General features: G+C 36.2%; 13 protein-coding genes and 3 long non-coding RNA genes across 18 annotated transcripts; 10 read left to right on the top strand and 6 right to left on the bottom strand.

Annotated features, from left to right (window-relative positions):
- Positions 1–20268: 20268 nt before the first annotated feature.
- On the top strand, positions 20269–22871 carry LOC147550895 (putative serine/threonine-protein kinase PBL25). Of its 2 annotated transcripts, none has more exons than XM_086670420.1 (5): positions 20269–20852; positions 21002–21207; positions 21305–21500; positions 21601–21992; positions 22093–22871. In XM_086670420.1, exons 1-5 carry the CDS (start codon positions 20708–20710, stop codon positions 22360–22362), a joined length of 1209 nt encoding a protein of 402 aa, XP_086526546.1. In that variant the 5' UTR covers positions 20269–20707; the 3' UTR covers positions 22363–22871. The 2 variants fall into 2 exon arrangements, with proteins under 2 accessions (XP_086526546.1, XP_086526547.1); XM_086670421.1 differs by having other exon boundaries at positions 20309–20852; positions 21005–21207.
- A 1048-nt stretch (positions 22872–23919) lies between these two features.
- On the top strand, positions 23920–25627 carry LOC147550894 (thiamine-repressible mitochondrial transport protein THI74-like). Its single transcript, XM_086670179.1, has 3 exons — positions 23920–24490; positions 24624–25038; positions 25156–25627. The coding sequence occupies exons 1-3, from the start codon at positions 24017–24019 to the stop codon at positions 25428–25430; spliced, it is 1164 nt and encodes a 387-aa protein (XP_086526305.1). The 5' UTR covers positions 23920–24016; the 3' UTR covers positions 25431–25627.
- LOC147550893 (PPPDE putative thiol peptidase family protein) lies at positions 25453–28364 on the bottom strand. The gene is made up of 5 exons (XM_086670180.1): positions 28094–28364; positions 27607–27693; positions 27413–27510; positions 26641–26957; positions 25453–26179 (listed from the first exon to the last, which is right to left on the bottom strand). The coding sequence occupies exons 2-5, from the start codon at positions 27613–27615 to the stop codon at positions 25719–25721; spliced, it is 885 nt and encodes a 294-aa protein (XP_086526306.1). The 5' UTR covers positions 27616–27693; positions 28094–28364; the 3' UTR covers positions 25453–25718.
- A 2307-nt stretch (positions 28365–30671) lies between these two features.
- Positions 30672–34416, top strand: LOC147550892 (BTB/POZ domain-containing protein At5g48800-like). Its single transcript, XM_086668745.1, has 4 exons — positions 30672–31190; positions 31868–31934; positions 32145–33317; positions 33541–34416. Exons 1-4 carry the CDS (start codon positions 31126–31128, stop codon positions 34060–34062), a joined length of 1827 nt encoding a protein of 608 aa, XP_086524871.1. The 5' UTR covers positions 30672–31125; the 3' UTR covers positions 34063–34416.
- A 503-nt stretch (positions 34417–34919) lies between these two features.
- On the bottom strand, positions 34920–37155 carry LOC147550891 (cytochrome b5-like). Its single transcript, XM_086668746.1, has 3 exons — positions 36769–37155; positions 35493–35559; positions 34920–35409 (listed from the first exon to the last, which is right to left on the bottom strand). The coding sequence occupies exons 1-3, from the start codon at positions 36853–36855 to the stop codon at positions 35159–35161; spliced, it is 405 nt and encodes a 134-aa protein (XP_086524872.1). The 5' UTR covers positions 36856–37155; the 3' UTR covers positions 34920–35158.
- A 5927-nt stretch (positions 37156–43082) lies between these two features.
- Positions 43083–45073, top strand: LOC147550890 (large ribosomal subunit protein uL13w-like). The gene is made up of 4 exons (XM_086669482.1): positions 43083–43521; positions 43712–43828; positions 43929–44016; positions 44637–45073. The coding sequence occupies exons 1-4, from the start codon at positions 43250–43252 to the stop codon at positions 44778–44780; spliced, it is 621 nt and encodes a 206-aa protein (XP_086525608.1). The 5' UTR covers positions 43083–43249; the 3' UTR covers positions 44781–45073.
- Positions 45074–49229: 4156 nt separating this feature from the next.
- On the top strand, positions 49230–50836 carry LOC147550889 (F-box protein At1g20360-like). The gene is made up of 2 exons (XM_086667892.1): positions 49230–49388; positions 49546–50836. Exon 2 carries the CDS (start codon positions 49568–49570, stop codon positions 50684–50686), a length of 1119 nt encoding a protein of 372 aa, XP_086524018.1. The 5' UTR covers positions 49230–49388; positions 49546–49567; the 3' UTR covers positions 50687–50836.
- A 10498-nt stretch (positions 50837–61334) lies between these two features.
- On the top strand, positions 61335–62827 carry LOC147550888 (uncharacterized). The gene is made up of 3 exons (XR_015238811.1): positions 61335–62024; positions 62111–62248; positions 62414–62827. It is a non-coding gene; the product is annotated as an uncharacterized LOC147550888 (long non-coding RNA).
- A 5468-nt stretch (positions 62828–68295) lies between these two features.
- Positions 68296–70366, top strand: LOC147550887 (F-box protein At1g20360-like). The gene is made up of 2 exons (XM_086671271.1): positions 68296–68769; positions 69088–70366. The coding sequence occupies exons 1-2, from the start codon at positions 68724–68726 to the stop codon at positions 70203–70205; spliced, it is 1164 nt and encodes a 387-aa protein (XP_086527397.1). The 5' UTR covers positions 68296–68723; the 3' UTR covers positions 70206–70366.
- Positions 70367–76214: 5848 nt separating this feature from the next.
- On the top strand, positions 76215–77372 carry LOC147550886 (F-box protein At1g20360-like). Its single transcript, XM_086668508.1, has one exon. The coding sequence runs from the start codon at positions 76215–76217 to the stop codon at positions 77370–77372; it is 1158 nt and encodes a 385-aa protein (XP_086524634.1).
- Positions 77373–85318: 7946 nt separating this feature from the next.
- Positions 85319–88192, top strand: LOC147550885 (F-box protein At1g20360-like). The gene has a single exon (XM_086667890.1). It carries the CDS (start codon positions 85649–85651, stop codon positions 86774–86776), a length of 1128 nt encoding a protein of 375 aa, XP_086524016.1. The 5' UTR covers positions 85319–85648; the 3' UTR covers positions 86777–88192.
- Positions 87123–90198, bottom strand: LOC147550884 (protein PHR1-LIKE 3-like). The gene is made up of 7 exons (XM_086667891.1): positions 89225–90198; positions 88895–89098; positions 88285–88361; positions 88071–88125; positions 87879–87951; positions 87716–87785; positions 87123–87612 (listed from the first exon to the last, which is right to left on the bottom strand). Exons 2-7 carry the CDS (start codon positions 89091–89093, stop codon positions 87223–87225), a joined length of 864 nt encoding a protein of 287 aa, XP_086524017.1. The 5' UTR covers positions 89094–89098; positions 89225–90198; the 3' UTR covers positions 87123–87222.
- Positions 90199–95250: 5052 nt separating this feature from the next.
- Positions 95251–97296, bottom strand: LOC147550883 (F-box/kelch-repeat protein At1g57790-like). 2 transcript variants are annotated; one of them, XM_086667889.1, is made up of 4 exons: positions 97118–97243; positions 96778–96849; positions 95535–96616; positions 95251–95461 (listed from the first exon to the last, which is right to left on the bottom strand). In XM_086667889.1, the coding sequence occupies exons 2-4, from the start codon at positions 96792–96794 to the stop codon at positions 95409–95411; spliced, it is 1152 nt and encodes a 383-aa protein (XP_086524015.1). In that variant the 5' UTR covers positions 96795–96849; positions 97118–97243; the 3' UTR covers positions 95251–95408. The 2 variants fall into 2 exon arrangements, with proteins under 2 accessions (XP_086524015.1, XP_086524014.1); XM_086667888.1 differs by having other exon boundaries at positions 95251–96616; positions 97118–97296.
- A 9377-nt stretch (positions 97297–106673) lies between these two features.
- Positions 106674–107890, bottom strand: LOC147550882 (uncharacterized). The gene is made up of 2 exons (XR_015238233.1): positions 107782–107890; positions 106674–107236 (listed from the first exon to the last, which is right to left on the bottom strand). It is a non-coding gene; the product is annotated as an uncharacterized LOC147550882 (long non-coding RNA).
- Positions 107891–133536: 25646 nt separating this feature from the next.
- On the top strand, positions 133537–134382 carry LOC147550881 (uncharacterized). The gene is made up of 3 exons (XR_015237293.1): positions 133537–133744; positions 134119–134211; positions 134312–134382. It is a non-coding gene; the product is annotated as an uncharacterized LOC147550881 (long non-coding RNA).
- A 2688-nt stretch (positions 134383–137070) lies between these two features.
- On the bottom strand, positions 137071–141286 carry LOC147550880 (uncharacterized). The gene is made up of 2 exons (XM_086667823.1): positions 141147–141286; positions 137071–137848 (listed from the first exon to the last, which is right to left on the bottom strand). Exons 1-2 carry the CDS (start codon positions 141214–141216, stop codon positions 137274–137276), a joined length of 645 nt encoding a protein of 214 aa, XP_086523949.1. The 5' UTR covers positions 141217–141286; the 3' UTR covers positions 137071–137273.
- Positions 141287–144179: the final 2893 nt, after the last annotated feature.

Genomic DNA, 144179 nt, shown 5'->3' with positions numbered 1-144179 from the left:
AGTGCATCGGGTGAAGTCATCTACAATTGTTAAAAAATAGCGACAACCCGAGTTAGAGGGGACAGAAAAGGGGGCCTATAAGTCTACGTGTATGAGTTCAAAAGCTGTACTAACCGGAAATGGTAGTCGGGTTTGTTTAGATTAAGGACAAATGAAACACGGAGTTTTATTTATTTTATTAAAAGAGATAGATTGTATACATGGAAACTTCGAAACAAAATATTTAAAACGAGAAAGGGAAGGATGGCCTAAACGCCAGTGCCGTACATCAAAAGATAAATCATTGGCACAATTATTGACTAAAGATGAAAGAAGCGAAATCCTAGGCTCCGTGCGAAAAAAATATAGACCGTCTTGTGGATCACCAAGTTCAATTTTCGCCTTCGTTACTCGGTCCTAAAAGACACAAGTACCGAGTCAAAAAAACAAGGTACAATGAAGAGAAGTGGAAACTTCAGAAACAGAATGTGTAAAACATTAGATAAATGAAGACTATCCGAAAAAAAAAAAAAAAAAATCCAATGTGGAGTACGTTACCTCGAGATCCATCTGGTAATCGAACAAAATAGTTCGGAGTTGCTTGAGTGTAATGAGAAAATCGAGAGAGAGTGGAGCAAATGTTCTTTGCTGCCCGGAGTCAATAACCCAAGTATTAAAGGAAGAAACGATACCTATTAAGTTGATTTGTGGCTCGGGAGTGCCTGTAGAATTCGTTCCAAGTAAAGGTGTGCCAATAGTGGTGGTGCCCGCAGCAGAACGTTGTTGGGCAAGCAACGATAAGATGGATTGTTACTGTTCTGGTGTGAACGAAATAGCTAGGGGCACCGTTTGAAGATTCTGTGGGTTGTCAACAGAGGCAACTATCGGGCCAGAGTGTTCATGGGTTCTTGAACACGACCCATGACGTGGGGATACCCGTTTAACTGATAATAGGTGGCGATAGTGTGGTCATGGATTCAACAGTGGGAGATCCCTCGAAGAATCTCACAAAGTTTTTTTCCCTCGTTAATCCCACGAAGAATGAGTATAGATAAAGGAAGATAAGATATATATAATACATACCGACTTATCACATTGATTCCATTGACAATACTCTTGATCTATAACCACAAGATTCTGAACATTGTACGTGATAATATAAAATCAAGTAAGAAGCTTCATAAACTGGTGATTTTGACCAAGTTTTGATCCTAACTCCATTCTTATTAGGATCCACGGATCCTCCATGCCCGGTTCTGCTCTGGTAACCAAAACCCAGTTAACTTAGTCTAGGATTAGAAACATAGTTAGGATTTAGATAAGATCTTGTAATTCAAATTAGTATAAGATTGTTCCCTTTGTCTTATATATACTTGTAATCACCATTTACATATTAATCAAGTAAATTAAATTTCTCTCTCTCGGACTCTCGGCTATATCTCTCTATGTCTCTCCATTTCGGTTTTCACTTGATACTAAAGAGGGATTTCCCTCTTCACATGGTATTTAGGCAAACCTTTTTTTTTTTTAAAAAAATCTGACTACTCCTCGTGATTCAACTTCTGAAATGATTCTTAATCAATCGACTCAAATCAATCAAGGTTTTGAGATTCATCAGTCAGACTCTCCTACAATTGTCCTTATCACTCCACCTCTCTCTAGAGACAACTATTCGTCATGGATCGTGCCATTAAAATGGCACTTCGAGCTAAAAACAAGCTCAGTTTTGTGGATGGTTCAATCCCGAAATCCACTTCTCCCACCGAACTTCTTTCATGGGAAAGATGCAATGACCTTGTTGCTAGTTGGATTATGAACTTTGTCGCTACAGACATTCGTTCATCCATTCTTTATGACGAAAGTGCGACGAATATTTGGCGTAACCTTCATGACCGTTTTTTTCAAACAAACGCTCCTAAAATCTATCAACTCAAGAGAGTAATATCATCCCTCAAACAAGACGGTTCAAATGTGTTCTCTTACTTTACACATCTCAAGCCACTACAAGATGAACTCAACTCCCTTCTGGCTATTGAACCATGCATATGTGGCCATGACAAGTCTATCATGGATAAGTCAAGTCAAAAGCGAGCCATGGAATTTCTCCAAGGCCTTCATGACAGATTCTCGGCGATTTAGAGCCAAATACTATTAATGGATCTATTCCCATCAATCCTAGGTTTTTACTTCCTCGAAAAAAGTGTTTATGATAGAAGTAATATTCATCTCTTAGTACTCCTCTAAAACAGAGGTCGTATTCAGAACCTTCTTCTTTAGTTTTCCCCATAAATCGGCAAAGTCTACACCCTTGAATTCTGATTTAAACCTATGGGTATGGAAGTATAAAACCTTGTTTAGGATCAAATCGATTGGACCCTCTTTGCTACGATCAAGATATTTTCAAAGATGTTCAACAAAAAAAAAAGATATTTTCAAAGAGTTTCGTGACGATGGTTGGTAATTTTCGTGAGGGTTCCATAACAATTAGGGCTTCAGAACAAGAAGAAGGTGTAGGCGAGAGAAATATATGAAGAGAGAGAGGACCGAATGGGTTTGTCACTGTGAGGGAGAGAGAGAGAGTAGAAGTAAAGAGGGAAGGTCGGATATTTGAACTTGATTTTGTTTATCCGATATGATTACATTGATGCATTTCAAGTATATATATAAGGTGAATTCTTAATATTATGTTTATATTTGGATTATTTAGGACAATAAAAAGCTAGGGTAGATCTGAAGGGGGGGAGATAGGTTGTTAGGCAGGCACCACCACCTTTGCCGGGGCTTTCAGTTATTCTTACCGGTTATTGGTGGTTACAGTCGGTCTCTGACGGCTTCCAGTCTCATCTCATTTCTTCACTCAAAAATATTTAACAATCATTCAAGTAATCAACATTCTATGAATCTTTTTTCTCACTCAACCATTAGGTAATCAACGTTCTACAAATGAATGGATTGCCGAATTTGATGAGGTAGTACAGTTGCACCTTGATCGTATCCAACATGGTGAAGTGCGTTACCATAACCTTAGTCACAGAATTCAAGATAAATTGATTGATATTGGTTTTTGAGACTACAAATTTAATTGTGAAAAAAAACTATAGATGTTAAGTACTTCTCAGTCATACTTAATTGTATTTCCGATTTAAGTCACGTAGAACACATATCACTAGTCATTCTATAAGTTTTTATAAATCTCAGAAAGTTGTATTCATTCACTAAGATCACAATTTCTTATTACAAAGCTCTTCATCTCTACTCAATATATATAGAGATGATTAACTGATCCTAGAGAGAGAAAGACAGTTGGCTATTGCTAACTCACTTCTTAACAGATAACTAATCAGCTTAACAAACTAATATCAACACATGCGACTAACGTGAGTGTTAGGGAGTGCCCATAACACTTCTTCTCATTTAAGAAGTTAGGTAAGTTCGTTGGCTTCTTCTTCTTCCTTGAGTTCGATAAACTGTATCTTACATCCCCCCCCCCCCCTCAAACGAAGCATTATCCGAAGGAAAACTCATGAGTTTGAGTTTGTGTCTGATGCCTTGAAAGTGAGCAAATACTAATCCCTTGGTGAAGATGTCGGCTAAGTTCTCATCTGATGCAACAAACTTGATGTTCAAAGTACCATTCTTCACCAAATCTCGAATAAAATGAAAATCGATTTCAATGTGTTTTGTTCTGGCATGGAACACTAGATTATAGGTGATAGGCCTATAAATAGGTCTATTCCCGCAAGTATACGGGGTCAAGTTATAGTATTGAAAATAAGATCGAGTATCGTCCCAAGGGATAGGTAGGTAACTTCAGATATTAACGGCGAGTTTAGCCCAATAATCAAAATGTCAATAACTACTTAGACTAAAACACACACACACTCCACTCATAAATTTGATGATTGATATATAAGAAATAAGAAAACACATGAAACTAACTAAACTATCTAAGAGAGGGGAGAAGATATCTAAGGTTATAAAATCCACCACATGATTTCACTTTATAAAACAAGCACTTAATTACTTAAATCTCTTTTGTATTTACTCGGGATCCAATATAATGAACTATTTGGATTCCGGATGATGTTCTAGATAAAACAATTTTATAATTACTAATTCTAATTATCTAACTTATAGAGATTCGGATTGCTTAACTATTATTCATCATCTAAAAAGCATACTCCATCTAACAACTTAACGAAAGTATGAAATATCTAATTATGAGGCATGAGTAATGGAAAGAAAATCTAATCCATATAGATAAACAATCAATAGACATTAAAGCACATCAAAGGATTTAATTAATCAAGAACAAGTATTATAAAGATCCAAAATGGGTTTCATTCACAACCTTAGATTGCTAAGTTAACTATACATGAAATCTAGAGTAACATTCATTGAATTTATAAAGTAAATGAAAATACTAAGAAATTAATGGAAAGAAATCACCAAGAATGTTCAAAATCCATATTCCCACTTATCTCCATTTTATCCAAGATTTGCTCCATTTGTGCTCAAGAATTTTACTCCAAGAAATCCAAGTAATAGTTATTTTATTGCCACCCAAATAAGAAAAAGAAAGAGAAGGAAGAAATTAGATCTAGAAAGAAGTTGGAAAGAAGAGATGAAGAGGGTAAAGATGATAGAAGAATATGGAAGGAAGAAGAAGACTATTAATGGAAGAAAGAATAGTGGTAGAGAAGAAGTAGTAGTAGAGAAAGATGGAAAAATAATGGATAAAGTGGATTTAGTAGTAGAGAAGAGAGAAAGAAATAGGTAAGAGGGGATTGAAAGAATAGTTTTAGGGTTAGAGAAAGAAAAGAAAGAGAAGGTAAGGAAATAGAGAAGAGGGATATTGAGAGGGTTTGCAAGTCTAGGTTTTAATGAAGGAGAAAGGTGCTATTTATAGATGGGTTAGGGTTTTGGTTGGGTTAAATGGTAAAAAGAATTAAAAGGAAGGGTTACTTTTGGAATTATGGGGTTTAAAGGACAAAACCCAGGCGGCTAGGGTTTTATGTTGGAAATTCGGGTGATTTGATATAGCCGGATGCATGGAGTTAAGTTGCAGGTAAAATAAGAGCCGTCGGATTAAAGGACGCGCAGATCTGGAGGGCTTAGAGGGAGACACGCGTCCAGGAGCACGAGTTTTAAACTATTTCTGGCACACGGGATAAGTGATAAATGGTTGGAAGTTCAGCATCCGTTAGATCTTGAAAACGCGGTAAGTAGCGGCCAAGATTAAAACGTGGAGATGGGGCTACCGAAGCTAGTTAAATCGCGCTACATCGGATCAGTGACCGGCAGAGAAACCTCGTGCGTTGATCTGAAGGACGCGGAAGCCAACGGATGAGATTAAAACGTTGGTCCGAGAGCATGGAGGTTAAGTTGCTACGGGCTACACAGAAGTATTAGATTGAGAAGGACGCTCAGCAACCGTCGGATCTTCATAACGCGGCAGAGAACGGATGAGATTAAAACGTGGAACCGGGACCACCGAACTAACTTGCAACGTGTTGTATCGGATCATCCTTTAAGGGTTCATTTCGCTGCTCAACGCTAACACGGGAATCGTATATACCGGCTTCCAAAGCGCGCCACGTGTCTTCTTCTATTCCGCGCGCCAGAACTATGCCCGAAGGTGTCCCACCAGTCAACATCCTTTGACTCAACTTTGACCTTGATTTTTTCCTTTGTCCGGACTCCGATTTGACTTCCGTTTTCTCTTATGGACTCGTCTCGACCTCTACTTTTCAACCACGCACTGACCTTGGCCAAATTACCAGTTGTCCTTGACTCCAAATGACCAAAATACCCTTCATGCATCTTTTCCTCGTTTTTAACCGTTTTTCACATCTAACTCTGCAAAAGACACCTAATCAAGAAAACCAACCATTTTATTATAATAAAGACTCGAAACTGACTAACTTGGCTAAATTAAACGACTTAGATGGGGCATTTTCATGACCCATTAATAGGCCAGAAGCGTGGCACCCATATTGTCACAAAGTAAATCCACTGGAAATGCAATTGGTTGAAGCAATTCATCAAGTAAGTATGATATCCAAAGAAGTTCTGAAGTAGCTAGGGAGAGAGCCTTATACTCAGCTTCAGTCGAGGACCTGGACACTGTGGTTTGTTTCTTAGATGACCAAGAGACAAGTGTGGAACCAAAAAAATGCAATAACCACTTGTGGATCTCCTAGTATCTGGACAACCTCCCCAATCTGAATTTGAGAACCCAGATAAACTAGAGAGATCACCTGCTTGAATCAAAATTCTAACTCCAATTGTTCCTTTCAGATATCTTAGAACCTTCTTGAGAAAAATCAAGTGACTGGACCTTGGTTCTTGCATAAACTGAGACAAATAGTTGACACTAAATGTCAAATCTGATCGAGTCATTTTAGCATATTGTAGTCCATCCACTATACTTCTATAAAAGAGGGGATTATCTATCAGACCACTATCCAATTTGGACACCCTCTTATCACAAGAACTGGAATTAAGCTTGCTTACAATCTAGCAAGTCTGATTTGTGGAGGAGTTCAAACAGATATTTTGTCTGAGAGAGATGGAGATGAGAAGAGAATCTTTGAACTTCAATGCCAAAAAAATAGTTTAGATTGCCTAACCTCTTTACTGCAAAAGCCTGAGTGAGATCATAAACCAATTTGTTCATCAGTGAAAGAGAAGTACCAGTGATGATTATGTCATCCACATATAGAAGAAAGATCAGCATCTGTTGGGAAAAGCAGAATACAAACATAGAGGTGTCTGAATCACTCTTAACAAAGCCCCAAGATGATAAATAAGCAGCTATCTTACTGAACCAAGCTCTAAGGGGCCTGTTTCAGCACATAGAGTGCTTTGTGAAGATGACAGACAAACTCAGGCTTCTTGTCATCTACAACACCAGAAGGTTGCTTCATATACACATTCTATGAGAGATTCACATGGAGGAAAGTATTAGATACATCCAACTGATGTATGGGCCATCCTTTAGAAATTGCCATAGTCAACACTATCCTTACTGTCTGCATCTTCTTTACTGGGTTGAAAGTCTCCAAATAGTCTATACCTTCCTGCTGGTTGTAGCCTTGAGCTACAAGCCTAGCCTTGTACATCTCCAAACTTTCATCAGATTTATATTTAATTTCGAAGATCCATCTACACCCAAGAACAATCATATGAGGCAATTTGGGAGTGAGAGACCAGGTGTTATTTTTCATAAGAGCCTGGTATTCATCATTCATAGCTGATTGTCAACGTTCATGTTTACTAGCCTCCTTATAGCTTTTAGGCTCAATCTCAGATTCTAATGACACAACATAAGCAGAGTGGGCATGGCAAGAGGAATAGTAAAATGTACCACATGATCAGGTATAGCTTTGGGTTTACTTATTCCACTCTTGAGTCTAGTTTGCATTGAATGAACATTTGGAACTGGGAGTGCTTTAGAGAAGGTGGGACACTCAGTACAAGACTATGGAGATGCAGTCTGAGTTACTTCTAACTGAGGGACAGAAGAGGACGTGGTGGACTCTGATGTGGAGACAGCAGGAGCTGAGAGCACTTGGTTTGAGGGGGAGTATGTGGTATGATAATTAGGTATTGTGGGTGTAGTAGTACTGATGGGAGTGGTGGTAATGGAAATACTTCATAGGTGTTAGATGTTGAACTCACCAATTGGGGAGGATCGGTACATAGATGAGAAGATGCAAAAGGAAAGACAAACTCATCAAAGATAACATGTATTGACACATACTCCTTGTGTGAGACCAAGTCTAGACACTTATATCCCTTATGTGTAGGACTATATCCAATGAAGACACATTTTGCTGACTTTGGGTTAAGTTAGTCAGCCTTAGTGTTGCCTAGATATGGATAACACAGTGACCCAAATACCTAGATCATTTCATAATTAGGACATTTTTGGAACAAGACCTCATATGGAGTTAAAAAGGGTAGTACCTTACTTGGAATCTTATTTATAATGTACGTTGCTGGAGCATAAGCATGAAACCAAAAATGTTTAGGCATAGATGCCTGAATCAATATAGTATTATCCACAGAGGTAATCTGCCTGTTCTTCCTTTCTGTTCTTCCATTTTGTTCTGGTGTGTACGGGCAAGCATCTGAAGTGAACACCACATTTGATGAGAAGCTCTTGATAGAATGAGAGAATAACTTCATCACTTTGAAAGCTCCTTTGTTTAATTCAGGTGGTCCATCACTCTGAAAGCTCTTGATAGAATGGGAGAATACTTCATCACTTTGAAAGCTCCTTTGTTTAATTCAGGTGCTCCATCACTCTGAAAGCTCTTGATAGAATGAGAGAATAACTTCTCATTATGTCTCTTGAAATGTTGAAAACATTGGAGACTATCTGATGTTAACTTCATTGGATAAATCCAAAAGAATCTTCTGAAATCATCAAGGAAAAAGATATAATATTTGATTCCAGTAGGTGCGAGGATAGGAGCTGGACCTCATATGTCACAATGTATCAATTGAAGTGGAACAGAAGATGACGTCTCTGATATGGGGAATTGAAGTCTTTGGTTTTTTCTTAGTTGACAGGAAGCACAAATCTTATCCAAGTCTTTAGAAGACACTTTAATCTTATTTTCCTTCTCCAATGTCGGAATAACCTCTTTAGATGTATGCCCCAATCTGTGATGCCATGTTTGAGCTGTAGTTGTGGCAATATGAGCTTCCTCCACAATTTCTTGTAAATCTCAGAAATCTTTATTTATTCGCTAAGATCACAATTTCTTATTACAAAGCTCTTAATCTCTACTCAATATATATAGTGATGGTTAACTGATCCTAGAGAGAGAAAGACGGTTAGTTATTGCTAACTAACTTCTTAACAGATAACTAATCAGCTTAACAAACTAATATCAGCACATGCGACTAACACGAGTGTTAGGGAGTGCCCATAACACTTCTTCTCATTTGAGAAGTTAGGTAAGTTCGTTGGCTTCTTCTTCTTCCTTGAGTTCGATAGACTGTATCTTACTCATTGGATGTGTATTATTGCAAGAACTCCAATACAAATTGAAGAATATTTTCGGTTCTTAAAGGTGGAAGGTATATCGGAGTATGGTGTTTTGGAATTGAAGCCTTACACCAAAGAAAATTAGAAAACGTTAAATTATTTGAAAGATATTTGGTCCACTATGTACAAGAAAATTTTAATGGGTTGCCTATTTTGTCTATGGAGAAAGATATAGTCGATACTCTTGATTGTTCAACAATTTTGCATTTAAAAATGTAAGGAGAACAATGTTCAAGTGATTATAGTTATCATCATTCTTATATAAGTTTAATGAAAATATATACGCTATTAATAAGTTTTTGTAATATAATTTTACTATTTGCTATATTCGAAGAGGCCGCACTTTTGAACCTCGCTTCGGACCATCAAAAACTTAAGGTCGGCCCTGTTTGCTCTTTCATCAATATTGTCTCAAACGAGTGTTCTTGTTGGAAAAGTTGGCGTTTAAATTGAAACGGAAGGTGGAAAATAATTGATGAATAAAATCACGTTGATCACTAGACTTCAAAGCTCGATAAATCGATTCTTTTAGACAGTAATTCGCCCCCTTCTGGTTTGAAACCACAAGTACACAACGGGTCAGGAATTATGCCTTCAGGATACGATGAAGCCCTTCAACAACTACTTGGTTCAAAGTATGTACGCTTTGACCAAGACCAAGAACACTCTGTATATATAACTGATAATGCCAAAAGAACCGACTTCAATCCACCAAAAGAAAACAAAACACTTAACAAAGACTAGAAAGTAATTTTGAGAGAGAAAATTAAAGCAAATAGAGAGAGATAGAGTCCGGATTTCAGTGTATGCAATTCAACATGATGGAACCAATTTATAGAAATGGGAGAGATACCATTGCATCCCATCACATAGGATGCATCTCATAGCATTTCAAATTGAATGGGTATACCCATTCAATCCTACTGTTCACGTTCAATGCATGAGAGGATCTTCCTTTCATTTAAAGAGCCACTTCCCTCCAAGACTCTCTCCATCTATAAATCAATTTTTGAAAATCTCCAACATTCTCCCACCATTTTCAAAAAATTGAAAAATTATAAATGAACCAACAAAATGTAAAAAACCAAAACATAACAAAGCGAACGACGATTTTGGCATTATCGTAGAAACTTGTACATACATGATAGGTATCTTATGGATTTGAACCTTCACTTAGTGCAAACAACTCAAAGCTTTATCAGAATGCTATGGTGAACGTATCTTGAACCAAGAATCCTTTAAATGGTAAAACCGGAGTCATCGCACATACTCGTTTCAGAGGATAGAGTGTTCATACTCCGCACGTTAATGGCCATGTGCAATATCCCTTTCATGAGTCTTCTTCAGAAAACGGTCTTATTTTCTTAGGAAACGGCCTGATTTCCACACTCACTTAGGTAAGTTCACTTGAGGTGTTTCTGCGAGGCACCACTTAAAATTTTGGACTTATTAAGAATTTTCATTCATCCTTCGTCTTGCAGAAATACCAATACTAGCTTAGAAATGGGAGATTATAAAATGCTAGTATTCCATAATCGCGAAAGCTTTAACTTGTTAGTACCCGTTGAACTTTGTCTATCTATTTCAAGACATGAGTTGGGTTCCCGTTAAAGGAGATCAACCTTCATTCACAGACCTTAGCCCATTTCTTTTTCTTTAGAGATAAGTTCTCTAGATAACTCTGAAAACATTAGAGAATATTTGTCTAGATGACAACAACATTAGAAAATATTTCTCTAGATACAAAGTTGACTTTTTTTGTTAAAGGATAGAATATTATTAAGAAATTAGAGTGTCATTACAATACAACTGAGAAATAAAATACGGAGTTCTACACCAAGTTTCTGATTTATTCTTCTTTCGAGCCCTCTTCGCGAGCTTATCCGCCGCAACATTAAATTTCCTGCAAGTGAAATTGAATATGACCCTTTCTATCTTGCGTTTGACTTCGTTAATTTTCTGAATGTGAATACAAGATTGCCATTGAACGTCATGTTTACTGTTTTTGATATTCTGGATGATACTGATATTGTCGCTTTCAATGATGATTTGTTTATAGTTATGTTCAACTGCCCATATCAGGCCATTCAGAATTGCTATAGCCTCACCTTCTTCGCTATTTCTGCTCCTTGCAATGGATGTGTGAGCTTCTATGAATTTATAGTCAGAGTCATGAATAAAGATACAAAGTTGACTTAATACAATCAACCATAACTTTACATGAACGACAATTAACGACACTTGTTTTGGCCAAAACATTTTATGAGTAATAGTTTCTCAACCGTCTACAATTTGTCCCACGTAGCTTCTCAAAATATTCGTCACTGAGCTTCTTTCTAGTGCACATGACTAGAGAACTCAAATAAGTCAATTTAAACTAAATCACCACTTGTTTCTTGGTTGTCCAAGACAACAACATCTCACAACATGAGGATTTACGTATGGACCCAAGATGAATCCACCAACTTGTGTAATTGTATTCTCTTAATACAATGGGTTATTCTTTTAAACCAAAAATATCATGTCACTTGAAAATAAATAGTCCAAAAGAACAATAATTGTATTCTTACTCAATACAATTTCCATTTGTTATATTCTTCACTCAAGAATATGATTATTCATTTCTTAGAGTTTTAATTCTAAGATCACCATAACTTTTTCATCATCTCAAAGTTATAAGTTATCATTCATTTCTTTCCAAAAAATGAGTTATAGTATGACGAGCATTATTAACCACTTGTTAAATATTAATGTTACAAAATAAAGTTCCGTAATTTGGTAGATTGGAATTTCTCAAATGCATATCGTCTTCTAAAATCTTATTTAGAAGGTTCCACGTGTTCATAGATAACAAAATGATGTACTCATAACTTGAAGTAAAATACTTTTGTCTCTCTAAATTTAGCAAATATAACTCACACATGATGCACCTCTTGTACCAAAAGATTATATTTCAATGTCTCGTAGAAGGCTCATAAATACCGCTTCAAGTGGCTAACCATTTGGATGCCAAAATTAAATAGCTCTCACAAATTAAAAAATAGACCAACTCTAGTATTAAGAGTCTCATTTAAACGAAAACTCACTATCAACCTTAACAATGTATTATGCATAAAATATATCTTAAGCATGATCATCAAAATATCTCAAATAGTCAATTTGATGTTCTCAAAGGATATCTAATAACCCTTAAATTCATTATTTCTTGCGGATTCATGCAATACTCAGTAATGGATCCAAATACTAAAAAATGAACATCAAACTATATGTGTCCACATAAGCAGGTAAGTATCCATTAGAAAAAGCATGAACATAATATAATCAAGACATAACGAGGCACCCAAGTGTGCATAACAATGCCGGTTTTTACAGAATAGTAAGGCACTATCCCGCACGGAGTAAATAACTGACAGCATGATATAAAAGTAAGAACTTTGATAAAGGAGATACGAACTTACCGGTGTTCCGCTAGTTATGTTTTTATTCAATCAGTTCGCGTGATCATATGGCAAGATGTTAATTGAAACGACTTCCACTTCAATTATAGAAATTTACTGTCTAAAAATTGTTGGAAAAGTTGGCGTTTAAATTGAAATGGAAGGTGGAAAATAATTGATGAATAAAATCACGTTGATCACTAGACTTCAAAGCTCGATAAATCGATTCTTTTAGACAGTAATTCGCCCCCTTCTGGTTTGAAACCACGAGTACACAACGGGTCAGGAATTATGCCTTCAGGATACGATGAAGCCCTTCAACAACTACTTGGTTCAAAGTATGTACGCTTTGACCAAGACCAAGAACACTCTGTATATATAACTGATAATGCCAAAAGAACCGACTTCAATCCACCAAAAGAAAACAAAACACTTAACAAAGACTAGAAAGTAATTTTGAGAGAGAAAATTGAAGCAAATAGAGAGAGATAGAGTCCGGATTTCAGTGTATGCAATTCAACATGATGGAACCAATTTATAGAAATGGGAGAGATACCATTGCATCCCATCACATGGGATGCATCTCATAGCATTTCAAATTGAATGGGTATACCCATTCAATCCTACTGTTCACGTTCAATGCATGAGAGGATCTTCCTTTCATTTAAAGAGCCACTTCCCTCCAAGATTCTCCATCTATAAATCAACTTTTGAAAATCTCCAACAGTTCTTACTACTCTATTCTATCAGGAAAGCAATGGGCGTTCAACTTCTACAGAAATTTTCCTCTTTATCGAAGAGATACCAACAACAATGGTGGGCGGGGAAGATCTACTTCCAACTAACTACGAATTAGTCAAAAGTGGAGTTATTTGGATCCAGTGTTCTAAGTGGGTGGAGATAGGGCAGACGATGATATGTCTTTCGAAGGTTCTTCACTTACAAAAGTCAAGGATAACACTTTGTGAAAATAATAAATCCGACACATAATTGTATTGAATCAAAAGGTAGACTTTTATTGATAGATTGTTCATGTATTTATATCTTTACAATGGGAGAACTTAAACATAATTAAATCAACATGAAATAGGAAATCTAATTACAAACAATGGAAACTAATATATTTATTTACAAGGAAAGGTTAATGGATTTTGGAAGGAGATTTACTTTGTGCTGGATCCAGTTGATGATGGGAGGTGTAATTTGCTATGCGCACCTCCAGTATTACTTCATTACACTTTTCACATTCGGCGTCGGTTCGTTACTGCATCGGAAATGGATTGGCGATTGACAGTGCGCCATGGGTTATTCAAGAAGAACTGGTTTTAATCTAGAAATGTCACGGTGATTTCGCGCCTAAACACCACCTTTTTGACTGAGGCATGGTTTTGGACTCAATTCCACGGCATTCCACTCGGCCATCTCAATAGCACTACCGTGAATAGATTGGCGGGTTCGTGAGGAAACTTTATACCGACAACGATGAAAGAAGCGTCGAAATGGAGTGTTTTAGATAGAGTCAAAGTGGCATTTTCCATTACCAAACCTCTGCCTCAACCTGCTAACTTACGTTCTAACACTAAACTCATACCAGTAGAAATTCGAGTGGAGAAACTCCCTCGTTTCTGTAATTCTTGTGGCTTAATGGGACATTCAATCAAATTTTGCCTAATTCTTCTAACCTTCGGAGACCTACTCAAACACAACATAATCCATGATCAAAAGTCACTTGTTCTTAAGTCTAAGGAGCCCAAATAATGGGACTCCTTTAGAGTCCCATTTCTCCTTAAAGGTCAATCTAAGGAATTAAACTCGTTTCGAGCGGATCACTCTACCATCTACACACTGGTTCTATAAATATGGACAGTGTTTATTCAAATCCAGAATTGAACCCTCTAATGTATCAGTATCTACTAATTTTGGAGATTTTCTTTCCCATTTAACACAGACTAAGCAGTAAAGTATCATCAGTAAAGTATCATCAGAGACAGGTATATCAACCGAAGTTTCCTCCTATTCTATACCACAAGGAGGACTAACGCTACATGGTGGAAGACCGTCAAACATTGATACATCTACTCATCTAGAGGATTCTCCATGTTGGGCGATAAACAGGTTGGTCGGGTGAAGAAACAGTACAAAAGACCGACACGTCCAGTCACTCGAATCCCATCACCTGAAAGGGCAGCGGCAATCCAAATGTCGATGGAACTATGAATTTTCTTGCCTGGATTTGTCAAGGATTATGGAACGCCCCAACAAGGGAAACTCTTCACTTGTTCCTTAGTGCTATTAAACCAGATTTAGTTTTTTTTAATCTGAAACTAGAGTTTCTAGTTTAGTTAATTCAAATTTCTTTTCTAAAGTCGGTCTAGTCCCCTCTGTTATTGTCCCCTCTCAGGCACAAGTGGGGGTTTATTGTTATTTTGGTCTAATAACTAAGATGTTTCTATCAATTTTAGTTCACCTAATAACTATTGTTTCATCGTCTCACACGACTACTTCATGGGACATGTTATGTCTGTACTCTGTACGGTCCTCTTCTGGTCCAGGATAGGCTTGTGTTCTGGCAGACTGTATTAACTGGCATTCATACTTTTACTACATCTATATGCTTGTGAGAATAGTCCCACATTGGAGAATGGGTAACTAGCAACCAAGAATATAAAGTATAGGTCCTCTCCACTCATTGCCAATTGATTTTGAGTTGGATGACCACAAACTTAACTCTACCCGTGAAAGAAGACCACCTGCATATTTAAAAGATTATGGATGTTCTCTGATGAGTATATCTAATTTAGATAACTCTACAAAAAATAATATCTTTATCCAACCTAAGACTTCAATTCAGAAAACTGAAGCTCAAAAACTTTTACTTACCGTATGACCCGCCGAACCACCAGAACCAAAAACTCTCAAAACAGCTCTAAAACAACCTCAATGGGTCAATGCAATGCATGAAGAACTTGCAGCACTTCATGCAAACAAAACATGGACTTTAGTCCCTCGACCACCTCACCAAAATATTGTAGGTTCGAAATGGGTATTCAAAACCAAACTCAAAGCAGATGGTACAATTGAAAGACACAAAGCTCGCCTTGTGGCGAAGGGTTATAGCCAGATAGAAGGAGTAGATTTTGCTGAAACCTATAGTCCAGTCATCAAAACACCTACCGTCCGAGTTGTCCTTAATGTCGCTCTTGTTCGTGGTTGGCCCCTTCGTCAGTTGGATGTGAAAAATGCATTCCTCCATGGACATCTTAAAGAAACCGTATACATGGAACAACCTCCAGGATTTGTGGATCAATCTAAATCTAATTATGTGTGTCGTCTCAACAAAGCTCTTTATGGCCTTAAACAGGCACCGCGAGCATGGTTTGATCGTTTTAGCTCTTATCTTCTAAATTTAGGATTTTTTTGTAGTCGTGCAGATCCTTCATTGTTTGTTTTTCATTTTAAATCTGACACAATCATCTTACTAGTTTATGTTGATGATCTTATCTTAACAGGTTCTTCTACCAATCTGATTAATAATTTAATTCATAAATTGAATTCAGAATTTTCAATGAAAGATCTCGGTGAATTAAATTATTTTTTAGGTGTTGAAGTAACTAAATTTAATGAAGGTCTTTTTTTGTCTCAACATAAATATGCCAAAGAAATTTTGTCTAGCACTGACATGGATGAATGCAAACCAGTGAAGACCCCGCTTGCCACAAAAAAAATGATCTACACTCTCCATCTACTCAACTAGTTGATGCAACAGAATATCGAAGACTTGTTGGCTCTCTTCAATACTTAACACTCACCCGACCAAATATCACTCATGCCGTCAACTATGTGAGTCAGTTTATGCATCAACCAGCAAGACAACACCTACAAGCCGTGAAAAGAATTCTTCGTTACGTTCAAGGAAGTATTGATTTTGGTCTACGTTTATTATCCAATTCAACTCTTGATTTATATGCCTTCTCAGATGCTGACTGGGCAAGTTGTCCATCTACAAGAAGATCAACTACAGGATATTGCCAATTAGTTTTGAGTTGGATGACCACAAACTTAACAATGCTGTCTAGGGGATCGGAATGCACTAAGTTCCAGACAGGACAAATGGGGTGGTACTAAATACATTCCTTTCCTCTCTAAATTTCATAACTTTATTCGGGATTCTTCATTAATGGAACCTTGGTTTCAATTGACCGGATTATACGTGGACTACTTGCAAATCCCGACATCACTTAACTGGAGAAAGGTTGGATAGGGTCCTTTGTACCGAATCATGACTGTCTGAGTTTTCAGAGGCAGTTCTCTTTCACCTCCGCCGATATAATTGCGATCACGCGTCAATTCTTCTTAAACTAAGGGTTCAGGGTAACTAAGAGTTCAGGGTCAGGTCATTGGGTCTTCCTCAAATTTTGATGCCTTTTGGACTAAACGTAGTGAGTATGCAGATGTTTTTACTTCGTCATGGAACAGCTCATCCGAGCCTTTCTATTCCCGGGTACAGGCAGTTAAACACTCGTTGAGAGATTGGAGTAAGCAAGCATTTGAGATTTTACGTAACAGATTAATTTTTGTACGAAAAAGACTGATAGACATACAAGTGTCGGAACCAACTTCAACGATTCTTAATGTAGAGAGCAACATTCAGGAGGAGATTATTCACCTGGAAGAGGTATACGAGTCAAGGATGAACAGCGTACAAAATCACACTGATCCCGCAACGGAGACAGGAATACTAAAGCATTCCACAGGACAATGACTCAAGGACGTCACAATAGCATTCAACAATTGACTCTATCTACAGGTGAAACAACTACTGGCCAGAGTTCTATTGCTAATGAACTAATTTCTTGCTTTCAGAACTTGTTTATGACAGATGATGTTACCCATGCACCAGAAGAAATTTGAACGCATTCAAGGTACTTTCGGATGAAGCACTCCACGACATCTTAAGGATTCCTACTTACGAAGAGATCAAAGTAGTTGTATCGATTATGGGTCATCTCAAGAGTCCAGGCCCTGTTGGGCTCCCATGTTTATTCTTCCAACACAATTGGGTAACGGTAGGAGTAAGTGGAATTTATACAAAATACATTCCACTCAAGTTCTATTGATCCATCTCTTAACTCTACTATTATTGCCTTGACCCTTAAGGGTCAGAATTTGAGTTTCGCTTCTGATTTCCTATCGATCTCCTTTTGCCATACGATTTTCTTTCACTGGTATTGTTTTATTTTCTGTATTACTAGAAGAAAAAAGAACCTATATATATATATATATATATATATATATATATATATATACATTTTGAAAATTTTCTTTCTTTTAGAAGTTTGGAAGGGTATGAGAAGATATGAGAATGAGATAAAATCTATGATAAATAGTATGGTACTTTAATTCATGTAATATGCATTTAAAATAAGTCGAAAATTTGATCAAGATGACCAACATGTGGTTAGCTTATGCATTTTGCATGACAAATATGGTCAAAATCAATTTTTTTTCTAAAATTTGGCTCCTAATATTGCTTTTAGTTTTGTTTCAATTCGAATTGTAGGCAATGAGAAGAAAGGGGGATTCACTTGCTGCTTGAGAAGAAATACGAAGGCGAAGAATTTGTTTATATTATGGTGTATTGTCATAGTTGTGATGTAAGTAAGAATATGTCAGGGAAGATAAAATGTATAATCACATTTAAAAGATCAATATAAAATGATGAGACAAAGTTACTAAAAAATATAATTAGATGTAGTGTTTAATAGATTATGCAATTGTTATTATGTGTGCCTTTATCATTTTAGGAGCTTATTCCCATACCATATTAAGTTTGTGAGGTTTCCAACTTAAAAAATCAATTGGTTATAAATAGATTGGACTTCAAATCTTATATGTCACGTTGCCTTTGGAGTCCTAATCTCATATAGGACTACTTCAAAATGATAACCGCCCATCTCCTAATTTGATATACTTATTCAAATCTAACTTTGGGCATGTACTTGTTGTCGCGGATAAGGAAATCTAGAAACAAAATTGTGTTCAAAGGAGTAATACTAGATGTGTCGTGGATAATAACAACAACAACAACAACAACAAAAATGCATTTTGCTTATGAGGAGCACCAAGAAAAGGAGGTCGAGTCATTAAATCTCAAACAACAACCCTCCTTCTCATAATCATGAAAAACACCAAAAGCGAATGTAGTGACGAAGATTAATGTTGATGGCACTTTCTCGGCAAAGCAGAGAGCAGCAACATGTATAGCAAGAAACCACCAAGGAAAGTATTAGCCTGTTAAATAAACACTTTTCTAGCAAACACATTCATTGGATCAACGTGTAGATCGATACTACTTGCGCTAGAACTAGCAATTCACTTAAGCTAAACATGTGAAATTGAAGGTAATGTAAAAACGGCGTTACAAGCATGTTCCACACATTTGGACCACCCTCCTTGGAAAGTCAGAGCATTAATTGCCGAGATCCATGATATGAAGAAGAAATTTGAGTTCACCATCTTCAAATTTGTACCTAGAGAAGGCAACAGTGCAGCCCATTCTTTGACAAAATATGCTTTTGAGAACAATGTAAGCAAATTATGATGGGACCAATTTCACCTTCCTGTATTAAGGATGTTATCTAAAATGATAATCTTCTGACGTTGAATTCTATTGAATGAATAAAATGTGAAAGGCACGTATTAGAAAACATCTAACTCTGGTCCACATAGCACTACTTAAAAATCTTTGGCACATAATTATTGTTCATATTCATAGATTAATGGACTAATCGCCTAATGATATATGATATTTCCCATATCATTTGGAGCACTACTTTTTTAACGATTAATCGGTGAGCATAAACTCCATATTTTAAGGCGTTCTTTTTTATTTTTTTATTTTTTTGATGAAATTGTTAGTTGAGGACATGATATATTATGTTGTATAATAATCCCATAGAGAGAGTGTTTTACATGATTTAAGACAATATTTTTCTTTTTTTTTGAGAAATTGACTACGATATATGTTAGTCATTACAAAGCATTGATACGTCATAAAGATGTGATAAGCATGATAATAGTTTAATTACCTAAATTCAATAAATCATGGAAACCACCTACTCTAGGAATCGAACCTGAGACCTATAAATTTTTAGAGTTTATGTCAACATTATCGACCACTTGGACTCCCATATGTCGACCAAACAACTTTGTTTATATATATCATAAGATACCCAATCTTGATGGAAGTAAGAACTTAAGAGGATTATATAAAGTTTATCCAATTTCAATTTAAATGGAGTTAAAAGGTTCTATATACAAGTATAAATTTCAAAATTCATTTGGCATAATAAGTAAATAGCAACTGAGCCGTTGCTTTTGAACTTTAGGTCTTGTGTTTTTGCTAATGCACTTCTAGAACCACCCATATAATTGACTTTCTCCATTGGTCGGAAAGTGGAAACTTTTCTTTGATGATGACATTATTGCACTAAAATATGCTCCACTTTGGAAAACCCAATTTCGAATTTTACCACTAAATCGTATGAAACTACATTGAAATTCAGACGGTTCGTTAAATTTGTTCATTTTAGAACAAGAATATTAGTTTTACAAGTGAACTTTGCCTTAAAAAAATCAATAAGTAATCACTTATTTGGATTTCACAGTTAGAATCTAATCCAAAACTTTATTTGTCTTATAAAAATAGTTGGGGCCAAACGTGCCTTCAACCATTATCCATGAAAATTTCAAAATTCTGTTATAAAAAAGAATTAACGGAAATATCCAACTGTTTTTCAAACCTTTTTAATATTATTAGTTGTTTGAAAATGAAAAATGAATTGGATCCACGTCTATTAATTTAGACACCTTAAAAATCTCAACTTCTGTTTCCTTAATTTTCTCGGAGTTCTTCGAACAACAAACAAACAAACAAACAAACAAGAAAAGAAAATCTCATCCTCACCTCAAAAATTATGAACATTTTCTTTCATCACCATTTCTTCTCCTGATTACCCAAACTTCTGGGTTTTCAGGGGAAGGAGATCAACTTCTCTTTCTTCTTTGAATTCATTGAAATCGAAGATTTCTTCTTTCATGATCTATTTTTAAGGTTCTTGTGATTGGAATTCTAAATCTTGGGTAATTTTTTTGTGTGGGTGGTGGTTTAAACTTAAAGGAGGAAATTTTTTAAGAAATTTTGAGATAATTTGGTGGTGGTTTCTCTAAGATGAGTTGTTTTCCATGTTTCTCGTCCAAATCGGCGAAGAGATCAAATAGTTCAAGGTGGGAACAATCATCAGCACCACCACCACCTGAACATAAACAAACACCACCCAGGGCTTCATCTGCAGCACCACCACCAACACATCATGGTGAGTTTTAACTTTTTTTTTCTTCTTATTGTGCTTATTTTAGATTCATTAATTGGCAGGGGCGGACCTACATAGAGACCTGATTGGCTCTAGCCCAAGCGAATTATAATCATTTTCGTTTGAGTTTCATGATCCGTTCTATTTTTCAGCAGAAAATCCAAGACAAACTAAGGGCCAAGGTGAAGTAACAAACCGAAATGAAGCAGGGAATCATGATTCCAATGGAAATATTGCTTCTCAAACTTTTACATTTCGGGAGCTAGCAACGGCAACAAAGAACTTTAGACAGGAATGTCTATTGGGAGAAGGTAGATTTGGTAGAGTTTATAAGGGAAAACTCGATAACATTGGGCAGGTAAATGAAGATGGGACTAGTTTATACTTGCTTTATATTTCTTGATTGAGAGTCATTCACAATCGTATTCAATATCTATGTGGTTTTCTTTCTTTAGTCTCAGTTTGCGGCTATTAAGCAACTCGACAGGAATGGATTACAAGGAACTAAAGAGTTCCTTTCTGAAATTTCAATGTTGAGTCTCATTCGCCACCCAAATCTGGTTAATCTACTCGGTTATTGTGCTGACGGAGATCAGAGGCTTTTGGTCTACGAGTTTATGTCAAAGGGATCTTTAGAAGACCATCTTCTTGGTACTTTAACTTTTCTCTCATTTTTGGCAAGTTCACTTGTTTGTGCAGTTTTAAGAGGATTTATTGATGAACGATGTGTTATTATATGCGTTTTTTGCAGATATGAAACCGGATAAGAAACCACTAGACTGGTTTATGAGAATGAAAATAGCAACCGGGGCCGCTAAAGGTCTAGAGTATTTGCACGATGAGGCGAACCCTCCTATTATATACCGTGATCTAAAATCGTCCAATATCTTGTTGGATGAAGAATTCAATCCTAAACTATCTGATTTTGGGCTAGCCAAGCTTGGCCCAGTCGGAGATAAGCAACATTTTTCGTCTAGAGTGATGGATACTTATGGATATTGTGCACCAGAGTATGCAAGTACAGGACAGTTGACTTTAAAATCCGACGTTTATAGTTTTGGAGTTGTATTACTTGAGTTAATCACGGGTCGAAGAGCTATTGACACAACTAGACCAACGGACGAGCAAAACTTGGTTACTTGGGTAAACTTCAAACTTTCTATACATAAACTGAACTACGACCCATTTTCGATTTACTTTTCTTCTCTTATTATCATGTAATATCTTCGTTTTTCGAATATAGGCCCAACCCATCTTTAAAGCACCCACTAGATTTCCGGAAATGGCGGATCCACTTCTAGGAGGAGAGTTTCCAGTGAGAAGTTTGAATCAAGCTGTTGCAGTTGCAGCAATGTGTCTTCAAGAAGAACCTTCGGTTCGACCACTAATGAATGATGTTGTTACTGCACTAAGTTTTCTCTCAATTGCACCAGAGGAATCTTCAACTCAAGCACCATTACCGGGTCGAATGTCAAACGAAGAAGATAAAACAAGGTGGGATCAAGAAAACTAAGAAGAATATCAAGAAATCATTACTTAAGCTATAGAATTGCGATTCAAAAAATAAAGAGATATTGTGGTTGGTAGAACTGTGGTTTTTTTCTTTGTGAATTCTACCTCCATGGAACATGAGTTACTGCTTATTGATTATACAAGAACAAGAACGAAGACGTTCGAAGATGAAGATACTGTTATTTTTCCGAGTGTGGGTTTCATACGAGGTCCATTTTTCACCTTCCTTTGATAATCATTCATCTTTTATGCACAAGACATTCAAATCAACACCTTATCTATGTAAAATGATATTTTGGCAAGAAGTAGCTAGCAATTGAAAATTCAGATGTCGATATCGATAATCTCTTTCTCTCCCTCTGTCCCTATATACAGGAGGAGGAGCTAAAATGATCATGTTCACATAATCATGTACCCTCAACACTTCCTTTTCCCTTTTCTTTTTTAATATTGTTTCCATTTAAATTGGATAAGTTTATAACATTTAATGCATTATGATTTATCATTCAATCACTCAAAGAAGAAAAACAGTGAAGAATTCGATATGATAATTGGGTTGTGTTTTTTCACACTGGGTTCTTTGATAAGATGCACACGAAATATAAAAGAAAAATCTATGGCATCATAATCGACAAAATTTTACTACCTAAGCAAAGTCTAAAAATATTGAAGAGGTATAGCATTTACGAATAATATCACAGTTTGAACTCAAAGTCGTTGAATCATTTTCCAATATTCTAAGGGAAATCTAAACTTCACATATGACACACCAATTCGACTTGTACAAACAGGCCAACACAATCACTATATAGCCATTGGTTGTTGATAGGGCCACCAGCTTAGTAAAATATTTGGCCTCAACGCGAAAAGGACAGTTCTGTCACGTTCCACTTGTTAAGTAGTCCTTAGAACCTTACAGTTAGTGCACCATGACCGTTACTTTGTTACCTAACTTTTATTGTTTTCCTCTCCCTCCCTTTCATCTGAAAACATATTTTTTTTTCGTACACGTCTAGATGCTATAACCATCCTAACACAAACTAGTTGTCCTTGATTTAACCCATACTTAGGCCTATTCTACAAGGTTTTTATTTGTACAATGGGCTGGCTCTAGGTCAGCACAGACTTCTTTACCTCACCAGCCTAGGCGCCAAACTAACTCAAAAGGTCAAAATAAAGATCTACCTGATAACTCGTGTTCAAAAGGATGTTCGAAGCAATGTGAGACTGGTACTGTTTGTTTTTTCCTCAAAGTCAACTCTAAAATCTGATTTGTGATGTCTGAATGACTGATTCGAGTTAATTTTTGGTCCACTTAAACCAGACAAGTTAGAGTCAGACAAGGAGAAAAACAAACAAATACCACCACAATGAGCCTTCCAGCTCTCATCACTTGATTATTGTTTTTCTTTGTTTTATAAAACTTAGAGATATATAGACTTGGATTTGATCTGTACAATTCTTTAGGTTATCTTTCTTCTTTTTCTGATAAAATATCTCTTAAGCTGACTTCATGATATGAACTATTGAACTTACTTTCTCTTGGTGCTCTTATCCTGAACAAACCCACATATTATTGTTTTAGTTCCAAGTTTTGTAGTGTCTTTTGGAAGTTAACCAAATATTTGATCTGAAAACACTAGGGTTTCAAAAGTATGAGAACTGAAATTTGGAGATGGGTTTTAGGTTTAATGTACTTACTAGGTGCTGCATCAATAGGTGTAGCTGCTAGTTTTGTTGTACAATCAGTCATAAATGAAGGAGCTTCACCATTTCTCATAACTTACATTTGTAACTCTCTGTTTGTTATCTATATTCCTATACTTGAAACTATTCGTTTTTTTCGAAACTCCCCTTTGGGTCTAAGGTTTTGGGCTCTTGCCACTAGAAATGATTTGATCAACTCAGAGGAAGTTTTTCTTCCTACACAGAATGACTATGGAAGGGAACTTGATGGTTTTGAATCGCCTCTCGAATCTATCGAAAGGGTATTGCTTGTTGGTACTTCTGTTGAAGCGAAAGAGCATTGGACACGTTCAAGAACTGCGAAAGTTGGTCTTTTAGTGTGTCCACTTTGGTTTTTCGCGAACTTCTGTGGCACTCTTTCTCTCAAGTATACTACTGTAACGGTAACCGTCTTATTCTTAGTCTCGACATATGAATGACTTAAACCTTATCCAAAGATCGACACAAACATTTCACATAATGCGGAGATTAATCTTTAGAACTATGTTATTGATGAGTGTCTCTCTCTATTTGCAGTCAAATGCCATCTTAAGCAGCACATCTAATCTTTTCAGCTTCTTCATCTCTCTCATATTCTTGAAAGAGAAGTTCACATGGATAAAACTTCTTTGTATTCTCTTGTGTATGGGAGGAACCATAATTGTAAGTATTGGTGATATGAAGTCAGGAGTGACTGCTATAAACCCTCTTCTTGGAGATGTTCTCGCAGTTATATCAGCATCCTTGACGTCTAGCTTTGTTGCTCTTATTCGTAAAAAGATACCCGTAGATGATGAAGAAGCTGGCCGCGTAAGTCTGGCACAAGTATACGGATTTCTTGGCCTCTTTACCTTCTTGATCTTCCTACCCGTCTTTCCATTCATGCATTTCACGAAGTTGGAGTTGTTTCGTACCGACAGCTTGAAGCAATTAGGGTTGATTGTGGGTAGAGGTTCGTTCGTCTGTACTAATACATTCTTTCGATACAACTCATCTTTAGTTTAAAGTAAACAAGATATTGACTCTCTTTAACCCTAACAAATCTGATACATATTGATCTTTGTTTTAGGTTTACTTGATAATGTATTGGGAGACTATTTCTGGGCAAAAGCCGCTGTTCTAACAACAGTAACAGTAGCAACTGCAGGTCTCACAATGGAGATCCCTCTAGCTGCGATTCTAGATGCAATAAGAGGCAATGCACCAAACCTGATGGATTATCTAGGAGCTTTATCTATCTTGGTTGGATTTGTAAGTCTCACTACTTGGAAAACAGAGGATGACGTTGAATTACCATCAAGTTCAGAAACAGCAATTGCTGCTGCTCAAATTCATGTCTGTTAATGAAATATCAGATATTAATATATGCAAATAGTAGTATCATCAGACTCTTCTTCATTCATAAGATTAAAGAAATATTTAGCTCTAGTCGATAACAAAGGGAACTGAATCCATGTGAGAAAATATATATCTTGTTTGGACAGATAACTCACATTTAGTTTCTTAATAAAGTAATTCCATCTCCAAGAATTTCACCAGTAGAGTGAATATTTTCCAATTAATCGAAGTTATATGTTCGTAATTTGTTCGATGAAGTGCCGGTAAGGGTTGTTTCCTCTGTTTCTCTTTATACTAGCTCTGGGGCATGGTCGCGCCATTGTTCAATCGACCATATCGTTCCATCACTTTCCTGGTAGCCTGAGTAGCTGCTTCACTAGCACTTAATGTTCCACTAGCCATGAGTATGGTGAATTCCTTGCCGATTTCTTCCTGCACCTTTGCCCTTGCATCTCCAAGAGGATCTTCAGGAGCAACTGCATTCTTCTTTTCTACTTTCTCTGTAGTAGTTTTTGGTGGAACTGCATTATCAGAAACCGATCCTTTTTCAATTGAGCTAGCAAGATTATTTTCAGTTTGAGCTTTCGCAAGACCTTCGGCTTTGTTGCTAGCTATGGTTGTTGCCGGTGCTGCAGTGCCAGTTGTAGTTGTTGGGACAGCTCGAGTAGATTGAGACAACGCGGGTGGCCTGAACTGAGGAGTTTGAGGAACAGCACCTGATCGCAATGTCGTTTCCAGCTGCTGTATCATCGGTACTGAGTCCAACAAGACAATAAGTAAATGAGAAAAGTCATAGTGAGGAAATATCTTCTCGAAACACCAAATGGAACTCCATGAAAATAATTTTCATTTCGAGCTATCAATGACTAAGGTGTTCCATTTTACAGGTTCACTATTGAAGTCTCACTCTAGATCTTAGAAGACTTCATCAAATTTCAGATTTTTTTATCCTACTCTTGCATTCAACTCATCTGAATGGTTCGCTCTAATTCTGGGTTCATGTGAGTCAGGCATAATAAGACTAGCTGAAGAGACCACTACCAGAAATAAGCTGAAATGATTATTGTGATTGATCAAACAAGTCAGATTTAAACGACTTGGATTCGAACAACTCGGATTTAGGTGAAACAACAGGAAATAACAAAATATCAACTAAGCAAGTAATTTGGTTGATTCTTAGCAGATTAAACTAAGCAAAGATGGAAAGAAAACTCACATATCATTGCACCCATTGGGCTGCTAAGAACATCGTTAGGGAGCTGGAGGATGTAGTCAGGAATGGTAGAGCCCACTAAAAATTGGACAACCTCGTTACTGAAGTTATTGCAATTGTGCCTGAGCAAGTTGTAGGTTTCAGCTGTGTAACGAGGGCTTATTTCCTCCAAATACTCCTCAAATAGCTCCTTCGGTACATGCGTGAAACCCAAATCCACAACCTTAATCGGAGTTCCATATTGAGTAGTTCCAACAGGGGCATGTTGTATACCTCCCCCGAAGAAATACTCATTCCCATAAACAACTACACCAGTGTGCCTAAAACATGACAAAAAATAAATTCTAAGTAAAACAATTCATAGAGAATCCATTTCAACCAACAAAAACGTAAACACAAACTAACCCCATAACTGTCACAGAGTTCGGAAATCACTAAGTTCGACCAATGCGATAAGCTAGAAGCTAAGAATGCAAACTATTCGATACCTTGGCACGTGTGAACATGTAATAGATTGATCTACTTCGACATTGACGTCTACACATGCATTCATGTGATATCATGTAGTAAATCAGTTCCCAAGTGACATACTTACATTATCAAAAAATGTACATGGTAGTTTTTATCCGAGAGATAGAATTGTTCATAATATCATCATGGGGTAACAGAGGAACCCATGATTAGATTCGAAGTCAAAATGTCTGTTCGAAAGCAAATTATCTTAAAGTGATATATATATATATAGCATGTATAATTGGAGCATCAAATCACTTACCATATTCCCTCAATAGCTCTACCTAAGAAAGTCGTAGAGAGTTGACGAGCGAGACCATTGCTTAAATCATAAACATTCAGGGTAACTTTCTCTCCATCCTGCAACAAGTCAAGTGATTTTAGGGTTTAGAAAAAAATGTTTTTTCAGTTTGAAGGTTCAATCATCAAAACATTATAAGAAAATTAAACCCATACCTCTGCCATTGCCTCAATTTCCACTATATAAGTGTATGAATTAAATTGTTTACAGAATGCCTGAATCTAGCAAATAAAGAACAATTCCTGCACCAAAATCACCTTCAGAAATTCAGAAATAGCCTATTATTTATGATGCCCATGACATTATAGTAAGAAGATGACCTAATTTCCAATACATTGGGAACATCTATTCAAGATCTTATCCTAACTACTTGATGTCATAAACCTAGATATTGTTCTTTCTTATAGACATAAACTGATCAATCCAAAACCCCCCAAATTCTCCTACAAAAAAAAAACCCTAAATCCCTAAGATCTAAATCCAAACCACCCTAACCCGCATCGGTTCTCTCTCAAAACTCCATAAAAAACAGGTGGAATTGAAAATAAACTAACAAAGACTTAATCAAATTAACAATTGAAACAAGGGTTTCTTCAAATCAATCGAAAGAATAGATCAACAAAAAAAAGATCGGATTTTTACCTCAAAATCCAGAGAAATTGGAGAATGTCAATCCTTGTGGGGTGGTTGGACGAGAAAGAAATTTAAGAGGGGAATTTAGGCATGGGTGAACTTTGGAGATCCTCTATTAGAAAGAGAATCTAAATCTCGACCGTCCAAGATCATTCTAGAACTTTCTTTGACAACTCCGACTATTATTGCACGTGTTCAAATGGGCAATTTTGACCAACTTTGAGAATGCCAATCGACCTTCCAGTCTTCTTGGAGATCAAAATTCTATAGAAAGGTGTATGAATTTGAAGTGAACCGACCAATTTCACCTAAATTTGTCCCAAAAAAATGTTAGGAAATAAGAAAAATCAGACAGACTCTAGGCGAAAATCTTGTATAGGTTGATGTGATTTGTCCTTTTTGATTATTCTAATTCACTAAAGAGCGAATCACGACAAATTATACAGATTTTTTGTCTAGAATATTTTTAATTTTTCTTGTTCTCTAACATCACTAACTTGTCTTTTGGTGGTTGCTCATCTGACTATATTGTTCCAATCTCAAATTTATTCTTTGAGGTATTCAATCTTTTAAGTGATAGTACTTATAGAATGTAGATTATATCTTTTTTGTTGCAAGATGTAGGGTATAAATTTACAATTGGAATTTTTTTCTTTTTGTTGTATGATGTAGGTTGTAAATTTACAAAAAGAAAAAAAATTGTTAACGAGTATAAATTTACAATTGGAACTCTTCTTAAGTTGAATAAAAGACTTGGCAAAATCAAAAAAAAAAAGTTGAACAAAAAGAGCACATGTCACGAGACCTGAACTATCGAAGCAAAATATATTGAAAATATATTGACATGTGAATACTATAATGCAATTGAAACTAAGATCACGCTTTACTTCATTGCACACTTGTTAGAAATATTTGGTTATATTTCAATATTCAATCTAGTAATATTTCATCTTTAAAGGAATGGATAGCTTCATGGAACAATTCGTATTATCATGATAATAATCTGTACACGCTTTATGCCACTACTCTATGATTTATATGGAAAACTCGATGTGACTGTTGTTTACAACAAAATGTCATTTCCCTATGCAAGTCATCGATCAAAGTTTAACTTTCCCCAGGGTATTGTTTGTGGAATGTCAAAAGCTCCTGTAGTAAAAGTCATTAAATGGGCAGCTCCGATTAGTCCATATGTTAAAGCGAGTATTGACGTCTCATTTACTAGAACTCAGGAGATTACTGGAATTAGCTGCATAATTCACAACCACAGAGCTCAATTCATTTATGCAAAGGCCGATACCATCCGATCAATAAACGAGGAAGAATGTGAAATCCAAGCTTTTTTAATGGGAATGGAATGGGCATCTTGCAACAATGTTAAGTTTTTACATGTGAAAAGTGACAATCAAGCAATCATCAAGCATCTTCAAAATCAAAGAAAAATGATTCACTAACAGTCGAAGGCTCATGTCAAGGCAATCAAAACCTTCTTCCACAGTTTAATGGCGTCAAATTCTCTCATATACCTGAAACGATAGTTCTAGCTTATAGTTTAGCAAAATGGACTCGTACAAATAATTGTAACACTACTTAGACTATAGTTCCATCTTTCTTTTTGCACACGTATTGTAATAGCACTCCAATTTATTAATCCAATGATCGTTGCAACAAAAAAAAGTTATTGAAGCAAATATATATAAGAGGTAGGCATCTAATCACATCACCACAATTATGAAAAATTGTAGTGGCTTGGCCCTAACCTTATATAAGGGTAGGTAATCATAAAAGCCCCATAGCTCTAGGCATGTCTCATCTATCTATCAATCCCACTTATAATGTTTTGATTCTTTTCCAAATTTATGTCATCATGTAAAGCAAATTAAAAAAGTTGGTGTAATGTGAAATTTCAAGTTAAAAGTTAGGCTGGAATGCAATTTAGATCTTGCCAATACAATCAAGAGAAAATATTTAGACGAAATTCGATCGTCCGCATCAGACTTAGGTTGAATTTTAGACGTACGAACCTTCAAATATCTCTTTATAAAAATAAATAGAGAGTTCCAATAAAAATACATAATGGTCTCAAGTTAAAAGACCAGCATAACATCATTGAAAATCATAGTGATTTTTTAAAAGTTTATATTCTCTTTCTTGAATAATTAGTGGGGTGAACAATCATATTTTGATATCCCTATCAGCCATACAAAAAGGAAATATCCTTCTCTTTTAACTAACAAAAGAACACACCAAAAAAAAGGATAATGTCTTTTGCATCAGTGCCTCTTACCTAATATCTCTCCTGGATTGCCTCTTCAGTGTCTCTCAGTTCCAAAAAGCAAATAAAGCAAAATAAGGATATTATGCTATTTGGAAAATAATAAAAATATGTTCAATTGGTGTATAGATGGGCCAAAGGAAAACAATCTTACGCTCTATACAATTCAGCTATACGTCAACTCAGCTATACGTCAACGCTTACGTTTAAAAGCCATTGTAAAGCATAGATGTCATCATATTGAACAAAAATACTAAAGTATTTATATTCGCATTTTTTAAAATATGTTGGGTCATCTAACATTGTGCAACTGACATAAATCCGTGTGCTTCTGATATTGATATATCTGCGTCATGACGTATTTTACCATTTGACGTTAGAGATGTGACTTTCACACCTAAACTTAACTTTAACCACTCCAACCTAACTTTTTTGGTCATCATCCTAACTTAGACTGATTTTTATCTTCTTCTCTATGATTTGGAGTGATATTGCATTATTATTGTCATTTTGGGTTGATTCATCATTTTGGCTTGTTTGTATTCATCCAAATATTTGGGTTCTCCTCCATTCAAGAGAAGCATGGTCATGGTAGACCAAATGAGAGAGAAAGGGGTGGATGGTTGTATGACCCACCAATGTCTCATGCCATGAAATGTTGATGCCCTCATAGTCAACAATATACCCTCTCTCTCTATACTCACCTCACCACTCTCCCTCTCTACTTCTCTGTATTGTTCTTTCCTCCCCTGTATCAACCACTTCAATGGACCTCAACCACCATAACTTCTCCTTGCCCAAATGCCCTAACCAGCTCTCCAACACTGAATGGTTCTCTCTCTCTCTCTCACTCTCTCACAGCCACAAATTACACATGCCCATACTTTTTTCTTTTCTGTAGTTTAAGTTCAAAGTTCAATTATCATTCATACTTATTTACTTGAATCAAATTAAGAAGAAGATCATACTCTAGTCTAGCAAAGATTACACCTTTTACTGAATTTCTGTAGTAAATCTCATTTTTTTTGGTACAACTACTACTGTTCTTTTTAATACTACTTTACTATCTTTGTCAAATTGATGAATGTGTTCTAAATTAATGATTCATGTTCAATTATTAATACTATGAATTGTAAATTCCTTCATGAAATCTTTACAAAAACTCTATTAATCTCAAACTTCTCTAATCCAGGATGAAATGTAACATATGGTATGCTGTTTATTGTGATCAAATTACTTTCCCATCAATCTAACCCTCATTTTGAAATTTAAATTTACTCAAATCTAACCCAACTGTTCGTTTCTCAGCCCATCTAAGTTGATCTTTACTGGTTTCTTCTGCACCTTCTGATAGACGAATAGTCTCGAATATCTAATTCTTGGAAGTCTAGAAATCTGACTTTTTTGAGATATATTGTTGCATCTATCTTGTTTGTTAGTTTTCATAGCTGTTAATCAGTTATAGACATTAACTTAAGAACTTAGTTTCTTTCTTGTCACATATACAGGATTTTCTTGGATGTTCGTAGTGATATTACCGTAGAAGTGGATGGAGCGAACTTTCCGTTACACAAGGTGAATTTCTATATTAACATCTCCCCATCTCAGGGCTTGGGATTCATGTGTACCTCATTAGACTCGATTGCATCACGGAACGATTTAATTAGCTAACGATAACACATTTCGCTTATAATTTAAGCTTTTGACTACCCACCCGCAAACCATTAATTTCTTGCCATGCCCATGTCTAGTATGGGTTTTTGATAATTTATTCGGAAAATGCAGTTTCCTCTAGTATCTCGAAGTGGGCGAATTCGAAAGCTAGTAGCAGAGCATAGAGATACTGATCTTACAAGGATCGAGCTTCTTAGTTCACCTGGAGGTTCAGAATCATTTGAGTTAGCTGCGAAATTTTGCTACGGAGTTAACTTTGAGATTACACCCTCAAATGTTGCCCAACTATTTTGCATTTCCGAATACCTCGAAATGACTGAAGAATACGGGAAAGACAACCTCGGCTTTCGTGCAGAAACGTATTTAGATACTGTTGTTTGTAAGAGTTTAGAAATGTGTGTTCAAGTCTTGCATCAATGTGAAAATCTTCTTCCTCTTGCCGATGAGCTAAATATTGTAAGTAAATGCACTGATTCAATTGCTTCGAGAGCTTGCTCAGAGCAAATAGCATCAAGCTTTTCGCGTTTAGAATATAGTAGCTCGGGTAGGCTGAAAACTAATAGACAGGCTAATTGTGATGGAGATTGGTGGATTGAAGATCTGTCTGTTCTTCGGGTTGATTTGTATCAGAGAGTTATAACAGCCATGAGATCTCGAGGAGTTCGTCCTGAAAGTATTGGGGCATCACTTATAGATTATGCTCAGAAAGTTCTTATGAAGAAATCAAGCCTTTGGAGTTCTTCAGTTCAACCAAAAGACGATATTAATGGTTCATTCGATCATGAACAAAGACTAGTAGTTGAGACGATTGTCTGTTTACTACCATTAGAGAAACTCATAATCCCCATTTCATTCCTTTTTGGCCTTCTAAGAATGTCAATGACTCTTGATTGTTCAGCTAAATGCAGATTTGATCTTGAGAGAAGAATTGCATCTCAATTGGATATTGCTACTCTTGACGATCTTTTGATTCCCTCTTCTCATCATTCTTGTGATACTTTATTTGATGTTGATACTATTCATAGAATTTTGGTGAGTTTCTCTCAGCAGGATGATAGTGAAGATGAGATGGAATATACTTCTGCTTATGAATCTGATGGTTCTCATTCTCCATGTGAAAGTGTACTCCTCAAAGTTGCAAAACTAGTTGATAACTACTTGGTTGAAATCGCTCCCGATGCAAACCTCAAATTTACTAAGTTCATGGCTATCGCAGAGACTTTGCCGGAACATGCAAGGGCTACCCATGATGGTTTATATCGAGCCATCGATATATATCTCAAAGTAAGCATATATGTACCAGTCTTTCTATTTCGAAAAACATTTGAAACTTCAAGTTACTTTCACTTTTTCTTGATCATTTTTTTTGCCATAAACCGACGATTGGTTCGTGGTGAAATCACCTTCTGAAAGAATCGATCCTTGGATCATCTCCACGTGCACCCAAATCGGATTATTTCCAACGGATTATTTTCATGTGAGTACTGATTTTGTACAATGTTTGCAGGCACATCAAGGACTGTCAGATGCAGAGAAAAGGAAGATCTGCAAACTAGTAGACTTCCAAAAGCTCTCACAAGAAGCAGCTGCTCATGCTGCACAAAACGAACGCCTCCCACTTCAGTCAATTGTTCATGTACTCTATATTGAGCAGCTAAGACTTCGAAATTCCTTATGTTCATATCCAGATACCGATCATAAACCAATGCTTCACCAGTCGTGGCGGATCGGTAGTGGTGGTCTGAGTGCTACAATGTCTCCAAGAGACAACTATGCATCATTAAGAAGAGAAAGCAGAGAACTGAAACTTGAACTAACTCGATTAAGGATGAGACTTAACGATTTTGAGAAACAACATGTTTGCATGAAAAAAGACATGGAAAAATCTACTAGCTCTCGTGCTTTCCCGAGTTCTTTTTCGTGGATGGTTCATAAACTAAGTTTGTTTGGTCATAGTTCTTCCTTGGGATCATCTTCGTCTTCAAAGCAATCAGAAGGAACAGATTCTAAGATGACCACAGGAAAGTGAAGATGAATACTTTTGACCAGGTATTGCTTACTTCATATCGCAGCTTCTTTCTTCTCTGTAAATTCAGCCTTATTCCTATGTGAATGTGAGTATATATATTCAGTTTACGTGTCTGAGAACGTCAGAGTGATATATCAGATTACAGAGTCTTGGCATTGTATTGGGTGTGTGGTGGTCATGGATGACCTAGTTTTTGTGAAAGAAAGAGGCAGAAGCAAGAACTACTGCTGTAATTTGATATGGTGCCCACGAGATGTCGAAATCATGTTTTTCACAATTTCTTTTGTTTCGAAAACTGTATGAAGAAATCTCATTTTGTTTCTTTTGGATTTGGTAATCGAAAGTTTCTTTTCATCCTCGAGTACTAACTCTACCATGACACGACCTGTTGCTTCCCCCGTTTGCTTAAACATGATTCCAGCATAATAACGTTGCAGGAAGATCGGAATTCTAAACCATCATATCCTCCTTGTGCAGCAGGAGTTTTTGCTTTCGAAACGAGTCACAGTATGTAGGTGTAAATTCGTCCGAAGACTGGTTCACAATAGCAACGAAGACATTGTCGGACCTGGTATACCGATGCCAGAACAGTATCCACGTAAACATTGTGGGGCATGGTGTGTGTGCATCAGTGCATACATGTCTCCATAATCTGACCCTAGATTCTTTATTTGAACTTAGGTGGCTTGGCCTGTAGACTCGTCTTTTGTTAGTTGATCAAAAGCAATTAGGGTTATTACTAAGATCACACGCAGATGAGAGGTGTGATCAGAGTGTAAGAATAAAAGTTAGTGGAACACACACACACATATATATGATCACAAAAACAAGAAAGAGTCAAAAGGACTAAACAAAAGTAACATAGAACTTGTTTTTTTTTCCATTAGATAAAAGATAAGTTGATATTAAAATCCATAGGGGAAGAGAAATTTACGAAATGAATCGTTAATAAAATTCAGAGAACACCACAAACAAAACCAAACTCGACAGACAAAAACTAAACCTATCCTTCCCCAAATAATAATGGCAGTCTTTCGATCAACAATACTTATTTCGAATAGTTTCCCAACTATGGGTCAGAACCGAATTCCATCCATTAGGTTGCTTTCGTGTAGAAACGAATTCCAACAGCCAACCCCAAGATTGCCAAGGGAATGAGGAATTGAAGAAGCTTGATGATAAACTCTGAACTTTTGTCCTGGACGACCTGTGTCTGGTTTGGAGGAGTATATTTCTGCTTGGCAGGGACAGTCTGCAAGTCTATATCCCCAATATAGTATTCATCCAACATTGCCCTAGCACTGGTACTGTGACCAACATCTTCGAAATCATCGGTTGCATCTTTCCCTGTGACAACCAATATAGTTCGTTGATGTTACTTAATTTAATAGAATAATGGAATTCGTTTTGGTATTCGATTTGAATAATACCTGTAGCTGTCAAGAGAACATCGTCACCTCCAGGATGATCATCCAAAAACTTGGTCACATCATACACCTGTTTTGGGGATAAAGAGATGGGGTATTAAAGATCGTAGAAGGACAAGGTAGTTTTGCTTCGCACTCCCTCAGAGAAACTCGCTAACCATCTTTTTATATATGCATATACTTATTCAAACATAATATGGGTATGCAGTTATGTAGTACCTTAATATATACATAAAGAAGAAAGAGAATAAACAACAAAAGAGAGAAAACGTAGGGGGTGAAAATCACGCTAAGTTCACCAAATACGGCTCAGCCTTGGACTTCAACTGATGTTGCAAAACTTTTTATGACAAACTCGGTACTGGTTTTCGTACTCTTAATCACGGCTAGTTAGTACTGTTCAAGGATAATATTGAGGGTTACAGGTTTAAATGGTGCATGTTCAAGACGAACTTAAGGCAAACAAGATAGGTCAAAGTCAAATTCGAGTCGAGCTCAAGTTCATTTTGCCGAGTAGGAATTTAGACCAAGTAAACAGGTTCCATTAGATTATGGGATATGCTATTTGAAAAACACTTCCTTGAGAGCCTCTTCCGATTCAAAATCTATACTTTCTTATTCTTGAGAATTATAGAGCTTAGAGGTTAATAATTACTATAAGAACAAAGTGAGTACTTCCATTACGAAATGATCCGAGACACAAAAAGGTATAATTTGAACCGCCTACCTAACCGAAGTTTTCTTGAAACCAAACTTATACTCAAAAAACAAACCCACCACAGGCCTAGTTTCTTCCAGAATGGGTAAAAAACCTAATTCTAGTATGGAAATCTTGAGTTGATATATGAAAAGAAATCATATGGTTCTGATCCACAAACCACACAACAGCAACAAAGGATCATATCAACATTAGCAACAGGACGCAGAGATGAATTCATTTGATTTCAAATCTGAAAGAATGGATAAAGGTGGTTCATTTAAGACCTAATTTAGATCTTAAAAGTATATTTTACAGAATAAAACAGTTCTAGAGATCTAAAAGATTCAGAAAATTCAAATAACAAATCAAATCTGAAAAAAATCAGTTCTTCAGATTCACATATGAATATACAATTAACATAGATCTTAAGAACAAAATACCCAAAGAAAACTTGATAATAGAATGAAGCGTGATCCATTATAATTGATTCGATCTATCTAATAACAGAAATGGGATATGAAATTGACAACCCAAACAAACAAATCAAAGTTGGAAAGAGAGAGAGAGAGAGGTAATTACCTTGCCGGAGATGATGAGCCAACAGTCCTTGGTGGTATTGTGCTCGGAAACTTCTGCTAAAGTAAACACCTTTCCGTCTCCACCCATGACTATTTACTCAGGGAAACAACCCACTATCTCCTCTTAGCCTTGAAATCTCCGGCAGGGGTGGAGAGAGAAAACTATGAGAATTTTAGAGAGAGAGAGAGGTTAGAAGAGATCGATTTGTATTTAAACTCCTTCGAGATTTCCTCTAGAGAGAGAAAGAGGGAGAATGGAGGCCTTGATTGGATTTGGGGGTAGATGGGAAGGGTAGGTGGATCTCTTGAATGGCCTATTATTTTATTTTATTTTTTGTTGAACTAGAATGGCCTATTATTGAGTAAGAACTTTTTTTTTACAAAAACTTCAAAGGAAATATGAAAAATGACACTATGCCAGCACATCTCCCGACTGAATCCGACCGGCTCATGTGTCGGTATCTAGAGAGAGAAATTTTTTAGACACATCAGTCGGTTGGGATTCAACCGAGAGATGTGTCAGGCATAACATCAGGACCGAAAAAATAATTTATAGAACTTTTAAAAAGATTTAGCTTGTGTTAAATACTATGCTTTAAAAAGCGACGCGTAGTCCCCGGCTAGGCGCCGATTACACACTGCTCAGTTAGTGCCCGATCGACTAGGGCCTGGAGCCCTAGTCGATTTTGAAGACCGAGTTAGTCAGCGTCTGGAGACGACTAGGCGCCAACTAATTCGGTCACGGGCCAACAACACTTTAAAAAAAAATCTGACTTAAAGAGAAAGAACTAGGATTTTACGTTCTCTCTCTTCTCATTTTTTTCTTCACTTCTTCAAAGATTGGAAGTTCCAAAAACCTTCATTAATGTAAGTTTCTCTCTCTGCAACTAATTTTTCTTCTCTTTCTCTCTAAAAAATCAGAACTTGTTTTCCATCTCTATCTCTCTAGTTTTTTTTTTGCTCTCTACCATCTATAATTGGTTGTTTTGTATTTCTGATGTATAAACCATGTTTATAGTTGATATAATATTGGGTTATGGACTGATTTTGCTCTTTTAGTTTTATGATTTTTCGCTTTCTAACTTCTATAATTAGTTCATTTTCTTTATAGTTATGTATTTCTAATGTATAAAACATGTTTATAATTGATATAATATGAGTTTATGGGCTGATTTTGCTCTCTAACTTTTATAATTAGTTGATTTTCTTGATAGTGTTGTATTTCTAATGTATAAACCATGTTTATAATTGATATAATATAAGTTTGTGGACTGATTTTGTTCTCTTTGTTCTATAATAATATATCTAATTATATATTTTAAACTTAACTGATGAAATCCGACTTGTCCCGTTGTCATCCCGCCTGGTAGGCAGTAACTAGGCTCGGGTCGACTGACTAGTCCCGATTTCCGACTTCTCAAACATAGGTTAGATATAAAAGAAATAATTTCATACAAATAACTATGAAATATATTCGATATTAGAGCTTTTCATTTGGTACTTATTTGTTATTTCATGAAATTTCATGATTATGTTATTTGCTTGACAATTAACTTCTACGGATACGATAACTACATATTTTAAAATTTTAATGTTGAATTGGATTAAGAGGTTTTACTTACCCTTCATAAAAATTGCATTTTTACTTTTGTGTTGTCAAAATGACATTTTTAACCTTATCCTGTCAAATAACATTGTTACCGACATTTTACCCTTGTGTTGGTCAAATGATATCTTTACCCCTACTTTTTGAAATGATAATTCATTGTACCCTTTTAAATTAATCCACGCGTCCCAAATTAAGAGTCCCACTTTGAAAATACAATTTTTTTCACAAGTTTTGCTTTTCCATTTTTACCCATATTAATTTAGTATATCCTTTTTGAAATTCAAGGAATCATGGTAGGGTATTATTTCTCTCACTTCACTTACCATAAGTGACCAACTATTGAAAATAAAATGAAGTACTAAATTAGAAACACATAAAATGTGAGTGGCTCTAATAATTATAGAATGCCACACATGAATAAAAATCAATTGGAGAAGGATGAAAATCTTCTTATTCATCTAGAATGTAAACGTAATTTAATGAACAATGCCTTACGAGTATTGCAAAAATCGGAGAATCAAAGACTATACAAATGTAATCCATAACATTTCAATTTAAAAATAAAAATTGTGATTTATTCAAATTAATCATTTCTCCTTGAGTTTTACGGTAACAAATGTTGACAGTATTTTATGTTTTGGTGTTTTCCTTCTTAATTAATCTCATACCCAAATAATGTTGATTTTAAGCTATTATGGAAAGTGGGATACTTTGCTAGGGAATGAGCTAGATTTTGGTGTTATTCTACTAAGAAATATTTTAATTAGCTAATAATAACTGTAAAATCCAATACAAGGGTATACTTGGAAAATGTAGGAATTTAATATGATATAAAAAGAAATGAGACTCTTAATGACGGACCAAAAAGGAACACAAGACTCTTAATTTGGGACGGAGGGAGTAACAAATATATTTAGTTATTTTCTTTTTGGGCCCTTACTTTGTGACCAGCTTCTTTTTTGGTCCCCTATTTTTAATAAATTCAAATTTGGCCTCTTTTTAATGTAAATCTCATAACTACCCTTCATATAAGTATATTTTCAAAGTAAAATTAATGGTGTGTTTGGTTGCAGGATTCCTAAGTAGGATTCCTATCAAAAGTGGGATTTGGTAGGAATCATGAATCCTTGGTCTGTTTGGCTACCAAGAATCCTAGGACTCTTGAATTCTAAGGATTCCTAATTCTAAAAATTGTATTGGACCAAAATCCCACCTTACCCCCTAGGATTTGCTAGGATTTTGGATTAATGAACCTAAATTTCAAACTTAAAATCAACAAAAAAATATTTCCTTCTACAAAATCATTATTTATTTTCAAAATCATTATTTTTTTCAAAAATCATATTTTTTCTAAAGACTTTTAAAAATACTCAAATAATAATAAATCATAGGATTCTTAGTTGCCAAACAAGCCAAAAAATATTACTAGGATTCATGAATCCGTAGAATCATGAATCCCAAGGACTCATGAATCCGCGGATTCATGATTCCGCCATTCAAACACACCATAATTAGAAACATCTCTCTCCATCTCACGGCCAAGCTTATTGAAGGTGTCCTAGTTCTGCTATATCATTGGAACATGGATGATAAATGGGCAAAATTTCACTCATTTAAAGACTTCGCCATTTCTTGGAGGCAATGGTAAAAATATTCTAGTTTTTCTATTTCTTTGGTACCGAGAAACCCATAATGTACTTTTAAGCATTCTACTTGTGCTATGTAAATTCGCTTTTCTTTCAATAGTACTTCCCATTATTCCAAAAAAAGGTTATGGTGTGTTTGGTTGCAGGATTCCTATCAAAAGTGGGATTTGGTAGGAATCATGAATCATTGGTCTGTTTGGCTACTAAGAATCCTAGGACTCTTGAATCCTAAGGATTCCTAATTCCAAAATTTGTATTGGACCAAAATCCCACCCTACCCCTTAGGATTTGCTAGGATTTTGGATTAATAAACCTAAATTTCAAACTTAAAATCAATGAAAATTTATTTTCCTTCTACAAAATAAATTTTTTTTTTTCAAAAATCATTATTTTTTCAAAAGTCATTATTTTTTTTTAAAATCATTATTTTTTTTCAAAAATCCTTATTTTTTTCAAAAATCATTATTTTTTTTTTTCAAAAATCACTATTTTTTTTTCAAAAATCACTATTTTTGAAGAATAATGATTTTTGAAAAGTAATTATTTTGTGGAAGGAATAACTATTTTTTGAAAAAATCGTAAAAAAAATCAGGTTTTAATGAAATTTCAGTTACCGGAAAAAAATAGGTTTCATGAAATTTCAGTTACCTAGAGACAATATTTGGATGAGATTTTGTTTTTGAGATATTATTCATGAATTTGAAAGATATTATTTTAATTAGAATCTTATTTTATATGAATCCAAATATTATAGACAAACAAACCAAAAGATTTTGAATGAAGGAATCAAGAATCCTAGAATTCTTATTGGTTACAAAACAAACCAAAAGAAACCATTTGGATTCATGAATCCCAAGGACTCATGAATCCGTGGATTCATGAATCCTGCAACCAAACGCACCATTAATGAATTCGGTGTAGTTTCAAAGTTTGGTAAAAAAAAAGGGTTATTTCCCTAATGGCCCCCTACTTTGTGACCAGTTTCCTGCCTGGCCCCCTACTTTACGAGAAATACCCATATGACCCCCTTCCGTTATAACACCGTCACTCCTCCATCATGTTTTCTCTCTCTGCCAACTCACGCCACATCATCTGTTACGCCACCTCATCACCTTCTCCGGCAGAGGTCGCCGGCCGGCCAAATTTCCAGCCGGTGACCTTCAAACTAAAAAAATTTTATTTTATTTTTTTTTCTCTCTTCCTCTCTCTCTCTCTAAAATTACTCCGGCGAAGGGAGACCTTCGCCGGAGTGGTCTGTTCTTCAAGGAACAGACCGAGTCTGTTCAGTGAAGAACAGATCTCGGTCTGTTCTTCAAGAACAGACCACTCCGGCGAAGGTCTCCCTTCGCCGGAGTAATTTTAGAGAGAGAGAGGAAGAGAGAAAAAATTATTATTATTTTTTTTTTTAGTTTGAAGGTTGCCGGCCGGAAATTGGCCGGCCGGCGACCTCTGCCGGAGAAGGTGATGAGGTGGCGTAACAGATGATGTAGCGTGAGTTGGCAGAGAGAGAAAACATGATGGAGGAGAGAGAGTGACGGTGTTATAACGGAAGGGGGCCATATGGGTATTTCTCGTAAAGTGGGGGGCCAGGCAGGAAGCTGGTCACAAAGTAGGGGGCCATTAGGGAAATAAAGAAAGATGATTTACTCCCTCTTTAGTTAGACATCAAGTCGAAGAACAGAAACAAAAAAAATTAATGGTTATTTTATTTCACATGTTTGAACGAGAGATATGGAGATAACTAGAGGTACACGAGAGATAACAGAAGAGATTCTCCCTCATGGTCAACTTTTGTCCATCAAACCAAATGGAAGAAAAAAATAGGGAAATTTCCTTTATTCAAACCAACTAAGGGATTCCACTATTTTCCTTTCACTCTGTTGTTTTTAAGGAAGAAAGAAATGACTAAATAGCAGAGAGAGAGAGAGAGGGAGGCAAATAATCATATGGAGAGGAAGGACAGAAACAATTAAGGGTCCGTTTGATACGTGTGAAAACAAGGTGGGAAAGTCGTTTTCGTAAAAAAATACCATTTTCCACTGTTTGGTTGGGACGAAATGATGTGAAAACCCAATTCCCGTGGTAGAAAAAGATAGGAAAATGGTCCAAATTTTTTACCACCTTTTAGATGGTAAAATCGATTTCTCACTTACTGTTCAATAGCACGCTCTCTCTCCTCTCACCTATCTCATCACGCAACTCCCTCAACTCTCTCACATCTCCATCACTAAATCGACTCTCTCTCTAATCCCAAATTGAAAACACAAATCTTGCAAAACCTAAACCCAAATTGAAACTTGATGGAGTTGGTTGAGGCTTGATGGTATCGGTTGAGGGTTGATGAAGTTTGGAGTTAAAACATATTTCTCTGCAAATATTTCTAAAGTATGATCATACTTACCTTGAGTAGTTCCAAATTCAGGAACGAAACAAGAATATGATCATACTTAACTTGAGGAAGAAACTGAACCTATTGTTGTTAAAACTTCCCAAACCATTTACTAATAATTATAAACCATTCCTCAAGCCATGAATCCAGTGGAGCATTAATAGAAACTTGTTGGACAAAAAAACTCCCCAATAGATCCATTGATTTGTGTAAATCGATTAGTTTCAAGAAATCGAAGAAGATGAGAAGATATTATAGGCTGAAGCAACTCGATTAGGTTAGATTTGATCATGGAACCCTAATTTTAGGAAGAACTATGGAAAGAAGGTGATGATGCTGGACTCGGTGATTTGGTTAAATATAGGGCTTTCTAAAGGCACCCCGATTTATTGCAGTTGGCGCCTTCTTCAGATGTAAAAGAAGGGTGCCTGCAGTAATATGGTGTGGTGCCTTTAGATATTCCTATCATGTTTTCTAATGCCAAACCAAACACATAAAATTTCAAATTCACATGTAAAGTTAGTGAATTTCTTTCCCATCAGAAAAGGTTAATTTTCTTACCCAAGGTTTTCTCACGTATCAAACAGACCCTAAAAGAAGAATGACAATTTGGGGAAGAAAAACTATTAATCATAACGTTAACATTAAATGGGACCAAAATTGAAGAAATAGAGGACCAAAAAGACTAACAAGTATAAACTAGGAGGTCAAATAGGTATTAACCATTTTCATAATCTACGTATAAATAAGATAACGATCTGCAAATCAAAAACCCTAGAGAGAGAAAGAGTAAAGAGGAGAGAGGGAGAGGAAGAAGAAGAAGAGGAAGAGAAAGAAAATGGTATCAGGTTCTGGTATATGTGCCGCTAAAGTGGTGGTTGACGCTCGTCACCACATGCTCGGCCGCCTCGCCTCCATTATCGCCAAAGAGCTTCTCAATGGTCAGAAGGTCGTCGTCGTTCGTTGTGAAGAAATCTGTCTTTCCGGCGGTCTTGTTCGACAAAAAATGAAGTATCTTCGTTTCCTCAGAAAGAGAATGAACACCAAACCTTCTCATGGCCCTATTCATTTCCGTGCTCCTGCTAAAATCCTCTGGAGAACCATCCGTGGGTCAGTCAAACTGTTCATAAACCCTAAAAATACTAATTTAGTCAAGTTCCTCTTAAACCCTAGATTCAACTTGTCAATCTATTGATTTATAAGTAAATGATTCATTTAAATTAATAGTCTTAAACCCTAGAATTTACTAGTTGATCTATTGATTTATACTGAAATGATTCAATTTTGTGGTATTGATCAGGATGATTCCTCACAAGACTAAGCGTGGTGCTGCTGCACTTGCAAGATTGAAGGCTTATGAGGGTATTCCACCTCCATATGATAAGAAGAAGAGAATGGTTATCCCTGATGCTCTCAAGTAAGGTTTTTTTTAATATTTTTTGATCATGAAGTTTCGATTTTTAATTATTCGGGATGTCTTATTTAGTGTTTCATTTTATATTGTTATTGTCTATTAGGGTTTTGAGGCTTCAGCCTGGACACAAGTACTGCTTGTTGGGCAGACTTTCATCTGAGGTTGGATGGAGTCATTCCGACACCATTAAGGTGAGATTTTTCGCTTGCATTCGAATGTTTAATGTCTTGTTTTACTTCAATTTTGTTATTGAAGATTACAGTTCTGAAATGTGGATTCTTTAATCTCTTTCCCTTAGAGAGTACAATTTACTTTAATGATTTTGGAATTGTGATCATGGAAAGTGAATAATCAGTTAAATTTGTTAGAAAGTTAAATCAGTTCATGAATAATGAGGCAATGAGCAATCCATACTTGTTGTTAGTGAAATGAGATGATATCTAAGTAAGAGAGTACCAATATTCGTGCGAAGTCTCAAACGTGTAAACATTTTTCTTGGGTTCAACGTCATAGTGCCATTTCCTGCAACTTAGGAACTTATGTTGCTTTTAAGCGTATGTAGTTGTTATGGCAAACGAGAGTTCAACGTCGAGAAGAAGCACACTTTGTAGTTAGTTTCACCTGAAATGTGTCTAGAAGTGTGAGATGACGCTGAATCGATTGAATAACTTAAGATCCTATTATGATTGTGCAATAACCCTCTATATCATTCGAAAAGTTCTAAACAAATGCAGAAAAGTTCGATATGTGCTAAGTGAACTGGTTATATCATTTGCAGTCTTAGATGTTAACCCATACTTCTGTTTTGCAGGAACTTGAGGAGAAGAGGAAGCAGAGAGCTCAGATAGTATACGAGAGGAAGAAGCAGCTGGCGAAGTTAAGGATCAAGGCAGAGAAGACTGCCGAGGCATCACTTGGACCCCAGTTAGAAATTCTTGCTCCGGTCAAGTATTAGATGGTTATCAGTAATATCTGGTTTTCTCGAAGATTAACAGTTTTGTGAGAGTTAAGCGCCTATACCATTCTGAGTTTGGTTTCATTTTTGTGATTTTCTAGTGCTACTTTCTATTTGTATCCAAACAAACTGCAGAATTGTTCAAAAGTTGTTTAGTTTAGTGATCAGTGATTTATGGTCGGAAGAAGACTTTAATCAATTTCGAAGTTTTTTCTTTTGTACTTCCTGATAATGAATTTTGTGCTCATATTATTATTTTTTGAATAAACTCACGGAAGGTTTTAACCAACAAACTTCACATGGGATGGGTTTTTTTTTGTATCTATTGGTCATTGAAAACCTAAGTTTGCATTCTCAACTCCAACGCTAATGGACAACCTGGACGACAATCTCCTTTATGAAATCCTAACAAGACTGCCTGCTAAAACCGTAGCTAGATGGAAAGTAATCAACAAAAGGTGGTACTCCTTGATGTCTCATCCTTACTTTGTAAATAAACACACTAGTCTTCAAACTAATCGTCATGCTTCTAGTTTCTTACTCGTGTTTCCAATGCAACTTAGAAAAATCGTCCAACTATCTTTCGACCCATCTTCGCCCGACGGTCTCCTTAAAACTACAACCATTTCTCTAGACATACCTGACAATACTTATGCACATACCACAGCTAGTTGTCACGGCCTTCTTTTGGTTAGGCTTTTATACTGCATTTGCATTTTTAACCCTTTAACCAAGAAGAAACAAATTATTCCACCAATTCCTAATTGTGAACAACTCTCTTGTGAATATGGATTAGTCTTTGGACCAACTTCTTCATCTCCATATTACTATAACCACTACAATGTCGTTTACATGGTTGTGGGAAATGGGACGTTTCAATTCAATATTTTCAATCGATACACTAGGTGTTGGAGAGATTCCAACAAGACTACGATGATAAGCTATGGTAATGGGGTGACCGATGGGTCAATACTTGCATCATGCAGTCCTGTTTGCTTCCGAGGAATTATACATTGGTTAACTGACAAGGGAGATTTTATTGCTGTGACGCCCCAAGCCCAGCAGTTGCCGATATTGTCCTCCCTTTACACCACCACCCTCGCACGGATGGTAGGAGGTTTTGTTCTTGGCGAGAGCACCACAGACTCCCCCAAAAGGCCTCGGTACTTACCAAGCTCGAGCATACACCTATAGCCCAGGCTCCGGACACTCTCGTGAGCGATGTGGGACTATCACAGTCCCCCCACCCTCAACGAAGAGCCGTCCTCGGCTCTGATACCACTTGTGACGCTCCAAGCCCAGCAGTTACCGATATTGTCCTCCCTTTACACCACCACCCTCGCACGGATGGTAGGAGGTTTTGTTCTTGACGAGAGCACCACGAACTCCCCCAAAAGGCCTCGGTACTTACCAAGCTCGAGCATACACCTATAGCCCAGGCTCCGGACATTCTCATGAGCGATGTGGGACTATCACAATTGCATTCAATTTGGATAAAGAAGAGAGCCGGGTGATTGAAATACCAAAGACCGTATTTTACTAAGTCCCGTTATAATCCATGGAGGGACTGTAGTTGGGTTGGAGTTGTAGAAAATGAAGTTAATCTTGTAGTGGTTACCCGTGAACTTGAAATAGTAATTTGGGTACTCAATGATTACGAGAACAACAAGTGGAAACTCAAGAGAAAGAATGTGAAAATAAAGATGGATGATGTAGCTTATGTTCGACCCTTTTTCTTCGACGGTGAGAGATTTGTGCTTTTCATTCAAACCAGCAGCATGACTAGTGAGATAGAGTACACTTGGCAAGAACATCACATCAAAACTGGTGTTTTAAGACCTTTATGTATTACACTTCGTGTAGGGTGTTTCCCCGATATAAGCACGCTGACTGAGGTTTGAGATTTCAAGTTGATTTCTCGAAGATTAACAATTTTGTGAAGGTTAAGAGCTTAACTATTCGAGTTTTGTTTCATTTTCGTTATTTTCTTGTGTTTTGGTAGTACTCAGTGATTTATTATTGAATCAACTTATCAAGGGTTAAATCTCAATTATGTTTTGAACATTTGTGTACTTCTGAATAATGAATGTGTTCATTAGTTTTTTTTTTTTTTTTTTTTTTTTTTTTTTTTTTTTTTTTTTTTTTATGTTGTTTCAGTAACTAGTTAAACCTACATAGATTTTAGTTTCGAATAAACCTAACAGAGATTTTAACCACAAATCTTCAAATGAAAATGGGTTTTCAGTTTACCTGTCTAATGGTCATTGAAAACCTAAGTTTCAGAAGATTTAGTAAATCACGTGCTCTGTTAACATAGAATGATATGCAGAACGGGAGTTTGATTTCAAAGAGTATAACCCTGTTTACATGAAGATAGTACATCCAAATTGGTTCAGTACATAATAAACCTAAATCAGTTCTTCGTATCCAAGTTTTCATCGGATGGTAGTCATCATCCACCAGATATTTTGCTGCACATCATTCTCTCAACTTAGCGATTCCCGGGTTACAAATATGGGTCTTGACCTTTTCTCGGTTGCGGACAGAGATGATATTGGGTTGCTTGTGGATGTTTGGCAGAATGGCAGCTTTCGACCATGCAGTCCCCAACCCGACCTTGCCCACTAGAACCAGATTTCTCTTCGGCTTGACTATGGGATCCCGAAAAAACTTTGTCGGGCTCGCCTGCAACGATCTTGGTTGTCGATTCTGATAATTCTTGATTAGCAGTTTCAAACACTAATGAATCAGTTTCAAACACTAAGACTTGTTTTTTTTATTTAAATCTTGTTTAGTTATAAGCTCTCCGAGTTCATTTTTGGTTCTACTTTTTTTGTTTTTTTGTATAATATTAACGTACTTTGCCTCTTGCCCGGTCCTTCAATAACATTAATCATTAACGTGACTAAATGGAAAATTAAGTTCGGTGGGCAATATGTGGACAACCGTTTTTCTTATATGGACAACTATCTTATGTGGACAATCAAAATAATTAATTTTTTTTATATGGACACCAGTTTCTAAGGGGACAACTCTCTATTATTTCCACTCAAGTCCTCTTAGAATTAGATGTAGTATTTTAACACCTCCCTCTTTTCTCATAAACCCTAAGTAAGTTTGGTCTTCTTCTACTGTTTCATCTTCATCATCAACCCAAAATTCTAGAGTGAGAATTTTTTTGGAGAAGATTATGACATCAAATAAAGGGAAGGGAATTGTTGAAGGATAATCCTAACCAGAAAAATCAGATCTAAAAACCCTAAACCCCGTTTTAAAACCTAGAAATCAAAAATTTCAAAACCCTAGATTTTTTTACAAACAAGGAGTTGCTCGTGCTTCGTGGAAAATCGACAAAACACGAGAGATCTTAATTTCTGAGTTTTTGTAAAAAAAAAATTTAACTTGCCAATTTCATAGATTTCCTACGAAAATTTGGCAAGACAGAAGAAAACTTACCACGAAAATCTAGCATATTTTCGTAGATTTTCCACGAAATTCTGAGAATTTCTTTTTCACTTCAATCTTTTGCCTTGAAATCGTTTTGTATTCTTTCAAACTACCCAAACGAAAATACAAAATAAAAATAAAAAAGTTAGGGTTTTACCTCATCAATGTAGGGTTTGATTAAAACCCATCTAAGGTTTGATAAAAAACAAAGGGAAGTAGTAGAAACTATAGTTCACTAAAAAAACAAAGAGAAGTGGTAGAAACTATAGATTACTAAAAAAAATAAGGGAAGTGGAAATTGATGAGTTTTATCTTCGTCATTCATCTAGGGTGTGATAAAAAACAAAAGGAAGTGGTAAAAACTATAGTTTACTTTTAGTAGCAGTACAAGAATAAGAATAAGACTAAGAAGAAGGAAGAAGAAGAAGATGATGAAGAAGAAGACAACTTAGGTTTTCAATTTTGAACTATTATTTTGTTAATGGTCCACGAGTTAGTAACTGTTAGTATTTAAGACTTTATGGAGTTGTCCCCTTATTAAATCAAAGTCAACTAAGTCAAGCATAATTGACTCGCACCGGGTCCGAAAATAGTTGTCCATATAAAAAAACAGTTGTCCACGTATTGGCCACCTTAAGTTCATATTCTCATGATTATCTGTTAGTGATACCAAACATAGCTATAGTTGATGAGCAAAGCAGCGGGCATAATAAGCACATGAAATTTTCTCTCAAATAAGAGCTTTTCGACAATTATACTCTCCTTGTATGTTATTAGTTCCGTCGTATCCTTGGCCTCGCAAGCGAGAAGTACATAATTCGTATCTGCACAAAAATGAAGCTAATGCCATTTTCAAACTTTTAGTACAAGTATCTGTCACACGCTCAACCCCTAAAAACCTCTCGATAATACACCCTTCCATGTTCATATAACGAATCACGATTTTTTCTTTCTTTTTTGAATTTATAAATTTATGGAAACAGATTTTATGGAAACAAGGTCGAAAGGGAAGGTTGTTACAAACTAAAGCTAAAAAAAAAGAAGGAAATAACCTAGTAGTAATATTTAACCAAGTCCTTTACCCTTGCCCTCTTCTCTCCACTCAACCTTTCTTTCACACCATCGTCTTCTCCCGACGGCAGGATCCTAAAAGCAAATCAGGTACTCATCTCTCTGTCTCTCATTCATAAGTCATATTTAAAAACATAACAATCTTATAAACCCTAAACCCATATTTATGTTTGTTGATATATCTGTATCCATCCATTGTGGTTTAAACTTTCTCTCCCTCTCTCCCCCCTCTATTGTATTTACACAGGTTAAAGTTGTTTATAACAACTATGCTATTAATGGACAAACTAGATGACTATCTCCTCAGTGAAATCCTAACAAGACTGCCTGCGAAAACCGTAGCCGGATTGAAAATTATCAACAAAAGATGGTATTCCTTAATCTCCCACCCTTTCTTCCTAAACAAACACACTAGTCTTCAAACTAGTCCTCATGCTTCTAGTTATCTTAAGAAGTTTTCAGATTATCCTGGATTTATCGTCCAGGTATCTTTCAATCCATCTAGGCCCCGTTGTTTCCTTCCTCATCAAACCACCATTTCTCTAGACTTACCTAAGGAGTTTGAGATTACTTATCAATGGATTATAACTAGCTGTCATGGCCTTCTTTTGGTTAATCTTAAAAATTGCATTTGCATTTTCAACCCTTTAACCAAGAAGAAACGACTTATTCCACCATTTTCTGATTCTGAAAATCTCGTTTGTGCATATGGGTTAGTCTTTGGACCAACTTCTTCATCTCCATATTACTATAACCACTATAATGTCGTTTGCATCGTTGTAGCAACTGGGACACTTCAATTCAAGATTTTCGATCGGGACACTAGCTGTTGGAGAGATTCCAACAAGACTACGATGATATCCCATATTGGTAATGAGGTGATCTGGGAGTGGATAAGTAGTCCTCCTGTTTGCTTTCGAGGAATTATACATTGGTTAACTTTTGAGGGAAATATTATTGCATTTAATTTGGATAAAGAAGAGAGCAAGACGATTGAAATACCAAAGAGTGTATATGAAATGTTAAATAAATCCAGTGAGAATCCTTGGAGGTACCGTACTTGGTTCGGAGTTGTAGAAGATGAAGTTAATCTTGTAGTGGGTACCGAAGAACACGAAATAGCAATTTGGGTGCTCAATGATTATGAGAACAACAAGTGGAAACTTAAGAGTGTGATAAAAAAGAAAAGTAGTGATGTACTTTGTTATGTTAGTCCCCTGTTCTTCGATGGCAAGAGATTGGTGATTGCCATGCAGGCCATCGGAACGGTTGGCTATACCGATTGTTATTGGCATGAACTCAACATCAAAACTGGTGTTTTAGAACCTTCAAATTATGTTTATGGAGTAGGGTGTTTCCCCAATATAAGCACATTGACTGAGGTTTGAGATTTCAAATGGTGTTTTCGAAGATGAATAGTTTTGTGAGGGTTCAGCTTTTACACCAGTGGAGTTTGGTTTCATTTTTTGTGATTTTCTCGTGCTACTTTCTATTTGTAGCGAAACACAATGCAGAATTGTTCAAAAGTTATTTATAAAGTTTAGTGCTCAATGACTATTACCAAATTAACCCACAAATAGAAAACCCATTTCCATTTGAAGTTCGGAAGTGCTAGAATCACAAAAGATTTTGACAAAAGAAGTTTCTCAGTTGATGTGGCGGTTGTGATATTAATCTCTCAACGACTCAGATTTAGTCAAAATTTCAAACCACAACCGCCACATCAACTGGAAAACTTCTTTTATCAAAATCCTTTGTGATTTTAGCATTTGCCTTTGAAGTTTAGTTGTTAAAACCTTTGGTGCGCTTATTCAAAACATAAAATCTATGTTAGGTTAAGCAGCAAGTGTTGGTAAGGGACGGATTCAAGATTGCCACTTAGGAAGTGTGAAATTATATGGCTCACTATTTTTTTTCCAAACACTACTATTAACAAAGTACTTGTGTTAATTATATATTAGGACATTAACGATTACAAATGCAATTGACTTTTACGAGAGTTCATGTTTTGACATGTTCGCGTAATTGACTCACGGTTGATTTTACTAAAAACTTATTTTTCAATAAAGACTACTAAACTATCATTCAACCGCAGATCACCAATTTTGTTTCTTAAGCGTGTCCTGACTAGCTTCATTGTTGAAAAAACTCTTTCAGCGGAAACCGGCAAAGTAAGTCTATTCTTTGGATAACAAATCTATTGCTTCCCACTTTTAGTTTGCTTTAACAGAACGTGCAACAATAACTTCAATGACATCTAAAACAAAATAGAACATGAAAGGTTCTAGTAAAGATACTAAACTGTTATAGTTTGAACCCCAATGAGTAGCTCCAGACTGCTTAAGACTTATTTTTTTTTATTCAAGCCTTGTCCAGTTATAAGCTTTCTATTCATTTGCTTCTACGTTTTTGTTTTTTGTATAATGTTAAACGTATTATTCGTCTTGCCCGATCCTCCAATACCATTAATCATTTGCATGACTAAATGGAAAGTAAGTTCATATTCACATGATTATCTGTTAATGATACCAAACATAGTTGTAGTTGATGAGCAAACAGTGGACATAATAAGCACATTAGTTTTCTCTAAATAAGAGTTTTTCGACCATTATACTGTCCTTGTATATTATTAGTTCCGTCGTATCTTTGGCCTCGTAAGCGAGAACTAGATAAATCATATCTGCACGAAAATGAAGCTAATGCCATTTTCAAACTTTTAGCACAAGTATCCGTCACATGCTCAACCCCTAAAAACTTTTTGATAATATGCCCTCCTATGTTAACGTAACAAATCACAATAGCTAGACGATTGAGTTTGCTCGGAATGTCTATCTAATGCAGTTGTAATATCTTGTTGTTGATTCATTAAATTTATACAACTAATCCGAGCATAATAATAATGACTATTTCTTTTGCCAACATGTTTCACTAACTGGTCATGTTTTCTCCAACCACTCTAACCTCCGTTAACAAAGGTATCATGACAAAGTTTACCTTTTTTGACAACAGTACAAAACAAACAAAAATGATAGTATTTTTCAACACTATATTCTAACCACTCTTGATGATCATTAAACCAAGACATAATGAAGCGCTTTCCAATATTCTTTTTAGGAAAATTATGGTCTTTTGGTTGAAATGGACCACGATACAAATAATGTGTATTAATTTCGTCTCTATATTTGGATTCATGACTCGAAATTGTCAGTTTAAGTCTCAAATCACGGTGGCGAACGAGGCGTGTCGACCCGGAAAGGACCGACATGACCCATTTATAAGGCAAAACGACACGAACCGACGTGTGCCGTGTCGTGCCGACCTGCCGCGGGTCAAGCGGGCCATGTCGGGTCTGGAATTTTAAGCTCCAAGACCCGTCAACCACGACAGGTTAGGAACGGAAACACGACCTGCCACGACCAGTGGCGATCCTAACCTGCCACGCCACGCTAACCTGTTAGAACGGGTATTTAGCTTACAAGATATTATTTTCATTTTGTTAAAAGTAGTTATTAATTAATAACATTAATAGTCAATAAAAATTATTAATTAATAAAACAAATACATGTACTGAAGTTTAAACAAAGATCACAATGTTTGACTTGAAAAATATTTAATGTTTTCTTTTGTTATTTTTTTGTTTACACATAAGTAAATATAAAATTCGTGAATGGGTCGGCAACATCTGACCTATTAGCCACGACCCAACATAGCAACACCCGGAACTTCCACGGGAACGGCTGAGTCATTGTCATGGGTCGTTTTTGTGTCCAAACCTTGCTTCATTATCTTCTTACTTGTCTTTGTCTTTGTTATTTTACGAGAGTATTGTTAAAAAGAGAGGAAGGTTTTAAGAGAAAAATTGTAGAGAGACATAGAACTTTATGAGTCCATCACTAAATTTCTTTTGAAAACATTTGTTTTGAAACCATATTAGATCTTTTGAAAACATTTGTTTTGATTAATTAAATTTCTTTTGATTGTGAGTCACTGTCTGAATTGCTTTTAGTTTGTTAAGTTGGTTTTCTTTTCATTCCCTATACTTTTAAATTTGATATTTCATGCTTAGATGATATATGCTTATTGATTGATAGACAATAGCTTAGAGATTTATTTTTCAAAACAAGGTAATTTCAATTTTATGGTTTAAAAACCGATTTTATCGAAAACATCTTCAGAAATTCGGATAGTTCATTATCTAGAATTTTGAGTTATAGAAATAAGAAAATGAGTTAGTTAATTATTTGTGCTAAAGGTGATTTTATGTGGTGGATTCTAAAATCCTAGGTCGTTATCCCCATCGATCTGTTTGACTACTTGATAGGTTTGACTAGTCCCTGCGGATCGACTATTCGAAAGAAAACTGTACTACTTCCAAGTTTTAGAATAGGTTTGACTAGTCCATGCGCATCGACCCCGGTCTTACTGGGTTTTACTACTTGATCATCGTGCACTTGTGGTATAGAGACCTTTTAGGGTAACCTTTTAGGCCCATCAGTCGTTCCCCCGAAGCGATCTACAACCGCTTCGACAAACTCTTCCCATGAACGAAAATAGTTACTTCTTTTAGCCCAACGACACCATTGCAATGCTTTTCCATCCAAGTAACTGATTGCAGACTGAAACTTTTGTTCTTGTGGAGTGTCATAGAACTCAAAATATTGTTCAGCTTGAAAAATCCATCCTTCCACATCTGATCTAAACCGTGTAAAATATAACCTTTCACCTTTAAAACGATTTCCTCTTTAAGACACAATCTCTCTATTTTCGACCAATCGATCAATCTTCTCAATCAATAATGATTGATTTACCGTACTCTCAGTCATCTTCTTCCGCCAATTCACCTAATTGTTTCTCAATTTTTTTTTTCTTTCGAGTTTGTACCATAAACGAGGTTCTCTAACGAAGATAAAAGTAATGCGAAAGCGAATGATAGGAACGTCTGGTCTGGATACCAATTGATAAGAACTTTCATGTCTTACTTAAGGTCAGTCAAAGATAAACGTAATACTAATCGAAAACTTTATTAATAACTTTCAGATTCATCTCCCTAACTACTATGAACTCAACCATATATATAGGCTACAACCAGACAATTTAGACTATAACTAGGAATTGATATTTAGAAATATAAAAACTCCTAAATTACTTGGGAACTTTAAAATAAAGAAAATCTTAATATTAAATAACTATAGAATATCGTTCAAAATATAGAGACTCCTAATTTAAATATAAAGAATATCTTTCTCTATCAGGTTGCGACAACCTCCAACACAGAAGTAAAAATATTTGTTTGCTATTTTTTGCAAGTATAGTTGTTCAAAGCATTTCTAGTTTTAACATAAACATTTTGTATAATGATTTGGTAAAGAGGTTAGATGTCTTGATTTTTTATATAATAGTTGTTTTCAAATTGTTTGCACTTGTAAAATTGTTCAAAGCATTTCTAGTTTTAACTTGAGCATTTTGTGAAATGTTTATGTAAAAAAAAAGGTGTTTTGGATCTGTAACGAGCTTAGATTATGATGGATTGTTTAGACATTTTAAGGAAAAATAATTATTTGCAATAGTACAAATGTTCAGAAATTTTTTATTTCTTACATAAACATTTTATATAATGTTTTGGTAAAGAGGTTAGTTGTGTTGATTTGGTAAATAACTTTTCTTTTGTAAACTTTTCATAACAATTGTAAACACTATTTGGAACAAACTGACTAATGTTAAAGTCATCTAAAAATTACGTAAGCATTTTGTTAGTTGTAAGACTTCGTAACTATGTGTGTTGCAAAAGTAGCAGTGACATAAGCATTTTGTATAATATTGGCATGGAAAAATGTGTAAGGTTTTGGCGTGGAAAAAGGTGTAAGGTTTTAACATTTTGCATAATGTTTAAGTCATTAGAAATAATTTCATAAGCATTTCTCATAATGTTAGAACATTCTACATTACTCCCTGTTCAGTTTAGAAATATTTATATGATAAGTTGTAATGTTTGAGAAAGTTTAAAAAAATAACTATGTGTGTTACAAAAGTAGTAGTGACAAGCATTTTGTATAATGTTTTAGCATTAAAAAAGGGTAAGGTTTGAACATATAACAAGGTGACTTGAACTAGAAATAATTTCCTAAACATTTTGCATAACGTTCTAAGCATTCTACATTACTCCCTGTTCAGTTTTAGTAATGTTTACATGATAAATTGTAATGCTTGAGAAAGTTTAAAAAATGTCATAACTTATGTCTATGTTGGTTGCAAAGGTACTAGTGACATTAGCATTTTGCATAATGTTTGGACATAAATGTTATGTGTAAAGTTTAAACATATGCAAGTGTTAATGGCAATAGAAATGGTTTTCTAAACATTTTGTAAAATGTTTGTAGCATTCTTTATTATTGTCTATGCATTTGACTGAATGTTTACAACTTTACATAACCTTTAAAATGTTTCTGTGAAAAGGTTAAACCTTTGAATGATAAACACACTCGAATATAATCGAGTGGAGGTGAAGAAGATAATTAACTAGGTTGTTAACCGAGGGAGATGAAGAAGAGATGATGGTCTCGGCTATAACCGAGACTATGTGTGATGACTCTCGGTTGAAGCCGAGAGTGATGGAACTTAGATGTTCGGGTATAACCGAGAGAGAGAGGGAGAGATGGAGCTCTCGGTTATAACCGAGAATGTTGATGATGATTAGTGAGTTGTTGATCGTATGAGAAGGAGAGAGAGATAGGTAAATACCTTGTTTATTAACTTACAACTTGATAGATTACATTGTCTATGGAGATACATATTTATAGGTTTACAACTTAGGAGTCTTGTAAAATCGAAAAACTAAAACTCTATCCTTATCTAGTGTAATCCTAATAGAATTAGGACTAGTAATGGAGACAAACCCACTCGGTTGGACCGAGTGGAATTGACTCTCTAACACTCCCCCTCAAGTTAGAGCGGGAATGGAAGTAACGCCTAACTTGCCAATAATGTTCTTGAACGGTTCTGCCCCGAGTGGTTTTGTGAAGATATCTGCTAGTTGAGAATCTGAACTTGTAAAGCGCGTGGCAATGACGTTATCTTTGATCTTCTCACGAACGATGTGGCAATCTATCTCAATGTGTTTGGTACGTTCGTGAAATACGGGATTATCAGCAATGTGGAGAGCGTCTTTGTTGTCGCAATAAACTGTCATCGGATCTGAGTGATCGATTCCAAAATCAAGTAATAAATACTTGAGCCATTGTAATTTGCATGTGAGGATGGCTAAAGCTCGATATTCTGCTTCGGCCGAAGATTTGGCAACGGTGGGTTGTTTCTTTGATTTCCATGAAAGTGGGCTAGATCCCAACATTGTAAAATATCCAGTAGTTGATCTACGGGTGGAAGGACAACCAGCCCAGTCTGAATCACAGTAACCTGTAATATGAAAAGAGCTGTTTGCTGATAAAAATACTCCTTTATCAAGGGTACCTTTCAAGTATCGTAGTACGCGATGAGCGGCGTCTAAGTGTACTTGACTAGGTGTTTGCATGAATTGACTAAGGTTATTCACAGCAAAGGCGATATCTGGCCGTGTAACTGTTAAGTAGAGAAGTCGGCCAATTAGGCGACGGTAAACTGACGGATCCGCCAATGGTGTACCGTCAGTGGGAGAGAGGCGGAGTTTTTGTTCCATAGGAAACTCCGAAGGACGTGCAGCGGTCAGTCCAGAATCTTTTAAAATATCAAGTGCATATTTTCTTTGACATAGAAAAATGCCTTGTGAAGAACGAGAAACTTCAATACCAAGAAAGTACTGGAGACGTCCTAAATTCTTTAGTGAGAAAGCATTATGTAGGAATGATTTTAACTTGGAAATAGCATGATCATTATTTCCTGTGATAATGATATCATCCACATAGACTAGAACGTAAATCTGAGTGGAGTGGGAACGAAAGGTAAAAAGCGAATAATCACTCTTAGATTGAGAGAAACCACGTTCAATTAGAACGGAGGAAAATTTGGAAAACCACTGACGGGAGGCCTGTTTGAGACCATAAAGAGATTTATGAAGGCGACATACAGTAGACTCCCCCTTAGATGAAAATCCGGGGGGAAGTTTCATGTAAACCTCTTCATGTAGGTCGCCTTGGAGGAAGGCATTATTAACATCCAACTGGTGGAGAGACCAGCCTTTAATGGCGGCGAGAGAAAGGAGAACTCGAACGGTTACTAGTTTAGCAACCGGAGCAAAAGTATCATTGTAATCTAATCCCTCTATTTGAGTATAGCCTTTAGCCACTAAGCGAGCTTTATAGCGTTCTATGGAGCCATCGGGCTTGAATTTTATTTTATACACCCATTTACAACCGATAGGCTTCTTACCGGGTGGTAAGTTAGTAAGAGTCCATGTTTTGTTTTCTTCCAAGGCCGAAATTTCCTTGGCCATTGCATCCTTCCAATGAGAAGATTTCATTGCTTGGGTGAAGGAAGTGGGTTCGGTCGAGGACAAGACCGAGGAAAGAAATTTTTGATGAGAAGTGGAAAAAGAATTGATTGAAAAGTAGTTTTCAAGTGGGTACTTGACGGGAGTGGTGTTGGAGCAAACATAGTCTTTGAGGTGACTAGGTGGATGGCGAGACCGAACCGGTCTGCCGGAATCAACGACGGGAGAGTCGGAAGCGGGAACGTCGGTCACGTTCGGTGGCAGCGAAGAGACCGAGCTGGGATTGTTGACAAGAGGTTCTGTCGGCACCCCCGAACTGGGTAGTCTGCCAGAATGTTCTGTCGGCACCCCTGAACTGGGGAGTCCGTCAGGATTTTCTGTCGGCACCCCCGAAGGGGAATTAACAGTTTCTGTCGGCACCCTCGAAGGCGGGTCAACAGGGGTGTCTGGAGGCACCCCTGAAACAGAATCAGAAGCCGGGACGACAGGAACAGTGGGTTCTTCGGTGAACCTGCTGCTGTCGGACAGTGAGGTTGGAGGAGACTTGTTAATCATCGGAAAATTGAAGGTACCGTCATCATCGATAGGTAGGGACGGGGATGGATCGGTGAGAGGAGGTTGTGCCGGAGGCGGAGAGGCCATCGGAAAACGATTCTCGAACGTGTCGTGAGATAAAAATACGTTGAGTAGAGATGTCGTATATACGGTAACCCTTTTGTCCACTTGGATAGCCAAGAAAGATGCCGGCGGAGGACCGGGCGTCCATCTTGGTTTTTACCAAAGGGATACGGGCATAGCAAAGGCATCCGAATACACGTAAGTGTGAAAGATTCGGAGGAACACCCATGAGAATTTCATGAGGGGATTTCCCATCAAGGACTTGTGTGGGTAATTTATTAATGAGATAGACAGCGGTTAGAACGCATTCTCCCCAAAAAGAAAGAGGGTGGTGAGCTTGAAGTCGTAAAGATCTAGCGACTTCAAGAATGTGACGATGTTTTCGCTCTACAACACCGTTTTGTTGAGGCGTATAAGTGCAACTTCGTTGGTGGTTAATCCCTTTTTCAAGAAACCAACTTTGGAGAGAATGATTTATGAACTCGGAACCATTGTCCGATCTAATTGTTTTTATCACACAATTAAATTGTGTGTGAACATAACTAGAAAAATTCCTAATTAGTATGGTAGAATCCAATTTAGAATTTAGAAGAAATATCCAAGTACAACGAGAAAAATCGTCAACAAGGGTCAAAAAATAACGACACCCGGAGGTGGAGGGAACCGGAAAAGGACCCCATATATCGGCATGGACTAACTCAAATATATGAGTGGAAGAAGTAGTGCTAGTAGGAAAAGGCAATCGACATTGCTTAGAAAGTGGACATATATCGCACGACACTTTATTTGATAAAAATTTAAAATTCATACATGGAAGTCTAGAATTAAAAAATTGAAAACGAGAAAAAGATGGATGGCCTAAACGGCAATGCCATAAAGAAAAAGACTCATGACTAGATTTATCTTGAACTAAATTGAAAACGGAAAAAATTTGACGCTCCGTGCGAAGGAAGTAAAGGTCGTCATGAAGACTACCATGCCCAATCTCCATCTTCGTTGTTCGGTCCTGAAAAAGACATAAGTCATTGTCAAATAATACGGTACAACGAAGAGACTTAGAAATTTGAGATATAGATATGAGATTAAATTGAAAAGATGGAATATAAAGCACATCTTGTAAATAAAATCTATTTGAAAAATAGACCGAACCAATATGGTGAACTTTAACTCTTGATCCATCGGGTAATCTAACAAATAAATCCGGAGGAGCAAGAGAATAGGAAGAAAATCGTGATAAAACCGAACATATGTGTTTAGCGGCACCGGAATCAATAACCCAAGGAGGGTGAAAAGAAGAAGTATACTTACCGGTGAGATTAATGAGTGGATCTTTGTTGAGACGAAGAGAGGTTGTGGGCTGTTTTTGTTGATCTAATAATGCCAAAACCGGTTCCGGGGTGAGAGATGTTGCTGTAGGCACCCCCACACCGTTTTGATTTGTGACCGAGTTGGTGGCCGATTCTTGCCGAGAACGTGGTCTTCCACGTTGACCGTAGTTTGGTGGATAACCATGGAGTTTGAAGCATGTAGAAATATCATGTCCATGGAGTTTACAATGATCACAAAACGGTCGTTGTCGTTTGGGTCGTTGTTTATCGGAACCATAAGACCGATTTTGATTGTATTCATTGGACCCAACGGCTAGGGCAGCAGCATTGTTATCTATATTCATGGGAGAAACAATGTTTTGTTGAACCTCTTCTTGTTTAATAAGAGAATGAATTCGAAGAATAGAAGGGAATGGTTCAATCAACAAAATTTGACTCCTAATTGAGGAGAAACGATCATTAAGACCTTGGAGAAATTCCATAGCTCTATCTTGATTTGTTCGTTCAACCAAGGAGCGACCATGACCACATGTACAAGGCTCGGTAATTAACAAAGAGTTGAGTTCATCTTGAAGAGCCTTGAGTTTTGTAAAGTATGTGGAAACATCGAAATTGTCTTGCTTAAGACAAGAAATTGCTCTCTTAAGTTGGAAAATCTTGGGAGCATTCCGTTGATGAAAACGGTCATAGAGATTATGCCATATATCAAAAGCCGTCTCATCATATAATATTGATGATCGAAGAGGCGGATCGACCGAATTGATAAGCCAACTAGAAACAAGGTCGTTACATCGTCCCCATTGTTCTAGTTCGTTAGGATCGGTTGGTTTATCGATGCTTCCATCAACAAAACCAAGCTTGCCTTTAGCTCGTAAGGCCTTTGACATTCCTCGTGACCATGAGGAATAGTTATCACCGGTTAAAAGCGGTGTGATGATAATAGTGGTGGGAGAATCCGAATGATGAACTTCAAACGGCCCACTATTAGTGGTAGCATGAATTTGAGAAGTTTCGGAAGCTTCGGGAGTAGTCATGATTCAAGAGAAAAAAAAAAATTTGAAGGCTCTTATACCATGTGAAAAGGTTAAACCTTTGAATGATAAACACACTCGAATATAATCGAGTGGAGGTGAAGAAGATAATTAACTCGGTTGTTAACCGAGGGAGATGAAGAAGAGATGATGGTCTCGGCTATAACCGAGACTATGTGTGATGACTCTCGGTTGAAGCCGAGAGTGATGGAACTTAGATGTTCGGGTATAACCGAGAGAGAGAGGGAGAGATGGAGCTCTCGGTTATAACCGAGAATGTTGATGATGATTAGTGAGTTGTTGATCGTATGAGAAGGAGAGAGAGATAGGTAAATACCTTGTTTATTAACTTACAACTTGATAGATTACATTGTCTATGGAGATACATATTTATAGGTTTACAACTTAGGAGTCTTGTAAAATCGAAAAACTAAAACTCTATCCTTATCTAGTGTAATCCTAATAGAATTAGGACTAGTAATGGAGACCGACCCACTCGGTTGGACCGAGTGGAATTGACTCTCTAACAGTTTCCAACATTTTTTAAATGTACTAACATATGTATTTCTGTCTTAACGAATCATAAGTCAGTCGTCTCAAAATCAAAACGACCAGTCCAGGAGAGGGCCGAACAGGCAGCCAAGGTAGAGAAAAAAAGGTTAATGTACAATACAAATGTACAATAAGATTGCCTTATGATCTAGCCAAGGACATTATCATGACAATGACCGAGGATCAGAAAACCAAGCTCTTTGGCTCGGCTTTTGCCTGCTTATGCAAGGCCATCACAAGTGGCAAAGTTGGAAAAGAAAATGTGAAGGAGAAGCCAAACAGCGCCATCCTGGACATCCTAAAAAGGTACGATAAAGACTCCCGAACTTTCAACATCAGAGGAAAGTTGGTTTCATTCACTCCCGGAGATGTTGCTCTTATTCTTGAAGTGCCAATGGAAGGGCAAAAATACGAGGCATTTCTACAAAATGCTTCTGTTGACATTACCAAGGACGAGTTTCTGATGAAGTATTTCAGAAATGGTTAGGGAGAGAGGAAAGGCAAGAGACTTTTTTTTGTAGCCCAACAACAGAGGGTTGTGAGGTCGAAAGCTCCTGCCCTTGAAATTCTAAAGTTGTGGATCATGGGCATGGCCTCCACCTTCCTATTTGCTTCTACTTCCGACTACTCGGTGGTTGACACTTTTTATCACCTCCAAACGGAGAGAAGGGTTGAAAGAGTGTCATGGCCCAGAGCTATTCTCTCCTATATGATGGAAAGGATACACAAGCATTGGGAGGAATCGAACAAGGCTTCGGGTTGCCTGATTTTGCTTCCCGTAAGTATTTCAAAACACTGACATTTGGTAAAATGCAATATACAGTTTACTATTTGTGTTAAACATTATCTAAAATGTCTATGCAGTTCTGGTATTGCATGGACACCAGTACCCATGAGGACCTGGTGGAGGAGGTTGGGATTAGTCCTTGAATGACAAGGTGGTTAATCCAACCATTTTATTCAGGACTGAAAGCAGAATTGGTCAACCTGGAAGAGCAACAGGTAATTCCTTCAACATTTCAGAAAATGCTCTCATTGTTTTCCAAGTGATCAGAGCACTTGCACATACGTTGTGAACAGTCTGATAAATGTTTGAAACATGTCGAGGAATGTGAGTTTGTCTGGTCAAGTGTTAAGGAAATAACATGATGTGTCCACTGTTTGCAGGTTAGGGTATGGCTGATAAAATTCAGCTTCTTGAAGAGATAGAAAAGTTGACAAAAGAGAGCGAGAAATGATGAAGGAAGAGATAGAGATGTTAAGACATGAGAATGAGAAAGTGAAGAGAGAAAGAAGAAGTAAGACAAAAAAATGAGGAGAGAGAGAGAGAAGAAATAAGAGAGAAAGGGAGATGGGAGATAGAGATGGTGGAGAAGTAGGAGAAGAAGAAGAAAAGGTTGGGAACAATGAGACATAGGATCAGGAAGAGATGATGGTTGAGTGAAAGAGAAAATGATGATGGGAAGTAAAAGGTTGAGTTGTTCAAGGCAGAATCTTCTTCAGCAATGCCAAAACAAGGAGAAGCGGAACCAGAAAATGTCGGTGCAAGTGAGTAAATGCTCACAACAATTATATCCTTCCGTTAGAATAAATGTGTTTGCTTGCTTCAGAACTGGAAATGTAATGTGCAAATGTTAATTTGCTCATAACATAAAACAGAATGTTCATGTTAGATATCGAGTTTGATAAACAAATTGAATAATAGTTTTTAAGTATTAAGTTAATTTTTATTTCGATTTTTTTAAAGAACATATTAACGTTTGCGTTGTGCAATTCTCTTCGCTTCTTACTTGTCAGATGATTGATTCGAACATAAATTGTTCGGCAATCGCGACAAGTTTTCTGATTCATGGTAAGTAAAAGAGTTTTATCGTTATTCCACGGTAATTGAAGAATGTCATAACACAGTAGAGGGTTCTGCTAAGTAATAATTAACACACAAGCAAGTAAGTATTTTTCTGAACAAAGCATAAAATATTTTGAACATTAATAGAACTGTTTATATATATTGATCATTTCTGTGAGCAAAATATTTGTTTATGTTGCATTTCATAACTTGTTGATATATTACCTTTGGTGGTGGCAACAGGTCAAAAGGAGTCGGAGAATAGTTATGCATACATTATAGCTAGTTGTCATGGCCTTCTTTTGGTTAAGCTTGAAAATTGCATTTGCATTTTCAACCCTTTAACCAAGAAAAAACAACTTATTCCACCAATTCCTTGTGAACCACTCTCTTGTGAATATGTTTTAGTCTTTGGACCAACTTCTTCATCTCCATATTACTATAAGGGTTATTTCCCTAATGGCCCCCTACTTTGTGACCAGCTTCCTGCCTGGCCCCCTACTTTACAAGAAATACCCATATGGCCCCCTTCCGTTATAACACCGTTACTCTCTCTCTCTTCCATTTCTTTTCTCTCTCCTCCAGCATGTTTTCTCTCTCTGCCACCTCGTTAAACCAGCCACATCATCGTCTTCACCGGCAGGGTCGCCGGCCGACCAAAATTTTTTTTTTCTCTCTCTTTCTCTCTCAAAAAAAAAAAAGAATTTTTTGAAAAAATTCTCTCACCTCTCTCTCTCCAAACTCCGCTAGGTCTGTTCATCACGAGCAGACCAGATCGTGGTCTGTTCGTGATGAGCAGACCTCTGTTCATCACGAACAGACCACGATCTGGTCTGTTCGTGATGAACAGACCTGGGTCTGTCCATCACGGACAGACCCAGATCTGGGTCTGTTCTTCACGAACAGACCCTGATCTGGTCTGTTCCTCACGAACAGACCCTGATCTGGTCTGTTCGTGATGAACAGACCTAGCTCCGGCGAAGGTTTCCCTTCGCCGGAGTTTAGAGAGAGAGAGGTGAGAGAATTTTTTAAAATTTTTTAAAATTTTTTTTTTTAGAGAGAGAGAGAGAAAAAAAAATTTGAAGGTCGCCGGCCGGAAATTTCCGGCCGGCGACCCTGCCGGTGAAGACGATGATGTGGCTGGTTTAACGAGGTGGCAGAGACAGAAAACATGTTAGAGGAGAGAGAAAAAAATAAAAGAGAGAGAGTAACGGTGTTATAACGGAAGGGGGCCATATGGGTATTTCTTGTAAAGTAGGGGGCCAGGCAGGAAGCTGGTCACAAAGTAGGGGGTCATTAGGGAAATAACCCTTACTATAACCACTACAATGTCGTTTGCTTCGTTGTAGCAAATGGAACATTTCAATTCAAGATTTTTGATCGGGACACTGGGTGTTGGAGAGATTCCAACAAGACTACGATGATAAGCTATGGTTATGGGTCGATATTTGCATCATGTAGTCCTCTTTGCTTTCGATGAATTTTATAATATTGGTTTACTAAGGAGATATTATTACATTCAATTTGGAGTTGTAAAAGATGATTGAAATGCCCAATAGTCTATCTGAAATGGTAACTAGACGTAGTGATACTTCATGAAGGGACCGTAGTTGGGTTGGAGTTGTAAAAGATGAAGTTAATCTTGTAGTGGTTACCCATGGATACGAAATAGTAATTTGGGCACTCAACGATTATGAGAACAACAAGTGGAAACTTAAGGGAAAGAATGTGATAAAAACCAAGGTTAATGATGTAGTTTATGTTCGACCCGTATTCTTCTATGGTAAGAGATTGGTTCTTTCCATGGAAGCCATCAGAAGGCTTGAGAGGAAGTATTATTGGCAAGAAGTCAACCATTTTTAGTATTATTGGCAAGAAGTCAACATAAAAAATGGTGTTTTAAGACCTTTGTGTATTGCATACTGTGTAGGGTGTTTTCCCGATATAAGCACGTTGACTGAGGTTTGAGATTTCAAACGGATTTCTCGAAGATGAACAGTTTTGTGAGGGTTAAGTGTCTACACCATTCGTGTTTGGTTTCGTTTTTGTGATTCTCTCCTGCTACTTATTTGTATCGAACCACATTGCACAATTGTTCAAAAGTTATTTAGTGTAGTGCTTGGTGTTATCGGATCAAGCGTTAAATCAATTTTGAAGAATATTTTTGTACTTCCCAATAATGAATTTGTTAAGTATTTCTTCTGTTGTTTCACTTGCTGGTTTACAAATATATTTTTTTTTGAATAAACACCAGATGCTTATTTTAACCACCAATCTTCAAATGGAGACGGGTTTTCTGTCTATGGGTTATTGAATGATTGAAAATCTAAGTTTGCTTGGCAACAAAAAGTGGAAGTGCTTTCGCTTTCAAAAGGTAGAAATTTGTGTTAGTTGAAATGTTAGATAAAGTAGTTCCTTATAAATTAGAAAGTGAAAAAGATAGTTTGACAACATGATTTACGGAAAGCAGATACTCATTTATAATTTTGGTGATGGTGGTTGCGGTGGCAGTGATAATGGTAGTGGTGGTATAGCGATGGTGAAGGGGCATATGAGTATTATTTTTTAGAGAAAGGATAACAAGGAAAATAAGTCAACTGGTTAGGATGGATTTCACCTCCACAGTCGAACTTGGGATCTCCAGATTTTAGAAGTAGATGCACAACCAACTGAAGATACATGTGTTGGAGTTTTAAGTAGACTAAACAATGATATACAACTGATCCTTGTACTTGTTCTGAAGTTGCTCTCTCTAAAAGTTGTCTTTGAGAAGAAGAAGATACCGATGAAATCAGGTTATCACTGATTTTGTGTTCTCAGAAGGAGAGATTGGCCGATCCCAACCATAGAAGAGGTAGATTTTGAACACTTAAGCCTTGTGAGAAAGTCTACTTTACGATTTCTTCTTATTTTGATTTCAATTTCTTCTTTCCCAAATCATATCTCTAATATATTCCTTCTAGTTTCTATCTTGTTTTGTGGCTTTGGATTATCCATCAACACCTCAAATCCCAATTCACGGTATATCAATAGCGTTGGTTTAGTTTATTTCTGTTTTGAAATTTTTTAGTTCTAACCAGATCCCTCTTTTAGGTGTCGTTTGACAACGTTAAAATAAGTTATTATTTTACTTATTTAAGTAAGAAAATAAAAAAAAATTAGTTTAGTAAGACGAAGATTTCGGACTTCACTTAAGTTAAAATTTGACTTTCTTTTAAAGTTTAAAATTTTAACTTTTGATTTTCTAGTAAAGTGACTTATGTGCATCATATGCTTGAATTTTATTTTACTCAATTTTTTTTCACTGTCTATCTCTGCTCCACAACCACGATTAAACTTCCACCACACCTTAACCACCACCACCACCATACCTCTATCACCACCACCTTCGTGCCTCCACCACCACCACCATAGCTCCACAGGTCCATCACTACTACCACCTCCGTACTTCCGCCACCGCCACCACCACCACCACCATACCTCACATAGCTTTATCACTACCACCACAACCATACCTCCACCACCACCACCTTATCTCAACCACAACCACCACTGTAACTCAACCACCACCATTGTACCTCTACCAACACCACCATCGCCACACATCCACCACCACACCTCAATCGCCACCACCACCACCACCACCACCACCACCACCACATTATCTCAACCACCACCACCTCCATCATACCTCCACCTCCTCCACCACCACCACCACCTTCATACCTCCACCACCATCCCAATACTTCCACCACCATCCCAATACTTCCACCACTGTCGCCACCATCATACCTCCACCACCTACGTCCACCACCACCATACCTCAATTACATCTCAACCACCACCACACCTGCATCACCATACCTCCAAGGCTCCATCATCACAACTGCGTTCCGATCACTATACCTCCCAGGATCCACTAAATTTTGTAAACGAAGTTAACTAAAATCACGTAATTCAATGAGAAAAAGAAAAAATAAATTACTTTACCAAACTGACTTTCTGACCTTTTTTTGTTTTTTTTTTTTACGTATAAGAACCATTTTTTTCCAAACTTACTTTTTATATTTTTTTCATTTTCAAGCAAAAGTACTTCTACTACAAGCAAAAGTACTTATACTTTTGGTTGTCAAACGAAACCTTAATATGAATAAGTTGCAAGCAATTTCTTCTTTGTTTTCCACTATCACCCATGAGGTAAATCCTCCACTACTATGGCTTCGGTCTTTACGACCTATCTCTTGGCCTTTTGATTCAGGGATGTTCTAGACCTAACACAAAGCACGTCGGTCCTCTCCTCTGACAAATTTATTTGCCGAAATTATCTGCCTGAAAACCCCGAAGTCCTGTCAGCCATCTTTTGCTAGTTTGGTGCATGGTCAACTCAACACCAAGGAAAGAGACACTTGTCTTTCATGTACTCTCACTCTTCACTAGTGTTCAATCCAAGTTCATTCTCCTACATGAGTTGGCATCCCAGATGGGCCTCACCTATAATTGGTCTCTACATCACAGGGCCCAATTTCTTATGTCACATTTTATATTGTTGGACCCAGTCGTTTTATCTCATGGGTACTCCTTTTGAGTACAAGAGGGTTTTGCTTTTACTCCTTCTGGTTCGGCCTTTTGGTACCGATAAGACGATATCGACTCTTTAGGAAACGCTTTTCGCTTCGATTTTGGTTATCACTGTTTTCGGTCTTAGCTATGACCATACCTTTAAGTTGTTATGGTTCTCTAGCTCTCACCCTTTGTAGTCTAACTAGTTTTGCTGAGCTTTTCAACTGGGACTTCCCAAGTTACCATGTGTCTGATATGATCCTTTTAGATCATGGTGGGGGCATAATTTCTCTTTCAAGAGAAATATGGTTATCACTGTTTTGGAAACGCTTTTAGCTGCGATCTTGATTCAATGTTTTTCGGTCTTAGCTATGATCATACCTTTAACCAGTTTTGGTTCTCTAACTCTCATCCTTTGCAGTCTAACTGGCTTTGCCGAGCTTTTCGACTGAGACTTCCCAAGGCACCATGTGTCTGATTGTGATCTCTTTAGATCATGGTGGGCCATAATTTCTCTTTCAAGAGAATTCTGGTGAGTATGCTAGAATCTTTGGGTTTTATCTTTAAGAAATCACAGAACTTCCATGAAGTTACGTATTTTTTTTTCTATATGTTTCTTGTGGTGTGTGGTTCGAATGATTTCAGGTTTTAAAGTGGTGGTATTGGTTGATGTTGTTTATTCGTGGTTACTCACCTAAAGACAGATTGGTTCCAAACTAACGATTCTGCAAGTTGGCGGGAAGTCTGTTAGTTCTGAGAAGATTTTATGGCGACTTTGCTTACAACCGTTAAAGGTATAAGTCAGAGAGTGTGCTTAGAGTTATATTTTATAGTTCTTTACTCATATGTTGTAACTTTACTTCTCATTCTGTAAACTCTGTTCTATGAATAATACAATGTTTACATTCTAAAAAAAAGTCAATTGGTTGTTCAATCAAAGGAGGTAATTCTTGAATTTATGATAACAATGGCCCAAAAGGGAAGATGGTCACAAAGTAAGGGTTGAAAAAGGAAAGAGAATTACTGAAAACCTTTTCATAATTCTCCCTTCCCTCTTCTCTCCCCTCGACCATGAACTTCTCTGGACGGCACGGCAGGATCGTGAAAAGCAAATCAGGTATTCATCATCTCTCTCTCTCTTTAGAAAGGTTTAGGGGAAAGATGAGTCTTTGCTGATTAGGGTAGAAGAAGTTTGATGAACTCTCTAACAAACTTACTTCTCTATAGATACTCTAAACACTTCATTAATCAATACTCAGTTTCGAAAACCTAATACTTTCAGTTTGTCTATCACAATTATGTTGTAGTATTTGTTTTAGGATCAAGTCATTGATTAAATCACTATGTAAAACTAGTATGTTTCAGAATTTGTAAATTTTTTCTTTGAGTATCTGGTTTCTAAGTTCCTCTCTTTATCTTTCCTATTTGTGTGCAGATTCCTCTAGTATTCCAGTGACCGTGATGGAAAACCTTGACGATAATCTCCTCACTAAAATTCTAATACGACTGCCTGCTAGAACTGTAGCTGGATTCAAAGCTATCAACAAAAGATGGTATTCCTTAATTTCTAACCCTTTCTTCGTAAACAAACATACTAGTCTGCAAACCAATCGAGATGCTTGTGGTTATTTCTCCATGTATTCCATGCGTGTTGATACTATCGTCGAACTATCTCTCACTCGATCTTCACTCAGTGGTGTCTTTACTGAAACCACCATTTTTATAGACTTGCCTAACGAGTCTAAGAATACTATTGCATATATTGCTGCTAGTTGTCATGGCCTTCTTTTGATTGATCTTGGAGATTACATTTGCATTTTTAACCCTTTAACCAAGAAAAAACAAATCATTCCACCAGCTCCTTGTGAAAAACTCTCATGTGGCTATGGTTTAGTCTTTGGACCAACGTCTTCATCTCCATATTACTATAACCACTACAATGTGGTTTCCTTGGTTGTAGTAGATGGGAAAATTGAATTCAAGATTTTCGATCGGGACACTTGGTCTTGGAGAGATTCCAACAAGACTACGATGATAAGCTATGGTAATGAGGTGACCAATAAGTTGATATGTAGTCCTCCTGTTTGCTTTCGAGGAATTATCCATTGGTTAACTAACGAGGGAGATATTATTGCATTCAATTTGAATAAAGAAGAGAGCAGGATAATTAAATTTCCAAAAAGTGTATATGAAATGGTAATTAAACCTGGTGATAGTCCATGGAAGGACCGTAGCTGGGTCGGAGTTGTAGAAGATGAAGTTAATCTTTTAGTGGTTACCCTAGCATATGAACTAGTAATTTGGGTACTCAATGATTATGAGAACAACAAGTGGAAACTCAAGATAAAAACAAAGATAGATGCTGTATTTTATGTTCGACCCGTGTTCTTCGATGGTGAGAGATTAGTTTTTTTCATTCATACCGGCAAAATGATTGATGGGTCGAACTATTATTGGCAAGAACACAACATCAAAACTGGTGTTTCCGGACCTTTATTTGTTACACATTGTGTTCGGTGTTTCCCCAATATAAGCACGCTGGTAGATGTTTGAGATTTCAAACAGATTTCTCGAAGATTAACAGTTTTGTGAGGTGAAGCACTTTCACCATTCAGAGTTTTGTTTCATATTTGTGTTTTTCTTGTGTTTCGGACTTGCGGTAGTACTCAGTTATTTATTATTGAATAGAGTTTAAATCTCAATTATGGTTTGAACATTTGGGTACTTTTGAATAACAAATGTGTTCATTAGTATTTTTTTGTGTTGTTTCAGTAACTAGTTAAATCTACATAGATTTTAGTTTCGAATAAACTTAACAGAGATTTTAACCACAAAACTAAATGAAAATGGGTTTTCATTTTACCTGTCTGGTCATTGAAAACCTAAACTTCAAAAGATTTAGTAAATCAGGTGCTCTGTTAACATAGAACAATATACGGAACGGGGGTTTAAATTCAAAGAGTATATCCCTGTCTACGAGAAGGTAGTACATCCAAATTGGTTCATTATATAATAAACCTAAACCAGCTTTTCGTATCGAAGTTTTCATCGGATGGTAGTCATCGTCCACCAGATATCTTGCCGGACATCAGTCTCTCAACTTAGCGATTCACTGGTTACAAATATGGGTGTTGACATTTTCTCGGATGATATTGAGTTGCTTGTGGATGTTAGGCAGCTTTCAACCAAGCAGTCCCCAGCCCGACCTTGCCCACTAGAACCAGATTTCTCTTCGACTTCACTCTGGGATCCTGAAAGAATTTTGTCCGGCTCGCCTAACACGATCTTGGTTGCCCATTCTGATAGTTCTTGATTAGCAGTTTCAAACACTAGCCAATCATTGAGGGCAGGCTTGCTCAGGTTTCCAGAATGAGATGAAGATGAAGATGACGTTGCACCTGTAACATCGAATATTTTAATTGGAATTAATTATCGTAAACAAACTCTTTTTTTTTATGAAAGTAGGCATATGCCTAAAATTTATTAAATCAAAATATTGGCTTTATCCGTCGCCAATGGACTTACAATACAATTAGGGGTATTAGGAACCTCCCAAATTTGAGTTACATTCACATTAAGAGCGAACTTAGCTAATAAGTGAGCAACTTCATTAATCTTACGCGGACAATATTGAAATTGAATGTTTTCAAAAATTGCAATTTCGGATTGTATTTCCGATACTACATTCCTGATCCTCCACGGAGGGTCTTCATCTGATTTTGAACAAGCTTCAGTCACAACCATTGCATCTCCTTCGATAACACAGTTCCAACTATGTAATGATTTCGCTCGAGGGCTAGTTTAGCCGCCATTGCTTCAGCTACTAATGCGTTCGGAACTGTGATGATCTCTGTGCAGGCTGTAACAAAGTTTCCCTCATAGTCTCTACAAACTACTGCAATTGTCGCGACTCCTTCCTTAAACGCCGCATCAAAATTAAATTTCATTGATTCTAAAGGAGGGGGAACCCACTTCACCAATTTCACATGGTCAGAAACTCTCACCTCGATTTCATGATTAGGCTCTGAAAGTGTATATTCTCTTAACAGGTTCAAAGCTTGAGTGACAATTGAATTTATGCACAGAGTCCGTACCCTCAGGGACGGAACTACAGCTAGGCCAAAGGGGGCCATGGCCCCCCTCGACCTAGCCGTAGTGGTTCACATTGTAACCCCAAGTCACAGTGGTTACGGTATTAGTTCGAGTAATACGCAAGTTACAACAACAAAGTGTAATTGGCTCGCTGGTAGAACTTTTTGTTTATCACCTTCCTGACCTAGGTTCAATCCTGGGGATGGCAATTTTTTTTTTTTTTGCAATATGTGTTTGGTTTAACTTTTACCAATTTCTCTTACAAATTTAAATAAATGATATTAGTTAGTCTTGTTAAATATTTTTAGTAGGGAACTTGAATTTAATAAACATTACCATTTTTTTTTTGAAAACTTAGAGACCAACCATTAACATGGACTGAACAATAAAAGCAAATTGTTACCCATTTAGGAACAATTTTGTCTATTTTGTCTCAAAAATCTTCATTTAGAAGACGTTCTCAGTAATTAAAGCAAAATGATGTTAAACAAAATCATAGTTAAAAGGTACTAATTTATTTTAGATTATATATGTAAAGATCATTTTTTATAGGCGAAATACAAATATAAAATGTAAATAGATTGTCAAATAAAATAACCGAGTTCGTATTACATTGGCCCCCCTATATCTTTAATCCTGGTTTCGTCCCTGCCCTCGAACACTTTCTTATTACGAGCTTTCCACAAAAACCAACTCGTATAAACTCTCAAATGTATAGTAGTCTCATCCTCATCTCCCAACAACCAACTACCCAAACTAGTCTGAAAATTTTCAACACCATCTAGCCGAATCAACAAAGGTCGATACTCCAAACTTCTCTAGCAATTCTACACTTTCGGAACAAGTGATCAATATCTTCGTCTTCTTCATCACATAATGGACATAGCTTGGATACTACGTGATTGAATCTTAGTGCTCTCTTCTTAGTAGGTAATGCATTATGGAGGAGTCTCCGTAAGAAGAACTTCACTCTTGGCATTATATTTAGTTTCTTCCAAAACTGGTTCCAAGTGATACTCGATGGCAGTTCCGTATTATGCGAAAAGGAAGGATTCGCTGTCTCGATTGTTTTATAAAGAGATTTAGTGGAGAAATTACCTTTCACCGTATGAATCCAGAATAATTTGTCGATTACACCTCTTCCATTTAATGGTATTTGTAATATAGCACGAGCGGAAAGTTCATCGAATATATTCTCTATTAATTCCCTCTTCCACGACCCTGAGGCATTAATTAAATCCCTCACCAAGAATAAATTTGGGAGATCCATGTCTTCATATTTTTTCCGGGCTTGAACCCTCTCAAATTCGGTACCCAAAGATCGTCCCAAATTCTAATGTTCATTCCATCTCCCACCGAATAACACATCCCCTCTTTGATGAATTTTCTCATCAATAACATACTTTTCTAGGTAGAGGTCATAGATGATGATTTGGCTTCATAACTCCAAAAGTTTAAATTCCTTAGGTATTTAGCTTTAAGTAGCCTAATCCAAAGCGCATCCGGTTCTGTAACAAACCTCCACACCAATTTACCCACCGAAGCCTTATTCACAAATCCCATATTACGAATGCCAAGACCTCCTTCTTCTTTACTAGCTTGTAGTCTTCCCTAGTTCAGGTAATGCATCTTTGTGGTTTCAGTATCATGATCCCACCAAAAATTTCTTTGGTGTTTCTAAATATTATCTATAACACCTTTAGGAGCTAAATTTGTCGAAAGAAAATAAATGGGGATAGAAACTAATTCACTCTTCAGAAGAATCGTACTACCGGTGTGAGAAAGAGTGTTCCGTTTCCAGCCCCTTAATTTCTGTTCTATTTTTTCCATTTTAAAGTCATAAGATTATAACTTATACTTGGGTTTCAACAAGTAATTACCCAAATACTTATCATCTGAATTCATTTCCTTAACTCCCAAAACATTAAGCACCATTTCCTTCCTTTGCTGGTCACAATTCCCACTAAACTAAATCGAAGATTTATGATAGTTGATCAACTGACCTGAGCATTGAGCATATGAATCTAAAATCTTTTTCAATTGACTGATATTGAGTTCTAACGCCTTCTCAAAGAACAATAAATCGTGAGCAAACATCAAATGACTCACACTAGGTACATACCTATTTACCTTAAGTCCATTATAAAGTCTGTTAGTTTCAGCTTGTACTACTGACCTCGTAAGAGTTTCAGAACATAATATAAATAAGTACGGACTTAATGGGCATCCTTGTCTAAGTCCTATTTCACTTCGAAAATGACCCTTAGGTCTTTCATTTAATAAGATAGAAAAGGATGCAGTCGTTACGCAATTCATTATGAGAAGGTGAGTATTAGCAATAATACCATAACGAATAAGAACTGCACTTAAGAACTTCCAGTCAACCCTGTCATAAACTTTTGTCATGTCGACTTTCAAAGCGAATGAACCTTCCTTAGTTGAGGTATTAGCCATAGAATGAAACATCTCTTGAACCACTATAATATTATCTGAAATTTGTCGTCCCGGAACAAAGGCGTTCTGAACTTGAGAAATTACTTTCTCCAATATAGGCCGAAATCTGCAGGTCAGAATCTTTCTGATAACTCGATATAATACATTGCAAAGCGATATTGGTCTATAATCCACCGACATTTCTGGGTTTTGGACCTTCGGAATCAATGTTATGTATGTATGATTAAGATTACCCGGGAGACGACCTGAGAAAAATATAGATTGAATTTGTGAAGTGACATCATCACCAATAATTTTCCAACATTTTTTAATAAAAAATCGCCGAAAAACCATCTGGTCCTGGGGCTTTGCATGCTTTCATGGTTTTCAGAGTATTCCAAATTTCTTCCTTCGGGGGGGGGGGGGGGGGGGGGGGGGGGGAGTCGATAGCATAAAGTTCTCCGTAGCAAGTAGTGGACGATTTGTCAGTGTTAGAGCTTCAGGAAATACCGAAGTAGTCTCTGCTCATGACACCGTGAAAAAATGATCTACAAAAACATTAGAAATTTTAGTGGGGTCGGTAGACCAAGATTGGTCTGCCAACTTCACAACATTAATATTGTTTTTTCGTCTTCTATTAAGAACTGACAGATGAAAGAACTTTGTATTTCTGTCATTATCAAGAACCCAATGCTTTTTTGCCCTCTGACTCCAAAATAATTCTTCCATTTTCCTCAAACTAGCAAGTCGCTCGTAAGCCTGTTTTTCCATTATGATATTTTCCTCACTTGGTTGTAGATTTTGAGCTTCAAGAAGTTCATCTTCAGCTTCTTTAATCTGATTAAACAGGTGGCCTACCCTCGATTTACTCCACTCTTTCAACTTCTTTGCCATTTGAGGGAGTTTTTGTGTGAATACCCCATTCGATTGATTCCAACTATTTTCCATAACTTTATCAAACTCCTCGTGAACTGTCCAGTGATATTCAAACCTAAAGGGCACATTACCTCTAAGCTTTGTCTTTTTTGTTTTTAAGATTATCGGAGCGTGGTCGTTGTTGATTCGAGGTAGGTGTTTAAAATGAGCATTCGGGAATCAAATTAGAATATTTTACCTCATTTTCACACCCAATAAAAATTAGTAACAAACATATTACCCATTTGGAGCCGATATAGTTTCATTACTAATTGGTATATGAGACAGTTACTCGATGGGTACTCATATACCTGAGGTAATTAATTGATACATTTCCATATTTAAGGTCTAATTTACTTGTTCTATGTTAATTATGTTCTACGTACACCATTTGAATTTTAGAAAATCATTCTTAATTAATAATCGAAATATATTTAGTAACAAATTTTATAGCAACATAAAAAAATATGTAATAATACGTTATAAATTTAAATATTTCAACCATCTATCTCTTATTAAATAAGTTATAACAAAAATAATTAGATTAATGAAAGAATTTTTTTTTTTTTTTGGTTATTAGTAATATGGTTTAATAACAAGTCTGGAAGCGAACCTATTTTAGTAGTAGTAATATGATTAAATAATAACTTATATTATAAAAATGGTACTGCTACAAACCGTAATCGTGATACATTTTGGTTGTGGGGAGTGAGATATCCAAACTGGAACCGGTTGATACCTTCTTGTTTAGAACACCCCCGACATATGGGGCTAGGGCTCTCGACATTAGAACTAGAAAAATTCAGAAACTCCCAAAATTCTGGGACTCCCCAAACCCTGTCCCTCCTAAATAAATGTTTCCCTTTTCTCTCTTCTTGACCTATCTTCCGCACCCTTTGTGTTCTCCTGTGTTGGACGGCAGTATCGTATAAAGCAAAGCAGGTACTCATTACTCTCTCTCTCTCACTCTCTCTAATTCACAAGTCATAGTTAATAATAATCCCCTTTCTTGTTTTAAGTTTATTTATATTCTAGTTATCTACCCTTTGTTGTTTTAAGTTTCTCTCTTCTGACTCTTTTTTTATACACACAGCTTCAAACTTGTTTATAACAACTATGCTAATGGACGAAAACCTGCTTGATGACAATATCCTCAGTGAAATTCTAATACGACTGCCTCCTAAAACCCTAGGGAGATTGAAAGTTGTCAACAAAAGATGGTGCTCATTGGTCTCTGATCCTTTCTTTTTAAATAAGCATATTAGTCTTCAAACAAATCGAGATGCTGTTAGTTACTTCTCGAAAATATCAATTAGAGGAAGTATCAACCAGCTATCTTTCAATCCGTCTTCGCCCGCTGATATCCTTACTCAAACCACCATTTCTCTAGGCTTACCTCAAGAGTTGGCAGATGGTATTACAGTCGTTAGAGCTAGCTGTCATGGCCTTCTTTTGGTTGAGGTTAAAAATTCCATTTGCATTTTCAACCCTTTAACCAAGAAAAAACAACTTATTCCACCATTTCCTGTTTGTCGTGAACAACAACTCTCTTGTGAATATGGGTTAGTCTTTGGACCAACTTCTTCATCTCCACCATATTACTATAACCACTACAATGTCGTTTGCATGGTTGTGGGAAATGGGACATTTCAATTCAAGACTTTCGATCGAGACACTAGCTGTTGGAGAGATTCCAACAAGACTACGATGAGAAGCTATGGTAAGGGCTTGACCAGTGAGTTGATAATATGTAGTCCTCCTGTTTGCTTTCGAGGAATTATACATTGGTTAACTACCAAGGGAAGTATTATTGCATTCAATTTGGATAAAGAAGAGAGCAAGAGGATTGAAACACCCAAGAGTCTATCTGAAATCATAACTAAAGGTTGGCATACTCGATGGGGGAACCGTAGTTGGGTTGGAGTTGTAGAAGATGAAGTGAATGTTGTAGTGGTTACCGACGAGTATGAAATAATAATTTGGGTACTCCATGATTATGAAAACAATAACTGGAAACTTAAGAGGAAGGATGTATTAAAATCGAACGATAAGGATGTATTAAAAACGAACGATAAGGATATATTATATGTTCGACCCGTGTTTTTTGATGGTGACAGATTAATTTTTTTCATTCAAAGCCGCAGCAAGCCTGGTGTGTGGAGGTATTATTGGCAAGAACACGGTATCAAAACTGGTGGTTCAAACCCTTTATGTAGTTCGTTAGGTGCACTGTGTTTTTCCTATATAAGTGCACCAGGCTGCTTTCAAATGGATGTTTGAGATTTCAAACGGATTTCTCAAAGATTAATAGTTTTGTGAGGGTTAAGAGCTTACAGCTTTGGAGTTTTGTTTCATTTTTTGTGATTTTCTCACGCTGCTTTCTATTTGTATCGATATTGCTTAGTGATTTATTATCTGACCAAGGCGTAAATCTCGAATTTATTTTGAACATTTGTGTACATCCCAATAATGAATTTGTTCATTATTTTTTTCTATTATACTTCTGAACATTTAAGTACAGAGATTTTAACCACAGATGTTCAAATGGAAATGGGTTTTCAGTTTACCTTTCTACTAGTCATTGGAAACCTAAATTTCAGAAGATTTAGTAAATCAGGTGCTCTGTTAACATGGAATCATATGGAGAATGGGGGTTCAATTTCAAAGAGTATAACCCTGTCTACAAGAAGGTAGTACATCTTGGTTCAGTACAAAATAAACCTAAACCAGTTTTTGATATCGAAGTTTTCATCGGATGGTGGTCATCATCCACCCCATATCTTGCCGCACATCATTCTCCCAACTTGGCGAATCCCCAGCTGCAAATATGGGTCTTGACCTTTTCTTGGTTGCAATAGGAGATGATATTGGGTTGCTTGTCGATGTTAGGCAGCTTTCGACCGAGCAGTCCCCAACCCGACCTTGCCCACTAGAACCAGATTTCTCTTCAACTTCACTCTGGGATCTAGACAGAACTTTGTCGGGCTCACCTGAGATGATCTTGGTTGCCGATTCTGATAGTTCTTGATTAGCAGTTTCAAACACTAATGAATCATTTAGGGCTTTGCAGGCTTTCTCAAGTATGGATTGCAGATACTTGCTTTGTGCTTCCGATCGAAGATGAAGATGACGCTGCACCTGTAACGTCGAATATTTTAATTGGAATGTAAGATCGTTGACTAACTGAAGTATCTAGAATGAGATTCTAAATATATCTTTCTTGTCGACGAAGAAACTAACCTCAAGTTGATCATGCAGTCTTCTCTGAACTTCCATATTAAGTCGCAATGCCTCTGTAACCTGCTTACTTCTGTTCCACGTATAAATATGAACCAAGTTAAAAGGTTGAAACGTGAAAGGGAGGAAAGAAGCGAGCATGAACAGAGACAATAAGTGTAATATACTCGTTCATAGGAATGACCTAGTGTCCTGATTTTCCATACCACATGAAGCTGCATTTTCGACAACACATGAACTAATAAATAAGTATTTCCTCAACCCCAGAAAGCCACAGAACACGAGCAATGAGAACAGATCCAATTAAAAAAAAATTAGAAATAAGTGAAACAGGAATCCAGAGCATACCAGCGCTTGAGTTGTCAACGAATTCCTTGCTTATTTGCTTTCCCATTCTATATTTCTGCATAAACAAATGTTATAATACGTACGTAATTTTAGAAATGAATTCTACTCATGCTTTCTCAAAACTGTATGCTCCCCGGAACGGAAAAACCAAACAAAATATCAGTTTCCGAGATATTCTCAACACATACAACAAAACAGTGAGAAGAAAACCTTCTTCAAATGACATAGAGTTAAACCTTTGACAGCCATCGTTTCATTAGGGTCTTTGGTGTTGCTTCTGTGATGAAGTTCATATAAATTATGGTCTTTGGTGTTGCTTCTGCGATGAAGTTCATATAGAATTCGGAACAAACAACTAGTTAGTCAACTTGGAATTTCCAAAATTTCTTAAATCACAGTTGGTTTATCAACAATCCATCAAGTCATAATTGGATCCAAATATGGGTAAAATCTGCGTAGTAGTATATATATGAGCCTACTAGGATAAATTCCCCATCATATAATCGAAGAATGAACATGTTGTTGAAAAATAATGTCTTTGGGATGAGAACTCTATCTTTGAAATGTATACTTTTATTACTCAAAGATAATTACAAACACTTTGCTTTATATACTTATGACTCACAACTCAAACACTCTTTTTAACTACACCCACACTCACTCTTTATATACCCTCACTTATACACAACCTCTCAAGTTGCTTGATCTTGTGATGACCAAATGAGAAGGGTTACATAAGTATTTATACTAGTGCTAGGATATATCTAGAGTATGTAAGAAACTTTCTAGAAGCTTCTCTAGAAAGATGTAGAAACACTAATCTTGAAATATGTTTCTAGAATACAATAATAAGAGAATAATCTAGAACTAAATATTTTTATAGTTAAGGATAATTCTAGAGAAAGAATTCTCTAGAAAGAACCTTCTCATGAAGGAGAGTTTGATGGTGACACTTTCAACACTCCCCCTCAACATCAACTCTCCTGACTTTGCTCAGCTCTTGAAGTCATACCAAGCTTCTTTCGAAAATCACCAAGCTTTGCAACCCTAGTCCTTTTGTGAATATATTTGCTGTCTGGTTCTCTGTATTGATTGATCTCATCTCTATCTCACCTTGAAGTACATTCTCTCTAATAAAGTGATAGTGTACCTCCACATGTTTGGTTCTTGCATGGAACACGGGATTTTCAGCTAGGCGTACCGCTGACTGATTATCACAATATAATGTCACTGCAGAATCTGTAGTCTGATGTAAATATCTCATGAGCTACATCAGCCATGTGCTTTCTTGAGCTGCTATAGTTGTTGCTTTATATTCTGCCTCCGTGGTCGATAGAGATACAGTCGGTTGTCTTTTGCTGCACCAAGATATGGCTCCTAAACCAAGGCTAAATGTATATCCTGTAGTTGACCTTCGTATGTCATGATCTCCTGCATAATCTGCATCGCAGTAGCCAACTACTTTGCAAGCTTCACCTTTCTTGTATAAAATGCCAAAGTCAACAGTACCCTTTACATATCTCAAAATTCTTTTCACTGCTTCCAAGTGAGTCTTCTTTGGGTCCTGCATATACCGACTTGCGACTCCGACGGCAAAATGCTATATCAGGTCGTGTCAGTGTCAGGTAGATTAAACTTCCTACAAATTGTCGGTACATTGTTGTGTCATTGAGGTCCTTGCCTTCTTTTGCACACAACTTAGTATTGGGCTCCATTGAAGTTGAGATAGGCTTGCAATCTTGCATTTCATATTTTTGTAGTAGATCTTTGGCATTCTTGTGTTGACAGACAAATATGCCATTATTAGTTTGGTCTACCTCAAGCCCAAGAAAGTGTTTCAATTCTCCAAGCTCCTTCATCTGAAATCTTACTGACAAGTTTTCTCTTGTTTGATGGATCTCTTCTTTGTCGTCTCCTGTGATGATTAAATCGTCTACATAGACTAGTATAATTGTTAGTTTTCCTTCTCGTACTTTTATGAACAAGCTTGAATCAGCGTGTGTAACAGAATATCCACTTTGAACTAAGAACTCTGCTATTTTTCCATACCAAGCTCTAGGGGCTTGTTTCAAGCCATATAATGCCTTTTTCAGTTTGCAAACATAGGTTGGTTGGGCTTTGCTCTCAAATCCCCTCGGTTGGTCCATGTATATCTCTTTGTCTAATTCTCCGTGAAGGAATGCATTTTTGACGCCCATCTGCCACATCTTCGAGGACTTACTTGCTGCTAGTGCTATTAGGACTCTTATGGTTGTTATCTTAGACACTGGATTAAACGTCTCGTCATAGTCTACCCCGTATTGTTGTGAGAATCCCTGAGCTATCAGTCTAGCCTTATATTTATCAATATATCCATCATGACGAGTTTTTACCTTATAAACCCATTTGCAAGATATTGGGTTCACATCCTTTGGCTTAGGCACTAGCTCCCAGGTTTGATTTTGCTTCAGCGCAGAAATTTCTTCTTTCATTGCTTTCTGCCACTCGACATTTTGTAAAGCTTCCTCATAACACGTGGGTTCTATATCCTTGGCTAAATTTGCATTATGATACTTCGGGTTAGGCTTTCTTTGCCTGGTTGACCTTCTAAGGGTTGTCTCTTCTTCTTTCTCTTGTTGTTTGTTTTCCTCTCTTCTGAAGTCTTTGGGTGTACCCCAATTTTCCATGGACTATGTAATCCTTCTGGACTAAGTTCAGCGTCTCTGACTCCTTCTAAAGGGCTCAGTTCCTCCTCCTCATATTATACTTCTTTTTGTTTATCTTCTCCTAACTTTTGTTGGAGCTTTTCTTCTAAGCTCTCGGAGTCTGGAAGCACCATCTCTTGTGTCGTCCATCAACTTGCAGCTTCATCAAATACTACATTTCTTGATGTATGACAATAACTAGTTGTAGGATCACAATATTTCCATCCTTTTCTTTCGCTATCGTATCCTACGAAGATGCATCGTATGGCTTTCTTATCGAACTTGCTACGTAGATGGTCAGGTACAAACACGTAGCACACACATCCGAAAACTCTAAAATGACTTACTGCAGGCTTAGTTTTCCACAACTTCTGATAGGGTGATACAAACCCTAACTTTGCTTGTGGAAGCCTATTTATTATATCTGCAGTTGTTTTCATGCACTAGGAACATTTTTGGCATGTAACATGCTTCGACATATTTCTACAAGATGCTTATTCTTCCTTTCTGCCACACCATTTTGTTGTGGGGTATTTGAGCAAGTCAGTTGTCTTCGAATGTGGCATTATTTAAGGTAATTTGAGAACTCTTCGGAGGTATACTCTCCCCCATTATCTGTACGTAAACACTTGATTTTCTTTCCTACTTCGTCTTCAACCTTTTCTCGAAACTCCTTAAATATGCTAAAGACATCAGACCTGTTTTTTAAGAAATATACCCATACATACCTTGAGTAATCATCGATGAAGGTCACCATGTACTGTTTCCCACTGATGGATGCTTGCTTCACTTTTCCAAACACATCTGAATGAACTAGCTCCAGAGGCTCCTTCGCCCTGAACTTTGATTCTTTGTATGGCAGTTGATGTGCTTTACCATATTGGCACCCTGCACAGATGATATCTCCTCTAATATCTAATTGTGGGAGACCCTTCAACATTGATTTCTCCATCATTATCTTCCGCTTGTGATAACTCACATGTCCCAATGGTGCATGCCATAAGTTTGCAGTCTCATTCTTCCGTGTCTTATATATATCTACGTATGATGATTCAGCCGAGAATATGTAGATAGACTCTAGTCGCTGCCCCTTCATTATTGGTGTGCCTGAAATTTTAAGGTCTTGATATACCTTTACATCTCCAAGACCAAACAATACATAGTTACCTCTCTCATAAAAAAAAAACAATACATAGTTACCTGATGATGTCATTTGTGACACTGATACTAAGTTCTTCTTCATTCCTGGAACATGGAAGACGTTTTGTAACCGCACTTGTTGAGGACTAAGACGAGAACTTACTATTGACTTTCCTACATGTGCAATTGGCAATCTTGAGTTACTGGTTGTGAATACCACTCGCTTCCTGTGTACTCACACATATTTGACAACTTCTTCTTGTCACCGTTCATATGATTGGAGCACCCGGAATTAACAATCCAATCTTCATCATAATTTACTCTTTTAGGGTCAGATGCTGCAACTACTGCTAGCTCTTCTTCATTCGTACTTGGATTAATCTTCTCTCTAACACTCGATTCTTGCGCGGACCCAATTACTGCAACAGTAGCATAGATTTTCCATTCATCTTCACTACTATCTTTTTGACCACTCGAAGTTACTACATTGCCTTCAAATGGTTTCTTTTTGTACCAACAGTCTCTGGCACAATGACCATTTTTTCCGCAATTGAAACATTCATTATTGCGTCTTTGATCTCCCTTAGTAGACTGATATTTTTCCTTGGAAATTTGAGTTCCCTTTGATCTTAAACTCGTATCTTGTGACTTCTTTGTCTTCCTGTCATACTTTGTAAAGTTTTTCCTACCATATTTTCCTTTACTCTTGTTATTGAAGAATGCCTCCTCTTCATTCCTTGATGAGACTCTAAAATCTTGTTTGGACAATGTCCCCTCTTCAGCTAATAGGTTCTCTAAATCTAGTGGAGATGGTTTAGTGGCCCAGCCACGAACTGTTGTGATTGTTTGCTTGCATTCAGGTTTCAAACCCCGAACTTTCAATCTTTTCATCCGATCTTCGTCGATTTTTGCCCTTGGATCTAACTCATTAATCTCTCGACAAATATTTTTTATTTTATGAAAATATTGATTGATCGACATTTTGCCTTGCGTCGTACTCATCAACTCATTTTCTTAGAGTTGGAGACGAGCTAAGTTAGTTTTAGAGAAAAGGGATGCAAACCTGTCCCATGCTGACTTAGGTGTATCCGCGTCTTCAATATGCTCAAGTAGTTCATCCTCGATTGTAGTCTTTAGCACATATAATGCTTTTCCAGCTTTGATTCGTCATTTTTTAAGTTCATTAACATTATCTTTCGGTGGAGTAGTTTCGATACCACCAACCACCTCCCACAAGTCTTGTCCTTCCAAGTAAGACTTGATACGTGTCTGCCAATATCTGTAGTTACTGTTGTTGAGACTAGTCAGTCCGGAGTCCTATCCGCAGCCTCTCGGGCTGGACAGTCTGAGTCTTTTCGGACTGGGCCAGTCCGAGACCATGCTTTTAGCCTCGGACTGGTCAGTCGGAACAGAGAGGGCCTACAGTTGTCGAGATTTGACCGTGGTCACCTTTTAGGAAAGCCCTTTCAGTCATTTTGAGAGGCACCTATAGAGGCGCCCTAACTTTTTTTAGTTGGTGGTAATATGATTAAATAACAAATATGGAAGAAAACCTTTTTTAGGTACTAGTAACATGATTAAATAATAACTTACATTATAAAAATAGTACAGGTAGAAACTGCCGTAGCCGTAATCGCGATAAATTTTTTTTTTTTTTTATGAGAAGTAATCATGATAAATTTAGTTGTAGAGAGCGAGATATTCAAACTGGAACCTGTTTTTTTTTTTTTTTTTTTGATGAAGAAAACTGGAACCTGTTGACACCTTATTTAGAAGGGTGCTTCTAAAGGCACCTGACCAAACAGCTGTTAGCATCCATCTCTGTTAGCACCAGGCCCAACCGCTCTATTCTCTGTTGGCACCAATCAAGTATGTAGGCACCGGTCCTTTATCTGTTGACCCTAACCCCTCCATCCATCACTCACAAAATCCATCTCTCATAATTCATGAATTCTCCACTTCCGATCTCACTATCTAGATCATCTCTTGAATAGTTCACATACCTTCCTGATGAAGTTCTCCTACCAAAAGTCACAGAAGGAGGTGGCATCGGAGGCTTATTACCATTATTATTGTTCAAATTTTGCATTTCCTGGAAATCTGATGATGAAGATAACGAAGATTGGCTTGCTCTAAACGATTTTGAATTCATTTTGTATAATCAGAACCTGAAATTTTCCAATTTAAGGCAATTCAATCAGAAATCAACTTAAAAAAAAATCATCAAACAAGAAATAAGCTGAAATTTTCTCAATCTCAACTACTTAAATCACAATGTGTGTAAGAAAGGTTCAATATCAACTGAGATATATAATAATCGAATCGAATTTAACATTCAGGAAGATTTAAACAGATGAATCCAAGCCCAAGTCTCAATCGTCACCTAGAAGGCAAACTAACAAAACAATCACTTATCAAGACGGCCATATTCCACTCCAAAAAAAACCTAGAATTGTTCAAATAATGAACAATAGTAATCGCCAGTTTTCAATATCTATCTGATTCTATGAAAAGGTGTTTTTTCTCTTCCTGGATTTAGGACAAGAAGAGTGAAATTAGGGTTTTTCTCTTCTTGAAATTGGTTTCTCTCTCTTTCTCTCACTAGGGTTTTGTTTTGGAAGAAGAATTGATTAGGATTCCTTTTTTGTTGGAAGAAGATGGAAGAAGTAACCCACATTAAAAACCGGTGCTTATAGAGACCTCGGGTCAAAAATCATTGACTTGAGTCAACAATATTTTTGGATGCTAACAGCTGTTTGGTCAGGTGCCTTTAGAAGCACCCTATTTAGAACATCCCCAACGTATGGGGCTAGGGTTCCGGAATTTAGAAACAAAAAATTTAGGAACTCACAGAATTCTAGGACTCTCAAAATTGGGATCCTTCCTAAATAAATGTTTCCCTTTTCTCTCTTCTTGACCTATCTTCCCCACCCTTTGTGTTTTCCTTTGTTGGAGGGCAGGATCGTGTAAAGCAAAGCAGGCACTCATTACTCTCTCTCTCTCTCTCTCACTCTCTCTAATTCACAAGTCATAGTTAATCCCTTTGTTGTTTTGAGTTTATTGATATTCTAGTTATCTACCCTTTGTTGTTGTTTTAAGTTTCTCTCTTCTGACTCTTTTTTTATACACACAGCTTAAAACTTGTTTATGACAACTAGGCTAATGGACAACCTTGATGACAATATCCTCAGTGAAATTCTAATACGACTGCCTGCTAAAACCCTAGGGAGATTGAAAGTTATCAACAAAAGATGGTATTCCTTAATCTCTGACCCTTTTTTTGTTAACAAACATACTAGTCTTCAAACAAATCGAGATGCTGTTAGTTACTTCTTGAAAATATCAATTAGAGGAAGTATCAACCAGCTATCTTTCAATCCGTCTTCGCCGGCTGATATCCTTACTGAAACCACCATTTCTCTAGGCTTACCCAAAGAGTCTGAGAATAGTTATGGATACATTATAGCTAGTTGTCATGGCCTTCTTTTGGTTAAGCTTGAAAATGGTTGCCTTTGCATTTTCAACCCTTTAACCAAGAAGAAACAACTTATTCCACCATTTCCTGTTTGTGGTGAACAACTCTCTTGTAAATATGGGTTAGTCTTTGGACCAACTTCTTCATCTCCACCATATTACTATAACCACTACAATGTCGTTTGCATGGTTATAGCAAATGGGACATTTCAATTCCAGACTTTCGATCGAGACACTAGCTGTTGGAGAGATTCCAACAAGAATACGATGATAAGCTATGGTAATGAGGTGACCAATAAGTTGATATGTAGTCCTCCTGTTTGCTTTCGAGGAATTATACATTGGTTAACTAACAAGGGAAGTATTATTGCATTCAATTTGGATAAAGAAGAGAGCAAGACGATTGAAATACCCAAGAGTCTATCTGAAATCATAACTAAACGTGGTCGTAATCAATGGGGGAACCGTAGTTGGTTTGGAGTTGTAGAAGATGAAGTGAATGTTGTAGTGGTTAACCACAACTATGAAATAATAGTTTGGGTACTCCATGATTATGAAAACAAGAACTGGAAACTTAAGAGGAAGGATGTGTTAAAAACGAACAATAACGGTGTATTTTATGTTCGACCCATGTTCTTCGATGGTGAGAGATTGGTTTTTCTCATTCAAACCCGCAGCAAGCCTGGTGTGTGGAGGCCTTATTGGCAAGAACACAATATCAAAACTGGTGTTTCAAAGTCTTTATGTAGTTCATATGGTGCACGGTGTTTCCCCTATATAAGCACACTTACTGATGTTTGAGATTTCAAACGGATTTCTCAGAGATTAACAGTTTTTGTGAGGGTTAAGAGCTTACAGCGTTCGAGTTTGGTTTCATTTTTGTGATTTTCTCGCGCTACTTTCTATTTGTATCGATAGTGCTTAGTGATTTATTATCTGACCAAGCGTTAGATCTCAATTATATTTTGCACATTTGAGTACACCTTAATAATGAATTTGTTCATTATTTTTTGTCTATTATACTTCTGAACTTTTTGGGTACAGAGATTTTAACCACAGATGTTCAAATGGAAATGGGTTTTCAGTTTACCTGTCTATCGGTCATTGAAAACCTAAATTTCAGAGAATTCGGTAACATGGCATCACATGGAGAATGGGGGTTCAATTTCAAAGAGTATAACCCTGTCTACAAGAAGGTAGTACATCTTGGTTAAATAAACCTAAACCAGTTTTTGATATCGAAGTTTTCATCGGATGGTGGTCATCATCCACCCCATATCTTGCCGCACATCATTCTCCCAACTTGGCGATTCCCCAGTTGCAAATATGGGTCTTGACCTTTTCTTGGTTGCAATAGGAGACGATACTGGGTTGCTTGTCGATGTTAGGCAGCTTTCGACCGAGCAGTCCCCAACCCGACCTTGCCCACTAGAACCAGATTTCTCTTCAACTTCACTCTGGGATCTAGACAGAACTTTGTCGGGCTCACCTGAGATGATCTTGGTTGCCGATTCTGATAGTTCTTGATTAGCAGTTTCAAACACTAATGAATCATTTAGGGCTTTGCAGGCTTTCTCAAGTATGGATTGCAGATACTTGCTTTGTGCTTCCGATCGAAGATGAAGATGACGCTGCACCTGTAACGGTCGAATATTTTAATTGGAATGAAAGATCGTCGACTAACTGAAGTATCTAGAATGAGATTCTAAATATATCTTTCTTGTCGACGAAGAAACTAACCTCAAGTTGATCATGCAGTCTTCTCTGAACTTCCATATTAAGTCGCAATGCCTCTGTAACCTGCTTACTTCTGTTCCACATATAAATATGAACCAGTTAAAAGGTTGAAACGTGAAAGGGAGGAAAGAAGCGAGCATGAACAGAGAGAATAAGTGTAATATACTCGTTCGAGTCTTGCAACATTGTTCCCGTCGATAGCAATGACCTAGTATCCTGATTTTCCATACCACATGAAGCTGCATTTTCGACAACACATGAACTAGTAAATAAGTATGATTAAAAGCCGCCAACTTGAGAAACTTCGCTCGCTTAGCCGAGGAAAAAAAAAAAGTGAAAAAGGAATCCAGAAGCATACCAGCTCTTGAGTTGTCACCGAATTCCTTGCTTACTTGCTTTCCCATTCTATATTTCTGCATAAACAAAAGTTATAATACATAATGTTAGAACAGATTAATGAATTCCACTCATGGTTTCTCATATTGTGTTCTCTCCAGAACGGAAACCCAAACAGCATATCAGTTTCCCAGATATTGATAACACACACAACAACAAATCAGTGAGAAGAAAACCTGAAGGTGGGACTTCAAATGATATAGAGTTAGACCTTTGACAGCCATCGTTTTCATGATGGTCTTTGGGGTCGCTTCTGTGATGAAGTTCATAAAAAACAATTCGGAAGAAACAACTAGTTAGTCAACTTGGAATTTCCAAAAATTTTTAAATCACATTTGGTTTATCAACAAGTCCATCAAGTAAAAATTGGATCCAAATATGGGTAAAATCTGCATAGTAGTATATATGAGCCTCCTAGGATAAATTCCCCATCATATAATCGAAGAACGAACATATAACACTAGTTTAAAAAAGAAACGGATAAATTTCGCGGTTGTGCACATGCCAATACTCATTTTAGACCTTACAACCTATCTATATATTATATCCCCATGAAAACCCTAATTAGCAAATTGAAACCCCTTTTCTTTTTACAACAAAGAACCCATAAGACCAAATTAAGAGCTTTCTTGAAAGGAAGAAGAGGAAATGAAACCCACCCAGGAAACCCTAAAGTAAAACATAGTCAATAGTTAACCTAACAAAAGGTGATAATAACTGACAACAATTGAAGCAAATTAGGGTTTAAAAAGAAATGCAGTCTGAAATTGATGAGAAAATACTTACTATCAGGTCCACCAAGCTGAGAAACAGCATCAACAAATCTCTCATGAAGCTCAGCTGTCCATCTAAGACGAGGTTTTGGATCAGAAGTAAGAACTACACCAGCAGAATCACAAGAAAGCAAACTGTTCTCTTCATATGATCCAAGTAAACCCTCATTCAATCCCATACTAGTCTCAAATGAGTGAATCCCAGAGTACATTTTGCCTGAAAAAAACAACAACAACCCAGATTTCAAAACCTCATTTTTTTTATCAGAGAGAAATGATTTTGAGTGAATAAAGAACACCCAAACCTAAAAATAACAAAAAGAAGAAAAAAAAAAATACAGACCTTTTGATTTTGGGGATACTTTTTCCTCCAAAATCTTCAAAACCCCAAATGAAGCAACAGACCCACAGGAAGAGATCAATAGGACTGACTATAGGAGTATTTGTGGGTGGGTTTTGTAGTTTACTGTGTTGAAGAGAAAGTGACTGGACAAGACTAGACTAGATAGATGAATATAAAGGCCAGTTTTTTCAAGTCTTCTTCATCATTTTCAATAATTGAGGTTTAAGCCTTAAAATTGCAAATGAAGCCTTGTTTTCTTGATATTTAGGTATAACTCCCTTGACAAAAAACCTTTGGGGCGTTTTTTTGTTGTTGAAAACTTGAAATGTTCGATTTTATTCGTATAACAGCGACATTACAAAGTATATAAACCAAAATTAGATTAATAATATTCGATCTTTGAAAACCAATCTCATTATAGCTCATTGAACTATTTTCGAAAAAAAAAACTTATTAAATTGATAAGTCATCTTGAAAATGACACTATTATTTCTTATCTTATAACTCTTCTTAGTTGAACGAAAGACACGCCTCTTACCTAGGAGCTCCAGGTGTGGAGATTAAAAAAGCGAACACAAAATTCTGAAAAAAAGAGTATAAAGATGTCTTCAAAGAGAAACCGGAAAATGGTTTCAATACCCAACCGATATTCTCTTAAAGAAAGATAAAATGACACCCAAAGTTTGAGTATGAATACCAATCTGAGCTGGAAAAAAATCGTAAGTAAATAAATTACGAACGAAGGTGGAGGTCAATCTGTTAAGGAGATTGGAGAAGAAGTTAAATTTATAGACTAAAAAATGGTGTAGCATCAAAATATGTGTTGAAACATGGAGTTTTCATAAGCACCAATAAGAAAGTAACATACTGATAAGCTTTGAGGGACAATAACCTATATAATTGAGGTGAAAGGGTTGAATACAAATAAAATGAGCCCAAGAAATGCTTGCTGATTAAAGGATACAAAATAGGGGCTAGATTAGGGGTGGGAATCGGTCCGGACCGGTCGGTATCGGACTCTAACTTCATCGAACCGGTCGACTCGGACATAAACTGTTGGCAACCACCTATTTACTCGGGCGGACTCGGACGGTCACTCTCAAGAATTCTTTGTCCATTGACCGTCCAAGACCGTTTATTTTACCGGTCCAGTCGGACACCGGACGGTCTCGGTCCGGACTTTCCAACAAATTTACTTAATTCAGAACTTTATTTTTATTACCACAAACAAAATTACTTACAAATGAAGATGTTTAGCCCAAGAAATCAAAAGTAAATATAAAAAAGAAAAAACACACTTAATTCAGAACTTTATTTTTATTACCACAAACAAAATTACTTACAAATGAAGATGTTTAGCCCAAGAAAGAAAAAACACACTTGATCATCATTTGACAAGATATAATTAAGCCATGCACTAATGTTTGGTCTTCCAGAGGACTATATGACTATAGCCAACGATCATCATATATTCATATGTCTATAAAATTCAACGGTCAATTTCTAAAAATGAGGACAGTTTAGTCGGTCAACCTATTCGGTCACTCGTACCGGTCGGTCAGCGGTCGGTCCTTCGACATAGGATTTTGACCGTGACCGTCCGCCAATTCTTTCGGGCCAGTCGGACACTGACCGTTATGACCATCGGGTGTCCATGGACACTTTTTATCTCGGCCGAACGGGTCGGATAGCGGTCTTCCGGATCTTTTTCCCACCCCTAGGCTAGATTGCCTACTTTTTAAATATTCATTAACGACGGACTACTTTCTAAATATTCATTAAGTGAGAAATCTTAAGTAAACCAAATGCAAAAATTTGCATTCAATTAATCAAAATTTTATGTGAAAAGCAAGACTCATCTCACCATATAAACAAAAAGAATGTTCACAATGAACCTAAATGCTATCATATTTTATTATGTAAATGATTAGTTTGAAGGTCACTTATGAAAAATAATTGATAGGATAGCACATGTCCACCTAATATATACATTATGTTAATACTAATCTATCATTAGAGGAATTTGATATGAATTTATCAATATATAATATACTCTTTTTTTGTCAAAAGTATATATATAATGTACTTGAGTTCCTGTTTGTTTAGCAATTTTTCCTCCAATAGTTTTGATTTTGAAACATCGAACCGACCCAAGATTTTTGTCACAGCTTTGATGTTCTTTTGTCGTTCTGATAAAAGAAAATGATAATCTAAGGCAGCGACAATTTGGAAGGAATTAAACTATGCTACGTGTAATAAAAATGCTCCATAATTAAACACTTAAAGAAGACTTAGAATTATAAGTATGCTTGAAAGTGCATTATATAAAGTATCATTTTTACCTTGTGCACATCATAGTTTTCGGAAATAAAAACTCTCAGTTTTACCTCTTTTTCTCGTTCTGAAACAGTAACAGTATGTTAGACCGTACTCAAGCGAGCTTTGTTATTCTAGTTAGCTTTGAGTACTTATAGCATGTTGACCAGATCAATGAGCTCTGGAACCTCGACCTTTCAGCTGCTTCAAAACAATCTTCAAGTCTTCTTCAAAACTAACCTTCTCCGAGACACTGCATTTTATGTCTATCAGGGCCCCTCCATCTACTGATCTCACTTATAGTGTCCCTGACCTTCCTGTAATCAAATTCCCAGGCGATCATGAACAACAATTCCAAAAGCAGCAATTTGATTGTTTGACTTGAAAAGAAATATTGAAGTGTATTTTCATAAAAGTAGAAGGTGGTGGTAGCCAAGTGAGAAGCAGAAAATGTCTGAGGGATAATTTCAAAAAGAACAACTCATTTCTCGTTATAATCGTTCACATTCCGACCTCACGTTGTTAACGTTACACAACCAATTCGACGATTCTAGGAAAACAATACATTGGCATTCTCAAGCTCGCATTATCACATCCAGCAAGTCAAAACTCTCATCCCTAAGTTCAACAGTATTTAGTTCTCCTACATAGTCAGAAATCACATCCCTGTTGATAAGCTAGTCAAATGGGCTATAAGAAAACTCAATATGTATTGTAAAGGGTGCCACTAGAAATTATGTGGGATGCTTATAGAATTTTGGTTTTTAACTGCAGACTATTAGTGTGTCGAGTTTTTCCTCAACTCACTTGACAACCTAATGTAAATACTCGATATATCGACCAGGTATAGTAATTGGCACTTACTCTGTACTCCGGAGGTCCTAGATTCCAGTGAAAATCTATGAATTATAGATTTGGGGATAAATTTGATAGGGTCTGGCCCCTCTCGGCTAGTGTTCCAAAAAAAGAAGAAAGGGATTAGTGCATCAAGAGGGAGAGAAGTAGAATAAATGAGGCACAGACAAAGAAGGAATAGGGAAAAACAGAGCAAATTAATACTCCTAAGATTGTGTCTAATTGTCAACTTGGTGTGGCACATATTACTAGAAACACAGAGTCCCAACATTACTACACTCCCATGCTCATCACCACATTTATACCTAGAGATGAAGATTCAATACCAAGTAAGGTTTGCCTCGAATGCTTCACTATCTCAACATGCATTTTGGTTTCAATGTATTTTAATCAGAAACCTCCTAACTAGATTTATGACACCTTAGCTCATGAGCTGCTACTGTACTGGTTTAAAGCAATAGCAGGTAATAAATGTGAAGGCACTGAAAATTAACTAAGAGTGAGAAAGAGAGAGAGAGTCAATTCAGTTCATACCTCCTATGTTTCACCCAAACTAACCCCCATTCACTGCATAAATAGTACTTCATCCTCCTGTGCTCTGTTGAAAAAAAACACAAGAAGATTGTCATGATGAAGTAGAGAGTGATAACAGAGATGAATCTAACTATATTGAAATTGGGTTTTGTAGTGCTGTTGCTTTTGATCTCTGAGACTCTAATAATCATAGATGCCAGAAGCAACTCTCATGATAAACAACATCATATACAGAAAAAGCATGGAAATGATCATCAAGAAGGTCAGAAGAGAAGCAATAGCAGAAGAAGTGGTAGTGCTAGAGTACCAAGAACAAGGAGAAGTGGTATAACAGGAAGAAGAAGAGTTACTCCGAGTCCGAGAAGACAAAGCTGTGATCCTTTATATCAATACTTATTTGAAAGTTGTGGTAGATGGCCTTTCCCAACTTCCCCTTCCCCTGACAACCCGTTTCTACCAACCTCACCACCGCCTCGTCTCCGCCCTTCACCACCGCCACGCCGACGCTCACCACCCTCATTGCCTCTTCCTCCTCCCTTAATTCTCCCTTCCCCACCTCCTCCCTTTCTTCCTATATTACCTTCACCACCTCCAATAGTTCGGCCACCGCCTTTAGTTCCTTCACCGCCACCCACTCCACTTCTTCCTAGACCTTCTTTATCACCTCCACCAGCTGTTGTAGTTCCATCCCCACCACCACCAGCCCCGCCATTAGTACCATCACCTCCACCACCATCACCATCACCACCTCCACCATTAGTACCATCTCCTCCTCCACCATCACCTTCACCCCCACCACCGGTTATACCGCCGGGTTTAATACTCCCACCACCACTACCACCACCACTTATATTTCCACCACCACCCATATTCCCATTTCTATCTCCACCTGATGAACTTCCACCAGATCCATTAGTATTTTCTCCACCACCATCTTTGCCTCAACCGACATCACCTGATCTCCCTGACCCATCGCCACCGGCTGATGATCTTCCACCTTCAGAGCCATTAGTATTTTCCCCACCACCTTCTTTTCCTTTACCAACACAACCTGATCTTCCTGATCCATCACCACCAGATAATGATGATCTGCCACCTTCAGAGCCATTAGTATTTTCTCCACCACCATCTTTTCCTCTACCAACTCAACCTGATCTTCCTTCACCACCACCAGTTAATGATGAGCTTCCACCAGAACCTGAAGTTCCAACAATTTCACCTCCACCAGTTGATGATGAACTTCCACCAGAACCTGAAACTCCAACATCTTCACCACCACCTGTTGATGATGAACTTCCACCAGAGCCAGCAATTCCCACATTTTCACCACCACCAACTGATGATGATCTTCCACCAGAACCTATAGTCCCAATACTTTCACCACCACCAGTTGACGATGAACTTCCACCAGAGCCTGACATTCCAATATTTTCTCCGCCACAGTCACCAGACGAGCTACCAATTTTCACTGCACCACCCACACCTGAAATCGATGAACAACCCACATTGCCACCATCATTTCCTCTTCCTCAGCCACCTGATATAATCCCACCTCCAACATTAGATCCCAATACACCAGATATTACCAATCCTCCAGTACCAGACGATAATCCTGTTGTTACCCAGCCAACAGAGCCAACACCAGTACCAGTACAGCTTCCTATCTTGCCTCCATCTGACGATCAGCAACTTCCACCACCAGTATCTGATTCTCCTCCTAATTTTAAGAAGAAATAGTATGTTAATCCTTCACTCTTGCGTTTCTTTAGGTCTCTGCTATATTTACTTTGAACTGGGTGTGGGATTTTATTGATTGCTTAAGAATGATACACAGTATTACTAGTTGAAATTTGTTGTTTCTTTCATCATTACTTGTGTAATAACATTTCACATTCTCATATTTAGTAAGAAAGGAGATGTAATAACTATGTATTATATATGGAGTAATTGCTTTAGCCATGTATGTCAATCTAGTATATTCACAAGCAATTACTAGTCTCTCCCAACTGTTTTTATCCCTTACTTCTAAGATCAGCACAAACATTCTCGAAGAAATTTTATACTTTTCTCTTTTTCTTTGAGACTTTGAATGAATATATTGAAAAATGATATGTACAAGAGACCCTATGTAACATTACCTCAAGGAGGTCAGGCGCCCCCCTACAGCGAAAGCTAGAAATTTCACCGACTCCTTGTCCCTAGACCAAAGGGAAAGGTTACTTGGACTAAAATGTACTATTGAATATCAAGCTCGCCGAAATCAGCTTGTACTATGGAATAAAATAAGTCCAAGTACGAAAAGGAATAAAATAAGATACACAGAAAGATCAACCACCAATTTATGACATAATTATGCAAATATAAGAACATATCGACCACCTAAAAGAAATGAGAAATATATAAATATAAATTCAAAATTAGTAAGACTAATCTAATATTGCTCTTCTAAAAGATGACTATCTCTTCAAGCCTTCAGCATTCAACCAATTGAGCTCTTCGACTGCGGTCTTGGACCAGTTAGGTTGAACCAAACTGCAATACAATTCTACCTCAGTGTTGCAGAAATCTTGAGCAGAATGTTGATCCCCAACAAAGTTATATTTACCTGTGTCAAGAGAGTAAAACATAATCTTTTCGTCGCTAAATCTAGGAAAGTATATTTTGTTCTCCATGTGAGTACTCGGAGCTATTATTGACACACACGAGGTATTGCTGATCAAAATCATGTTCTTCTGTAAACTTTTAATTTCAACCCAGACTTCTTTTTTCAAATCTAATCTGAAAACTCCAACCCATTCTCCATTGTGACCAACAAACACCGATAGAAGTTGTTGTTCACATTCCACCAAGTAACACTGATTAATAGAGTTACATGGATTTTGGAGCTTGCCAAGAACTTCCAAGTGAAATCCAAAAAAAACTCCTACAGTCCCGTGACGATCTAGGCAGTAGAACTCCCCATCATAGAAAACTGGATTATTACACAAAGCGGAGAAGTTCATGACCTTCCCATTGCGAGGCACCCTGTTACCCAATCTTCGTAGGTTCCAATTATTATGACGTCGTGAAATGGAGAAGAGGTAAAATTCACTGTATTCATCTCTATTTAGGGCAAAAACTTCACAATCTGAAGCAGTAGGCAAGGATGAGAATGAGATCCCATGAATAAAATAACTGTGTATATCATCATTGAAGTCTGGAAGTTTGATAATCTCCCTTGTGAAAGGATTGAAGAAGAATGTGGAGATCTCTCCTCTCGACATTAATAACCAACTACCTTTTGAGTAAAGTACCGTAGAATCTACTAGAAACTCAGAAAGGTTCATGAGGAATCTATCATTATCATGCATTGGATCTATAAAAGAATAGATGGCGTCGTTTTTTTTAGAGAAAACCAGCCATGGAGCTAAAGTGCCATTGGGAGTCTCTGTAATAGACATTTTCCAGTTCGCTACAGGGTTTGCCGATCGATTATTTCTACAAGCTGCACGGAAATGTAAATAATCTACTGGATGGAGATAACTACCAATTATGCCTATGACGTTCTCATTAAGAGTAGCCCAAGCTCTTGTTTGTTCTAACTCTCCTCCATTGCTTTTCTTGCAAACATCATAATTTATATTTGTTCCTTCATTATCATCCTTGGTGTTACATGATATCTTTGTTTTACTACTCCCCTTGGCAACTCTACAAAATTAAAGAGATTAATGAAAATATTGATACAAATCGTTTTTTTTCTTTTTCGCAAAGAGGAACTTCAAGAGCAACCTACAACATCAAATACTTAGTTTAAATCAAACAAAATGGAAGTTACCCACTGCGTAAACTTACACAAGTAGTTAAGTTACCTGAAATTTGTAGACATTGAAACCCAATTCGTTGTATGCGAAGGTGTTGCTAGATTGGAGCACCATAAAAAACTGAAATTGTTTTGCATTCTAGGTCAGATTTGAACAACATAAATGGTTTATATTGACTGTAATGAAAACTAGATTTTATGAAATTGGTAATCAATACACGCTTCTTCTAAATCTACAGCAAAACCCATGAACAAAATTGGATTTCTTGGTAACAAGTAAGAAGATCTTCATCAAACTAATACAACCAAAACCCTAAAAACAAAGAACAACTTAAAACTATGATTTGAATCAATGAAAACTGGATTTTAAGTAATAGAAAGTTACAAACCTTAAGTTTGATTATAGAAGTGTTGTTATTACTTATTAGCTAAGATTTCCACGAATCTCTTCCTGAACAGGCAGAACGCTCGAATTCTTCAAACTAAATCTTCCCGTGGAAACCTTAAATTCCCCCGTTCAAAAGATTTGGTTATTTCCTTTTTAAGCCTATTTTGTGATCGACTTCATATTTTACCCCATTGTTTTTTATATATTCGAAATTAACCCCTTTCTCTTAACTCCGTCTAATTTTCGTTAATATCAATATTTCTCTTTTAAAATTGTTCCCGACCAGGTAAAAGCTACAAATTTTACACTAGGCAGCTACCCGTCTCGCCTCTTTCTTGTGTTTTGACTCAATTGTAGCAGTTTTAACCTAATTACAACCGTTCATACTCAATTGTACCAATTCGGAACCAAGTGTAATAGTTCTGACCCAATTGTAGCAGTTCAGATCCAATTGTACCAGTCTTGACTCAATTGTAGCAGTTTTGACTCAATTATAGCAATTAAGACTGAAAACACACAAAAGATAGTGAGACGGCAAACATTGTTAATTTGGTGGGGTTATAAACATTGAACCTTTAATATTGAAGAAGAAGAAGAAGAAGAGTAACTTATTACTTACCCAATTCTTTTGTTACATCTTTTTCACCAAAATAGAAAAAAGTCGCCCAATATTTACCAAATTGTAGCAGTCTTGACTCAATTGTAGCATTTTTTTACTCTTTTTTTTTTTTGATGAAATAATTTTTTTTTTTTTACTCAATTATAACAATTACTGAAACACACACATAAGATAGTGAGATGGCAAACATTGTTAATTTGGTGGGGTTATAAACATTGCACCTTTAATAATGAAGAAGAGGAAGAAGAGTAACTTATTGCTTACCCAATTATTTTGTTACATCTTTTATAAACACGTTATTAGTGTATAACCCGTGCCTCCGACACGAAACTATTTTGGAACGTACTAAATATATATGTAATCGGTGACCATAAAAAATGAGGTGGAATAAAAAAGTGTTTAAGAAATTCTTACGGAATTAATTGAGAGCTTAAAATCACATCAAATCAAATGTAAACAAATAATAATAATGTCGTAATTAAAATACATTACAGACAGACTATTTATGTTTTCCTTAGGGCTTATAGCCTAAAAACGGGTCCTAATAGTAGATATAATCCTCTCTAATCCTAAAAAATAATATAAATGGATATCTAGTCCATTTGGTCTCATCTAGAGAGAAAACACAAATCTCTAGAATAAATATTATTTCATAATCCCTAATTTAACCTTTCCATATTTTATAACTGATCTACCTTCGAAATCTATGCATATCTTTTTCCATATTTATCTCTCATATTTCTCTCCAATCATGTTTCTATTCAAAGTAAGGATATCTTCATTATTTTCAGTAACGGAAACTCTTTATTTGATCATTTAAAATTGATTCAGTTGACAAACCTCCATTAAACTCAGAAAATCTTCTTCTTCTACATTATATTGTTTCCAAATTCATCATTTATCAGGTTTAATACTTTCGAAATCTTTATAAACATCATTGTTTATATATAATATTTCTTCTTATAACTAAAACCCTAATTACTTCGCTCTATTATAAAACGTATCAGATTTATGATACATATCTATAAGATCTGTTTACTAATTCATTCACTTCGAATGTATGATGTTTATTTTCTTTCTCTAAAATTTTCATAACTGTTTAAGATCTTTATGTTTATTCCTTATTCAATGATTCATAACTAAAATCTTAAAATTTTCATAACTGTTTAAGATCTTTATGTTTATTCTTTATTCAATGATTCCTTCAAAGTTAGTATGTTATGTTTGCATCCAGTGATAATATCATATTTCTTTAGATCTATGTTTAATCTTATGTTGTTTCTGATATTTCGTGAGATCAGATTATCAATCATCAATCCAATGTTTGATGTTTATTTTCTTTCTCTCTCTTAAAATTTCATTTATGTTTTTGATCTTGATGTTTAATCCTTCAACTCGAGTTTGACATAATTGCAATCAATCATCATAGCAGATATCTTTAGATTTGTAGTTTAAGCTTAATGATATTCTCATTTTTTTTCTTCGATCTGGTTTTCAATCCGTACAGATTTATGAAACATTTGTTCTTTCGTACGGTTATTTATAACAAAATTTACAGTACATGTACTTTATCGTAAATTACCACAATTTATAGTAAACTAGGGTATATCTCGTGCCCTAGGGCACGGACACTTGTATAACTTACATAATTTATTGTTAAATTTCAAGTGTAATTTATTGTTAAATTACACTTGAAATTTATTTTGTTTTTTTTTTTCTTAAATTAGAATTTTTATTTCTAAGAAAAGAAAGGATTATTGTTTTTTAAATAGGTTTTAACCCTTGAAATTTATTTTGTTTCTTTTTTTTCTTAAATTAGAAAAAATATTTCTAAGAAGGAAAAGATTATTGTTTTTTTAATAGGTAACTTTATTTTTACGAAGGACTATATTTTAAACTTTGAGAAGGGCTTCTAGACAATATCCTTTATTAAAAAAGGGTGTTTGTCCCAGTCATCGTTTTCCCTTCTGTTTTATTATATAGATATTTTATTGAGAGAGAGAGATTTTTATGAGTTATTATTTTTTTGTATTATTTTTTTGTTTATTTTCTCTTAAATTAGTTATTATTTTATTGAGTGAGGGAGATTTTAAATTTTTTTTTTAACCCTTGAAATTTATTTTGTTTTTTTTTTTTTTTTGTTAAATTAGTTATTTTATTTCTAAGAAGGAAACGATTATTGTTTTTTTAAATAGGTAACTTTATTTCTACGAAGGACTATATTATAAATTTTGAGAAGGGCTTCTAGACAATATCCTTTATTAAAAAAGGATGTTTGTCCCAGTCATCGTTTTCCCTTCTGTTTTATATAATAGACTAGGGTATGGCCCGTGCCTCCGGCACGGGGTTCTCATGGAACATCTGTTGCGTTTGAAAATATATATTCGATGAACATAAACAAAAAAAAATTGACTTATTTAAGTATTGAGATATAATACGTTCTAAAATGAAGCGAGTTTTTCAATATGATAAAGAAGATGTCATTCACTGTTTCACTTTCTTTAGTAGATATAACATTGTATGAATTAAAATTATCATATAAAAAAATTACGTTAAACGAAACAAAAAAAACATTTAAGAAATTCCTAGAACATAAGAAAGAACTAAAAATTCAAAATTTAGAAAAATCTAATCAATTGCATACAAATAATAAAATATTACATACGAAATAAACATTAAAAATGAAATGTTTATATGTGTTTGCCTCGATCATATGCAGTAGCACCATAATCTAAAGACATTTTATATACACCTAAAAAATAACAAATGTAAAGGATAGTAAGCTAGAAGAATAAATATTTTATTCCTAACCAGAAGAATAAATTTAAATCCTTCTAAGAGAAATTTGGCGTCGTACAGTGTGTACAAACCCAAAAATAAAACTTTGTATTACTATTAGACACTTAAAACGAAAGAAAAGTACAAAGTCAACCATTTGAAAATATTGTCACGAAATTCTTGAATTCTTACTGTCTCCCTAATATTTGCAACTTTCAACTTTCATATTCTCTGAAGATTCTTGGAAGATAGCAATGTTAACAAAAAATCGCTCATATATTAACGTGAAAATCGAAGATGATAAATGAAAGTTAAATCAATTACAATCGTAGATCTTGTTCTTGCCTAAAGTAATTTATTAGCACAAGATTTAGCTCATTTGTTAAAAAAAGATGTTTGTCCCAGTCATCGTTTTCCCTTCTGTTTTATATAATAGATTTTTCTTAAATTAGTTATTTTATTTCTAAGAAGGAAAAGATCATTGTTTTTTAAATAGGTAACTTTATTTCTACGAAGGACTATATTTTAAATTACATGTTGCGAAAGTTATTGTTAAATTTCAAGTGTAATTTATTGTTAAATTACACTTGAAATTTATTTTGTTTTTTTTTAAATTAGAATTTTTATTTCTAGGGTATATCCCATGCCCTAGGGCACGGATGCTTGTATCAATCAAATGTTACGAAATTTATTGTTATATTTTATTGAGATAGAGAGATTTTTATCAGTTATTATTTTTGTTGTTTCTTTTCTCTTAAATTAGTTATTATTTTATTGAAAGAGAGAGATTTTAATTTCTTTTTTTAATCCACCACCATTATTTTAATTTCTGTTCTTGATAATAGAGATTTTAATTTCTGTTTTTGTTTCGGACCGTTTTTCCAGCCCTAGGGTATATCCCGAGCCCTAGGGCTCGGACAATTGTATCAATTAAATTTGACGACTTTCAATATTTATTATTGCTATATAGTGTCTACTTATTATTTATTTTATTTTCTTTTATTTTTTCTTAAATTAATTATTTTATGAGAGAGATTTCAATTTCTTGTTTTAACCTTTGCAACACTTTTGTTTCTTTTTTTTTCTCAAATTTAATATTTTATTTTTAAGAAAGATTTTTTAAATAGGTAACTTTATTTCTACGAATTTCTATATTTTAAATTTTGGGAAGGGCTTTGAGACAATATCCTTTATTAAAAAAAGGATGTTTGTCTCAGTCATCGTTTTCCCTTCTGTTTTATTATATTGAGAGAAAGAGATTTTTATTAGTTATTATTTTTTTGTATTACATTTTTTTTTCTTTAATTTCTCTTAAATTAGTTATTATTTTATTGAGAGAGAGAGAGAGAGAGAGAGAGAGAGAGATTTTTATTAGTTATTATTTTTTTGTATTATTATTTTTGTTTCTTTTTTCTTAGATTAGTTATTATTTTACTGAAAGAGAGATCTTAATTTCTTTTTTTAACCCTTGAAATTTATTTTGTTTCTTTTTTCCTTAAATTAGTTATTTTATTTTTAAGAAGGAAACGATTATTGTTTTTTAAATAGGTAATTTTATTTCTTCGAAGGACTATATTTTAAATTTTGAGAAGGGCTTCTAGACAATATCCCTTATTAAAAAAGGATGTTTGTCCTAGTCATCGTTTTCCCTTCTGTTTTATTATATAGATTATGGGTAATTTATAGAACATTATTCGTGCTTTAACACCAAAACAGTACTCATTTCATTAGTAGAAATACTTCGCTTTACTATCAAATCTCGTGTACTTTGCAATAAAGTATATATAATTTACGTATATCTTCATGTTCTTACCATTATGTATATAATTTACGTATAAGTGCACACAGGGCCGGCCCAAGTAGTTGGGAGGCCTAAAGCGGAGAAAAAATTTGGGGCCCTCTTTACACTAGTTTTTTTTTTTTGCGGTAACAGATAAATTAGGATGAAGAAGCACAAATATCATAAATCTGAACTATATCTTGTATAAGAAGATCCAATCTACACTAGAACCACCCATTGTAAAATTTTCGGGTGCTACAACTGTCACAAAGTATCTGTTTGTGGAACCTTCTTGAGACTTCGTTAATTTCCTAACCTCTTTCTCTTTTCTCATTTAGCATGTCATGATTGATGTGTACGCGTCATTTTCGTACTATTTTCAATTGAATAATTGAAGTACAATATGATAATTTGAATCTAAAAAAGAGGAATTACATTTAAATCAAACACCAATATTCGAATTGAATAATACAATTCTATAAATTACCGATGTAACAAAAATGTGTAGTTAAAAATCGAATATAACAGTTACCAAGTAACAATTAAATTATGACTGTGAATACTTATTTGTTGTATTGAAGAAAATAAGATTTAACTATTTCAAAACATACCTTATAAGTAGTTGAAGAGACATACAATTATAAAAATAAACTTTTTTAGTTAACTTCAAATACAATTAACCGAAAAAATAGAAGAAAAAAGAAGAATAAAAAGAAATAATTATAAAATAAAAAAAGAAAGAACTACGGTAGAGTTTAGAGAAAAAATTGATAGAAAGAGAAAAATATAAGCGAAAAAAATATTATATCATCAAAATGAGTATTGCAGGGTTTTTAGACTTTTAGGTGGGTTGGAGAATTAGAAAGTAGAGATCTAGGTTTTTTTGTGGAAATAGATGTCTAGGTTAAACTTGGGTTTTAGATTCTTTTGTGGGCCCCATACTTTAATTTATGTCACCCTTCTTAACAAAGAACGGGCTTGCAACAATGTAAAAACTAGGGTAGGTTACAGATTACAGTAGGTAAAACTGGGTTTGGTTGGGCTTTAATTTTTCTTAAGTTTTTATTGGAGGTGCCTCTAACTAATTGTTATTTTTGGGGCCCTTCCAAATGTGAGGCCCAAAGCAGCTGCTTTGGCTGCTTTGGGCCTGGGCCGCCCCTGAGTGCACATAAATTATGTATTATTTATTTACCATTACGTGTACTTTTCACCCAAAACAGTAGCCTTGATAAGTTTACCAAACTACTCAAAACCTTCAAATGTTGTCAAAATTTGACAAACATTATATATAATTTACGAAACTGTACATGTAGTTTATAATACAATATATGATTTTTTTTTTCTTTAATGTATGTGTATTTATATGTGTAGATTTGATATACCAGATGAAATTTCAAAGAGAATCATCAAATCAAAGTGAGTCAACGAAACTAATGGAGAATACATGGATGGGCACCATTTTTGAACCAAAGAAGATTTTGTATTTTTTTTTGTAACAGAATGTAAAGGATGTGTAATGTAAAAGAAATTATGTGTAATGTAAAAGAAATTATGTGTAATTTATTGAACAAGACCAACATAAATTTGATAAATTATGTTGTATACTTGACAAATGATGGTTTGCTCGTCATAAATAATACATAATTTACGTATTTGGTTCATAATTTGTATTTTATGTGTATTTATGTATGAGTAAAAACGAAAACATATGTTGCTTTAATGTTCCCAGAAAAATATACTATTTCCAAATCTGAAAGTTAAGTGAGAGAAAGTGATATATATGTTTTGTATATTAACCCCCAAATCACGCTAAATTGATCCTAGAAAATATACTATTTCCAAATCTGAAAGTTAAGTGAGAGAAAATTGATTTCAATCGAAAAAAATTTACATAGTAAGAGAGAGAAAATTGATTTAGTTTCCAAATCTGTAAAGAGAGAGAAAATTGATTTGGTTACGATTTTTGTTTTGAATTGATTTGGAAATAGATTTGCTTTCCAAAACGGTTTGAAGATAGAGAAAAATCAATTTCGGATTTATACGTTAGCTACTTTAAATCCCCTAAATCACGCCCACATTAGAAACATTCCAAATTCACCCTGGAAAATTAAAAATCCCGTGATTTTTGTAAGAGGGACATGGACGGTAGTTATCTCATAAAGAATGGGTTATTATGTCCATAATGTAAAAGGACTAAATATCCATGTTTTGGGAAAATTGGATTTTTTTGAATATTATTTTGGTCTATATACCCACGGACCCTTTTCCTTATTCATATGTAATAGCGAAAATAATAAATTTAAAGGACTAAACCAGTTATAAAGGAGGTGTACAAATGATGTTTGTCATCATTTCTTAATTTCGCTAAATTTCTAGCCTATCCGTTTATATTGATAAAATTTACTCTGAGTCGATTTTAAACACCATATTAAATCCCTTTTTATAGTAAGTAGTAACACTTTGTTTTCAGATTAATCATCTGAAAATAAGTGAACTTAATGAAACAAAATGTGGATGAGTCCTATTTAGGGAATAAAATATAAATAGCTAAACCCAAACAGAATTCTCAATAATAGTAAATAAATTTTAAGTCATTATCTAAAAGAATTGAGGTGTACAACAGGTTGTCTAAACTCCAAATAACACTTTATCTCTTCTTATTAGTCACTTAATCCAAAGCTACAAGTCAACATTGTCTGAAAATGTCGCAATGGAATTCTCCCAACTCTTAGTTTCTCCCTAATGCTTGTTGCTTCGACTTTTCTTCTTTGATAATTACCGTAAGAAAACAATATTAGCAAAAAGTCACTCTTACTTATCAAGAAAATTGATGAGAATAGATGAAAGTTAAAACACAACAAATAAATACGGTAGAAATTAATATAAGAAATCTTAGTTTATATGATGAAACATGAGTAGTTGTAGATTCTACATGATGATCAAATAAGTTTCTTGCCTCGGTATACTTCTCCCATCAAGTGCATGCGTAGCGCAAATGTAGTCTCTGCATCAGTTTGTTCGCTTAGTGCTTGCAGAACTTGCTATGAGATTGGTCAAGGTACGGTCTTAATAAAATCATAATGAAGAAACAAGTTCAATCTCCTATAAATAACGTAAATAAATCACAAATATACTTGTATATTATATAAAATAAGTATGTTGAGTACTATAAGAACAACGCTAAGAAAATAACGTATAAAGGAGATAAGCAAAACACACATGATATTCTTTCCACACAGTACGCTGACAACGATGAATTCTCTAGTCTAACATGGACCGAGGGCCGGCCCAAACATTTAGGAGGCCCAAAGTGAAATTAAATTTTGGGGCCCCATGTTAGAAAAAAGTAAATAAAAAACTGTTTTAATGTGCTTACAAGAGGAATCGAACCCCTGACCTTTTACACATTAACTACCTCTTAACCGTTAAGCTTTAGATTCTACATGATGATGAAATTTGTTTAGAATGTAATTCTTATTTAAAAACAGACGTTGAAACCCCCTTCATAAAGTCGGGGCCCAAAGCGACCGCTTTGGTGGCTTTGGGCCCGGGCCGCCCCTGCATGGACCTGCTAATCCATGCAGATTTATGTCAACCATAATTTATAGTGGAATGCAGAAAGCAAAGTCAACTCCGCTTCACAGATAAATTATATACAACAAAAGGTCTTGCAAAGATGAAGTTCAAAAGTGAACAAATTATATATTGCAAAAATTAACACATAAAGTACATCAAAATACCTCCAGCCACTAAGCGTTAGTTCCATTCCCGCTCTAACTTGAGGGGGAGTGTTAGGAAGTCAACTGGTCCACTCCACTCGGCCAAACCGAGTGGACCTCGACTCCCTAAGAGTAGTGCAACGGTAGGATTGTGTTGTATTATTAGATAAACATTAGTTGAATTGACGTAGTAGAGATATTATGTCCTAACCCTAATTCCTTGTATTCCTATAAATAGGAACCCATGCATATTGTAATATACACAACAGAGAGAATTAATAAAGTACTTGTATTTCAACATCTCGCTACTCTATTCGATCCCACTCTCTCTTTCTCTCTCGGCTTCACCCGAGCTCTATCTCTCTCTCTCTCTCGGCTTCACCCGAGCTTTATCTCTCTCTCTCTCCCGGATTCACCCGAGTTCTATCTCTCTCTCTCGGATTCACCCGAGCTCTCTCGGCTTCACCCGAGCTCTCTCGGCTTCACCCGAGCTCTCTCTCTCTCTTAATCATATAAGGAGGTTTAGACCTCATAACAGGTCATACAACCCTTAATCAATTCATCATTACACAACACTAGTAAATTGGTCCGATCCAGAAAAAGGAGTTGGTAAAATACTAAATTAGTGGAGTGAAGAGAAGGGATGGACTTAGACTCCTCATAATTATAATCTGCAATTTATTGATTGAAAAACAAACAAGGTATAGTACAATTATAATTCAAGCAAACAAAAAAATATTACAACCTTAAGTATCAATATCAATATATGTTACATACCACGACAGGAGAAGCTATTTTATTAAGTAATAAATAAATTATAAATACAGATCCATTTAGGAGCTTCATTAGCATTTCAGAATTCAAAGTTCAAACACTAACAAGATCTGACTTTTTTTTTGTTGAACTGAAGATCTGACTTCTTTCAACAAAAAAAAAAGAAACAAGATCTGACTTAGTGTCTACCAGCTGGATCTACTCCTAAACCAGAATTACCTAATAGACCCGGACCACGTACACCTAGCACTTGATCTAGTGAACCGCCTGTACCACCTAGAGTTGAACTTAAACCATGTGGATTTCGAACTACTCCTGAACCAGTTGGACCTACTACTTGATCTAGTACGCCACCTACATTACATAGCAAATTACCTAGTACCCAAGGATGACAATTTTGTCGTGGTAGATCACCTCCTACACCAGTAATTAGACGCCCCAAAGCCATTTCTGCAATGAAAATAATACTTACAATCAAAGACAGTTCTTGGGTTCAGATTCAGACGAGGCGAAATATATAACTATAGATAATGCTAATTTTTATCGGATGTGGGACAAGTGGAGCGCCCACCCCATCCTATAACCGGCCCAACTTACCATTCATAATCACTTCAATACATAAGCTCACTGGGCCCATTTGCATAGTAACATTTATATATTAAAATGATTGGTCTAACCGGCACAATCTTTTCCAAATCAAAATGCAAGTGCTATAGCATTTACGGGTTTACTCTGAAAATGCTAGCTTTTTTTATGTTGATCCTCTGCCTTATTTTAAAACTTCTAATCCAACAAAAGTATTTAATTATAAATCAATTATATAAAATAACGAGCACAAAAATTAAGTTTTGTTCTAGTGCAACTCTTTGATGTTAACAAATGAGACACAGATTTAGAAAAAGAACCCATCGTATTGGTAGTAGGTGCATAAAAAGTGAAAGAGATTCATACAAATGATAAAAGATATAAATTTTTTGGACAAATATAACACTTACTTGGAGAACATATCAAAATCAGAACAATGAACAGGGTCGTGAATGACAAACTTGTGGAATTCTTAGCCATTGTTCGTGAGATTATACTCCAATTATGTGACTTGTGAGAAATGTGGTATTAATGATATGTTCTATTTATAGCAACATATTGGTCTTTAGGTAGTTCATTTATCCCGCGACATGTTTCCACGTTATTAGTATATTAAATTTTGGCGATAATATAACTAACTGGAAATAAAAGTTTTTTAATGCAAGCTTGACTTGACTAATTAATGAAGCGACATGCTTTAATTTTATTAGTATATTAATATTAATATTAATAATAAAGTACATTTTTGTATGTGTCGTTAAGTAGTTCATTTATCCGTGTTATTAGTATGCTATTACATTTTGGCGATAATACATGTGGTTGGAAATAAATATCCTTTAACGCAAGCTTAACTAATACCTCACATAACCGACTAAGTTGTTTTAATATATAACATATTAATATTAATTACATTTTGGTATTTAGGTAGTTCATTTATCCCGACATGTTTGCACGTTATTAGTATATTACATGTTGGCGATAATATCTGGTTGGAAATAAATACCTTTTAATGCAAGCTTGATTTGACTAATTAATGAAGCGACGTGCTTTTACTTTGTTAGTCTCTGTTTCGTTTTATTTGTAGTTTGAGGAAACTCGCTTTATTAAGGGTATGTTATTTATTGTTGACAAAATAAAGGTTTTTCCTAAACTACCCTCATTTAATATAGAGTAATTCATCAAATTCAACATTGATAGAATTGTAGAACAAATTAAAACATTTTAGTGATATTCAAATTAAATGGTAGTTTGAAAATTTCATCATGTTAATAATTAAATCAATTTTAAAGTGAACAAATATTTTGAGACATCCATAAAAGGAATAACAATTTGAACAAAATGGGACAGATATAAATATGTTAATGTTAATTACATTTTGGTGATAATATATCTGGTTGGAAATAAAAACTTTTTAATGTTAGCTTGACTTTTTTTTTTGTTAAAGATTTATATTATAAATTAAGGAACCAAGGTAGCATTACAATACATATTCAACAGAAAATAAGGAATACAGTTCCACGATTTAGATCTCTCTTTCCTTCGAGCCCATTTAGCAAGCTTATCTGCCTGAGAATTCATGCTTCTTTTGATGTGACTAAAACGAACAAGTTGGAAATCACGCCTGATGTTTTTGATTTTGCGAATGTGAACCATAGATTGCCATTGCACCTGGTGCTGAGGATTATTAAAATGCTTAACCAAGTTGATGTTGTCGCTTTCGACTAATATCTGCATGTGATTATTTTCCTTTGCCCAAACGAGACTATTAAGAATGACTATTGTCTTACTTTCCTCGTTGTTTCTTGCACGTGCTTTTGCTACTTCAGCATAAACAAATTTAGATTGAGAGTCATGAACTATCATGCCGGTACCTATAATTTGCTCAACATTCACGAAAGATGCATCAACATTGATTTTTATAAAGGGATGGGGAGGAGGTTGCCATTTGGCTATAATTCCTGCGGGAGGTTTTGACTAAGGGGCACTTAACCTTGGATAAGTTTTGATAAGATCAAGAATAGTACTAACATTATATAACGTCTGTTGAAAGCAGTGATCACATATTGTTTTCCATATATGCCATAAGATTGAAACAAAGTGAATATTATCATAAGTGCAACTGGTTTGGTCCGGGTTTTGCCAAGAGAGAATCCACTCGGATAAAGATGTGATATTAGTCGAAATAATATTAAAGTGGAACCAAATATTTTTTGCAAGAGGACAATGTAAAAGTGCATGCTCAATGGTTTCTATTTCTTTACAGTTAGGGCACTTAAAGACATTTCCAAAATACCTACCTATACGATTACGGACCGAAAGAGCTTTAGAACAAATTTTCCAAATAAACAGTTGGATGCGAGGGATGCCGGGGATAGACCAAATAAAGTTCCAGTTAATGTCTTGGGGTGGAGCGGGTTGAAAGATGTAGCTCAAGTGGTGATACATAGATCGGACAGAGTGATTACCCGATGGGGTTAGCTTCCATTTCATTATATCTTTTCCTTCGTTTTGGATAGGGATGGCTTTAATCAGATTACTAGTGGCGTCATTAAAGTTTTGTCTGAGAATAGCTTCGTCCCACGTATAGTTACTGATTAGTTGAGAAACTTTTGTAAGGGTACACTTAGTCGTATTTTGAACCGGTTGATTAATGCCTGGGATCCACATATCCTTCCATATGTTAATGTTTTCCCCGGTATGAACTTCCCATGTAATATAATTTTCTATAAGATCATAGTGTTTCCTAATAATCTTCCAGTTCCACGAGTGATGAGATTTGACCGAATCCGGGATATCAGATTTTGGATAGTATTTGGCTTTTTTTAGCTTTATAGGCCCAAATGAACCGTTGAAGTTTGAATCCAATGAGGACCAAGACAGCATGTTGGTGACAAATTTAGGACCCAAACAAAATTAATCAATTTTCAATTTAATATTTACAATGTAACATGCATCATTTACATGACTAATTAATGAGCTAATTATTAGGAGTAAATTCAACGTAAAATAAAAGTCTGTCATGGTATGCAATCCCGCTAAATTAGGCAAATACGACTCAACATTGAACATGTACATAATGGCCCACATGCATAGAATTGGAATTTAAAATGCTTTTCTTTCGGAAGAATCGACTACGATCTACGTTAGTCGTTACAAAGCATTGATACATCATCAACAGAGTCGTGGGTCGTGTGGTGGGAGTTGCGGGTCGTGCGCCCACACAGCCCCCCGCCCCCCACAAGGGGCCTACTTTTGGATTTATAGACTTATTGGGTATATTAAACTGAAGATGAACATTTAAACCGAAAAGCATAATAGCTCACTTGGTTAGCCAGTTGGCCGGATGAATGAGCAAGGGATGTGTCTTGAGTTTGAACTCAATGACTTGTAGAATAAGTTTGTGACGTTTTCTAAATTTTAAAACTTCACCTAAGGGCTTAACCTCACTCCTGATCTCCCTTTCCTTTTTTCTCTTCTTTCTCAAATCTTTTCTCTTTATCAAATTCATCTTCCTTGCATGATGTTGCATCTAATTTTACATTTTTTCTTAAGGTAATAATCATAATTTTAGTTTAATGGTAAAGGTAAGAAGTTTAAAGTTCAACAAAAAAAATAAAAAAATAAATAAGAAGTTTAATTTTTTTCAGTGTCTTTCTAAATACTAACATTTAGTTGTCCTTTGGCAACACTAAAATAAGTTACTTTTTTGCTTATTTAAGTAGAAGAGTCAAAAAGTTAGTTTAGTACGCATAAATTATCGACTTCTTTTAAGTTAAAATTTTTAGCTTTTGACTTCAAAGTAAAGTAACTTTTTTTCGAGACATGCATGAATTTTACTTGACGAATTTTTTTTGTCTATCTCTGCTCCACTACCACAACTAAACTTCTACCGTACCATTCTATCCTCACCACCACCACAACAAGCACTGCACCTCCCCCACCACCCTACCTCAACTACCACCACCACACCTTAACCACCACCTTCGTACCACCACCACCATACACCACCACACCTCGACAGCAACCACCTCGTAGCTCCACCACCACCATCACCGTACCTTCACCACCACCATGGTACCTTCACCACCACCATGGTACCTTCACCTCCAGCGCCACCATACCTCCATCATTACCACCTACACATCTTATCCATCATCACCATACCACCACCACCATAACTCAGTCACTATCACTCACATACCTTATCCACCACCACCACCGTATTTCAACCATCACCACCACCGTACTTCCACAACCACCATACTTTCACCACCACCGCCATCATACCTCCACCACCACCACCATAACTCCGTCACTATCACTGACATACCTTATCCACCACCACCTATCCCAATCATCACCATCACCGTACTTCCACCACCATACTTCCACAACCATCGCCACCATCATACCTCCACCACCACCGCTGCCACCATCATACTCTACCACCACCACCATCAAACATCAACCACCAGCACAACCTATGACCATATCGTTACTACCAAAATCACCACTACTTCGTATACAAGACTAATCGTGGAAATCATAAATTTCAAATTAAAATCAAGTATCTCTATGAGAAAGAAAAATAAAATTATCAAAAGTAAATTGAGTTACCAAACTAACTTTTTTGACTTTTTTTACTTATAAGTAACATTTTTACCAAATATACTTTTAAATTTTTTTTACTTTTTTAAAGCAAAAGAACTTCCACTACAAGCAAAAGTATTTGTACTTTTGGTTGCCAAACGACACCTTAATAAGTTCATAAAAATATCGTGTTTTTTTAATGACAAAAAATCGATTTGTTCATCGATTTCTTTTGGCGGGAGCGTAATAAAACCTTAGGTGTTAAGACTTTATCCTAGAAATTAGTTTATTTTCTTTGAATTCTAAATAATATTACGTGGAATAAAAACTTTTTCAAATAAAAAGAAGTTGTACTTGCAGAAATGTTAGACTGATTTGTAACCGCGTCACTGCTCCATCTGATTTATAATTTTATGGCACAAATTACTCTAAAATTGTTAGTTATTATCTTATTTGTAAAACAGTGTGTGCTCGTTCAAAGCATCCCCAATCAAAATTTGGCACTTGGCTCCTAAATTGTCAAGCACGGTCTGGTCATCAAGATGTGATAAGCACAATAACCGCTTAAGTTGCAAAAATGATTAAAGAGACCTGAAGGCCGACAACAACTACTTTATTTAGTGTCTAAATTACATGAGATAAATCTCAGGGATAAACTGCTTCCACTGAGACTCGATCCCAATACCTCATGGACTTGAGAGGGATGTCCTATCGCTACACCAATAAGTGGTGGACAGAATTTAAAAGAGTTAATTCCTATATGGCCCCTACTTTGTGACCAGCTTCCTTTATGACCCCCTATTTTCTGTAAATTCAAATTTGGCCCCCTATTTTCATGTAAATGTCATAACTACCCCTCCCATTAATATAAGTTTAAAATAAATTTAGTTAGGAAATATCTCTCTCCACCTCATTTCCACCTCACATCCCTCTCCACCACACATGTCTCTCCACCTCATCTCTCTCTCCACCTCACCTCTTTCTTCTCCGACGAAAGTCGCCGGCCGGCAACCTTCAACATAAAAAAAAAAAAAAAAAAACTTTTTTTTAAACTCTCCTCTTTCTCTCTCTCTCTCTAAAAAAAAAAGAAAGAAAATAAAAATAAAAAACTCCCTTATCTCTCTCTCTAAATATTCCGGCGAAAGGGGGTTCCCCTTCGCCGGAATATTTAGAGAGAGAGAGAGAGATAAGGGAGTTTTTTATTTTATTTTTTCTTTCATTTTTTTTAGAGGAGAGTTTAAAAAAAAGTTTTTTTTTTTTTTTATGTGGAAGGTCGCCGGCCGGAAAATTTTCCGGCCGGCAACCTTCGTCGGAGAAGAAAGAGGTGAGGTGGAGAGAGAGATGAGGTGGAGAGACATGTGTGGTAGAGGTGGAAGTGAGGTGGAGAGAAATATTTCCTAACTAAATTTATTTTAAAATTATATTAATGGGAGGGGTAGTTATGACATTTAAATGAAAATAAGGGGCCAAATTTGAATTTACAGAAAATAGGGGGCCATAAAGGAAGCTGGTCACAAAGTAGGGGGCCATATATGAATTAACTCAATTTAAAATGATTACTAATGTTAGTAACACGGAATTTTCAAACAGACTTTAGGCACAATATGCTTGAAGTTATTTGTTTCCCTGGTATATTTCTACTCGAATACATCATAGTTACAAATTGTAATGTGGTTTTTATGAGCTTTCAGTTTAGATAACCAAAAACTAATAAATGCTAAAGAGATATACCATTTATAGTTTAAAAGCTGTCTCAGAATCTATTTCTCTTTATTTTTTTGAACTGGCAAAATATGTATTATAGCAACTAGGGAGCAGAGTTGAGGTTGAAAATTTAGAGGTCCGGTGCCAAATTTCAAACAAGGCCTCTTTTTATGCAAAACGCGATAGTTGAAAGAACTACTTACGTAAATTTTTTACGCAACGACCTAACTATAAAAGAAAGATTAAATTGTTGATAAATCTAAACTCAAAGTATGATCTTAGTATATGATTGACTTAACATTTTTCATGTAAAACTTTTCTAGTTTGACGAGTCTTTTATTTTCATAAAATATTGTCTTGAAATTTAAGAAATGAAAATTAAACTATGAGAATAAGGAATCAACACTTGGGGTTGTTTGATTTTTCCGTAATGACAAATGTTTATGTTTTTAGATAATCAAATGTCTGTATCTTGTAAGATTCTTGAGAGATTGAACTATCATATTCTCAATGTGTAACGGTCTAAAAATTATACTTTTGAATTGCAATGAATTTGAAAGAGATGTGATGTCCAAGAGAAAGAAAATAAGGCAAATTTTAGAGAGAACGCTAGAGAGCGAAGAGGGATTTGTGATTTGCTATGTTTATGTTTTATTTGATGCGCAAATGCTATACGAATTTGAAACAGAGTATTAAAATCAAACTATAAAACTTTTTTTGTTGAACTAAACTATAAAACTCAACATGACACATTTAGTTAAAGAAAGAGATAAGTATTGTGTTGTTTCTCTGGTTATCAATCGAGAAGTCGATTTCTCTCTGTATTGGCTTGATTTGGACAGAGTTTCCTTTCTCTAACTTATAGAGAGATAAACTATTAAAGAATAATGATTTATCAATATTCCTTCTTTCGGGCTAACCGAGATAGGTGTTAATGTAGTGGAGGCAAGAATAAATTCTCTTTCCTTAAGACATTTTACACCCCCGTAACAGTACCAAACGTTAGGGTGTATGCCTTCGGGATACAACGACTTTCCTTTCAAAGTTTTAAGATGGTACTTCTTTATTCTGAAAGCGGACGAACCTTTGTAAATATTATGAGCTCTTGGACTAATGCGGATGATCTTTTAGATGCTTCGGAAATTCAAATTTCACTCGAAACTTCTTTCTTCCTTTTTCCAGATATTCTAGTCTAACCAGAACTTCTAGAAATACTTCCTTAATTAGATATTCTAGGCTAACTAGAACTTCTAATTGTTAGAAGGGAAGAGAAGAAGAGAATGAATTGAATTGATGAAAAATGAAGTGGGTTTGGTGGGTTTATATAGGAATTGAATAGGTGCATTTGCCTTTTGGGTTCAAAAGACATAGTTGTTCGAAACTAGGGACTTTAACTGAATATTAAGAGTCGGTTCATCTTGGGCCATCAGATCGAGCTTGAAAACGCGGACGGAACGCTGGCCGTCAGATGCGGTTCGCGCGTGCCCGAGAGATGCCCAACAGAGAAGAAGCTCGGCCGTTAGATGATGATCTGGTGGGATCCCGTGCCTTGCCCGACACGGGATTAGCGCGGACCGTTGGATCCGCGAGGATCCAACGCTTCTGCGCTCGGCCCGAAGCTATCCCGCCCACTCATTTGCGCGACCGTCGGATCTTGCAAAATCCAGCGCATTGAACGCCTACCGTCCAGATTAGGATGTACGCGCTTCGCTTGAACGGTCCCTATTTTAACTTGTCCTCTTTGACGATTTAGTACCTATTTCAACCGATCTTCGTTCAAACTTTAACCTTGAATTTCTCATTCATCCGGAATCGGATTTGTGTGATTCTTGGCTCTAAATTGTAGAGCTCGACGAGACGAACGCAATGGCGCGTTCCGTTTCTGAGTTTGACGAGTCAGCTCAAGCCAAGATAGGCTCCGATTCCAGCATATTGTGCTGTTAAAAAATACTAAGGCAAAAAATTTTCGAACGCTGAGTCTCAAAATCACGTCCTCGCAACCTTGTGCGCAGGAACTAAGGCAAATAATTTGCTTGATTCGTGCCACTTTCTGTCGAGGCCAATAGTATCTATTTTTGTTTCGATATAAGTGTTAATCTGGAAGCTACTAATAAGATGCTGAGATCGGTAAAGCAAGTCAGTGAAATGTTAGTTTTTTTTTTGTTGACACAGTGAAATGTTAGTTGACAGATGGTAATTAACCCCTAACATGAAACTAAAAGTTGCAACAGTAAACGTACAACATTGATTCATATCAATAAACATTACCATCAAGTATCAACATAGAGTTTGATCCTAATAATAAAGTTGGGGGTTTGGCACTTCATTGGCAAAATCACGTAACCCTTTAAATACTACATTCTGATCATAATATGATTCATGTTAGTTGTTATACTAGCGATAGTAATCTTAAAATTTAGTTTTTACCGGTTTTTATGGTTGTCCTTAAACCAAAAACAAAATATCTCTTTGGAAGTAACTGGAGCGTCTGAGTAACCATATCTACTCTCTGAGGGTGGTTATGGTTGACTCCAACTGCATCCTCTGTCCCAATGAAAAGTCTGGCGGAAGGGAAGGCACAAACTCCCACACCCCAAAAAATTTGCATCATCTTATGGGGCTTTTCGATAGTGGAAGTCTATCATGACTTGGTGCAACAGACAATTTACGGGTAGTAATTTTCAAGAACGTCTTGATAGAGATATGGGTTACTCAGTTTCCCGAGTCCTGTCTCACTCGTTTAGAGGAAGTATGCTCAGATCATATCTCGAATTATCTCTCCGATAAACAGCCTGAATCCTCGATTCCTAAACCCTTTAAATTCATTCGCACATGGTTGTCCCACTCAGAGTGTCATAAATTCAATGAAACTAACTGGTTCAAGAATTACCATTTGCTTCCTTCCCCGACCATTTAATCAGAACTCACTGATGGGCCTAGAAAGGTTACCCCAAATAGGTCTCCACCCGCAAGTATACGGGTGTCAAGTAGTAAACCCGGTAAGACCGGGGTCGATCCGCGGAGACTAAGTCAACCTATTCTAAATCTTATAACTAATATGGTTTCCTTCGAAAAGTGGTTTTTATGATGAGGAAATTGATAAAATAATAAACTTAACTAAACAACGAAAGATAATTTGATGGAGAAACTTATAAGGAGAAAACCTAGGGTGTCGGAATCCACCTTAGCATGCTTGTAAATAACCTACTCAACCACGACTCAATCTTTTTATAACTCAAGGAATGGTAACTTTTCTACCAAACTTCGGAAAATCATATATATTTAGAACAAACCTATCTAAACTTTTAATTTCAAATCAATCGTTCAAACAATACTCAAACTATTAGCTATCAAATCTTAAGCATGAGACATTAAAGACACTTGGTCTAAATATGAAACATCAAAAATATAAGCATAACTAATGAAAGAGATATCACGAAACTAGTGAGAAGAAATTAATTTTAACAATGTCAAAGAAAATCGAAGAAGTTTATGGTGAGATGATGGTCATTTACTTGAGCAAAACTACGGCTTCATCCTAACCCTAGATTAAAAATTTAGCTACACATGCTTGAAACAAGATTGAAATTCAAATTCAAATAGAAACAAACACACATGATTTTTGGATTGCTGAAAATATCTCTGAAAATAGTTTTCCCTCAGCAGCCAAACACTTCCTTTGGGAAAACGATTTTCCAGCACTATCAGAAAATTATTTTCCTGCAAACTTCTGAAACAAACGTGGTCTTCTTCTCCAACTCCTTCTTCTAATTCCTCTCTCTCTCTAATACAACTATTAGAAAATAAGAGTACAGAGAGAAAGTGAAAATGAGTTAAAAATAATGATTTGAATTTCTGCTTCTCTCTCTCTCTACAATCTCTATATTGCTCTACTGATTTCTCTGCAAATCTCTCTTTCTCTCCATTAATCTCCGTTTCTCACTACAAATTAGTCAATCTATCCTTGTTTCTCTCTTTCTCTCACTAAAAGAAAAATTACAGAAGAAGAAGAAGAATGGTTTGAAATAGATGATGATAAACTGAATTCTCTCTGTCTTGTTCTTTTTGTTTTCGAGCCGAGATAATCAAATGAGAGGTCCTCTGTTTCTTAGCCGTGTGATCCCATCCACTTTCGCGCCATGTGTCTCTAATCGATTTGGGGAACCATCTTAGACTCCAACTTTGACCTAATCTATCTTGCTCGTCCGGACTCCGATTTGACTCCCGTTTTCACCCACGGATCCGTCTTTGACTCTACATTTCATTCGAGCATTAAAATTCCAGAATACCAGAGCACCATTAGCACCAAATTACCGAAATGCCCCTACTGTGTCAATCTCCCGATTTTAACCGTTTTTCGCGCTCAATTCCATAGAAGACACCTGGTCAAGAGAAACAAGTAATTCATGAGAGTAACTGCTCGAAATGGACTAACTAACACAAGTTTAAGAGATTCAGATGGGACATTTTCATGTCTCATCAAACATCCCCAAACTTAGATTTTGCTAGTCCTCGAGCAAAACAGAAAAATAAAACTAAACCTATTTCACCACTTTCGTAGGGAACCACGATTGCACTTAGCACGTGCAACAAGCCGTTAAACCTCTAAGTTACCCAAGAGGACGAGTTTTGTCTCGTGAGGGTTTGCAGTGAATATACCCACAAAATTCATAAATCTCAAAAATGCAGAAGGGTCTAAACATGACATGGACTAAAAATGTTTATCCGGTAGATTTTCGAAAGTTAATAAAAATTAAATCCAAGTCAATCAAACCATACAAATGCTAAAAATCTCTTCACTAGTGATCAAGACTCGAACTGCACGTGACCAGCCAATATGAGTATCATTTCGGTTCTGAAAAGACAAGACCTCGATTACCGTCTCGATACATTTCGCCTCGACTACTGCCTCACGGTCATACTCTCAAAAATTAAAGTCACTCAAGAATGGTTCACTCTATGTGTTAGTATGAATATGAAGGAAAACTCAACACATGAAAAAGACAGACTAAAATTTTGTGGACGACTGATCTCAAAGAAGGAAACAACCACTAATATGGAATGGGGAAGCTAACCTACTCTTCTCACCTGATCTACTATCTAACAGTGTTTCCTAGAGGTCAATAGAAACTAATGATAATGTGAACCAGAACTCCTGAGAACTTGACGTCTTCAAATCTTCAAGAATTTCTTCGAAGGATAAACACTTAAACTAAACAAACATTTTTCTTTGATTTTTCTATTTCTTTTCTCTTTTTTTTTTTTTTTTTTTTTTTTTTTTTTTTTTTTATATAGACTCTGGTAATAAAACTCAAGATACACAATAGAATTTCTTAACACTTTCCTAAGGTATAATTCTCTCCACTTTGCTTCATGCCTTATTCTCAGGGTTCTAAATGATGAGGTTCCTATCTTCCTCTAGTTGACACTGTTTTCAAGTTTCCAGACTACAAGAGAAAGGTTTACTTCCTGATGACATCCCTAGTGGTTGTAAAATTTGAACTCAAGAGATCAAATGAGTTCTTCTTTCAATATTGCGAGGTTGAGTAGCTCTTCATTCTACTCAGAATTAGCTCAGAAGAGATCACTCAAAACAACAAGAAAGGCTCAGAATCTCACATAGGTTAAGTCTCCACTAATGATCGATTAAGTTCTCTCAGAAAAGTCAACTCTTCACCTATCTAACACTCACATGGCTAGTGCACAGACAACCTCAAGACTCGAAATTCGTGGAAAAACCTTCAGCAAAAGTGTAGTACAACCAACTAGACTCTATAACTATTAACAAGCAAAAACAACTAGACTCACATTTTCAATCCAAAAATTTAAAATTTTGAAAAATTTTGAACCCTTTTGAATTTTTGAAATAAGGACTTAGCAAAAAATTCATTCCCCTAAACATCCCCAAACTTAAACCGAACATTGTCCTCAATGTTCTGAAGACTATGCAAAAATAACAGGATGAAGGGAGAGATATTACCCGGTTCAGCGTCCTAATAGTGGGTTGCCTCCCAGAAAGCGCTAAGTTTAACGTCTTCAGCCAGACGAAACAGATGATTCGAAAAAATAAAAAGAATTAACCTACTGGATTACAGATATGTGATTAACTGTAAACCAATATTCGATACATCTGTGGGTCCACCCAAAACACAAAGTTTTCAGTAAACGATAGTCTCACACTTAAATAAATTGGTGATAGTGTAGGTGAGACTATCAAAAAGGAAGGGCAATCCCCAAACTTAGACGACAATAAGGTCGTTAAGTTTGGCACTGCACTAGAGAGAGTATAGACCGGATAGAATGGGTCTTCATATGGATGATCGACAGAGGGAGTGAGTACTTCAAAATCTACACATGGTTTTGAGGGACAAAATGCAAAGTAATCTAGAGGACTATCAATGACACCCGGACTTAAACTAGGGTTCTCTAAAACAGGTACTTCGGGTTCCTTCAATGGAGAAACCCTACTATCAGACTCACAATCCCTAGAAGTCGAGTTAGATGGTCCTTCTATAATTTCTTTTATCATGTTATCATCGGTGTCCCTAAAGAATTCTAAATCTTCGCCTAAATTAGGCGAGTCAATCCTCTCATTTAGCAAATTGGTCAACCATGATTCATCATCCTCAGTTGAGTCAAACGACTTCAAATTATCTTCAACTCTAGTGAACTCTTCATTATGGTCTGAATGGATCTCAAGTTCGGTACAATGAGAGGATATCTCTATATTGGGTTCCATCGTTTCTGAGACTTTAGTCTCAATAACGATGTTGTCGGGAGAACTGTACTCCTCTAAAATTGTATCCTCGTCATCATAGTACACAGGACATTGTGGACCGTACTCTACATTCTCATGGTGATCTTCTTCTATAATACTAGTTGTTATTTCTTGTAGAGTTCCATAGGTATTGTCATTCTTTTCTTCTAAAGTCTGACAAAACTCGAAAGTACTCTTTTGAAGATCACTAACAGTTTGGGTCAATGAAGATGATCCTAAAGATGGAGAGTCAATAGATTCACCGCTATCCCATTGAGGTTGAGACACGTGTGGAGCAGAAGACTCTCCACAAATCCTCCTTAGCTCACTCATAGACTCTTCATGAACCTTCTTTAACATACTCATAGTTTCGGCCAACGAAGATGATGCTAAAGATGGAGAGTCAATAGTTTCACCATTATCCCATTGAGGTTGAGACACGTGTGGAGGAGAAGACTCTCCACAAATCCTCCTTAGCGCACTCATAGACTCTTCATGAACCTTTTTTAACATACTCATTTCTTCGGCCAACGAAGGTGATGCTGGAGATGAAGGATCAATAGTTTCACCGTTATCCCATTGAGGTTGAGATACGTGTGAAGCATAAAATTCTTCGTTATAATGCATGTAAGAGTCATTAGTTTCAATGTTTTCCCATTGAGGTTGGAACACATTTGGAGCATAAGACTCTCTACTATAATGCATGTAAGATGATCTGTCAGGATATCTATAATATGGTTCATAACCTTCTTGAGGTTGATAATAATCCCTACGACCATCATTATGCACATTGTCTCTAGGATGACTACTACTATTCTGCCCATTTGCTAAGTACCACCATGGTAGATTTGAAGAACTCTCGTCCCTTCTGCCATTATGTTGGGACCACGATCTATCCATTTCTCATCAATTTTTTTTTTTTTTTTTTTTTAAATCACGAAAACCGGGGAAACACTACGAAGATCCTAGAAGGAAGACAACCACAATCAAGCTGACTCAACCAAGCAACCTAAACAAAATCTAGACGACTGACAGGTTGGTCAATTTCACTTAAAAATCTAGACAGCTCCTACTTCGTTACAAAGCTTGAACTATAATTGTTATGAGGGTTACTCCGTCAAAGTAATATGGTCAAACAATTCTTGGTGACAGCCAACGATGAACGTTGTGATAGCCGTCCAACCTTCGGTAGCGTTGCCTCTTCTCGAGGTGACCTTTTAAAGAATTGAGTGACACTTTCTTTTTAGGAATGCCCAAATAAAAATTAAGTCCCTGAATCGTTTCAAAGATCCTATGAGCTCGATAACCTAAGGCCAATGTCTAAACCAGATTTTAATTTAAGTGAGGTTTGGGATTCGCAACGTTGTTTCCTAAATGGGCAAGAGATCGGTGATGAAATCCGACTCCTATCTTGTAATGGGGTTTGTGCCCTTACTAAAGACGATTAAACTAAGAAGTTCGTCAAATCAATTAGGCACACAAAACACATACAAGGACCCACTTACAGGGGATTCGTGGGTGGTCAGAGAAATTACCTCCCGTTCAAGACGGGCGATGACCTTTGATGACGACCCGGGCCACTCTTCCCTTAAGTGTCCGAACCCGAGGCTTCGTTTGATTTTCGGTTACAATTTACAAGCCCTCTAATTTAGGGTCAAAACTTTAATCCAAAAAATAAAATAAAATTAAGAAAGTCTAAAGTCTCTCTCTCACCAAAAATAAAAAAAAATAAAAATAAAAAATAAAAATAAAATAAAACTGTAAATTTCTTCTTTTCGACTCCTCCTCCTTGTTTGCGCCTTCTCTTTCGCTCCTTAATGCCCTAAACACCAAAAATAGAGAAGCAAGTCAAAGTGGCCAAAAATCAAAACTTACCAAAGATAAAAACTTTCTAAGTTTAGAAAAAATTTAAAACTAGTCCCCGGCAGCGGCGCCAAAAACTTGATGGGCCTAGAAAGGTTACCCCAAATAGGTCTCCACCCGCAAGTATACGGGTGTCAAGTAGTAAACCCGGTAAGACCGGGGTCGATCCGCGGAGACTAAGTCAACCTATTCTAAATCTTATAACTAATATGGTTTCCTTCGAAAAGTGGTTTTTATGATGAGGAAATTGATAAAATAATAAACTTAACTAAACAACGAAAGATAATTTGATGGAGAAACTTATAAGGAGAAAACCTAGGGTGTCGGAATCCACCTTAGCATGCTTGTAAATAACCTACTCAACCACGACTCAATCTTTTTATAACTCAAGGAATGGTAACTTTTCTACCAAACTTCGGAAAATCATATATATTTAGAACAAACCTATCTAAACTTTTAATTTCAAATCAATCGTTCAAACAATACTCAAACTATTAGCTATCAAATCTTAAGCATGAGACATTAAAGACACTTGGTCTAAATATGAAACATCAAAAATATAAGCATAACTAATGAAAGAGATATCACGAAACTAGTGAGAAGAAATTAATTTTAACAATGTCAAAGAAAATCGAAGAAGTTTATGGTGAGATGATGGTCATTTACTTGAGCAAAACTACGGCTTCATCCTAACCCTAGATTAAAAATTTAGCTACACATGCTTGAAACAAGATTGAAATTCAAATTCAAATAGAAACAAACACACATGATTTTTGGATTGCTGAAAATATCTCTGAAAATAGTTTTCCCTCAGCAGCCAAACACTTCCTTTGGGAAAACGATTTTCCAGCACTATCAGAAAATTATTTTCCAGCAAACTTCTGAAACAAACGTGGTCTTCTTCTCCAACTCCTTCTTCTAATTCCTCTCTCTCTCTAATACAACTATTAGAAAATAAGAGTACAGAGAGAAAGTGAAAATGAGTTAAAAATAATGATTTGAATTTCTGCTTCTCTCTCTCTACAATCTCTATATTGCTCTACTGATTTCTCTGCAAATCTCTCTTTCTCTCCATTAATCTCCGTTTCTCACTACAAATTAGTCAATCTATCCTTGTTTCTCTCTTTCTCTCACTAAAAGAAAAATTACAGAAGAAGAAGAAGAATGGTTTGAAATAGATGATGATAAACTGAATTCTCTCTGTCTTGTTCTTTTTGTTTTCGAGCCGAGATAATCAAATGAGAGGTCCTCTGTTTCTTAGCCGTGTGATCCCATCCACTTTCGCGCCATGTGTCTCTAATCGATTTGGGGAACCATCTTAGACTCCAACTTTGACCTAATCTATCTTGCTCGTCCGGACTCCGATTTGACTCCCGTTTTCACCCACGGATCCGTCTTTGACTCTACATTTCATTCGAGCATTAAAATTCCAGAATACCAGAGCACCATTAGCACCAAATTACCGAAATGCCCCTACTGTGTCAATCTCCCGATTTTAACCGTTTTTCGCGCTCAATCCCATAGAAGACACCTGGTCAAGAGAAACAAGTAATTCATGAGAGCAACTGCTCGAAATGGACTAACTAACACAAGTTTAAGAGATTCAGATGGGACATTTTCATGTCTCATCACTCACTACTCTTAGCAAACTGCTTACCAAGTGGAACAAAGAAGTATATGGTAATATTGAATTTCAAATCAAGGACATCACTCAGCATCTCCAAAATAATTCTTGTCATTATCAACACCTAGATCTTAGTAAACAGTGAGAGTAACCTAATAGGAAAAATGAAAGTATGTCGAAGGAAAAATCAGAAATTCCTCCATCACGCTCGGTGACAAGAATACCAGATACTTTCATTACCAGACAATCAATAGGAACAAAAAGAATAAAATCATCTCCATTAAAAATAGTGAGGGATACTAGTAGGTCTCTCGTGGAAAGGATATTTACCAACATTATCTCGTTTTCCCAAGCAGCTTACATGCCCGTTAAGCAGATCACAGATACACATTATCATTGGTCAAAAGATGATACAGTAGTCTTAAAAAAACTCTCAAGCGTTAAAGGTTATTTTGGTCCCAAACTAGATATGTCCAAAGTTTTCGATTGGATTGAACGGTCCTTTCTCACTAATATTATGCATAAACTTAGTTTCCTTGATCACAAGATCAAAATGATAATGTATTGTATTTCTACCTCCTCTATGTTTGATCTCATCAACGCCAAACGTGACCCTGTTTTCTATCTTAGTAGAGGCACAAGGCAAGTAGATCCCCTCTCTCTATTTCTTTTCACCTTTGTCATGGAAGGCCCTAGCAAACTGCTAAGCTATCAATAGGTAGACTTGCATTTTAGAGGTTTTCTGACTGTTGACCCCGATTTAATCTTTAAACATTTATTGTTTACTGATGACTGCATCATCTTCAATTGAAATACTTTAGATAATATTCATAACCTGAAAAATCTATTACAAACTTTTTGCTCCTCCACAGGACATATGATTAACTAAGATAAATCCAATACTTCTTCTATAAAAATTCTCAACCCAAATTTAGATGTATGATCATTATAACCCTCAAAGTTAATCAGACTTCTCTTTCTGATAAGCCAACCCCGAAGCTCAACTCTTAATTGGTAATAATAAAACCAAGGTATTTCAATCGATCTTAGCCCAAATCCAATCTAAACTTTCTCGGTGACAAAATAATTTTTTGTCACAAGTTGGTCGCACTATGGTTATCACGATCATAGTTGCGCCCGTTCCTCGGTATCATATGCAATACTTTGCTTTACCAAAAAATATTTGTCTACGTATCACGACTTCGCAAGTCCTTTTGGTGGGAAAAATCTAAAGGTATCTGCACCGAATCATAGGCATACATCTACCTACCAAAGAAGATGGGAGGCGTTGGCATCTGCGACCCCCTCATTGATAACCACGTTTTCCTCAGCAAATTGGCTTGACGACTCGAAGCTGAGCCTAATTATATCTTATATAAATTCTTGAAAGCTAATTATTTTCACAGATCTTCTGCTCCAGGTCTAGCCGAACAAGCTCACTCCAGGATCTGACATTTGTTCCTAAAAGAAAACTAAAACTCTATTATTCTATGAAACTTTTATCTCTTTTATTATATGAAGTTTTCTCAAGATCAATTACAATTAGAGAGATGTCTTATTTATAGGTTGTAATCTAAACTAGAGAGAGAGAGAGAAACAGTTATGAACAGAGAGAGAAAGAGTAACAGATTCTGTTAGTTAGTTAAGAATCAGTTGTTCTTAACTAACACAACAATTATTATAAAAGCACCTCCACTTCTTCTAACTTCTTATTCAGCTGTCTTCTTAGTATCTCTTAATCAACTTAGTCAGACCTGACTTCTATCTTCTTATATCCCCCCTCAAGCTGAGCTTCCTCAAAATGCATCAGCTTGTTCTTGAGAGAATGAAACAAAGGAAATGGCAGACCTTTAGTAAAAATATCAGCTAACTGATTTGTTGTAGATACATACTTTATGAGAACAGTACCCTTAGCAACCAAATCCCTAATGAAGTGATAATCAACTTCAATGTGCTTAGTCCTAGCATGAAAGACAGGATTTGAAGCAATATGCATAGCTCCTTGATTATCACAGAGAAGAATAAAAGGTTTAGAGAGGGATAAGTGCAGTTCATCCATGAGATAGCTTATCCAAAGAACTTCAGTAATGGCTAGGCTTAAGGCTTTATACTCAGCCTCTGTGGATGATTTTACAACTGTGGGTTGCTTCTTTGAAGACCAAGAGAGCAATGTGGAACCCAGAAAGATGCAAAATCCATTAGTTGACCTTCTTGTATCAGGACACCCTGCCCAATCCGAATCAGAATAAGCTTGAATTGAAGAAATATCACCTGGATTGATGGTGATCCCAGACCCAATAGAACCTTTTAAGTACTTTAGAATTTTCTTCACAATTGAATAGTGAGAAGTCCTGGGTTCCTGCATGAATTGAGCAGTGTAATTGACTGCAAAAGAAATGTCAGGCCTAGTGAGAGATAGATACTGTAAAGCCCCAACCACACTTCTGTATAGGACTTTATCAGGAAGAATATCTCCATCTGTCTTTGAAACTCTTGACCCACAAGCAACAGGGGTTTTGCTTGGCTTGCAATCCATCATAGATGCCTTTTCCAGAATTTGAAGAGTATATTTCTTCTGAGTTAACAAAATAGAGCCAGAGCTATTCCTATTTACCTCAATTCCCAAAAAATAATGTAAGGATCCTAAGTCTTTCATAGCAAATTCTGAACTAAGAGTTGTAATTAGAGAAGAAATCAATGATGAAGAAGACCCTGTGAGGATAATGTCATCAACATAGAGCAACAATACCAATGTGTCCTTCTCCTTGAAGTAAAAGAACATAGAGTGATCTGTGGAGCTTTTCTGGAAACCATATTTCAAAAGGAAGGAAGCAAACCTATTAAACCAGGCTCTTGGTGCCTGTTTAAGTCCATATAAGGACTTATGTAGTAAGCAAACATGAGACTTCTTAGTTTGATCTACAAAACCCTGAGGTTGAGCCATATAAACTTTCTCACTTAAAACTCCATGGAGAAAAGCATTTGAAACATCTAGCTGTTTGATTACCCAACACTTAGTCACTGCAATAGTTAGAATCAACCTAACAGTTGTGCTTTTTACCACTGGGCTAAATGTTTCATTATAGTCTATTCCATCTTGTTGATGATAACCCTTTGCTACCAACCTAGCTTTAAATCTTTCTAAGCTCCCATCAGACCTCTGTTTGACTTTGTACACCCATTTGCAACCCAAGACATTCATTGAGGGTTCAAATGGAACAAGAGACCATGTCTTATTCTTTTCCAAAGCAATAAATTCTTCTTTCATAGCATTACACCAATCTACTGATTTAGAAGCTTCCTTAAAGGATGTTGGTTCATGATATTTATTTAAAACAGCCATAAAAACAGAAGAAAGAGGATGGCATATAGTATAGTGAGCTACATGATCAGGTATATACTTAGGCTTTTGGATACCACTCTTTGATCTAGTGGTCATTGGATGAGCAGGAGGTGGAGTATAGGAAGATGAAGCTACATTGTCTGAGACAGCAGTTGCTGAAGTAAGAGGAATCTCAATTTGTGGTGACTCAATATAAGAAGTCACAGGAATAGGAAGTGTGACCTCATGACCAGTGCAAGTAGACTTTGACATAGACTTGTCCACACAATTGGTTTTGAAAGGAAACACACTTTCATCAAAAACAACATGCCTTGATATATGAAGCTTAGAGGAATCAATGGCATAACATTTGTAGCCTTTATGTACAGAACTATAGCCTAGAAAGATGCATTTTACAGACTTAGGACTTAGCTTATCTGTCCTAGAATGAGCTAGATAAGGATAGCACACTGACCCAAATAATTTCATGAATGTATAGTCTGGACTTTTATGAAATAAAGCTTCAAAAGGAGAAATCTTACCCAAAATAGGAGTTGGAAGCCTGTTGATAATGTAGGTGGCAGTAGAGAAAGCTTCAAACCAAAAAATTTTGGGTAGGGCTGCTTGAATAAGAAGGGTATTGCTCATTTCAGTAACATGTCTATTCTTTCTTTCTGCCTTTCCATTCTGCTGTGGGGTATATGGACAAGAGCATCTAAAGATTATACCATTGTCATCTAGGAACTTTTTGAACTCTCCTTTAGCCAGCTCAGGAGCTCCATCACTTTGAAATTTCTTAACTTTATAAGAAAGCAGATTCTCATTTGCACTTTTGAAGTGTTGGAAGCATTTGAGACTTTCAGACCTCAATGATAAGGGATAAATCCATGAAAACCTACTGTAATCATCAATAAAGAGTATATAGTACCTTATGCCAGTAGAAGTTGTGACAGGAGAAGGTCCCCAAATGTCACAATGAACAAGTTCAAGAGGAAAAACAGTCTTGGAGGAAGAAACAGGAAAGGGAAGGCACTTGCTTTTACCAAGCTGACATGAGTTACACACTTGTTCAAGAGATTTGGGAGAGAATGTAATCTTCTTTTCAGACTTTAGTTGAAGTAGGATTGATTTGGCTGGATGACCTAGTCTTAAATGCTAAAGAGATGGTTCTTGGTGATTAATGGACATATTTGCTTCAATAGACCTCTCACTTTTGGTAAAATTTATAGGATATAGATCATTCTTCATTGGACCTGTTGCCAATACCTCATCAGACCATAAGTCCTTTATATTATATCCCCATGGAAGAAATTCTACTGAAACCATGTTTTCCTTAGTAAACTTGGATATGGATAACAAGTTCTTCTTGATATTAGGTACATGAAGCACATTTTGAAGGTTAAAATGATGAGAAGAAGCAGTCAAAGTAGTATTACCTGTCTCTTTGATTTTAAGAAACTTCCCATCTCCTACCATTACTCCTTCCTTGCCATTATAGCCTTTAGGATCATTGAGCAATGATTTATTGCTTGTCATATGGCTAGAGGCCCCTGTGTCAGCTAACCAGGGAATAGTTGTAGCTAAATGACATTCAGAGGAGATGAGATCCTCATTTTCATCCTCTGATAATAAAGAAGAATCACCAAGGACAGCAAGATTACATTCAGCAATTATCAAATCATCATCAATATCCTCAATAAGATCATTTTCAACTTCCTCATCAATATCATCTTCCTCTCCTTCTTCCTCAATATGTAAACCAGCAAATTTGTGCTGAAAATTTGTATTTTCTTTTGGTGGAGCATACCTAAAATAACAATGTGTAGCAAGATGACCCCATCTTCTACATATGCCACATGGAACTGATGCAAAATCATAGTTTTCTGCCTTTGGACCTAATTTAGGTCTATTATTGAATGCTTTTCCTTTGTTGTTGTTTGTTTTGGCCTGATCATGAACTTGACCTTGTGTGGCCTTACTGTGATTGTTATAAAACTTTCCTTGGGGTCTATGTTTGTAATTACTATGGGTTCTGTGTTCATACTGTGATTTGACAAAGAAAGCATTTTCACTTTCATCTTGTGTGTCATTCAATAACCACTGTTCATGATGTAACAATTTTGACCTAAGTTCAGTAAATGAGATTCGACCTTCTCTATTATTAATTGAAATCACAAATTGATTATACTCTTTACCTAATCCAAGTAAAGTAATTCGACAAAGTTCTTGATCTGTTACCTTATCATGAACTGCTGTAAGAGCATCAGAGAGTGATTTGATTTTCCTTAGATAATCATTTACTGAAGATTTGCCTTTCTTGATTGATTGAAGTTGAGCTCGAAGAAGATCCTTCTTAGCTTCTAACTCTTCTGTGTAATTATGATCAAGATATGACCATATATCAGATGCTGTTTTCAAACCTAACACATCTGATTTGATTTCATGAGAAAATGTCGCTTTTAAACAAGATTTTACAAAACTATCTTGTTTCCTCCATTGTTGATATTCTGGATTCAGAATTTCTCTGTCATTAACCATGATCATCATTGGTGGAACTTCGATTGATCCATCAACAAATTCAATAAGATCTGCACCATAAAGGATTGTCTCCACTTGATCTCTCCAAACTAGATAATTACTTCCATCAAGTTTCTCTGAAACAAAGTTTGCAATGTTTGAAATCGAATGAATTTGAGGAAGAGAAGAAGAAGAAGATGAAGATCGATTCATCGCCATGGCAATCTGATACCATAAAAGAAAACTAAAACTCTATTATTCTATGAAACTTTTATCTCTTTTATTATATGAAGTTTTCTCAAGATCAATTACAATTAGAGAGATGTCTTATTTATAGGTTGTAATCTAAACTAGAGAGAGAGAGAGAAACAGTTATGAACAGAGAGAGAAAGAGTAACAGATTCTGTTAGTTAGTTAAGAATCAGTTGTTCTTAACTAACACAACAATTATTATAAAAGCACCTCCACTTCTTCTAACTTCTTATTCAGCTGTCTTCTTAGTATCTCTTAATCAACTTAGTCAGACCTGACTTCTATCTTCTTATAGTTCCTAAGCACATTGACCCTCTGCAGTCGCTTACTCTCTGGTAAGTATGTCAAGTATCACAAATCAACATCTGGATCCCTAGTCATCCTCCACCACTGTGTCACAACTCATTCACAATAATCATTGGAACACTTAATTACTCAATAACAGTTTCGATCATAATGTTAGTAACCTCATTCAAACCATAGCCATTAGAGAAGATGGGAATGACACTATCAGATCGTCACTTGCTTCTTCTAGCAATTAAATCTATTTCTACAACTCATATTGCTAACTCTCATGTTGAAGTCGACTGGCGTTTTATTTTGGCAGATCAATATCATCCCACACATCTTCCAAAAAATATATATATATATATATATAACATTAGCTTATTCCTCTGGGAATAGTTGCATTGCTGCCCTGTCTGTGAGGTCATGTATAGGGAAATAAATTAATAACCCTTCACAAAGGTAATACATTTGCTCATATAAATTGGGATCAGAAGAAGCCAGCTAACAAGTTAGTAAAATGGGCTTAGAACACATGTAGGAGAGAAAATGTGGTTTGATATTTCTTCGTTTATTTCTTATTTGTACTGCAATAAGACCTTACTTTGTTAATCTATAGTTCCAGTTTCAACAAAAAAGCTATTTCGTTAACATTTTTATTTTTGATTCACTATTTACATTATCACATAAAGTAATACCCTTTTATTAGTGCACCTTTTACTTGGTCTAATTAATGAGGTGAGTTGTTGAGAGTAAACGCATTACCAACACTCCAACAGTAAATGCAACTAATAAAATAAAGTCCCTTAAACTAGGAAATTTTAATGCACAATTAAATATGTATTGTCACCTCACATGATGGGATCGAAACGATCATTTGTAACACTCAAATCAGTAGTTCTAAGGAATAAAAAAAAAAACTTCGATTTTAGGCATAATCAACCTGAAATTTCTTGTTCCTAAGTATATTTCAACTCAAATACATCTTTGTAGTAAATTACAAGGTCTCCAATGGGGATTCACTATTTATACTACAAGACCCATACAATGAATGGATAAAGATTAAAAGATAAATCTTCAATCCAATGTCTAGGAAGTGTACAGAGGTTTTCCTTATAATGTGACTCAATGTGGGATGCGTTTGAATTCTTTGGACAATTTAAAAGCCTCCACGCCCATGGGCCAGTCCATTACTTAGCAAAAATTTTATGGACATGAGTAACCACTGACCTTTATACACGAGGCATTCAAACATCAGTATATCTCAATAGGAATTTTCCGTTTTTGAAAATTGACTCCGAAAAACTCTCTTTTCTGGCTCTCTAAAAATTTTTATTTTTTTATGTTTGGATGTCATCGGCCGGAATGATGAAGTGGCGAGAAGATGAGGTGGTAGAGAGAGGCGATGAGGTGGTAGAGAGAGGCGATGAGGTGGTATAGAGAGGCGATGAGGTGGTAGAGAGAGGCGATGAGGTGGTAGAGAGAGGCGATGAGTTGGATCAGGGTCGAGCACCAAATTTAGGGGCCACATTTAGGAGGAATTCAACTTGAGGTGCCTTTAAAATCTTCCGTCAGACTCACAACTTTGTATATGAAAGGGCCACAATGATGTATTTTCTTGGAAAGTAGGGCCACGAGCCTACAACAATGTTGTTTTAAGTAAATCCAAAACAAAGTAACCATACACGGACCCCACAACAGTGTATTTATACTCTTGCTAATCTCTCCTCCCCTCTCCTCTCATCAGTCTCATATTATTTCTCTCTCCCACCCTTCTTTCACATTCCCTCTAGTTATATATATATTTTAATTGATTTTATATTTTTTGGCTTGTTATTTGATTTATTGACACATTCAAGGAATTATAATTGTTATCACTATCATCATACTAATCATTATAGAGCTTTTAACCAAAAAAAACTATCATTATTGAATTTCAACAAAAAAAACTATCATTATTGATATTACCATAAATATAAATTTTATTTTAGTTACACAATCATTACAAAAGTCATCAAACTACTTTATTTGTACTTTACTAACTCCAGTTCGATGAACTATAGATTCCACATCTGAGAATCGAACTTGGGAGCTCCAGAGTTTCAGAATACTTACCAACTTACCTATTAGTTCTTGGCTATAAATTTTTATTTTGCAAATTTAGTAATAGACTCAAAATAACTTTTACATAACAATACACGAACTATTTTCTTAAGTAATCTGAACGACTCGAATTTATATAGCATTAACTTATTATGACAAAGCTATCACTACAAGAAAGTTGCTTTACGAGCACAATTAATTTTTACAAAAAAATTAGGCTATTTAGTTATGACTAAATTTTCTTGTATTGGTCTAGTCTCTGCTAAACAACTATCAAACCTCCATTACCACAACACTTATGTCTCAATTTTTTGCCCTACAAATCTTGTTGAATCATTGAATCAGAAGTTCGATCAAGGACTGACTTCGAATCCGAGCGGATTTTCAAGTACCTCGATTAGACCGTTTGAGTCATACTGCATAGTAATTAACGTAAGTTTCATGTTTAAACTCGACATTAGAGGTAAGGAAAACGAAGAAGTTCCAATGTATAATTTTTTTTTATATTGTGAACCACACGTGGGCCACATTCTTTAAACTCGTTTCGGGCCTCCGAAATCTCAGGACCGGCCCTGAGTTGGATGAGAGAGAAGTGATGACTAGTTAACGGTGTTATAACGGAATCTGAAAAAGGGAGTCATCCGAATATTTTTTATAAAGTACGGGGCTAGGCAGGAAACCGGTCACAAAGTTGGGAGCTATTAGGGAAATAACCCTATTATTTACCATATTAATACTAATAAGTCATTGGGAGGGGTTAAAGGGCAAAGGCTATAAATAGTACAAAGGTTTATATATTTCTTTCTACCATATATAGTATCAGATCTCATATACAGTTGATTCTAATCCACTCATTTCATTTAAGAAAAAAAAACGCATAATACAAATCACTTTCTTCAAAGACAGAAAAGCTGGTGGTCGGACTCGAACATAAGATCATGGCATTACCATGCCGTGCTCTAACCTCATGTTACATAATAGAAACTGTGTTGTGGACAGGCATTCTGTAAACTAGTTTGGCTTGGACTGTAGTTGTTAGCCTAAATTTTGGTAGGGGCTTAGAGCAATTATGCTGGGGACTTTTGGACATTCCTATGGGAATATGAAAAAGAAGGGGTGGTTTCTAGAAGCACAAAAATAAATTCCCTTCGGTTGCGAAGAAGACTCGGAGTGATTGTAAATGACAACCAAGAAGAACCTTCGAGAACTTCTCGACGCCCTTATTTATTTCCTCCCATCTCAATCCCCCAAATTCCCAAATCGTTTTGGTTTCTCCAAAGAAAAAACCACTTCGATTTCTCTCTCTCTAACTTCATCCAATTTCTTCAAGACATTCATCTGATCCTTCAGAATCAGGTAACTTTCTCTCTCTCTCTCTCTATTCTTGTTCTTTTTTTAATTGATGAAAGTTCATCTAGGGTTTAATTTATTGTGATCATTCTTGTTCTATAATGACGAGATTCATCAATTTATTTATTTTTTGACAGGGTTGTTTCAATTCTAGTTCGATTCATTTCTTTGATAATTTAAGCTCTTAAATTATGTCTCATATCCTTTGAATCAAGTTATTTGATTTAATTGATTAGATTAGGATTTAAGTTTTGATTTAGGGGTAATTAGAGTTTTTATAAATTGAGATATTTATAGTACCAGGCAATTAGGGCATAATAGTATTATTTGATTATATATCTTTTGTTTATCTTTAATTCAAAAAAACGTGGTAATCAAAGAGATCGTGATAGAGAAAGGGCACAAGCTAGAAACGCTGCGAAAGCTAAAGCTAATAAAGAAGATGGATTAACACCTGAACAACGTCGAGAAAGGTAAATATCTCATATTTTTTTTTTTTTAGATTTTTCAATTCAATTCCTAATTTTGATTGATTTTTTTCTAATTTCTTTTGATTTGATTTGGTTAATTTAGGGATGCTAGAGCTTTACAGGAGAAGTTAGCGAAGAAAGCAGCTCAAAGAGGAGAAACAGAAGCAATGAAAATGGGGAAGAATAAATAACAAGATGGAGGAATTAGTAATGGTGGTGGTTAGTGTGGAAGAGATGGTTAAAGATTAGTTTTGAACATAATATAGTTTCTCTCTCTGTCTCTCTCTCTGTTGTTAATTAAGGATTGATAGTGAAAAATGTGAAGAAGTTATTTGTAATGTTTGAGAGTTTTTGGTGTTTTTATCTATCAGAGATTTTCTACAAGTTAATTTTCTTTCTCATTTTCTTGATCTGACTTTATTAAATGTTTGTTTTTATGACTGATGAAAGTTCGGAGTAAAGGACACTTACCCATTTCATTCACATCCGGTAGGACGAGTGGCGCGGTCAGGACGTTCAGGCTACGCCTGAACCCGGACACCCGGACACGTTATTGTTGGTGTGTGCTGTGCTTGCCCCAGTTTGCAGCTCAGACGGGGTGATAGAGGTTCCCAACTTGTGCAACCTTGGCTCAGATGCCCTTTCCACATTCTTGGATGCTTAGATGCCCTCTGCACATTCTCATTCTCGTTGGGGATGCTTGTTGCACAGGTTGGGGGCCTTAGAATTGAAGCGTAGAGTGACTGTTGCCTAAGTTGGGGACTTTAGAGCCCTAGACTTGACAAAGTTGCACAAGCTTTTAGAACAGTTATGACATCTCCTTCAATGATGCATTCATGCTTAGGAATTTGTTTTGCCATATATACATCCAACTGTGTTGCCTTGGCTTCAACCTCCATTGTCGTTGACGCTACAAAACTTCTCACAACAATCATTATAAACTCTCCTTGGTCATTCTGACATATAGCTGTCACCCTTGCTTGTCCATTTTCAAAAGCTGCATGACAATTTATTTTAAATAAATCTGAGTTGGGAGGAAACCAAACCCGTCCATGTTATCTTGGTAAATTCTCTTCCCGTAGCCGGAGAACTCATGAAGCGTTGTATTATTCTACAACTGTTCGGTTGTATCTTTTTCGAATGTGCATTTGTTTGCACTTTCAATAAAGTCCACATAACATATGTGCTCAATACGATAACTTTCTCATCTTCCTTACTGATCTGTCACTTGCATACTAGTGTTTACAATCATCATTTCCATCAACCCTCGCATATAATGGAGAACACATAAAAAAAAAAAAAACTAACTTCCTTCCTCTTCAGATCTGCGATTTTGTTTCCTCCGGCGAAGGGTCATCCCTTCGCCGGATCCCCTTTTTTCTTTTTTTTTTTTGTTTAGTTTTTTCCTCCATTAATAGTTTTTAGGGTATCTTATCAAAACCACAACATTCTTCATCTTCATCTTCTTACTCACAGAGAAGAAGAAGAAAGGAAGAACCAGATATGGATTTACTAGAGAAGATGAAGAAATGTCAAGATTATACACATACATGCTTACCCAAAATCCAATCTTGCTTTATTCTTTGCTTTATTTCTTGCTTCATTTATACCATTTCTTAAGATCTTTTCCCTACTTATACCAATTACCCAATCAAAAGAAAGATATCTTAATTATGATTCAAAGGATTTTGGTTGGTTAAATCAAACTATGGGTCAATATAATCTCTCTTGAGTCTTGTGCAGGGAAGAAAATTTTGAATCATCAAATGGTTTAACTTCTATGGTTTTGTTGATTGACCAATTCAAACAAGATGAAGAAGAAGATAAAAATGAAAATAAAGATAGAGATGGATTACTGTGTGTGGTTTGTTTATGTAAGTTAAGAAATGGGGCAGTGGGTGGTTGCATTGACGGCGGTTCCCTTGTGATGGGGGCGGTTCTCCGGTGATGGGGGCGGTTCTCCAACGATGAAGACGGTTTTCCGGTGATGAAAACAATTTTTCCGGTGACGGCTACGACTTTCCGGTGACGACTACGGTGGTTATTTTAGTATTTGTATTTGTATTAGCATTACTTTTAGTCGACCTATAGGGACTTTTCATTCGCGACCTCTAGGGTATTCTCCTTCTCGACCTTTAGGGTCATTTTATTGAGTCTGTGTCTAGTCCCATTTCTTTCTCTTCATGAGGCACTTTGCATTTAAAGGTATGTAACTCTCATGAAGTTTTCAAAGGAGAGAAATAAGAATGATGTATCATCCATGTAAACAATGTGATTTTGTCACTTATTAATGGAAATGGTTCCCTTGGCTTCAAAAAAAAAAAATGGAGAACACATCCATGTCTCCCTTGCCTTTTCTACATGTACGGAATAAGTGATCGATATTTTCATCCTCCTCAGAAGTGGAGCACTTCATGGGTACTTGTCGGTTAAACTTTAAAATTCACATTTTTGTTGGAGAGAGTTTTTGATGTTTTTATCAATCAATGTTAGAGAGTTTGTAATCTTAGAGAGTTTTTGATGTTTTTATCAATCAATGATTTTCTACAAGTTAATTTTCTTTCTCATTTTCTTGATATAACTTTATTAAATAATTCTTTTTATGAGAAATGAAAGTTAGAGTAAAGAAGGACTACCCATTTCATTCCCATCCCGTAGGATGTGATGAGTGAAGTGGTGGGAACGGAGTGACGTGGTCGGCTCGAATGACCTAATCAGTTGAAACCCAATGGGGGGTTGATAGAGGTTCCCAACTTGTGCAACCTTAGCTCAGATGCCCTTTGCACATTTTCGGATGCTTGTTGCACAAGTTCGGCCTTCGGGGCCTTAGAACTTTAGGTATGAACTACAAAAAAAAAAATATTAGGATCCAAAAAAACAAATTTATTCATAAAAAACAAAGTACAAGGATAATTCAAGCAAATTAACATTACAAACTTTAGGTGGGTGCCAAACATACCCATGATACTACATAGTGGCTATTTTATTAACTAATATTTTTCTTATTACAAATCCATTCAGCAGCTTCAACTTCAGTAGCATTTCAGACACTAACCAGATCCAATTCAGTGCCCATGAGTGTTTTTGCCTAAAGAGTGTCCACGACCTGATTTTTTCTTTTTGAATTTACCAGCTGAAGTATGTCCAACTCCAATCTCCCCGTCCTTACTATTTGCAAATCCCTTTACCAGATCACGTGGTTGACCTTTCGGTTTACCACCTGGTAGACTGCATGGTAGACTGCATGGTCGACCACGTGGTAGAAGGCCTGGTAGACCGCCTGGTAGACTGCATGGTAGACTGCATGGTAGACCACCCTGACCAAATGCATCAACTAGTTGACCACGTGGCAGTGGCGGTAGCAGACCGCCTTGTTGATCTTGTACACCTTGTAGACCACCTAGTGGACCGCCTTGTAGACCACCTGGTAGACCGCCTGATAGACCACGCTTACGAAACGGATCAACTAGTTCACCACGTGGCAGTGGTCGATCACTTGGTCGTGGTTGACCAAGACCTAGTAGACCACCAAATAGACCACCCTTACTTGATTCACCCCTTACCATATCAACTAGCCCACCACTTGGCCGACCACCTAATGGACCACAATCTTTAAGACGAGAATAGCCCAGAGTCATCTCTGCATAGAAAACAATTTCTACAATCGGTGGCGGATTCATAATTTGGACTGAGGTGAAGCGAAATTATATACCGAAAAGACAAAAAGAAAACCGAACACAAACAATGTAGTTAAATAATATGATTGTTGTCCACCAACTTTTGGTGCGGTTACTTTTAACAAAAAAAAAAACTTTTGGTGCGGTCGTTGGACACGGTGGTGGACCCAGAAAAGTTTCTTTGTGGGGCACCTTTAGTTATAATAAGTTGTAAATCTTCTGAAAATCTTGATTTGACGTATGAACGAGTAATTTCTATACATTATTGTTACATTCTAAGCCAACTCAACTATTATTGACTTGTAAATTGTGTTGATTGTAACCAATATAAATAAGTAGTTGTATACACATTCGAATTATATAGAGAAGTTAAGGAAATAGAGAGGACAAACTCATTTTTTAAAATAGTTAGAAAACAACAACACAACCACTCATATATATATATATATATATATATATATATATATATATATATATATATATAAGAAAATGGAATACAAATGAGGAATAAGGGCGACATGAAGAAAAGTAGATGGAACAACGTATATGGAGTCAATAATGAATTTACAAAAAAAAATACTAAAAGATGGATTAATCTATAAATGAGGCCGAAATGGAGTAATACAGGACTAATAGGATAACTAATAAAAAACTAGTGATCATATACGAATTTACCCATGAATCAACAAAAAGGAAGGTTGCCGGACTCGAACATAGGACCTCCTAGCGTAGGACTTCATGTAAGACCACCACACCATCCTCTTTTTGATGCTAAGGATATGGGGTTTCTCCTACGCGTAGGACTTCATGTAAGACCACCACACTATCCTATTTTTTATGCTAAGGATATGAGGTTTTTTGTTTCTATATCTAGTTTCTCTGTTTCGAATAGGTAATTAACCATAGACCCGTGAAGGAACGTGCCCCCACGGGTCCCAACATGGGTCCGCCCCTGGTTGGACACCCCTCTTAAGCCCACGAGGTTGTGGGATCGAGTATCACTGAAAGCAGTTTGCCATCAAAATTTGTCCTATGCAATTTAGGCTATAAATAATGTAATAATTTTGCGTAATTTAGGCCTTTTTGTTGTCAGGGTTTAGGTCTCTTTCATTCTTGGTTTAAATTAGGCGGCAGGGGCGGATCCATTGCAGTGCGAGGGGGTGTCGCCGCACCCCCTGGATCTTCCCGAAAAATAAAAGTAATAGTCGTATTTTTTTCTTATATATATATATAATTATGTATCTAATTATGTATGCAAATGATACGAACAAAGCTTTGGCTTAGTGGTTAAGGTATGGGTTGGGATTCGACACTAGTCTAAGGTCAAGAGTTCGAGTCCCTCATTAAGCATTTTAATTTTTTTATATATGTGTTTATAACTGTATATCTAACTGTGCATGTGCAAAGATGACATAAACCGGAGCGTGACCCAATGATTCTGGTTATGTGGATGAGTGAACATTAGGTTGCGGGTTCAATTTGCATTTCATATATTTTTAGGCCTTTGGGGAATAAAGAAAAGTCTCTGGGGCATAAAGACTTAGTCAATCAAGATTGACTTAGGCGGCATATTTGTTCTTTAGTCCAAAATATCATTTGATTGAACATTGCTCCATAAATCCTAATCTTCATTTCACTTCTTCTCACTCTCTCTTATCTCTAATCTTTCTATCTCATGTTGATTATCTATTTTTTGCTCATTATCTTTCTCTTGATTTCCCCTCTGTCTTTCTCCCTCTCAATCATGTTGCTTGGTCTGTCTCCCGAAACAAGTGGAAGAAGAAACAAATCCAGTTTTAGGGCACAACATAGAGAATCATCTCTCTGTCTCTCTCACTATCTCTATATAGATCTCTTTCTCTCTCTATAGACCGCTCTCCCTCTCGCTCCCTAAACCCTCTAGGATTGTATATTAGGGATTCAAGCAAAAAAACTTCAGAAGTTTCAATGGCATATCGGTTTTCTCCCATTCGGGTACACACTAGCATAGAAATCAAATCTTTTGATTCCCTTCCTGTTTTCCCTTCCTGTTTGGTGTAAATTGCTTTCTTTTGGTGAGAAGGTTTAGAAATTCTTTGAATGTGTTGTTTTACTTTTAAGTGGTCTGAGTTTGTAAAGGTTGATGTTGAGAAACTAATTGTTTTACCAATTTGGATTCTTGAACTGGCTTGAGATAATGATTAGAACAACTTTTATTATCTGTGAGTATTAGTTTTGGATCTTCATAATCATAATTGAAAAACATAATAAAATCGAAATGTTAGTGGAGATCGAGATCTCAGTAGTCCAACTTCAAGAGAGAGATAAAAGAAAGGAGAAACGGTCGGATAGAGCACCAGGAGAGACTAGAGAGGCAGAGAGAAGGAATGGGGAGATGAAGATAAGGGGGGGAAAACAAGAAATACAATATGCTTGAACATTGGTGGAACTAAGAGAGATAAAACATATCATTTAGCTTATTTTCTTATCCACTTTAGCACTAACTTTGCCGGGTGCGGCTGTCTCCGTTAAAAGAGCTCTTTCAGCTATGAAACTAGTTAAAACACACTTAAGAAAAAAGATGAATGATCCGTGGCTGAATGATAGTAGGCTTTATTGAAAAAAAGAATTAGTGAAACTGACAATGAGTTGATTATGCGAACATTTCAAAATATGAACTCTCGTAGAGGTCAATTGCGTTTGTAATCGATGTATTAATATAATTAATGAACACAAGTATTTTTTAACATTATTGTTCTTGGAAAAAAATTTATTTAGGTGTATAAATCCGCACCCCCTAAGTGAAAATTTTGGATCCGTCTCTGTTAGGCGGTTATCGTGTTTATTACATCTTCATGATGTATCAATGCCTTGTAACGACTAACGTAGATCGTAGTCGAATTCTCAAAAAAAAGAATATATGATTGTCAAAATCTTTTTATTATCTACATCACCCATTTTTATTTTAGAACTTTTTTGGCATAACATCAGTTGATAGATCCAACGATTTTACCATTTATAACCACTTCAATACATAAGTCCGTTGGCCCTTTGGTACAGTACATTAATTTATTGAAACAGTCGATCTATTCTAACAGTAAGAACTTTTCAAATCAAAACGGGTCTGATCAATAATAACAATATCGGTTATATCTTGAAAATGCTAAACTTTCCACACAGGTCATTCATCTATTCCAAAACTTCTAATTTCATAAAAAGATTGATACAAAAGATAAAGGATAGTGAAAAAAGTAATTAGACATACAATATAACAATACTTACTTGGAAAATACATGAAGATCGAAACAGTGAACAAGGCGGTGAATAACAAACTTATGGAATTTTTAGCCATTGTTGGCGTGATTATGCTTCGATTACTAATCTGATTTGTGAGAATTATAGTTAGGGAATGCTTTATTTATAGCAACATATGGGTCTCTTTAGGTTGTTTATATATCATTTTATTATAACTATATTATATATCCTGATAATATATTTAGTTAACTTTCTAATTTTCAGTTAGGTTAATTCCGTTTGGCATCTAATTTGTGACTAACTCACCTTTTTGATCCTAAATTGTCCTACACTTCCTTTTGACTTTCAAGGTAAAAAAAAAAAATTCAATTTTTTCTGGAATATCCTTAGGGGACAAACTAGAATGAATTACAAAATTTTTAATATATCAAAGGCCACATCCTCTCCTCTTCTCTCATCTACTTCATCTCAACTCTCAGCCTCACCTTTCTACTTGAGTATCTGACAGAAGGTCACCAAGTAACTTCCGGTCAGCAGCCTTCAACCCTAAAAAGATTTGTTCTTCTCCCGACGACCTTCTGTCGGAGTAGAAAGGTGAGGCAGGGAGAAAGAGCGATGAAATTGTGGAGAGTTGGAATGAAGTGGAGGAGATAACTAGAGATGATGAGCCCTGTGATATTTTAAAAAATTTCTAGGAACTAATTAATTTTTGGCCTTGAAGTATATATATTTCTGGAAATAAATACTCGTAAAAAAGATTTAGCATTTATAGACCGAAATGAACAGTTGAACACTACTGGGGTCCAAGACGGTAAGTTTGCCACAAATTTAGGGCCAAAACAAAATTAGCCGTTTTTAATTTAATATTTACAATGCAACGTGCAACCCTTACTTGACTAATTAATGAGCTAATTTATTAAGAGTAAACGCAACATAAAATAGAAGTATGTCATGGTATATGCAATCCCGCTAAATTAGGCAAATATGATCCAACATGGAACATGTACCGTAATGCCCCACATGTAAGGCTGTGAATTCGGTCTGAGAGTTCAAAATTCTCCCAAGAACGCCCGGGTTCGACGGAAAAAAGCCCGCTCGAAGCTCCACATGGGTAGTATTCGTCCGGCCCGTCTCTAGATAATGGGCGGGTTTGAGCTCCATCAGAAAATCTCTTACCCAAGCTCTACACCCGCTTCTAAAGCCCGTGTGAAAGGCCCGCCTCAAAATCCAGTATAGAGGCACCCCTTCCCTAGTCTACACTTCCACCGCCAAAGATCAGAAGAGAACGGGAGAGAAGGAGCAGATGAAGATGAAGAAGAGAGGAAGCTATAATGAAGAATATTCTTCTTGTTGATGATGAAGATGAATAAATCTACAAATTTCTTCCATTTCATGATAATTCTTCTTGTTTCTTGATTTGTCGAGGTTTAGAACATATATCGTTTCAAATTTGTATCTCTTATTTCATTCTTAATATGACTATGAAAATGATAATTATTAGTACAAATTGTAATGTGATTTTTGGGATGGCTTCCAATTTAGATAACCAAAAACTAATACTCCCTCCGTCCCAAATTAAGAGTCTCATTTTGGTAAAGCCGTGGCTTTGGGGAATAAAGAAAATTCTCCGGAGAATAAAGACTTTTCTTAAAACTAGTCAAATAAGATTGACTTTTTATGTTTCTTTTTATTGCTAAGGGGCTTCTAATTTTAGAAGATGCTATAAAAAAGACCCATCCATCTCATCACCTCTCTCTACCACTTCATCTTCTCGACACCTCATCATCTTCTCCGGCGAAAATCGCCGGCCGGCGACCTTCAAACATAATTTTCTTATCTTTCTCTCTCCTCTCTCTCAATTTTTTGTTATTTAATGATTAAGTTCAATCTTTGGGAAGAAAAGAAATGGGAATTCCTCAAATTGATTTCAAATTGAACCAGTCAATACTCGAAGTCAATACAAACAAGCATGATATGATGTGAATATAGAAGAAAAATAATATAAAGGGAGAACTTTTTAGTTTCCACTCATACGAATCACCAAAAGGAATAAGCATTCAAAATCAGATTATCATCTTCACCACCAATAAAAACCCTAAAAAGTGAAATTCAACGAGTGAAGATCACCCAAGAGGAGAAACCTTCCCTGGGTGCTATTACCGCCAATGCAACAAATAAGAAACCCTAGAATCTTAACCTCTCTGTATGCAAGAGATTAGTAGTATCTGTCTCTCTAATCATAACGAAAGAAAAAACCCTAAAACCAAAATCAAAATTGAAGAAGAAGGAGAAATAGGATTTACCTATGAACAAATAGTTGAATCTTGGGATGGTTAGGGCTGATAAGACGACGTTGAAGTTGAAGAGCGACTTTGGTTTGTTCGTGAGAACAGACCTTCTCTCTCTCTAGATCTATTCTAGAGAGAGAGAGAAGAAAAAAAATTTCAAGGGAGAGGGGAGAGAGAAAATAAAAAAAAAAAATTTAGTTTAAAAAGGCCAGCGCTTTGGGGAAAGCTAAATAGTTTCCGGGGTGTGAAGATTTGGTCAAAAATTGGTCAATTTTGTTTGACAATTTTATGTAGGGGGAAAGCAAAATAGCTTCTCCACCTCAGCTCTCTCCCTCCACCTCACTTCTCTCCCTCCACCTCATCTTCTCTCTCCACCTCATCTTCTCTCTCTCTTCTCCGATAGGTCGCCGGCCGGAAAATTTTCCGGGCGGCGACCATGAAAAAAAAAAAAAAAAAATTTCTCACATCTCTCTCTCTCTAAACTCCGGCGAAGGGGGTTTCCCTTCGCCGGAGTTCCGGTCTGTTGAAGACTTCAACAGACCGGATCTGTTGAAGAACTGACCGGACTGGTCTGTTGAAGAACAGACCGGACTGGTCTGTTGAAGAACAGACCGGAACTCCGGCGAAGGGAAACCCCCTTCGCCGGAGTTTAGAGAGAGAGAGGTGTGAGAGAAAAAAATTTTTTTTTTTTTTTTTTCATGGTCGCCGGCCGAAAAATTTCCCGGCCGGCGACCTATCGGAGAAGAGAGAGAGAAGATGAGGTGGAGGGAGG

Source organism: Eschscholzia californica, unplaced genomic scaffold, assembly GCF_041429995.1.
Source record: "Eschscholzia californica isolate CP2 unplaced genomic scaffold, dmEscCali1.0.p SCAF_3, whole genome shotgun sequence".
Lineage (NCBI taxonomy): Eukaryota > Viridiplantae > Streptophyta > Magnoliopsida > Ranunculales > Papaveraceae > Eschscholzia > Eschscholzia californica.
Note: the sequence above shows the minus strand (reverse complement) of the source record. Positions and strands in the feature narration are given on the sequence as shown.

Coding starts and splice junctions, on each gene's coding strand:
- LOC147550895 (XM_086670420.1), top strand. CDS start 20,708: ATGAGTTGTTTTCCATGTTTCTCGTCCAAATCGGCGAAGAGATCAAAT. Junction 20,853..21,001: donor ACCACCACCAACACATCATG/GTGAGTTTTAAC, acceptor TCTATTTTTCAG/CAGAAAATCCAAGACAAACT. Junction 21,993..22,092: donor AGCAAAACTTGGTTACTTGG/GTAAACTTCAAA, acceptor TTTCGAATATAG/GCCCAACCCATCTTTAAAGC.
- LOC147550894 (XM_086670179.1), top strand. CDS start 24,017: ATGAGAACTGAAATTTGGAGATGGGTTTTAGGTTTAATGTACTTACTA. Junction 24,491..24,623: donor TCAAGTATACTACTGTAACG/GTAACCGTCTTA, acceptor CTCTATTTGCAG/TCAAATGCCATCTTAAGCAG. Junction 25,039..25,155: donor AGGGTTGATTGTGGGTAGAG/GTTCGTTCGTCT, acceptor TCTTTGTTTTAG/GTTTACTTGATAATGTATTG.
- LOC147550893 (XM_086670180.1), bottom strand. Junction 26,958..27,412: donor AGAGCTATTGAGGGAATATG/GTAAGTGATTTG, acceptor GTCATGTTTTAG/GCACACTGGTGTAGTTGTTT. Junction 26,180..26,640: donor CCCAATGGGTGCAATGATAT/GTGAGTTTTCTT, acceptor TGTTGGACTCAG/TACCGATGATACAGCAGCTG.
- LOC147550892 (XM_086668745.1), top strand. CDS start 31,126: ATGGACCTCAACCACCATAACTTCTCCTTGCCCAAATGCCCTAACCAG. Junction 31,191..31,867: donor CAGCTCTCCAACACTGAATG/GTTCTCTCTCTC, acceptor TCACATATACAG/GATTTTCTTGGATGTTCGTA. Junction 33,318..33,540: donor CCATCGATATATATCTCAAA/GTAAGCATATAT, acceptor CAATGTTTGCAG/GCACATCAAGGACTGTCAGA.
- LOC147550891 (XM_086668746.1), bottom strand. CDS start 36,855: ATGGGTGGAGACGGAAAGGTGTTTACTTTAGCAGAAGTTTCCGAGCAC. Junction 35,560..36,768: donor GGCTCATCATCTCCGGCAAG/GTAATTACCTCT, acceptor TCCCCAAAACAG/GTGTATGATGTGACCAAGTT. Junction 35,410..35,492: donor TGTTCTCTTGACAGCTACAG/GTATTATTCAAA, acceptor TGGTTGTCACAG/GGAAAGATGCAACCGATGAT.
- LOC147550890 (XM_086669482.1), top strand. CDS start 43,250: ATGGTATCAGGTTCTGGTATATGTGCCGCTAAAGTGGTGGTTGACGCT. Junction 43,522..43,711: donor CTCTGGAGAACCATCCGTGG/GTCAGTCAAACT, acceptor GGTATTGATCAG/GATGATTCCTCACAAGACTA. Junction 43,829..43,928: donor GTTATCCCTGATGCTCTCAA/GTAAGGTTTTTT, acceptor ATTGTCTATTAG/GGTTTTGAGGCTTCAGCCTG.
- LOC147550889 (XM_086667892.1), top strand. CDS start 49,568: ATGCTATTAATGGACAAACTAGATGACTATCTCCTCAGTGAAATCCTA.
- LOC147550887 (XM_086671271.1), top strand. CDS start 68,724: ATGAACTTCTCTGGACGGCACGGCAGGATCGTGAAAAGCAAATCAG. Junction 68,770..69,087: donor GATCGTGAAAAGCAAATCAG/GTATTCATCATC, acceptor ATTTGTGTGCAG/ATTCCTCTAGTATTCCAGTG.
- LOC147550886 (XM_086668508.1), top strand. CDS start 76,215: ATGGACGAAAACCTGCTTGATGACAATATCCTCAGTGAAATTCTAATA.
- LOC147550885 (XM_086667890.1), top strand. CDS start 85,649: ATGACAACTAGGCTAATGGACAACCTTGATGACAATATCCTCAGTGAA.
- LOC147550884 (XM_086667891.1), bottom strand. CDS start 89,093: ATGTACTCTGGGATTCACTCATTTGAGACTAGTATGGGATTGAATGAG. Junction 87,952..88,070: donor CGGTGACAACTCAAGAGCTG/GTATGCTTCTGG, acceptor TCGAAAATGCAG/CTTCATGTGGTATGGAAAAT. Junction 87,786..87,878: donor ATGTTGCAAGACTCGAACGA/GTATATTACACT, acceptor TATGTGGAACAG/AAGTAAGCAGGTTACAGAGG.
- LOC147550880 (XM_086667823.1), bottom strand. CDS start 141,216: ATGGCTAAAAATTCCATAAGTTTGTTATTCACCGCCTTGTTCACTGTT. Junction 137,849..141,146: donor GATCTTCATGTATTTTCCAA/GTAAGTATTGTT, acceptor TTTTCTATGCAG/AGATGACTCTGGGCTATTCT.